The sequence below is a fragment of the Ctenopharyngodon idella genome, chromosome 7, assembly GCF_019924925.1.
Source record: "Ctenopharyngodon idella isolate HZGC_01 chromosome 7, HZGC01, whole genome shotgun sequence".
NCBI lineage: Eukaryota > Metazoa > Chordata > Actinopteri > Cypriniformes > Xenocyprididae > Ctenopharyngodon > Ctenopharyngodon idella.
In genome coordinates this window covers 17,999,453-18,139,936 of record NC_067226.1, presented here as the reverse complement: position 1 = coordinate 18,139,936, position 140,484 = coordinate 17,999,453, and the positions used below count along the sequence as shown (strand labels likewise).

The 140,484-nt window shown below is 38.5% G+C and overlaps 2 protein-coding genes across 7 annotated transcripts; both read left to right on the top strand.

Moving 5' to 3' along the window:
- Nucleotides 1–11,612: 11,612 nt before the first annotated feature.
- LOC127516053 (uncharacterized) lies at nt 11,613–13,185 on the top strand. The gene has a single exon (XM_051900334.1). It carries the CDS (start codon nt 11,696–11,698, stop codon nt 13,094–13,096), a length of 1,401 nt encoding a protein of 466 aa, XP_051756294.1. The 5' UTR covers nt 11,613–11,695; the 3' UTR covers nt 13,097–13,185.
- Nucleotides 13,186–20,940: 7,755 nt separating this feature from the next.
- Nucleotides 20,941–89,942, top strand: mtss1lb (MTSS I-BAR domain containing 2b). Of its 6 annotated transcripts, none has more exons than XM_051899671.1 (16): nt 20,941–21,465; nt 35,134–35,195; nt 35,306–35,379; nt 72,764–72,848; nt 73,457–73,548; nt 73,640–73,714; nt 74,635–74,643; nt 75,364–75,521; nt 76,502–76,609; nt 76,711–76,808; nt 78,060–78,279; nt 81,247–81,321; nt 81,609–81,758; nt 82,184–82,360; nt 84,086–84,251; nt 84,361–89,942. In XM_051899671.1, exons 1-16 carry the CDS (start codon nt 21,382–21,384, stop codon nt 85,119–85,121), a joined length of 2,394 nt encoding a protein of 797 aa, XP_051755631.1. In that variant the 5' UTR covers nt 20,941–21,381; the 3' UTR covers nt 85,122–89,942. The 6 variants fall into 6 exon arrangements, with proteins under 6 accessions (XP_051755631.1, XP_051755633.1, XP_051755632.1 ...); XM_051899673.1 differs by having other exon boundaries at nt 20,942–21,465; nt 78,147–78,279; XM_051899672.1 differs by lacking the exon at nt 74,635–74,643 and having other exon boundaries at nt 20,942–21,465.
- Nucleotides 89,943–140,484: the final 50,542 nt, after the last annotated feature.

The following is a 140,484-nucleotide window of genomic DNA, read 5'->3' as shown; positions in this document are numbered from 1 at the left end:
CTGTCTGTCAGTCAGTTCGACGTTGTGTCGATGTGATGACACTAGGGGTTGCACCTCTGAGACTTTGACAAAAAGCCAATGAGAATTGGCAAGTGGAATTTGCATACGCCACTCCCCCAGACATACAGGTATAAAAAGAGATGACGTGCATCCACTCATTCAGATTTGTTCTTTGGAGCCAAGCAGTTGTCTACATAATCGCTCCATTGTAGCGGTATCACGGATAAGTGCAGAGAGCTTTCCCTGGGCGCTTCAGCGATCTAATAGAGCATGCGTTCCTCTAAAAGAGCAAAACACAGGTGGAAAGTGTCTTTTGACTGCCATGATTTCTGTCTTACATGTTTGGGTCGTAACCACACTGAGACAGCATTTGTGGATGACTCATGTCCTCACTGTGGGAACGTGACCATGGCATGACTCTCTTTTCTGGTCACAGAGAGAGAGTCAATTCAGTTGCTCCCCTTCCTGGTCCTTTTGCTATGCACAAGGCTGCAGCAGCAAACACTGAGGGCGAAATGGGGACAACAATGGGACCATTCCCGCCGGGTCAATCCCCAAGGGCCTCCCATTTCTTGTCATGCTGGTTTCGCCCAGTTGAGTTTTTGGATGAGTTAGGTGATTCGTCTCATGGCGAACTTAATTTCTCAATCGGGGCTCAAGATGAGGATGAATTGCATTTGTGACTCATCGCTACGCCCTGCCCCGGCCCACCACAGTGCCTTTCTTCCAGGAAGTGCATGAAGAGCTGGCGAAATCGTGAACTGCGCTCAGCAACTGACTTCCAAGGTCATGGTGCAGGCTCTCAGCCAGGTGATGTCCACTATGGTCGTCAAGGAGCAACATCTCTGGCTTAATCTTGCTGAAATGCGGGACGCCAATAAAGTTCCAGTCTTGCTGGGTGGCCTCTTTGGCGACACTGTCGCAAATCGGCAGTTCTCGGCAGTCAAGAAGCAGAAAGAGGCGATAAAACACATCTTGCCTCAGTGTGACATATACCTACAGGCCACCAAGGTCCCGTGCTCCATCTGCCCGTTGCTGAGGGTGTCCGCCTGTGGCAGCTAGATTAGCTCCACCACAGCCCGAGCCCTCAGCATAGACCCCCAAGCAGGAAGGTGATGCCACCCATCGGTCAGGCTAGCGCCAAGTACCCTAGGAAGACCCAGAGTTGACTGAACCTGCTCTTTCCCAACAGGTGATGATTAAGAAAAGAACACTTTCCCTAGCGCTGACTCCTGGTCTGCTCAGCTAATAGGTTTTTATGACTAAAAAAAGAAAAAGTCAAGAAACAGCTAAAGTGACGTATTCCCATTACAAGTACTTTCCTTTCTGTCCCCGCGTGGTACAAAGGAATACATGGCTTACATGGGGCACTGGGAAGGTTAAAGGGTTAGTTCACACAAAAATGAAAATTATATCATTAATTACTCACCCTCATGTCGTTCCACATCCGTAAGACCTTCGTTCATCTTCGGAACAAAAAGTAAGATATTTTTGATGAAATCCGAGAGGTATGTGGCTCGATGAAATGAGCCGGCGTTCTGACGTAGAACCTGGAAGCGCTGAACATAAACAGCGTATGAGAATGACACTGAAGAGAAGATATTGTTGAATAAAGTCATTATTTTTGTTTTGTTTTTGCGCACAAAAAGTATTCTCGTCGCTTCATGAAATTAAGGTAGAACCACTGCAGTCACGTCGACTTTTTTAACAATGTCTTTAGTACCTTTATGGACCTTGAAAGTGGTGGTTAAATTGCTGTCTATGAAGTAGTCAGATACCTCTCGGATTTCATCAAAAATATCTTAATTTGTGTTCCGAAGATGAACGAAGGTCTTATGGGTGTGGAACAACATGAAGGTGGGCAATTAATGACAGGATTTTAATTTTTGGGTGAACTAACCCTTTAAGACGTAGCTGAGTGCACTTGTTACCCGGCACGCAGTAGCTTGCCGACATCTGCACCAACAAACCTCTTAATATGTTTCAGCTGTTTGTGAAGTTTTCCCTAGGGCCCTCTAGTGTCATCCCATCAACACAACGTAAAAAGTTAACTGCACTATGAGTGCATCTAGACCTCTAGCAAAACTAGTGCTTTTGATGCATTTTGAATATGATTAAGGAAACATTATATAATGTAAACATTCAGTGTCATAGCTTTTCTAAGTAGGATTAACACTCTATAATCCCTACACTCCACTTTCTGCTGAGAAGTCTAATAATTAAAATGACACCAGGATACATCATTTTCATTACATTTTTCAGTGCATGTGTTCAGCATTATACAGAATCATTACCCCCTCTTCATGCATTTTACTGATAATCACTTAACCAAAATAACTATAAAATTCTCTAAACATGATTCCTTTCTACACAATCTTAACCACTGAAGTGTAATACATATCCCCTCAGTGAGCCAGTTTTGAGACACACTAATCCTGCAGAAGATACCATACCAACATAACCCATTTTCAGATCCAATTAAACATAAGAACCAACTGGATTATTAAAAAATGAAAGAAATTGGATGCTGGAATTCAAACAAAACTGGTTATTTGAGGCAGATATGGGAGAACATGTGGTGGCAGTAGTAAGATGTGTTGGTGAATTTGGGTGTTGGTGAATGTGAACTGTGAAATTTTTATTTATTTTTTTACATTCAACATCCATTAAATATGTCTATCAATAAAATAGTCACAAAAATACCGAAATGCTTAAAAATTCTATCATTTTACACAATGAAGAATGAAGATTAGTTAATTATTTCCTCATTAGAAGCACATATGGATGTCATGCAAATGAGATGTTCGAGCATTGTGTTATATGCACACTGAGGGGATCCCTGTCCATGATTTATTTAACAGAGGGGGATGCTGGTTATTGATGCACACACATATGATGTGATAGATGTGTTCTTCACATGATTTCTTGTTTAATAAGTGTGTGTGTGTGTGTGTGTGTGTGTGTGTGTGTGTGTGTGTGTGTGTGTGTGAGAGAGAGAGAGAGAGAGAGAGAGAGAGAGAGAGAGAGAGACCCTGCCATTTCCTTTAATTTCTCCCATGGGAGGCAGTTAAGAACCAGGCTGAGCAAGTGGGCAAAGTAGACTCCCCCTTTCCATCCTTACATTGATCCCTCACCTCTGAGGTTCACTCTCTCCATCTTGGATGACCCTCAGAGGGGGTAATGATAAGGTCATGTCATCAAAGTGTGGAAAGCTCTTGTACTGCAAACACAGGGCATGGAAAGAGAAAAAGCCTAACTCTTTATAACTATTTGTCATAGATATAGCAACATATTTTTTCCAAGATACAAATGATCCTATTATAGAGATGCACCAATGTTTCGGCCAATAATCGGTAGGTTATATAAAAGCAATTATTATCCCTATCGGATGATCAGGGCCAATTTATCCTGTCAAACAAAAAGGAGGTGGGAAAATGTGTCAGACTGCAATTCATTCTGTATGTAAAGAAAATATCTCGTGTTGAATTTAGGACTGTCGAAGTTAAATTTGCGACCATAATGTATTAACAGCTTTTTAAAAAATAGCTATGTTAAAGTAGGCACTATCTCATCACCCATAGTTCAAGCCCGGGTTGCCAGGTCCGCGGTTTTTCCCTACACCAAACATTATTTGTAGTGATCCTCCCATACAATAATCAAAAAGAGCTTTGATACTTCTAAATAATAAGAAACAACGTCTCAGCTTTCAAATTCTGTCCATTTTATCACAAAATTCAAACAATAAATGATGGTTTGATGCTCTTTAATGTGACGTGACAGATCGTTGTAGCACCTCAGTTCAAGCGGCACTAGCGCGAGTCTTTTCTTCCACATACAAGCTATTGCTAAAAAAACATGCATTATCATTAAAAGGTATGTTGAAAGATACAGTACAACTTACCTAAATGTATCATGTCTCATGTACAGTGGGTACGGAAAGTATTCAGACCCCCTTAAATATTTCACTCTTTGTTATATTGCAGCCATTTGCTAAAATCATTTAAGTAAATTTTTTTTCCTCATTAATGTACACACAGCACCCCATATTGACAGAAAAACACAGAATTGTTGACATTTTTGCAGATTTATTACAAAAGAAAAACTGAAATATCACATGGTCCTAAGTGTTCAGACCCTTTGCTCAGTATTTAGTAGAAGCACCCTTTTGATCTAATACAGCCATGAGTCTTTTTGGGAAAGATGCAACAAGTTTTTCACACCTGGATTTTTCACACCTCTGCCATTCCTCCTTGCAGATCCTCTCCAGTTCTGTCAGGTTGGATGGTAAACGTTGGTGGACAGCCGTTTTTAGGTCTCTCCAGAGATGCTCAATTGGGTTTAAGTCAGGGATCTGGCTGGGCCATTCAAGAACAGTCACGGAGTTGTTGTGAAGCCACTCCTTCGTTATTTTAGCTGTGTGCTTAGGGTCATTGTCTTGTTGGAAGGTAAACCTTCGGCCCAGTCTGAGGTCCTGAGCACTCTGGAGAAGGTTTTCGTCCAGGATATCCCTGTACTTGGCCGCATTCATCTTTCCCTTGATTGCAACCAGTCGTCCTGTCCCTGCAGCTGAAAAACACCCCCACAGCATGATGCTGCCACCACCATGCTTCACTGCTGGGACTGTATTGGACAGGTGATGAGCAGTGCCTGGTTTTCTCCACACATACCAGAGACCAGAGAATCTTATTTCTCACCATCTTTAGTAAACTCCATGCGGGCTTTCATGTGTCTTGCACTGAGGAGAGGCTTCTGTTGGGCCACTCTGCCATAAAGCCCCAACTGGTGGAGGGCTGCAGTGATGGGTGACTTTTTACAACTTTCTCCCATCTCCCGACTGCATCTCTGGAGCTCAGCCACAGTGATCTTTGGGTTCTTCTTTACCTCTCTCACCAAGGCTCTTCTCCCCCGATAGCTCAGTTTGGCCGGACGGCCAGCTCTAGGAAGGGTTCTGGTCGTCCCAAACGTCTTCCATTTAAGGATTATGGAGGCCAATGTGCTCTTAGGAACCTTAAGTGCAGCAGAAATGTTTTTGTAACCTTGGCCAGATCTGTGCCTTGCCACAATTCTGTCTCTGAGCTCTTCAGGCAGTTCCTTTGACTTCATGATTCTCATTTGCTCTGACATGCACTGTGAGCTGTAAGGTCTTATATAGACAGGTGTGTGGCTTTCCTAATCAAGTCCAATCAGTATAATCAAACACAGCTGGACTCAAATGAAGGTGTAGAACCATCTCAAGGATGATCAGAAGAAATGGACAGCACCTGAGTTAAATATATGAGTGTCACAGCAAAGGGTCTGAATACTTAGGACCATGTGATATTTCAGTTTTTCTTTTTTAATAAATCTGCAAAAATGTCAACAATTCTGTGTTTTTCTGTCAATATGGGGTGCTGTGTGTACATTAATGAGGAAAAAAAATGAACTTAAATGATTTTAGCAAATGGCTGCAATATAACAAAGAGTGAAAAATTTAAGGGGGTCTGAATACTTTCCATACCCACTGTAATTGCTCAAACAGTGTTTCAGCTGAGACACACTAATCCTGCAGAAGATACCAACATAACCCATTTTCAGATCCAATTAAACATAAGAACCAACTAAAAAAAAAAAAAAGCTTTTAAAAAAAGCTATAAAAATATAAAATAGATATGAAAAACATTAATTGAGCTTATTTACTGTTAATTATGTATGTGTATATATATATATATATATATGTTTGAATAAATTTGCCATAAAAGTATTTATGTACAAGTGAGATATTTACAAACATTTCAATTTTTGAGTGTAATTATTATACCTGAAAATAAATAGGCTAACAGTTGAATATAATCATTTTTAGTTTACAGTTTTAGTTTACAGTATTAGATGGGAGAGTTTTTTGTTTTTTTTCTTTAAGAAAATTGAATATCGGAACTATATGGCAGATATCATTCTGAATAATCGGGTATCGGCAGAGAAATTTAGTATTGGTGCATCTCTATCCTATTTAAAAGTTGACTCACTCTTGGTTCTTAACCTTTTGTTGTGCATTAGTTATTGACAAAATTTTGGGGGTGGGGGGTGAGGTTTCCAGTATGCTGTTTTTCCCCACATGGCACAGTTTTGAAACTTAAGGACACTTGAGACACTCATACGCATCCCAAAAGGCTGTAAACAGTCATTGATCCTCAAGGAGACAACACACAACATTAAATACCAAAGATATGTTTATGTACAGTTTATTTTAAGATGACGTATAGTTACGTAACCCCTCCGGTTCTGCTCGCACTGTTCCAAGCAGTGTTCCAGATGTGAGCGTGCTAACATGGACACTAAAGACCACAGCCTCTACTGTCAGTAACTAGTGCGCCTCTTGAGGCCAGGGGAGTGAGGTTTACTCGCACAGCTCTTACTAGCTGGTCTTCGTTACAGTTACACGTTACATTTACTTATTGTATTATTAACAATACGTTATGAATAATTACAAGCATCTAGCCCTAAACCAAACCCTAACCCTATAGTAAGTACATGTAGTTTATTAATTTTACTCAGTACATATTTGTGTAATTACACTGTAACAATGTCACTTTAAAATAAAGTGTAACCAAATTTTTGAACAGGATAGTTTATATAAATGAAATTATTATTTTGTCTTGAGGAATATTTTTAAATATTAATATACAATTTTTCATTTTTATTTTAATTTAATTTACTTTAATAACAGATTATGTAAGCGGTGTGCAAATTTATAAGTGCAACTGTATGTATAAGAATGCCACTCCCAAAATCCATATTAATGCATTTTCACAAGAAAAAAAAAAAAAAATAATGTTTTTGCTGTATTTCTGCATATGAAGCTTTAACTAAATGAATTAGCCTGATTCTGCAAAACATAGCAAAGCCAAACAAACTTAGTATAACAATGTTTTGGATGGATGGTATAACTGTGTGTGTGTGTGTGTGTGTGTGTGTGTGTGTGTGTGTGTGTGTGTGTGTGTGTGTGTGTGTGTGTGTGTGTGTGCGTGTGCGCATATATAGTATGTGTGTATTCATGATTGTGCATGAATCTATGTTCTGCATGTACATGCTGCATGTTATGAATGTGTACTTATGTGATGCCTTAGTAACTGGGGCAGAACTGATTGCTGCTGATGGCTGTAGGCGCGTAAAGACCTACATTCAGCACACAGCGCACACAGGAAGGAGGCATAGAGAAAGAGGAAGAAGGGAATGTTGGAGACGGAGTGTCTACTGCCTTGGTTTCATTTTCCTCCACTAGATGTCCACCAAACAGCTGACTAAAAATTATATATAGGATATTAAAAAAAAAGAAAAAAAAAAGAAACCAGAGTGAAAACCACTCCAAATAGAAGTGGAATGACGAATGGATAACAGATGAAAGAGAAGGAGTGATAAAAATTTTTTAAAAAACACACAACGCTTAGATAGGTCAATCACCAGGGACAGGATCTGGCCCATCTGCTCAGCTGATATAACAGGGAATTATGCATGCAGATTGGCACCGCATCTCCATCCTCACCCCCAAACACGCTTCATGACGCATTTATGCCGTCTCAAAGATATAAGGATGTGAGAGGATGAAAAGAGGAATGTGTTATGGGGGTTAACAGAAGTGAAAGGAGGGTGGGTGCATTGGAGAGATGTTTGTGAGGAAAGAAAAATTGAAAAGCGAAAGGAAAGAGGACGAATGTTGCTGCTTTACCCAGAGGGAGTATAAAGGATGAAGGTGACTTTTCTTCCTGTTTCTTCGTGTTCTTTCACTGGTGTGTGTCTGTGTGCGTGAGAGAGAACCCCTGTGTGGAGGAAATCTGTTCTTCCTTCTAAGAATCATACTGCATGAACTGTCATATGACATCCTTCTAAAAGAGCTTTAAAGGCCCGTTCACACCAAGAACGATAACTATAAAGATAACGAGAAAGATATAGTTCAAAAAATCGTTTAAAATATAACAGAATAGCAGAATCCACACCACAGCTATAAAGATAACGATATAGAAAACCGATATAAACGATAAACGAGATAACGGGATCACTTTCAGAAAGATTTTTTTCCAGCTGTTGAATGATAAAACACTGTTTTATCGTTCAACATTGTCTTGCTTCCTTTGAAGTTGCAGTGAAAAGGCATTGTTTTTATTCCACCATATTGACTCTGTCAGCTAAATTCACTGTACAACATTTCAATTAAGCACCCTTCGCGCTATGTTTCACGTACAGGTATGAAATTCGGTAGACACATGTAACAGCCCAACACCTACAAAAAAGTCCATGGGTGCAAAATCTGATAAACCAACAGGAAGTGAGATATTTTGAATTTTCTCTGCAAAATTTTTGAAGTTTTTGCCATTTTCCTCCTCCTAGAACTTTAATCAGATCAAGGTCATATTTGGTCAGTCTAATCTAAAGGCCTTTGTGATGTTAAATTGTGAAGATCTTGACTTCCCTTTCGTGGGAACTGTCGACGCTGCGTATAACGCATTGGGAACCTTCTGCGTGTTTGCGTCATTGAAGCACTTATGTATCTAACCAATCGCGTAGCGAGACGTCAGAGGCGGGTGACGTCACGGACCAGGAAACTATAAAGCATACCCGGACGCAGAGATCGCTAGCTTCTGTTGTCTTCAGCAAGCACTCTATGTTATCTTGTGTGTCTTATTTGGTGTTGTTTGTCTACCAACGAAAGTAGCCTGTTTAAAATCTCTTTGTCTGAGGACAAGAGTTTTCACAAGCACCGTATATATATATATATATATATATATAAAAAGACACGGGGAAAATGGCGGAAAAACAGCAGCATTTTGTTAAATGTGTACATCCCTGCGATAGATACCTGACACCGGGGGATACACATGAAATGTGTGTTGTTTGCCTGGGGGTTGAGCACGCACAGGCAGCTCTCGAGGGGGCTGTCTGTGTGCATTGCGATAAGCTCACCCTCAGAGTATTAAGATCACGCCGGGCACTCTTTGATAAGGAGGGTGCCTTGGCTGGTGTTCCCCGCGGATCGGGTCCCGCTGCTGCTGAGGCACAGCGCAGACTCCATTCGTGGGGTTCACAAATGGAGCTGGCAGAGGGGATGGAGACGGGCCCACCCTTATCTCGTCCCTCACCTGCCAGGTCCAGTGTCTCTTCTCTGGTGGTGGAAGCACGCGCTGCGGTTTCTTCCCCCCAGAGAGAGACACCGGCGCTTCACCTCTCTTCCTCCGAGGAGGTTGATGCGGCGAGCGCCGAGGCTGGGGAGGAGGAACCGCCATCCTCTTCCCCAGCGTATGAGGAGCTCTTGGAGGTAGTGACTAGGGCTGTCGATAAGTTAAAAATCGACTGGCCAGCAGAGAGAGCTGAGACGAAACCGAAAAGTAAGCTCGATGAACGGTTTCTCCCTGCCCGGTCACTACTCCAGCGTCGGGGTTTGCCTTTCTTCCCCGATCTCCACACCGAGGTGTCGAGATCGTGGAGAAGGCCAGTTCAATACAAAGTGTTCAGCCCCCAAACATCGATCTATAGTAATATAGTGGGGCTGAAACAGCATGGCTATGGGGCGATGCCTCGGGTTGAAGAGACGCTCGCGGGCTATCTCTCGCCCGAATCTGCATCGTCCCTAAAAACCCCGACGCTGCCCACTAAGCCCCTAAAGACAACATCAGGCTTGGTGGGCAAGGCTTATGCGGCAGCAGGCCAGGCAGCAGCGTGCTTACATACGATGTCGCTGCTGCAAGCATATCAAGCTGACCTGCTGGGGGAAATCGATGAGAGCGGGGAGGCCACGTTTGAGTGCATCCAGGAGCTCAGGAAAGCAACAGACCTGGCTCTCCGTGCCACCAAAGAGACGGCCAAGTCAGTGGGTCGCTCTATGGCAGCCTTGGTGGCCACGGAGAGGCACTTGTGGCTGAACCTCTTGGACATAAGGGACAGAGACAAAACTGCCCTTATGGACGCGCCGCTGTCTCCTGCGGGCCTGTTTGGCGACGCTGTAACGTCGGTTGTCGACAGGTTCCAGGAGACTAAAAAACAATCTGCGGCGTTCCAGAGGTTCCTCCCCCGCCGCTCAAAAATTCCCCCCGGGGCTGCTGAGCGGGAGCAGCCTCGGCCGTCTACGAGCTCCTCTGCGCACCACAGAGCGCAACAGAAGTTTAGTGTGGCCACTCGTACCCCTCCGCAGAAAACCTGGGGGTCGGGGCGGTCCACACAGCAGAAGCCTTCTGGGGGTAAAGCGGACCTGCGGGCCGTTATTATCGCCAAGAAGGCTTCAAAGCGGTCCTGACATCTGTGGGTCAGGACCCAGTGAGGGCGGTCCCCTCCGGAGGGAGCCCGGTGTTAAAATATCTGGCACCCGCTTCCCTTCGGCGCCCTCAGGGGACCGTTATGCTAACCCTGCCATCCAGTGTGCGTCAGGGCACAGCGGTCCCCGCCGACCCTCCGAGGAGGGCCGGCCGTCACTTGATTCGGCTATCTGTTGCCGGTGCGCCGCTTCAGAGAGCCGAGCCAAGTGCTCAAAAAACACCAGAGGCCAGTCTCGAGAGACTGGTTCCCTTAGTAGATTTTATGGCAGAATGGAAACTTCTACCGAATATATCGAAATGGGTGCTGCTCATTATAGAGAAGGGTTACAGAATTCAGTTCGGGTCTCGCCCGCCCAGGTTCAATGGGGTCCTTCCCACAGTGGTGACCCCCGAGCAGTCTCTGGTGATGGAACAAGAGGTTGTGATACTTTTGCAAAAAGGAGCTATAGAAAGGGTTCCTCCTCCCAGCAAGCTGTCAGGTTTTTACAGCCGCTACTTCATCGTTCCAAAGAAGGATGGGGGACTACGTCCTATCATAGATTTACGTGTGCTAAATCGCTCTATACAAAAGCTAAAATTCAAGATGCTTACACTCAAACAGATTATCCCACAGATCAGGTCCGAGGACTGGTTTGTGGCGATAGACCTGAAAGATGCGTACTTTCATGTGTCCATCCATCCTTCTCACAGGAAGTTCCTCAGGTTTGCTTTCGGGGGCGAAGCCTACCAGTACAGGGTTCTTCCGTTCGGCCTGTCATTATCACCCCGCACATTCACGAAGTGCGTGGATGCAGCCCTGGCTCCATTGAGACTCCAGGGCATCCGTGTACTAAACTATATCGACGATTGGTTGATTCTAGCTCAATCAGAGCAACTGGCAGCTCAGCATCGAGATGCTGTCCTGTCCCACATGAAAAGGCTTGGGCTGAGGCTCAATGCCAAAAAGAGTGTGCTAGTTCCGGCTCAGACTGCCAATTATCTGGGTGTAGTCTGGGACTCCACCACGATGCGGGGGACCTGTGCTGGGGACTTCTGGTCGTCGTGTAATGCTTACGACAGATGCTTCCCTCACGGGCTGGGGGGCGATCATGAGTGGTCGCTCAGCTCAGGGTCTATGGGAGGACCATCAGCTCTCCTGGCACATAAATCGGCTGGAGATGATGGCGGTATTTCTAGCACTGAAACACTTCCTCCCAGACCTGAGAGACCACCATGTGTTGGTCCGCACGGACAACATGTCGGTGGTCTCATACATAAACCATCAGGGGGGTCTGCGGTCTGTGGTCCCTAGGGAAGCTGCTCTCGCTAAAGGCAGCTTACATCCCAGGGTATCAAAATGTGGGAGCAGACGCCCTGTCGAGACAGGGGCCAAGGCCCGGGGAGTGGAAGCTCCACCCGGAAGTGGTGGACCTCATATGGAGAAATTTCGGTCAAGCAGAAGTCGACCTATTTGCATCGGGAGAGTCAACCCAGTGTCCACTCTGGTACTCCCTAACACATCCAGCACCTTTGGGTCTGGATGCCATGGTACAGACGTGGCCGAGGCTACGTCTGTACGCATTTCCCCCGTTCGCTCTGCTCCCGGGGGTTCTGGAGAAAGTACGCCAGGAGGGGGCCAGCCTGATACTGGTAGCCCCGTTCTGGCCAACCAGGATATGGTTCTCGGACTTAGTGTCCCTACTAGACGGCTCCCCAATGGAGCTTCCCCTCAGACAGGATCTCCTGTCGCAAGCGGGCGGCACGATAATACATCCTCGCCCAGAACTGTGGAAGCTATGGGCCTGGCCTCTGAGGGGGCCAGGTTCATAGATGCTGGTCTCCCAACTGAGGTTGTGGAGACCATCCTTAACTCCAGAGCTCCCTCCACGAGGAAGCTATATTCCTATAAATGGAATTTATTCTCTACTTGGTGTAGACAAAATGATACGGACCCTGTCCACTCTTCCATAAGCTTTGTGCTAAGATTCCTTCAAGAAAAATTCTCAGAAGGCTTATCCCCTTCTACCTTAAAAGTCTATGTTGCGGCTATCTCAGCCTATCATGCTCCTCTTGAGGGGGATTCCTCGGTTGGACGAGACCCCCTCGTCACACGCTTCCTCCGTGGTACACTGAGGTTGAGGCCTCCAGTGCGCACAAGGGTTCCGGCCTGGGACTTGGCCGTGGTACTGCAAGGGTTAGCCGAGGCTCCCTTCGAACCATTAGAGGAGGTTCCAGAAAAATTCCTCACTCTAAAAACTATTTTCCTACTCGCTATCACTTCCCTGAAAAGGACAGGAGATTTACAAGCACTTTCAGTTGCTCCATCTTACCTGGAATTTGCCCCAGGAATGGTGAAGGCATTCCTTCATGCTAGACCTGGCTATGTGCCGAAGGTCCCCACCAATGTCCCAGGCCCTATTGTGCTCCAGGCCTTTTACCCTCCTCCCTTTGGGAATTCGGATCAGGAAAAGCTGAATCTGCTCTGCCCAGTGAGGGCTTTAGATGCGTACGTCCACAGAGCTGCCCTGTGGCGAAAATCAGATCAACTGTTTGTCTGTTATGGGTCCCCTAAGAAAGGGGGCCCAGCATCGAAGCAGAGGATGAGCAAGTGGGTGGTCGAGGCCATCTCACTTGCATACGAAGCGGCCGGACAGCCTTCCCCACTGAATGTCCGTGCCCATACTACTAGGGGTATGGCGGCATCAAAAGCTTTGATGTCTGGAATTTCCATTGATGATATATGTGATGCAGCTGGATGGTCATGCCAGCACACATTTATTAGGTTTTACAACCTGGATGTCGGCTCCACTCCGGGGTCTTCTGTATTGTCAAGCTAACATTGGCAAGTACTTGAAGTTACGGCACAGCTGGGATTGCGTTCCCAATGCGTTATACGCAGCGTCGACAGTTCCCACGAAAGGGAACGTCTCAGGTTACGGATGTAACCCTGGTTCCCTGAGTAGAGAACGAGACGCTGCGTCTCCTGCCGTACCCCCAGCATACTTGCGAGTGCTTGCTTCAGACTTATCCCAGAAGCTAGCGATCTCTGCGTCCGGGTATGCTTTATAGTTTCCTGGTCCGTGACATCACCCGCCTCTGACGTCTCGCTACGCGATTGGTTAGATACATGAGTGCTTCAATGACGCAAACACGCAGAAGGTTCCCAATGCGTTATACGCAGCGTCTCGTTCCCTACTCAGGAAACCAGGGTTACATCCGTAACCTGAGACGTTTTCACGTGTGTCCGTGGCGGCCTGACAAAATTCAATGTTTCGCCACAAAACAGGAAGTTGTTGTAACTCGGGCATACAATGTCCGATGTGCCCCAAACTTCACATGTTTTATTAGAGTCCTCTGGCCTGAAGACATCTACATGCCAATATTCAGTTACAGGCATAGCTCCACCTGCAGGCAACAGGAAATGACATGTTTCACACTGTGATTAACTTCTCGTAGAGATTTAACCAGATCAACATCATATGTTGTCAGTCTAATCTGAAGACCTTAGCGATGATAAATTGCAAAGATCTTGAGTTTTCGTTGAAGGGTGTGTCCGTGGCAGCCTGACAAAGTTTGTTGTTCGAGAGTTAAGGAGCCAAATGTGAAAATGCTATACCTCCTTTAGTGGATTTATATATCCTAGGCACAACCAGAAGCCCAGAGTTTTGTGACTTTAAAGAGCGTGATGGATTGTAGTGTGATAGAAGATCGGTTAAATACACAGGTGCTAAACCATTTAGGGTTTTATATAGGTCAGTAGCAATACTTTGTAATCGATACAGAACTTAAAGGGTTAGTTCACCCAAAAAGGAAAATTCTGTCATTAATTACTTACCCTCATGTTGTTCCACACCTGAAAGACCTTCGTTCATCTTCAGAACACAAATTAAGATATTTTTGATGAAATTCGAAAGGTATATGACTCGTCCATAGACAGCAATATAATCATCACTTTTAAGGTCCAGAAACTAAAGACATCATTAAAATAGTCCATGTGACTGCAGTGGTTCAACCTTAATTTTCTAAAGCGACGAGAATACTTTTTGTGCGAAAAAACAAAACAAAAATAATGACTTTATTTAACAATATCTTCTCTTCTGTGTCATTCTCCATACTGAGTCAGCGTTCTGACATAGAACCTGAAAGCACTGAACGTAAACAGCATAGGAGAACGAAAAACTGTAGTGTATATTTTATAGTATATACATGCAGAGCATTAATTGATCATTTTAATTTAAAGTTCTTTTTTATAATAAAAATAAATAATAAAATAAAACGTTTTTACTATACTAAATCTGAACATCACCACTCTAAACAGAGCCACTGCAAATATGGATAATGCCCAAACAAACACTGTGATGTTGTGTAACATGAAGTATAAATAAAAGCCTGCATACTGTAGGCTGTTCAGATTTACCAATGTTCTGAAGTATTAAACGAGAAATGGGTGATGACCTCCACAATCTCCATGATGAGGCTTGTGAAATTTTACTGAAATGTCAAATGGTATAAGAGCAATGCCAGAGGGTGCTGCGCTTGCCTCGGCACAGTGATGAGGCCAGTGGATGGACCTCTATTTGGTACCTATTCTCAGATTTCATTGCGAATATTATGAAGTGTGCTTCCTTCTTAGTCTTTGCGAGACAACATTTTTTTGTTGTACACATCCTCATTTATAGTTGCAAAATGAATGTAAGCAGGACAGTTCCCAACATGCACAGTCACACATGAATAAGTCATGCAAGCTACTAATGTGCAGTTCACTTTGTTATTTCCACTAGTGTTGTTGTGTCTGATGATGTGAATGTATATGAGCTGTCACAAAAATGCAGTTTCTAGTTATTGTTAGTGTTTTAGTCAATCAGTTAAGGCCTTAATGTTGCCCCACCCCCAGTTTGACAGCAGGTTTGCTCATGTTTCTGCTTCTAAAAGGCTATCAAGTTGACAATATAAAATTCTGACAATATCAGCATCGTCATGTAGCCATGGCCAAATTGTAATCAGTGTCAGTATGGTCAACTTCTACATTCTGCTTTTAATTTATGCCACAAAAAATGTATAATAAGGGTTTGTGTTCTCGTTAGTGAAGTATAAGTTGCTTACTCATTCAAAAATGCTGTTTCTTTAGTAAATTTGGCAAGTATGGAAGCACTCTAAAGGGTATGTTTTCAGATAAACTGTTGCCAGAGCATCTTTATTTTGTTCTTATGAGGTTTGCAGTGCATGCAAAGTCTGTGACTTCTATGTTCTTGAGGACCGACATGCTAGATTTGTTACCAGAAACCCAAGGGTCTAATGATCCTTATTCAAGAGACCTCTCAGTTACCCACAACACCACTCTTTATGGAAATCTCCATCTGCCACTGTGCTGAGATGTGGCCTTTTAGAAAGATCATATAAACCAAAATAGATTAAATGTATATGGAGAGATGGATGATGGAAAACACAATTATGCTGCGTTTAGTGGTCTGCACAGTGAAGGAAGGAAGCCTTTATTTCTGTGAAGATGTCTGATAGTTTGATGTGTCCATGTGATGATTCACATGGATGTAACAGTTTGCCCATAAAGATGCTGAAGAATTAGAAGACTGACGACAAACTTCCCAGAGGGGCAGTTTGTGGTTTACTGTTGGCTGTTGGTCAAATCTCCTGTGGAAAATCATCTATTTAGTCAGAGGAGTATGATATACTTCAAACATGAGAAAGAGAGCTGTGGGCGGTTCTGTACTGTCTAGCAGAGCTAAGGAGAGGATAGAGAGAGGAAAATGGGGAGGGGGGTATGTAGAGAGAGTGAGAGTGGGTTGTATGACTCATTCTGACCTAGTTTATGGGCTAAGATGGGTAAGTAGGGATAATGTAGAAATGTGCTAATGAAATATATTTTCGGTCTCCAACATTTAAATCAAAGAATAATCTTAACAGAACCACAAAACCTATTAATTTGGGAGGAAACTGAACCTGTTTGCACTGGACACTTCAGTTAGCTCGTTGATGTCCAGGTAGGCAGTCCAATTTTAAGATGTTTTTTGAACTTTTGAAATGAAAATATGATAGTAATTTCTCTAATTTGATAGGTAGTCTAAAAGTTCTAGAGCTTTTCTCTGTTTTGTATCACTCTGCTTGTTTATGTTTGTTTGAGTAAGTCTGTGTTTTCAGATTTTTCAGTGACTCTTTCTGCAGGTCACATCGATACGGCGGAAGGTGGTGATAAGTGACTGTATTTATGAGTGAATCCTTGAATCATTCAGTCAACTGATTCATTCAAAATACTGATTCATTCAGGAATGAAAACAAATCCATAGCTGCATCCAAAGTTGCATATTGTCTGAGTATAGGTACAACATTTGAATAAGAACTATATAGTATGAATGTATAGTATGAATAAAATCCAGAAGTACTACATTTGTCATGCCGTTGTCATGTGACCTATCACTTCACTGCCATTCACAAATCCTCTCCTGTTGCCTGATGGGATAGCAAAGTGTCCAGTGGATGTGCACTTCAGAATCTCGTCAGAAGTAGGAAGGTCATCCGGGTACTTTTTTATGAATAGACATTCTACTCTTTTCACATACATATACGCCACCTATATAGTAGGGAAGTATGCAGCCTATGTCTTTATGAGTGAATTACTGAATCATTCACTCAACCAATTTGTTCAAAATCAGTGATTCAGGAATGAGCATTGCAAAGGTTCTGCTTGACTTTGTTTGGAACTATTTCAGTTTATGAAGCAAACTGGCAATATAAGAGCCTTTCACACTTGAAATAGTTAACCCTGGGTCATTCTAAACCCCTGGTAAACGGAATCCTGGGTTATCTTTATTCACGTTTCACACTGCTCATACTATACCCAGGGTTTACAGTTAATCCTGGGTATTCATAAGCTACCATTTCACACTGAACATTCCTAAAACCCGGGTTAAAGTCTGCATATTTGCGGTGTCAGTGTCACTGAATGGACAAACACAGCACACATTTTCCATCATCATTTAACGCTTTTCCTATCATACGCAGAAACAACTCTTTATACATCACACTGTGTTTCCGTGACTGCCCAGAGCACGTGAATATAAGGCACGCGATTGGTTGTCGGTTGCTAAGCATCTAGTTGTAACATTATAACACCGTACTGCTCCAGATCAGGGTTTCATAACCCCGGGTAAAAAGCGATGTTTAGAATGATGATAACCCGGGGTTAAGCACAGTGTGAGAAGCCCTATTGTGTCCAAAATGAAAGTTACTCAATATTAACTTCTTGTTTATTGAACCATTGTATAAAAGCAAGACCCCAGATGCAGTCTTGCTGTTGGTCTCAATATAAGCATTCTTAACTAACAAACAAGTGGTACTATATAAGCATTCAGTCACTTTTGTTAAGTCAGTGTGTATCTAAGATCAGACTCAACAAAAAGAGATCAACAAAAGCCACTGGAACGCAGTGCCATGCATACCCTTAGTCATTAGATTCTTGCTTTATATGTGGCTCTAGTATCCACACATGCTGGTTTATTTTTGTGCAAAGTATCTCTAGCCTAGTTCCTTGTTGCCTTAAACCTTGATACCTTTAACAGTGGCCCCATGAATTGTCATGAAGCAAGAATTCAAATGTAAACAGTTCATTGTGAGTGGAAAAGAGAGCAAAAACTGAATTGTCACGATGCCCTGAGGTCGTGCCCAAGTTGTCTGTGGTAGAGCCTAATAACCCCTTGTGACTGGCTGTTGCACAAAATAACATTGGTGCTGTGAAGTTAATGCATCATTGAGAAAGTATGGGATGTTACATATTATAGTATACAATAACACTGAAGAAGTGATTGACCTGACTGTATTTGGAAGACTGCATAAAATACCTCAAAATATGAGACAGTGGTTTTCTTTGGCTTTGAAAATTTGAAATCTTTCCCAGAAATAGTTTGACGAAATGAATTTTTTTTTCTCTTGTTATTCTCTCTCCATTTAAAGTATTAATAGTGTAAAGACCCAAAGAATCAGGGTTTGGAGGAGGGTTTATGTTCCACTTGAAATGAATCTGATGTAATGTACTTGGAATTTCGTTAAGTCTATATTAAAGCTTTGTGTTACTCTGTGTGGAAGAAAAAGAACAGTTGCGATTGAAATGCATATCTGTATGTGCTGGGTGCAGCAGAAGGTAAAATAATATGCAATACAGAACTGCCATAGACAATAATTGATATTTTAAAATAGAGGGAAATATTGGGGTTTGCATTCATTTCTGAATACAAACAGCAACCACAATAATATAATAAAAATGTTTTGAGCTTTCACTGAAGTCTCATTCTTCCAAACTTAATCCTTAAAAGGATAGTTCTCCAGAAATGAAAATTCTGTCATCATTTACAGTTGTTCCAATCTGTATGACCTTCTGAGGAACACACAAAAAAAGAAATGATACATTTAAAAAAAAAAAAATAGGAATGATAGCTTTGATTAAAACACATTGATAGATATCTTCGAAACATGACTAATTACATAACACAAGTAACACATTTGGGGAGAATCTTCAGAAGAAGAAAAAAAAAAAAACTAATTTTCACCAACTGTAATCTACTTTTGATTACATTTCTGTACCTACTTATTACTTTTGTCTCTCTCAGGTAAAATTCTAATTCTCACTTAGATCTCTGGAGATTTGCGTCATCGCTAACTTACATATAAAACAAGTTCCAACAACCACAGCAGCACTGTGGTCCCTGAACATCATTTGGAGCCAAGTATGTGTTCGTGGACAGTAAATCGCTGTCAGATATGTGAATGTGAAGATACTGAACAATTTGCAACTTTCTGAAAAATAAGAAAGGAAATGTGCATGATATATGAAAATGTATGTATTTTAATAACAGTGGGGATGAAGGATGGCTGAAGCAGGTGGTTCGGCATGGTTGTTGGCAGGACAATTTGATGCTGACGCAGGCAGTCTAGCTGTCTTGCTGAGTAATGTATGAAATGGTGGGGAACCTTGTTATAGGCAAAGACAGTGAAGATCAGTACAGACAGGGAGCGAGAGAGGGCAAAAGAGAAAAAGGTTTAAAGTGACCTTTTTAAATTTGTACATTTGTCCAGGCAGATCTTCTTGCCTCTAACAAAAGACAGAATAATGCCTAAAAGCTGCTGTGTGACACAGGGTGTACAGCAAACAAACTAAAAAACCTAGAACTAAGTTTTTATAAGCTACCGAACTGTAAAAGCCAGCCTTTAAGAGAAAAAATTGTATACAGGTAATAAGACGTGAAGCATCAGCAGGAAGAATGGGTAAATTGTGGGTAAATTTTAGTTTCTCAATTTATCTCCTCCTCTCAGGTTCACATAGGGTGGTGAAATAATCCTTTAACATGGTTAAAAATAATGAATGTTTTTTTTTTTTTTTTTTGCATATCCTGTCGCTGATTACGTTCCCCTCCAGTGGGTGTAGTTCTCAGAGTAATATGACACATTGTGCTCTGTCTCAATTGCCTGTATCCACTTTTGTGTCCTTAAATGCTTGTTTTTTTTGGGTTGACAGCTTACAAAAACTTAGTCCTGGTTTTTTTAGCTTGTTTGCTGTACACCCTGTCACATATAAGCTTTTAGACATTGTTCTGTTTTTTGTTATAAGTCATATAAGAAATGACAAGGAGGCAGCTTCATGCAATATAAAGTCAATAGAGAGGGTTGGATTGTGTCAGATTATGATGCGTGTCGCACTGTATCTATTGGGAGCAGTGTAGACCATGAACAGTGTCTTGACTTAATTCTAGCAAAGAGCAGAGCAGAGCAAAGGTGTAATGTGAGAGAATTCCCAAAGGAGTTAAGAGGGAGAGACCTTTAAGGTACTTCTGTAAATATGACACCCGGTTTTAGAGTCAAAGGCCACTCAGACACTGTGACCTTGCTTTTGAACCTTTGCGAGAGGGCTTCATCCTCCCCCTTCCACTGTGACAAGAGAACGAGATGATTGGGTCTTTATCACAGCAGTAAGACATAATCATGAAATCTTATTTCAGCTTCATTATCATTTTTCAGGGCATTAATGAAGTCTCTGAATATGCAGATTGAATCCCACCCTTTATGTCCAAACTGATATGGTTTTCATTAAAGGAATAGTTCACTGAAAAATGGAAGTTATGTCATCATTTACTCACCCTCATGTCATTTCAAACCTATTACATTCTTTCTTCCTGGAACATAAAAGAAGATATTTTGAGAATTTGTTCTTCTTTTTTCATACTATGGAAGTCAATGGTCACCAAAACTGTTTAGAAAACATTGAACTAAATAGTTTTAATAGCTAATCACTGATCATACCCGACTAGATACACAGAACAATATGCAATATGACAGGTTGAATAATAATAATAATAATAATAATAATAAGGCCTATTATTATTATTATTATTATTATTATTACGTAAAATATTGAATATACAATAATTTTATATAGCCTAATAATAATTGGACATTATTAATAATTCATTGTCTTCCAGAATATTTATATAGGATTAGGCCTATATAGTATAATGTATGATATAGGCTAATCCTTTGGAAATGTCTGTATTTCAGAGTTTCATATTCAGACTGTACAGACCGAATGGCACGCTTTGGTCTGTGTGTTGTGTGTTTGTGTCCTATCTCTCCTCCCTCCGGCCTCCATGTGACAAGAGAAACAGTTCTGCCCAATACGATTCGCATAGATCGAGTTACTGGCCCCTTCGCGCTGCGCTGCTGCTGCTCAGTTCACTCAATCACCAGTCTCTGCCGGGCGGGTGGCGCACCGACGCACCGCTCCACACACACTCTCCGCTTCTCACATCCATTCAGCTCGATTCCGCCTCCTTGTCCGAAGATGACCGTGACTATTGCGGGGCCATCCACGAGCCTAACCTCCTCCAACCGCGGAGAGTAGATTCGGAGCCGAGGAGAGAGAGAGAGTAACCCACCTCTCTCTCGTCTCTCCCCATCATCTGCCTCAAGTCCTCTGGGTAGCAAACCGACAGCGATTTTTGCTGAAATTTAGCTCTCGCCCACAAACACTCTCCTGCTTTTAGCTCTCAAGACGCGTCTCTTCGGGATATTGTGGAAGTAATTTAACACAAGGAATTTCTTTGCTCTGTATTCGCTGAAGATGGATAATATAAACGTGGAGTCTGTGGAGAAGGAGTGCGGGGCGCTTGGTGGATTATTCCAGGCGATTGTCAATGATATGAAGGTGAGAGGTTTGACACGACGCTTTAAACACTTGAAACCGTATATTCTTAATGAGCGTGACCAGCATGCAGATGGTGAAAACCTGAAACCTTTTATCACTAAAGTGGCTTTGAGTAAATAACCATAATGCAATATACAATCGCCTATTTATGTTAAGACCTAAATGACAGGGGGAACTAACGCTGTATGACATTCACTATTCTTACAGATAGATAGATATTCATAAATACAAAGATACGTACATACACCCATGTCTACATACGTATACAGGCCTATAGGCTACGTTATGTTATGAAGGCATGTTGTGTATCGTTCAGCTCGATACATTGCCGGTGCGGCTGAATACACTGTATCCACACGGGAATGTTGTGCATGTAGAGAGGAAATGGAGGGGGTTTCACTCCCACAATGGGAAACAGACTGAACTGCTGCTGATTAAGCAGATGCAGCCGCGCGCCATTCCGTGTCACACACCGTGAGATTCGTTGCGTCTGTCTGACGGATTGCAGCGTTCCGTCATATCATTAGGTCTATGAGCGTAAAAGAGCGGCCGCGCTCGCGTGAAAACACCGTATCGATCTTCAGTCGGGTTTCATATTTTAACCACATCGTGAAAAGGGCACACAATCGTTGTGAATGTCTGCTGACCGAGTTTTGGGACTCGTTTTCATGCAGGTTCATCCAGTGAGACCCAATAGCGACCACATGACTTCTCTCTTGAGAAGCTTCCAAGCTGCTTGTTAATATCACAGTGTTTTACTGTATTGACAAACAGACGTGATTTTCTTCAGATCTAACAGCTTTAAACAGCACACCCACCCCATCTGCATCTGATCTCTGCTCTGCTTACACAGATATTCTCTTCTCATTCATAATTTAACTCTTACTTCTCCAGCATGCTCATGGTCCCATTCTGTTAAATGGGGGATTGCAAATATGGGTCAGCTATCATGCCAGCATGCTTGTCTGTCTATTGAGCAGACAGTGGCATTGGCACAGTGGGTCGATGATGTTTGCCTCAGAGCTTCTCATTTCAGTGTCTGGCACAGTAGTGAATGACTTAAAGCGATACAGATCCAGGCTTCACCTTTAAGATGCATGTTGATTTAGATGCTGCACTGTTCCTGGTTTCGCTCAAGCTCGCTCTGTGATTGGACCCTGTTGTCGTGTGGATCCAATGCAGACATGCGGCTTGCCCTCGCCAGCCTCTCATGTTGCTATATTGAGATGGAAAAAGCAGAAAAGTACTGTAGCAGATGACTGTAGTGTAGAGTTGTTAAAGTTCAGCAATTTTATGATGGTTACTCAAAGAAAGTGCAGGCATTTCATTCAGTAATGAAACAAAAATGAAGTTATTGTTCAAGAGCCAAGATTTGAAAATCTACCACTGTCTTCCCTCTGCATCTGCTTTTGCTTGTCTTTGTTTGTGGGTTGTGGGCAGCCTGTGGCTATGACAGCTCACTTGTCATATGTGTCTCATCACCAGAATGTCAGCTGGATCTTCTTTGTTTCATCTCTGAGATCCTAACTGTACTGGAATAAATAAGAGGCCCCAATTCCCCACCTGAATCAATGAAGTATAGATACAGCTCACTGTTCTACTAGCCCTCTTCTTCACCCAGCAGATCTGCAGGGTGCTGTTTGGAAACTAGCCTGGGAGAAAAATGTAACTGAATGTGAATGATTACTGTCAAATAGGAACAGGAAGGAATAGTTCGCCATACAAGGCTCTTTTGGGAATGTGAAAAAAATTCAGAATCAGCATCAGTTTGATTTCGATGCAGATCTGTACGTGTGTGTTTTTGTGTCTGGCTCTTGGTAGGACATTGTTGTAAAAGGGTTGTTATGAGTATGGCTCTGGATCATGGGGGGAGGATGATCGGATTTGAAGGGAGGGGGATGGAGAAATGAGATGGAAGGGGTTGAGGAGTGGAGTGGGCTGTCATATTTAGGCCCACATTCTTACCCCCCTTCTTTAGGTGAAAGGGCCCTAAGCAAGCGAGAGGGACACCAGCATTAGACGTGATGATGACACAAGCACACAGTTGTCTGTTTGCCAGCTGGACCTGTTGTATATCACTGCTGTTTACATTCGCATGCCTCACACTGAGTTGTGCATACCAGCCTAGAGTAGAGACGCTCACTAGACTCACGCACTTGGTCGAGATCTCATTCTGCCTGGCTACTGAATCTGAACTATGCCTTTAGTAATCCTTTGAATGTTTGCCTGGAAATGGACCTGAGGTCATGGTATATAGGAGTGTGGCTTCAGGCACTTTTGTATTCCAGGGGTTGATTTTTAGTTTAAATGTCAATAAAACTAAGCTAAATTTACTTTTCTTTTAGTTATATCATCATCATCATCATCATCATCATCATATTTTTTACTGTTGTCCCAGAGAAAAACTTTCAATCTTAAAATATGAAAACCCATTATAAAAATAAGAATTATCATTTTGTAGTGTCTGCACTGCAAAAAAAAAAAAAAAAAAATGCTTTTCTTACTTGGTATCTTTGTCTTGTTCCAGTCAAAATATCTAAAAATTCTTAAATCAAGATGCATTTTCTATACAAGAAAAATGACACAAGATATTTAGTCTTGTTTCCTGGGGGAAAAAAAATCTAAATTAAGTGCATTTTGCTTAAAACTAGTAAAATTATTGTTTTCCGTTTGCATTAAGATTATTTTTCTTACCCCATTGGCAGATAATTTTACTAGTTTTAAGCAAAATGCACTTAATTTAGATTTTTTTTCCCCCAAGAAAACAAGACTAAATATCTTATGTCTTTTCTTTGTATAGAAAATCTATCTTGATTTAAGAATTTTAGATATTTGTATTTGAGACAAAGACAAAAATACATAGTAAGAAAAGCATTTTTTGCAGTTTGTAAGGAAAATACTTGAGATAAAATGTGACGTGATGTGTGATTAAAAAATATAAAGGTAAATATCACTTGTGAGCAGAAATGTTTTGTTGGGCCTCATTTCCAGTCAAGTTATTTTGTCAAATTGTGCAAAAAATGTAAACATTTTATTTGATTTAATAGAAATATAATTGAATGTGTATAAGATACTTAGAGCACTAGTTATTAAAATAGCTAGCCATTTTATTAAAAAAAAAATGTTTAAAATGTCATTTCCACCACTGTCAATTCTACCACAGAATGCTAATATAATTTGAGATGTGGCAGAAATGGCTCTGCAGTGGGAATTTTCTTTATTTACTTTCAGAAATAAATGAGAAAAAAGAAACACAATGCTTCTGTCATGCATTTATGTCCACTGTTGGACATTATTAGTGGACAAATAAAACAAAGTAGAGAGCATCCACACAGCCAGAAGTGCCCATAGTTGAAGAAACAGCTGTAAATGTGGCTTACTAATAAACAAATTATAGTTATCTTTATAGTTATCGTTCTGGCCTTTACTGCTTTGTTCAAGAAATGAGGCTGAGAATCTTTTTGTGACCACTCAACTCATGTCCACTCATTATTTATTTCTTAATTTGGGAACAACAGGGGACAAATAAAACAAACTAGAGAGCATCCACACAGCCAGAAGTGCCCATAGTTGAAGAAACAGCTGTAAATGTGGCTTACTAATAAACAAATTATAGTTATCTTTACAGTTATCGTTCTGGCCTTTACTGCTTTGTTCCAGAAATGAGGCAGAGAATCTTTGTGACCACTCAACTCATGTCCACTCATTATTTATTTCTTAATTTGGCAACAACAGGTTTGCGGTATCTAAATGAGCATGTGTTTTCACCGGCCCCTTGTTAAGCTTGTTAAAGATGAATCAACTTGTTTTGGATGGAGGAGTTTTCTTGGCAATGTTCCAGGAATACTCAGTGCGTCTTTGTTTGGACTGTCAAACTCATCTCATCTCTTATGTCTGCTGACGTGAAGAAAATCTCCCAAAGAGTGATGATTATGGGTAAGCACTGAAATATGTGTCAAATGAACATTTTACTGCTCAGGTTCAAAGCAGGGATCTTTGCTGTTGGGAATACTGTTATATGAGCCCAGTGGCCTCTTGGTAGGGCATCAGATTTTAGAGCTAAGGATTGTTGGTTTGAGCCCCATCTGGGTTGCCTTATAAGCTCAGCTGATCCTGCAGCTGAATATGTATCAACCTAAACTGCATTTCATTTCAAAGCTCTATCTTTCACACATGGTGCAGCCTAATGGCAAAGGATCAGGGGTGTTAACAGAGAGCTTTAAATGCAGTGGCAATTAAGGGACAGGAGAGGCAAATATACCCAGATTGCTCTTTAGACCCATTCTTGACATTAGAAATACATTTAAATGGCTCTGAACAGAAACGGGGTTCAAGGATCCCCAGAGATCCGCAATGGTTCTTGGAGGTCTGTGAATTTGAATAATCAAGAAACATTTCTTATTATTATCAATGTTGAAAAACAGTAGTGCTGCTTAATATTTTGTGGAAACCGTGACACATAACCATTCCAAAGTTTGGGGTAAGTAAGTTTTACATTTATACTTATACTAGAAATCAATGCTTAGTTCTGTCATGAAACTCTAGATGGTGCAGGCTGATGGGTCCTTAACGCAAGCTGGTGATATTTACAGCGTTAACTATTTGGCACAAGCTGATTGGTTCATGTCGCATCTGCAGCCAATGAGCTTCCTTGCTCAACATTTAAATGGCTGGTTAACATTCACTATAGCAGTTTGCAGTGCGCTTTCAGAGTTCCGCCAAGACCAAATACATTAACATTGTCATATCCATTACAATGCTAAAAACATCCCACGAGATGTCATGATAGACATACTTTTATTCAGCAAGATGCATTAAACTTACCAAAAGTGACAGTAAATACATTTATAATTGTACAAAAGATTTCTATTTCAAATAAATCCTGTTCTTTTGAACTTTCTATTCATCAAGGAATCCTGAAAATAAAATCACGGTCTCCACATAAATATTAAACAGCAAAACTGTTTTCAACATTGATAATAAGAACCATTATTAATAACTGAGCAACAATAATAATTGATTAAGCACCATACAATTGAGCACCAGATTCAACATATTATAATGATTTTTGAAGGATCATCTGACACTGAAATATATATCTGAAATTATATTTTAAATAATAATTAGCTAGGTTATTTTATGTTTTACAAGAGGATCATCATATGTGTTTGTCCTTGGTGTTTAAAAAACAAAGTTTTAAAGGAAAGTTAGTGAATTTGTGTGAAAGTGTCTTTGTTCGTTGCAAGTCTAGACATACTTGTTTCTCACCATAGCTCTAGCCAGAGCTATAGACAGATATCGTTGCACTCAAGGGCACCTGTTCTTTCAGCTTGATGACAACCCTGTCATTAAAGTTGCACCATTTTTCTGACTGGTAGCCAATCACAGTAACCTCCCTTCCTTTTAAATTACATACACCATCAAGATATACATCTAGTATATCTGAGTGGTTTCTGTCTTATAGCTTTTAATCAGACTAAGTACCCTTATTGAACTTGAGGCAGGAAAACAAGAACAGATTTCAGTTGGGTTGGTGGGGTGGGTGTATTAGAAAGAGAAATATATGTTTATATACACTCAAATCAGTCTCTGTCTGTGCCTAACTGCTCTCATCCTTATGTTGGTATGTTCTGTTATTATCAGCAAACTGAAAAGAATAGAAATTACTGATGGTTGCATATTAGAGAAGGATTCAAATTGGAAGGAAAGGGAAATGAAAATGAGCAGTTCAAGGAAAGACATATTTATATTAGAGATGAGAAAAAGAGAAACAGAGATGAGGAGAAACAAGGAGAGCTTGCATAGCGCTCATGTTAAGTGATTTCCATTATTCATTAGGGCATGACTTCAGGCTGCTGTGGTAAATGTCAGAAATAGAAATGATTTGCTTCCATCTTTCATTCATTCATTCGTTCGTTCGTTCGTTCGCACCAAAGACTTTTGTGTACTGTACTGAGGGCCTGACAGCTTTGAACACACTGGCAGTTTCTGTCCTCTGCCCACAAAGGCACAAAGCCAATCAGTGCCGCTTCAAAGGAGCCCAGCGGAAGCAGAACACCCAATCACGTTTCACGGCTTCCACTAGCCCCTTGATGTCTGTTCTCCGAATACGTGCATTCCTCCATTTCCCCATTCATCCCTTTATCTGCTCGTTGTAGAGGTGGAGGAGGTGACAGAGGAGAAGAGATTGTCTTATCAAGAGCATATCAAGGTCTCAGAGGTTCTATCATAGACCCTTCATTAGTTATAGCTGAGGGGGGGGGGAGCAAATCTTCTTTTTAGACCCCTTTATCTAAAAAAACATCCAAGTGTTATAATTTGTTTGTATTAGTATGTTAGAATAAGTAAGCTACTTTGCTCATAAATTATAAAGCGTGCAATCTCGCTGTTTAATCTGAAAACAATTTACTGCTTGTCTGCCAATGTAATTCAAGTTTGGTGATTTTCCAAAGACTCTTTAAGAAACATGATGCGCAATCTGTTAGCAATATCATTTCTTTTTTTGCAAAATTTAACCCCATAAACATTTTTATTAATACAAACTTTGCAGTATTAACATTAATCTGTTAGATTAATTTGTATCAGTGAGACGTTAACATTGATATTGGGGAACAGTATTATAGATGCCCAGCTAATACTTAAATATAGAACAATTAAATATTTATTGTCTACATTTAAGCTTCACAACTCACATAGTGCTAATGAAAACATTAACAACGATATCAGAGTTCCTCTTAAGAACTTCTTAATGAGCTACTGATCAGGGCACAGTCCTCATGGATGACTTGTTACAGTCATATGAGCCTTCCAAGTATGAATCTCTGAACTGAAATGTTTGTAATTTGTGAATGCTTTGGAATACAGAAGTGAAAGCAATTAAAAAATGAAAGTTTAAGTTTACTGTAAAGCAAATGTACTGAACTAAACATTTTTTTAAATGTATAAATGTATATATTTTTTAAATGTATATCTTTTAAATGTATATGTATACAAAATGTATATCTTATAAAATAATTTGGGCTCTAAAATTGCTAGAAAATCAAAGCCATATGTCTAACCAAGTTGTGTTCCAATTTTGAAGTTTATTGAAAATTGAAAAAATTGAGCCTGTAAAAAATATTTAGAGTACACTTTGCATGTTAACACAATGTCCAAAACACAAGATGAATTTTGATTGAATTGAATTATACATAATTTATGATGATTACTAAAATATGTGATAGGGAAAAGGCAATAAAAAAGAGCGCCAAGTGTCCCTCATACCGGACACTGACAGTTAACCTCTCAGACTCTGTAGCCCTCAACAAAAGTCTTTAGGTTCCCACTGTTGTAAGATGCCATTACCTATTTTTCCATCCAAAGTTTCAAATTTAACTTATGCGCAAAATTGGAATATCGGATACAACATTCGTGAATAAAGCATCATTTTCATTCCATGTGTTCAAGAGAATGAAAATGCTGTCATGATATATTGTGTTCGGATGGATAATGTTTGTGAATACAATCTTCTAAGACAGTTGTGGGAGGTCATACCAATACCAAACCATTTTGATGACAGATTCAGGCATTTCAGAATAACTAAAACAACATTTGATATGCTGTGCAATGAAACCGATCCACTGGTAAGTTCAGTTATCCAATTACATCCTATGTTGAGGCAAAGTTACATAGAGTTTTTTTTTGTTGCACATCGAGGGATTTATTCGGTAAATGTGTTTCCATCGTGGTTTAAAAATGTATCCGCCTCAGTTGAGTGCATTTTTAGAATGTATGCACATCTTGGCATTTCCATCCAGCATTTTTTAGGCAATATCCCAAAATTATATAAAATAGGAAGTTGGAAACATGGCTATTGTTGCAAAGAAGCTAACTACTGCTCTACAGTCATGTTAGTGTTGAAACACCTTAAGAACACATTAAGCTCCAAAAAAGCGCTTTTTCACGATTGGGCGGATCAGTTCTAAGAACAATAAGGAATGGTTCAAGTTGTATTTTCACTTGAGCTTGGTTCAGCATGGCACGATTGCAAAGCGTTCTTGGCCCGGAATTCTCATCACCATTGGGTAACCATGCTGGGAGAATGCATGTAGTGACGTCTAAAATCATGGATTGGTCACTTGTCTGTTGCCTGGCTACGAGTTTCTCTGAAGCGATGTAAACACAAATTAATAATAAAATTAAAAGAAATGTCTGATCATCCTCCATAACGCAGTCGCTATTTACATCTTATATATTGTCTATAAACGCTTGCGTTACTGATGCAATGACTGGCGCATTTGTATTACATTCCAAAGAGCTCCGTTATCAGTCCCACAGTGGAGAATAATGCCATATCCGTACTGGCCGGGCCAGATCGGCACCAAATAGGACGGTTAAGCAAAGAGAACAGTTTGGCCCGATGGTGGAAAAGCGGCTATACAGTACAACTATACCGAATACTTCAGCTTGGACATTGAGAGTAAGAAAAGGCTGACAACAGAGTTCAGTTGCAAAAGTGATACTCTAGATAAGTATATGAATTATGATATAAAAAGTCCATTATTGTTTAATGGCTCAAGCCTTTGTTTAAGCATTTGAATGGATTCAGTTGTAGAAATGGAATTAGTCTAATGCAGCTCTGCTTTTGTCTTCCACAATCACCAGTGAAAGCAGTGAGGGAGAAAAGAGAAATTAAGGCAGCAGTGAGCTATTCATTTTAGGAGCATAAATGAAAATGAGTCATTTGAACTTTGACAGAATGTGTCTTTAAGATCTGAGGCAGTGGCTCCTCGTGGGATTCCATTAGGAAGAATGATGCCAGAGAGGGCTTCCTTTGTTAAGCCAGATCAATAGCAGCAAAATCAGTCTTATCTGGTGATTTCATAGACATCTTTGGAGCTAGGCTTCCTCTTTTAGTTGCATGTGTCACTTTTATAGTCTGGTTTAGAGGAATTACATAGCAGACTTAGTTACTTTAGTTCTGAAGTTTAGGAATCATTTTCTTAAGAAACACTGACAATGATGGAGCTCAAATTGAGCAAGAAGTATTTCTGAACATGTTGTGCTGACCTTTACAAGCACATCATTATAATCAACTGAATGTAATTCTCCTCACATTATCAAGGTACAGGGTTTGTTTGCCCTGTACACCTCTATAACAGAACCTGGGATAATGGCTGACAGAACGTATTTAAGGCCAATGAGAGTAAACAATGCAGTGGCTGATCAATACACGTGTTCACCCTGCTCTGCATCTGCAGTTGATACACCTAACATGAGCAATGTGATTCTCAGAAATTTTTAATAATGTTGATTGAATTAAAGTGTCTCTGGACCTAGGCTGCATTTCTTAAAAGCATCGGGAGCTAAGTTGATTGTAGAGACTATTTGAGGCAATGATTCTACGATCTACTTAGGCTAACGATGCTTTTGGGAAATGCAGCCTTGGTCTATGCACAAATACAATTCATACTACTCTTATTTGACAGAATTGTTAATTCCTCAATTTAAATTCATTTTGATATTTTTTATACAGTTAGGTACTTGGCACATGCATTCCGGATTATTTATTTATTTATTTATTTATAGGTTTTTTCTCTTAATTGTCATTGACCCAAATCCAGCAACTGCCAGCTGTGGTAATGTTGGCAGATTTTGTAGCATCACTATATTGTGCTGTTGCTTATGGAATGCATGAAATGGCTTAAGCTTTAATCATCTGCCAGGATTCTGGCTGTTTTTGGCCTTATTAAAATTCACCTTTATTGCTGTTTTTCCACTTGGTTTGGCAAAACAGAAAATAGCCTGCTTCCTTTACAGGGCCCATCTGAGCATGTTTTATCTAAAATGGTGGGGAGAGCTTACCCAATTGTTTGTGGATCACTTGGCAAGTCAAGAAAGAGACTGAATAAGGACAGGGATAGAAAGATGGGAAATAACTTTAGTGAAAATGAGCCAGCTAACAGTATTTGCATAATTGGAAACATTGCTGCCCTGCTATTGGATTAGCCTAGTGAATATGCTAATGTCCGGGGATGGATGAGGGGGGTGGGTCTTGTGCCTTATCACTCTCCCACAAGCCCCCGAAGATGATGAACCTCTGTCCCGTGCTGCAGATTAGAGCACTTCAAACAGTGCAGGGGTCCCCTCTGGAGTAACGTGTTCAGATTTCAGAGCAAATTAGCAGACATCAAGCAAGTAGGATGAGATGCTGGATCAAAGGAGAGATGCTCACAATCTTTGTCAGCATACCAGCAGCTTTTTAATGTCACCAGTGACTGGGCCCTTCTGCGCTCATCCACTGTCCTCTGTGCTGTACTGTTCTTCCTTTCCTTTCCTTTCCTTTCCTTTCCTTTCCTTTCCTTTCCTTTCCTTTCCTTTCCTTTCCTTTCCTTTCCTTTCTCTTGTTTGACAGATACATACTTTTTTATTTTAATTCCCTTCTAAAACAAACATAGCCTACCATAACTAAAGAAAAAAAAAGGTCTACCTTTTACAGTACGTATCATAACCGAAATGCCCATTACCATATCTGAATTTCAGCTCCAGAGTCTCCTCAGTACTTGTATACACAGTGATACGAACATTAACTATGGCTTTGGTTTTACCGTATCAATTCCTCATCCTTTGGAAGTGCATGCAAAGTAGATTTGCTTTCCCAGCACAGAAAACAGCATCTTCTTGACATGTCGACAACACAAACCAAACTCTTCCAGGCCTCAGCTACAACTACAGTGTTTGAGGGCGTGTCAAAGTAGACGTTCGCAGATACAGTCAATGAAGACCATAGGTGGGCACTATGCAAATTTGTTACAAACCTACGTAGGTTCGTGAAGGAAGTAAGACTGGAATTACTGACGACTCGTTTCAGGCAGTTCAGAATCGGTTCTTTCTTTTGGGAGACAAGAACTCCATTTATTGTGCACTTGATCTTTGAAAATTTGCAGACCTTTTACATCCACAAAATGTGAATATAACACACTACATGAAAGGTAATATCCAAAAAAAGCATAATAGGGTAAATTTAATGAATAAAGAGAGACTGATTGTTTATTTCAATGGGTCATCCATAACCTCCTAATTACTTAATACTTAAAAATGAGTAAAACCATAGTAAAAATTAGACATCCTGATTCCGTCCGATTCAGTATACGAAATCACAGATGTCCTGAATTAACAATAGAAAGCCAGACGTCAAGTATGAAACAAATCCCATCCGAACAGCGCTCTAGGCTATTTTGCTCCAGTCCCCATGTGTCAGTCTCTTTTCTCTTCATCTCAAAATCGTTCTTGCTTTTTTTGACTGTGGGGCAAGGTGAGACATGGTACAGGGGCTATTTGGGTAATGTGTGGGTGTATGAGGAAGGGGAGGGGTCTTCTTCCAGTTGCTAAGCACAGTATTGACCTCCAGCTATGCTCTGAAGTGCGGCTAATTTCACCCCTTGACACGCAGCGGTCTGAATCTGCCCTGCTCAAAGCCCAACTGAGCTCAGCGGTCTTAAGATGCTAACAAAGACAGCTGTGGCCAGGAGCTGCTTCATGGAGATACTGTTAAAAGAGCTGGAAGTGGAGAGGCAGCAATGATAGTGAGATCACTGAGAATGCTGATTGATAATAGTAGAAGATTATTGGGTTTAATATCTCAAAAACATACTTAACATTGAAGTAGCAAGGTGATACTTCATGACTTTTGTTAATATTTTGAAAGCTGATTACAATATCATCTTCATAACACGTCCTCCATGAAAAAAAAACACACACCAAGATATAAAAACATAATGAAATGCGTATGCATTTTCACATGCTTATATTCGATAGTTTACACTCCTGTTTACATGATACTCCAAAGTCATGTAGAAAATACCATGCTACTACCACACTGTAAAAAGTAACCTGCAGTTGTTAACTTTGAAGAACCTTTTCTACCTGGTCTTTCGCTAAATTTAGTTTTGTTGGTGTAATACAATTGAATACAATCAATTTAAATGTTACCACATGTAACATATTTTTAAGTCACCACTTTTTTTCAAGTCATGCACCATGTTTTGTTATTGTGATGTGTTGCAAAATTTAGTAAAATGTCTTGCTAAATTAAAATAAATTTCAGTCTCAAACTGAACAGTTCAAGAATTACATTTAATATAAGAAAAAATTAGTTAGAATCATAATTGGCTCAATATTGGGAGAGAGTTTCATAATATATTACTGTCCTAGTATTTTGAACATTATTGAAGCAAGATCATTTAGAGAGAAAAACACCATTACAGCTCAGGATGACAGTCACAAGATTGTGTGTACTAGTCGTCATGCTTGTTAGTTTCTGCTCGGTTACTGTGATATTGCATTTAGCCCGTGGCCTGTTGTAAAGCAGACTTCACACAGAATATTTCGTCTGCTGCGTTTCCGTGGCAACTAGGCAGAGATGTACATGGCTCGTCCCCTTATCGTCAGGCGACACTCCTGTTCCTGCCCCAGGACAAACCACATCCCTGCAAATTATCAAATCCATATAGATACACACACATTATAAATGTAAAGGCCCACATGACTACAGTGTTTTATCTATAGCCAACACCCTGGTGCAATTACTACACAGACTCCATTAAATATATTCACACTGACCTTTAGTTTTACTCTTACTGATGGCACTTTTTTTTTGCCACACATTTGCTATTTATTAGTATTATGGATGCCACAATGATATAGGCTATATATATATATATACACACACAGTCAAACCAAAAATTATTCAGACATTTTTTATATTTTTGATATATTTTTACTAGTGGGTGCAGGACACTATAGTTCATTTATGTAAGTGAGGATAGCAAAATAGAGTAAACTGTGTCATATTATACCCAAAAATTCTTCATACAGTGGACTACCAGTAAAATGTATAAAAATTTGGAACCAAAAATTATTCAGACACTTCGACCTGACCATGTTTTGCTTAAGTGTTATCTGACTTAATTAAGATTAATTTTTTCTGACACACTTTAACTCTCTTTAGATCTTGTCATATTTTATTACCATTTTTTTTAAAACTATAGTGAATAAACTGTATTAATGAATGAAAAGTTCAAGGTGTCTGAATACATATATATATATATATAATTTTTTTTTTTCAATACTTTTATTCAACAAGGGTGCATTAAATTGGTCAAAAGGCATTTATAAAGTTACAAAAGATTTCTATTTCAAATAAATGCTGTTATTTTAGTCAAAGAATCCTGAAAAAAAAATGTATCACAGTTTCCACAAAAGTATTAAGCAGCACAACTGTTTTCACAATTGATAATAACAATAAATGTTTCTTGAACACTAGATCAACATATTTATTAGAATGATTTCTAAAGGATTATGTGACACTGAAGACTGGAGTAATGATGGTGAAAATTCAGCTTTGCCATCACAGGAATGAATTGCGTTTTAAAATATATATCCATATATATTTCAAAATATTACTTTCTTATTGTATTTGTGTTTAAATAACTGCAGCCTTGGTGAGCATAATAGATTTCTTTCAAAAAACATGAAAAATTCTCACCAACCCCAAACATTTGAACGTTCGTGTACGAACAATGTACTGAACTTAAAAAAAAAAAGACACATTTACTGCCTTGTACATTGAACACATATTTACATAAAGTACACGCTCATAACTCACCTTGTATCTTTGTTCTTTTGCAGTGTTCATATCCTGTCTGGGAAGACTTCAGTGCCAAGGCCACCAAGCTGCACTCTCAACTCCGGTAAGTTCAGTCTCCGGCTCACATCCGCACCTGTCATGTGAGGAAGGTTTTATTGAATGCTGAGAAAAGACAACGTCATCAATTTATCACATTGGTTATGTGCTTTTCAGAACCACCGTGCTAGCAGCAGTGGCCTTTCTGGATGCCTTTCAGAAGGTGGCAGACATGGCAACCAACACAAGAGGTAGGCACGATTAGGGATATGTGAGAACGTGTGTGGGTGGGTTTGTGTGTGCTCTTTCTGTCCAACATGCAGTATGTATATCCCATTATGAGGGTTATGCATAGCAGAAAACACTACTGGAGAGAGAGATACTGTAGATGCTGAGTGTCCAAAACAAAGGATTATAGAAGAAACAGAGCCAGACCCTCTAGATTTAATGCTCTCATTTGGATAACAAAGTGTGTGAGGATGTATTTGTGTGCATGTAAGACAAAGCTTAACTTATTTTTGTGGCTGTATTAGATTTATCAGTAAATAATTAAACATAACTGCATTATTCATCTTTATCTCTGTTGAGTTTTGAACAGTATGTTCACATGGCACAAAGAAACGGATGTTATAAATCCTTGACAATAATGGATAAATGAGAGGGAACAAAGACGTGGCTCATAGCTGTAGAGAGGCTTGCTGGGTGTTTTGGTTATTTATGGCATGGTGCTTTAGTAATGATTTGACAGAGTCAAGATCTTCAAGGGGAATCAACTGATGAAAAAAAAGTTGTTTGGAAATAAACCACCAGCCTCATTATGATTATATTACTGTTTTGTGCTTTTTTCTCTTGGTCTGGGATTTGATTTTTTTTTTTTTTCATCATGTCTTGTGGCTTGCCTGAGGTAAAGGCTGTGTTTGAAGGAGGATGATGATCTGCGTTATTATGGGTGTGTGTGGGCATGTTGTGTTTTAATGAGCTGACGGAGCTGGGAGCCTTCCTGCTTGCCTTATAAAGGCAACAAGGATCGCATCCAATCCCACTTGTGACACAAGCTTCAGATGGAGGCTGTTGGGGTGCAAAAAGCAAAAGGAAAGTGAGAAGAATAAACGAAAGGAGCATTAAATAGTCAGAGGAACAAGGCTAAAAGAAAGTGAGGCAGGATATTTTATTACAAAAATTTGGGCAGATAAATGTCTTTTTGTCTCATGCAGTGTTCAATCAATCAGTGTATTATTTTCCAATAATATTAACTTCTCAAATAAGGAGTCTTGAATATAAATGGATTTTGTTGTTTTTCCATTTACACATTTTTTCACTTGTTTTAAGCATAAACCTCAGTAAATATAGTATTTTTTATCTTATGTCTGGCCAATTCTCATGTTCACTGTTAAAGGATTAGTTCACTTTCAAATGAAAATTGTCCCAAGCTTTACTCATCCTCAAGCCATCCTAGGTGTATATGACTTTCTTCTATTCGCACGTAGGTGGACGCTTGAACATTTTGATTTTACTCGCTTCATTCGCACGAGAAATTCACATCACAACAGACGCGAATTCGCGTCATGGGAGGGAAAAGTAGTTGTAAAATACGGTGAATAAGCTCAATTTGCCGGCTTTAGCTAGCTTGTAGTCTCAGTATGTATATAGCTCAAATTGAGTAAAGAGCGTTTTTTACAACTTACCAGATTGTCCGACCTCCTCACTCACTTTCTTCCAAGCAAGATCCTTTTTATTCCTGTTTCTATAAAAGTACGAAGATGTATCGTACAGCTCCGTGTATCCACATACAGCGACAATGATTTTGTCCTCCGTTGTTGTTTCGGATTTCTGCCTCCACTCGCTACGTCGTAATTACGTCACTACTAGAGCAAGCTCCTGATTGGTTAACACGGCGCGAATATTCGCCAAAGTCCAGATTTTTCAACTCACGCGCTTCACGCGAATCACGCGTTACGCGTGCCAAATGCCTGAAACGCTCAATTTGCGCCTCCTCATTTGCGCGAATCGCGCCGCAGGACGTCTGTCGCATCTTTGCATTGACTTAACATGTAAATCACTTGCGCTTAACGCTTCATTCGCGTCTGGTGTGAACGCACCATTACACTTTCTTTGTAAGTTGAATACGATAACTTGAATACGCAAGTTGAATAATGTTTTTACACAAATGCATCGTTTCACTTCAGAAGGCCTTTATTAACCTCCCAGAGCCGTGTGGAGTACACGTTTATGATGGATGGATGTGAATGGAAGCATTCTTCTTTAGCTCATACTCGTGACCCCTGTTCACTGCCATTATAAAGCTCAGATACATCAGGGTATTTATTAAAATGTCTCAGATTGTGTTTATCAGAAAGAAGAAAGTCATATACACCTAGGATGGCTGGAGGGTGAGTAAAGCTTGGTCTAATTTTCATTTGAAAGTGAACTAATCCTTTAAGTAACTCGCTGCTCTTACCAGAATGAGAAGGCCACATGCCTGTAATTTATAGATTGTATGACTTATAGATGACAGTATAGTTATTTAGCACAGAGCTAGTGTAATGGATTTAAGTCAGATGTTCTTCTTTAACACTGTTTTAGTGATTTGATATGCAAGTTTTTGAGTGAAATTTCCTCTGTAGTGATTTAGACATGCATCAGCCCACATCTAGCCTTTGGCTCAGAATAGACTGAGAATGATTGTAGTTGAAAGGATGACAACAGCTTTCACAGATTTCCATTACAGAATGATATGAACACCATTTTATATTTCATTAGCCAATAAAAGTGGATTAGGATGACTTGGAGTTTATAAAAATGGGCTAGATAACCAGGGAGTTTATCTCATGGCACAGGTGAGTGCTCTTAAGCACATGTCTCTCTATGGGAAGAAGGGGTCACATACTGCTCAGTGATCATGTGACCTGATTTATGTGAATTTGTTGAATGCCAAAGGGAGGACGGCCACCAAGGTCTGACACACCTCACAGACGTGCCCTGAAACAACTTCAAAAGAGAGAGAGAGAGAGTGCGAAGCAAGCAGACATAGTCTATGGATCAAACAGTGTGTTGACCACAGGGCTGCTGCGAGATATTTTAAGACAGAGAGAGAAACAAAAGGAGAGAAAATGAGTTGGGGCACGGTTGGGGTAACAGGAACAGGATAAAAGTCATGTGAACTCTGATAGGATGATGTATCATAATGTATGCATCACATACATTTTTGAAAGGTTCCATTCTAGCAGGGCTGTCATTGGACAACCTGGAATGTTGTGGGTGAAGGGATCCACAAAGGTCCTTATTGGGGCCTATATTCAATTCAGTGCAGTTCCCAGCTGAAATTTTACATGGTCTGTGTACAATACTATATGTTATGACCTCAAAATACTTGTGCATGATTTGCAAACTTATACATTTTGATGCATCATACAATCAGCTTCATATATCTGGCTTTTCTGATGTAATAAACATGCTCAGTAGTTCACCTGGTACAGCGTTGCACTTATAATGCGGTGTGCTCAAGTACGGTACGAGTCTGGTGAAACGCAAGTCATGATAAATGATCTCAAAGACTTTTAATGGCATGCTTGCTTCAACAAATTTATATGTTTGTTTTTGTTAACTCTGTTGGTTAGGTTTAGGGTAAGGTTTAGTGTAGGTGGTACATTATTTTCAAACACAATAGAGCATTAACCTTTTAGTACCACTCACTAGACATTTCATTTCTAAACTGCCAGCCAGTGTAATAAAATGTTGCCAGATTCACGTTCTTCTGTTTCAGATAAAACTGACTGAGCTTTTAGTGCCAATCAGTAGACATTTTACTTTGTAAGTGTCAAATGTGCAAAAAGCAATGTAATATCATTTTGCAGAAATGTTGCCATAGGCACATTTTTCCAATGAGCCTGGGTTGCATATTCATGTTTAGCTGTTCAGGTTTATGTTTGGGACAAGTTTCACCCCCTCCCCATCACAGCGCCACAGACTGCCACGAAGCAATGAGGAGGGGATGGCAGTGAACCACAACGAAACGGAAGCAAACACACAAACACAACCGCACACACACACACAAACACACTCCAGGCCTTCATCCTCTCAATGGGGGTCCGCCACTATAGTGAGGGAGGAAACCGATGCTTCCTGCCAGTAACTGCCTATAATCTGCTTCTCATTTACTTTCTTTACTGTTCTTCTACATTCACCTCATCGTCCTCCTCTTCTCCTTCCTAGATTGAGTCTAGCTGACTCTCTTCGTCAACAACACTTTTTCTTGTGTTATCACATTGGCTGTGGAATTACTTAGGATAGTTCACCCTGAAATTAAAATTCTGTCATCATTTACTCACCCTTATGTCATACTAAAACTTTCTGTGGAACCTAAAAAAGTATTTAAAAAATGTCTTTTTTTTTGCATTCAGTGAAATCCACTGGGGTCCAGTCAGTGTTGTTCTGGACCCCTTTGACTTAAAGGGTTAGTTCACTCAAAAATGAAAATTTTGTCATTAATTACTCACCCTCATGTCGTTCCAAACCCATAAGACCACAAAAACAAAACAAAAATAATGACTTTATTCAACAATATCTTCTCTTCTGTGTCATTCTCCTACCCTGTTTACGTTCAGCGCTTCCAGGTTCTACGTCAGAGCGCCGACTCATTATTGTCCGGCTCCTGCGTCAGCATCACACACATACGTCGTGCTGCTCACGTGATCAGCTTTGGCCAATACTGAGCCGGCATTCGGACGTAACCACGGAATCCTTCACTGTGCTTGCTGCGGCACCTGCGTAAAGATAATGACAGGGAAGAAAAAAACGATTGTTGAATAAAGTCGTTATTTTTGTTTTATTTTTGCACACAAAAAGTATTCTTGACGCTTTATAAAATTAAGGTTGAACCACTGCAGTCACGTCGACTGTTTTAACGATGTCTTTAGTACCTTTCTTGACCTTGAAAGTGGTAGTTATATTGCTGTCTATGGACGAGACATATATACCTCTCGGATTTCATCAAAAATATCTAAATTTGTGTTCCGAAGATGAACGAAGGTCTTACGGGTGTGGAACGACATGAGGTTAAGTAATTAATGACGGAAATTTCATTTTTGGGTGAACTAACCCTTTACATTTTTCAGACAAAGCAGTCAAAAAATATCTTCCTTTGTGTTCTGCAAAGTCATTCAGGTTTGGATGACTAAATGATGATAAGGTTTTCATTTTTGGGTGCATTAACCCTCTAAGATTTTGGTCTCACACTGTCTCCTTTAAGCAAAATCAGGGCTTTTAGCCAAGTTTTTGGCTTTTTCGCATGTGTACAATAAGTGGCAGGGCGAAAGAACACAGCATCGGGAGGCCTAGATAATAATCTTGTTCTGTATGGATGGATTCAGTGGAGGGAGTCTGGCTGTGTGTGTGAAAACCCTAATTCATGAGCCAGAATCAAAACAAAAAGTGCTTTGGCTTGTCCTCTCGATCTTCCTCTCAGCCTCTCACTCTCTCTTTCTCCTCACGCTCAGTCTCTCACACAGAGACTCTCTTTCCCACTCTGTTCTTGGTTGTGGTGGGAATAAATGTTGATAGATCACAGTCTGTCCTGGAAGCCTGGCACGGGGGGTCATAAAAAAAAAAACGGTCTGCAGATGTGTGCACGGCGCGGAAGGCTCGTCCGGCACTTCATAGGGGTGTTTTACTGCCCTGCCTGCATGAGCGGAATAGTAGCAACCATTATGAACATCATAAATCTGATTCATACACCAGGGGGCAAAATGGCTGCCCCTCATAGTCAAAGAGAACATGAAAAAAAAAAATGTCTGCCAGCTCAGCAACCAGCAAGCTATTTGGAGGATCAGTTTGTGTGTCTGAGTGTGTTTGTGTGTGTGTGTGATGGGGGTTAGTATTTCCCCAGATGTTTTAAGTAGACTGGTGTAGGCAGCAGGGTGTTACCATTCACACGGCCGTGTAAGCAAACACCAGCCAAACAGTCTGAGAGGAACATTCTCAGTCGCCTTAACACGTCTATTTCTGATGGGGTCTAGTGTAGATTTCCATTGCATACCCTGTAATATCAACACAAGATAGTAAATTCTGTTTGAAGTGGTACACAAATGTATATAGCATGAATAAAACTGGAGCACCTTAGCCATCATTTTAGTACAAGAACAAAATGCCAAGGTATGATCAGTTGTGCTAAACACATGAAGAGTGTTAGGGATGTTACAAAATAATTATATCAAAATAATTATATAAAATAATAAATGATCAGTTAGTAAAACTGCAGTGGAATTACTTTAATAATTATAGCCCATTCTTTCTAAACTGTAATCTTTATATTATGAATGTAAATACGCTATGTCCATTCTTTCTAAGCATCAACTATCTTTTGCCATCTCTAAATTTAATTAGCATTCTTCATTTCTCTCATCTGTTCTGCTTCATGAACGTCAAGCATGTGTGTGTCAACCAAATGAAAGGGAGCAGGTGAAATTCTGAATGCTAAATGAACAGTTTTTAATTCACCATAATTCATTACTGTCCAATTTGTAATTTAAGTAACTACTTTTATAATTGTAGTGACTCTAAGTGCTTTACATTCATTTGTCACAAGGAAGTATAATCTGATGCTGCATTTAAATGACTGAGGATCAAGTGAAGTCCATCTGTGTCTGCCAGTCTATATCTCCATAGCCAAACATTTAACAGCCAATGACCTTGAATGATCCCGTTTCAGTACAGTACAGCCGGACACTATTATGGCTTCTACTTCTAGAACTGTGTATTCTTTTCTCATGAAAAGGATGCATTAACTGAAGAGACAGAGTGTTTTGAATATTTTGAAAATGCAAGCTCTGTTTATTAATATAATGCTGCTTAAGGACATAAGAGGGTTTGTGTGATTAGAAGAGAAAAGTGAAAAGACACAATACACAGCCTTGTGATATATGTTTGATAGCAACGGCTGCCACAAAAAGTATTAAAAAAGGCAAGATAGAATCTCTTCTTACAAACCATCACTGGCTTTGTGCTCCCCATCAACACTCTCTTATTACAGGAAAATTACTGCTGCTCTTTAATTCTGCAGGGTGGTTTGATGGTGCAGGACCTCCCGCCAGCATGGTGAGCCTGACTCAGCTTTCCCCGTATACCTCCCCAAATACACACACACACACACACACACACACATACACACAGAATGAGAGAGAGAGGGAGAGAGAGAGAGAGAGAGAGAGAGAGAGAGAGAGAGAGAGAGACACACACACACACACACACACACAGAATGAGAGAGAGAGAGAGAGAGAGACACACACACACACACACACACACTCCTGACCTCCTCTAGGGAACACCTGTTCTCACTGAGAGACTTGTACAGCTCAGCACTCCTACTCCCTCCCAAACTACACTATCATTAAAACCTTATAATCAAGAAACACTATTAACAAAAGACAGGATGCTTGAAATTAGTTCCTCATCAAAAAGCCAGAAGCAAAGATTTCCATGAACAGGTTCTTTGAAGAGAAACATTTGTTCACACTGTAATAAAGACCACCAAGATAGAAGTACCCACTTTTTCTTTGTCAGGTTTTTTTTTTTTTTTTTTTTTTGCTGTTTTACTTTACAAGCACTACAAATTTAGATTCTTAACTTTAGCAGACATTGTTTTGTCGATCTTATTTTGAGCTGTTGGCTGCAATATCCTTCATTCCACACTACATCCTACAGTACTTCAATAGCTGCTTGAAAAGTTAGTTCCAGACCTTTTGACTGGACAAGTAATGTAGCTTATTATTCCCATTGTCTCTGTTTGTTTTCCAGATATATAGTCAGTGTGTAGGTAAAGATGGTCTTTCTCCAGTTTACATCATTACGCCATTAGGTGGCGACAAGTGACTTGTCCTTATGACTGAGTCATTGAATCATTTACTCATTGAACCGATTAATTAAAAAAAATACTGATTCATTCAAGAACAAAACATCACTACTGGGTGTTGCTAGGTGTCATAGACCAGTGGTTCTCAAACCTGTCCTGGAGTACCATCAGCCCTGCACATTTTGTATATCTCACTTATCTATCACACCTGATTCAACTCAAGAGCTCATTTGTAGAGACTGCAAGACCTAAAATATATCAGTAGTGATATATTTCTGTCATAATTAAACCAAACTTTTATTTTGATGGTTTGTTGTGAAGATATTTTAGTTTTGGTTTCAATTTCAGTGTGAAAGTGATATGTTAAGGCTAAGTATGGTGACCCATACTTGGAATTTGTCCTCCACATTTAACCCATCCGGTTAGTACACACACACAAACTGCAAACTGTTGACACACACACCTGGAGCAGTGGGCAGTCATGTTTGCTGTGACACCCAGAGAGTGATTGGCGATTAGGTGCTTTGCTCAAGTCAAGAGCACCTCAGCCATTTCCTGCCAGTATTGAGAATCAAACCCACAACCTTCAGGTTACCAGTCTGACTCTCTAACCATTAGGCCATGACTGCCCAGTCATGTGTTTGACGGTAGATTTGCTCAAATGAAATGGTGAAAAGCTTGTGAAGTGACTCTGAGATGGCAGGGCAGACGCTGAAATCACAGTGAGGGTCACATGTGTGAGTTTGTGTATCAGACGAAACCGCGCTGTTCATTCACACAGAGACACACAGAAATCACTTATTAGCAACATGCACTGACTGGCTGCTGTCTTGTTTATTTCTCCTGTGTGATAGTCTGTTAGATTAATTCATATTGAGTAAAAATGTCCAGAGCTTATCATCGTTAAATTTTATCGTGGTCTCAATATGATATTGTTGATCTGTATTAAGGAGATATGACCGCACACTCACTTACAAATACTTTATTTCACCAACGTTTCGGCGAAAAGCCTTTGTTAAGGTATGACGACCTTAACAAAGGCTTTTTGCTGAAACGTTGGTGAAATAAAGTATTTGCAAGTGAGTGTGCAGTCATATCTCCTTTATACAGATTTCTTATCTTTGACCTGCACCTCGGATGGTGTGCGTTTGCTTAAGTGTTTTATGAATGATATCATTTATTGCCCAGCCCTAGGACAGAACTTGATTTTGTCCATTTTGTAATTGATTGGATTGTTTGTCGTTTGCTATTGCTGTGAGTGACAGGTTGTTACTTATACTTTTTAGTGAAATTATTTGGGAGTCAGAAGTGAGGTGAGGTTTGGGAGGTTTAAATGGGGGTCGTGACCCAAAAAGTTTGAGAACCACTGGTTTATAGTGTACTTTTTTTTGTAGTCTTTTAGTTTTATTCCTGTTTCATGTTCCCCCTGATTGTTTTACCTCTGGGTGAATTCCAAACAGCATTTTGGCACCCTTGAAGGGCACTTTGGGAAGGGGACGCCATTTGTAAGGGAAGTTCCAAATGAAAGTGAACAACTGAATGCCTTCACGAAGGACCCTTACACAAGTCCGTTAGCGAAGGGAACATACGATGGTCACTTCAAGGAAATTTAATCGTTTATGGTCATGTGACCCAGGGTAGCGAATCCTCACAATTCATTTTAAATCTAGATATGGCGGGAGAGCTGTTAACATATAAACAGAATAATTCAAGTTGTTTTGTTTTGTTGTGATATATTACACACATTTTCATCATGCAAGTTTCATAGGTAAGCAATGTGTTTAATGCTTTGTTTAAAGCTTAACTTATAAAGTTAAGAGCATAAAAACTTCATTATAAATGTACATTTATTTGTATATATCATATTAACTGTTTTTGCTGCCTAGCTTTGTCGTGGTAATATTCCATGTGAAGCTAATGAGGAAATTACGTGGTCTTTAATGGCTCTAAACAGCTTCATTATGACACCCAAGTGCCCTGCTACCTCCAAAGTCCCCACTTCAAGGGCTCTGCCCTTCGGAGTGAATAGGGCATAGGGATGCTCACTTCCTATTAGAATTTGCCCGGAGTCTTGTTAGTCTAATTACCCGTGTGTATATTAGTGTTTCCTGTGTTCATTGTTGGGGTTTGTCCTTACTCTTACATGTGTTTAGTTTTGGTTTGCTTGTTTCTCTGTTCCCATGTTCTTTATACTGAACTTTGGTTATTATTTCATTAAAGAATCAGCATTTGGATCCAGCTTTTTTAGTTCCGGGCGTGACAGTACATTTACATCCGTACATGAACATGCTCTGAAACAACATGTACAATATGGAAATTCTGAGGCTCGATTTTGCCTTGATGGCAATTAAATATTAACAGTGGTTTGAGTTATAGACCTAATTAAGATAGCATCCTGTGTAGACCCTCCAGCTCTGTCCCCCTGAGAGGATCCACAAAGCTGTTCAGAAGCTGACAGAGATGTCAAAAACTGATTGAAAGACCCTCATTTTTATACAAAGACTGATTTCTGGTGTGAATTATAGCATTTATAGAGATATTTTCTTCTCTCCCTCATGTAACTGTATCATCTTTTTCTGCTTTTCCTTAATTCCTATCTTCTGATTGGTTCTGACAGCTCAATATGACCAGACCCTCGTAATAATAGACTAATGGACTAATAATCCATGCGGGGTGTGTGGGTTTCTTGGTGCTCTTTTCATTTACTACAGGATGTGGACTGTTTTTCCTCAAGCTAATCTGAAACACTGGATGCGGTGCAGTGGCACATGACACACAGGTAGACTCTATAGCCCACTGCCAGCCAGCTCATCGCAAGGGGAGGGCGATCGCTGCATTGTTGCCTAGCAACAGAGACAGAGGTGCCCCTGTTGCTTATAGTGTTGCTAAGAAACTGGGAAAAAATGTTGCAGTCATTTACAGTGTTTGCAGAGTGGCAAAGAGTAACATGGTAGGCTACAAGCAGAGCTGCTTGTTGTCACAAGCTGTTTCATTCTTTTTAAAGCGTTGAATGAATGCAAGGGTTCAACAGAGGATACTAGCTCAAACCTTGAAGCTGTAGGTGAAGACTGAAGGTGAATCTGAATCAGGATTTACACTGTGGCGAACTGTGAAGAGGATGTGTCTCTTGTCATTAGTAACAGAATCTCTGTCTTGCACATAGATACTCCCATGCGCTCACACGCACATACCCACAGCTCTCATTAAGAAGACGGGAGACTTGCCTTGGCAGCGGAGTCTAGTTTCTGCTGCTTCCCACGTACATGCTGCTGGCTGCAGGCACAAAGAAAGCCTGTGACACAAGGAAGTGTCCTCACAGAGCGGCTAAAGAGAGAGAGGGATGCAGAGGGAGGAAGAGAAGCAAATAGATGAGCATTGTAAACGCAGCTTAATTAAAGACAATAATGTTGTTTTTGTAGCACATTCTCAAAAACAAATGGCTGACTCAGAGAGGTGGAGGTGGCCTAGTTTCCCACTCAAGAGAAACTCTCAGCTTTTAAGAGAGTTCAGATGAGATGGGGTTTAGATGAAAAGCATTTACTTGAGAAACTTAAGAGTGTGCTTGCATCTGTGTATATATCCTTGAAAAAAACAGCATATGCTGGTTAAGTTTTAAAGCATGGCAGCTGGTTTGAGCTGGTTTATGCTGAACCTTAGTTCATCATGAGCTGGTTTAAGCTGGTCCTGAGCTGGAGCTAGTTGCTTAGAACCAGCTTAGGACCAGCATAAACCAGCTAAAACCAGCTGCCATGCTTCAAAGCATATCTAACCAGCATATGCTGTTTTTTTCAACAGGGATGTGACAGTGTGTGACACATTAAGTGTTAAAGTGATAGTTCACTCAAAAATAAAAATAAAATTCTGTCATCATTTACTCACCCTCATGTCATTTTAAGACTATCTTCTGTAGAACATACAAAGAAGATCTTTTGAAGAATGTTGGTAACCAAACAGTTTTGGTGACCAGCCATTGGCTTACATTGTATGGACAAAAAACACTGAAACACACAATGAAACTGAAACAGTATACTGTTGGAGGTTTCACGCCTATATATGTGCGGCCTGGTGGCTAATCTTCACTGATTTAATATTCCATCAGTTAGAGCAGAGTGTGAAGGTTGGATTAGAAGAGCAATAGCACAGCTGTACATAAAATATTGCAGTCCACACAACATAATGGGAGACATATCAGAGTTCAAAAGAGGACAAATTGTTGGTGTGCATCTCGCTGGCTCATCTGTGATCAGGACAGAAAGTCTTTGTGGTGTATTGAAAGCCAGGGTATCCAGGGTAATGTTGGCATACCATCAACTGTGGACATCCTCTAAAAGGGATGTCCAAGTACTACCCGGATTGTATAAAACCACATCTGCCGTAGTCTCCTGTTTCCACCAAAACTGTTCATCAGGAGCTCCACAGAGTCAAAATTCATGGTCGGGCTGCTATAGCCAAAATTTTAGTCAATCGTGCTAATGCTAAATGTTGGTTTCATTGATGCCAACAGTGCAAATCTTTGGCTGTGGACATTGTGAGACATGTTTTGTTCTCTGATGAGTCTACCTTCACTGTCTTTCCCACATCTGTGGGAGTTACTGTGTGGAGAAGCCCCAAAGAGACTTAACACCCGGACTGTTGCTGCCCAGAGTGAAGCATGGGGGTGGATCAGTGATGGTTTGGGCTGCAATATCATGGCATACCTACTGCCAAGGACTACCAAACTTTTCTGGAGGTCTTTGTGCACCTAATGGTTCAAACATTGTACCCTGAAGGGGGTACGTGTATTAGCATGATAATGCACCAATACACACAGCAAGACAGAATGGTTTGATGAACATGAAAGCGAAGTTGAAAATGGCCTGCACAGTCACCAGATCTAAATATTTTTCAGCCACTTGAGGTATTTTGGAGGAGCAAGTCAGAGAACGCTTTCCTCCACCAGCATCACGTATACAGTGAGCTGGCCACTGTTCTGGAAGAGGAATGGCTCAAAATCCCTCTGGCTACTGTGCAGAACTGTCTGTCTTTCCCAAGATGAATTGATGCTGTACTGGCTGCAAAAGGAGGCCCTGCACCATACTATAAATTATTGTGGTCTAAAACCAGGTGTTTCAGTTTCATTGTCCAACCCCTGTATCTCAAAATATCTTCTTTCGTGTTCCACAGAAGTTTGGAACGATGTGTGGGTGAAATATCCTTTAACTTTAACCAGTGTGAGAAGAAAGACGTACTGCAAACATTGTATCAGACTTCATTTACATTTAAAATAATTTAAATGGGTCAGATCATAAGGAGATTTCTTTGATCTTTTGAGATAAAAGAGTTAATTGAACTGTAAAATATACTGTAACTTTCAGAGCTGTTAACTTCCACAGCAATGTATTCCACAGCAACTTTTTACATTTAATTTTCCATCATTTTTCAGTGCCAGTGGAATTTGTGTAATATTGCCATGGAACTTGCAGGATCAAACTGCCTAGAACAACCAAATGCCTACACTGTATGAGTCCACTGATAATTAGAGATGACTGCGATATGAGTTGTGTTTATAATGTATGTGTTTTAATCTGTGCGTACGTGGTTGGAGGGTGATCAGTGGGTGAGCCCAGGCCGGACTGAGAATAATCCCTGCTATTAAGAATCAGCATTCAGGCGTGATCTACCTCTACAGGCTCTACTGCTGGCTCAGCTGGTACTATCATCACACATTTCATTAACCCTACACTGGCATTCTCTCTCTCTCTCTCTCTCTATCTTGTCTTTATGTCTCCTTCTCTGCTGTGCCATCCACGAACTGAAAATGTCAATCACGGAGCTTTTGATCTACCTCTGCTTTGTCTGCACTGCGCCCTTTGTGTTCTCCTCACTTACACGTACATGTCAATCCAGCATAATAAGTGTGTCATATATTTCCACGCCCTCCTCCTGCACCCTAGACAGTCACAATATGTCTTGAAGGGTCATGTGCTTTTCTAACAGTGCCTGATATTGTCTTGAAAAGCTATAAACTGTTGAAGTCATGAAGTCTACACACCACATTAGCAGTGTACACCGTGAGATTGAGAGATGACCCTGTCTGGACAGAGAGAATGAATATAGATCTGAATGATGAGATTATTAGAGCATGAATTGAGACAAAATGAATAGACACTGACAGGTTTATTGATTGATATGTGAATTGGCTGTACTGTAATTCCATGTTCTGCTCTCTCAATCTCTAACCTTCCTCATCTTTTACTATTATAGTCTCTTTCCTGTCCTCTTTCTCTTGTTCCCAGTGGAAGGAGCACATTTATAATGCTTCTCTCTTCATCTTTGGGCAACTCCTCTCTCTTTTTAATATTATTATTATTTATATTATTTTTACTTTTTCCTGTTGTTTCTCTCTGATTTTACCTGTATCTTTCTATATTTCACTTCTATTTCTGTTGGCCTTTTGCGTGTGTTGGCATGTCAGTCGCCTCTGCAATTCTCAATCCTGATTTGGGCTTTGTTGTTTTTATATGCCCTTGTGTGTGTTCTCATTTCTTTGTTTTACTTTGCTTCTTTTTGCTGCATGCGTTCATGTCTAGAAATAGACATCTCTAACGCACAGACTCTACTGGCCTACTTGAAGCTTTAAGTGTAATGTGTGTACAGTGGGCACCAAACTTCTGAGACAGAAAAAGCTTTTCCCCCATAATTTAATACAAATTATCATTACAGATCATTGTCATTACAGATTATATTATCAGCATAACAATTTAAAGGGTTAGTTCACCCAAAAATTAAAATTCTGTCATTAATTACTCACCCTCATGTCGTTCCACACCCGTAAGACCTTCGTTCATCTTTAGAACACAAATTAAGATATTTTTGATGAAATCCGAGAGGTATATGACTCATCAATAGACAGCAATATAATCAACATTTTCAAGGTCCAGAAAGGTACTAAAGACATCGTTAAAACCATCAACGTGACTGCAGGGTGAGTAATTAATGACAGAATTTTTGGGTGAACTAACCCTTTAAGTGAAAATTTCTGATTTTACTTTTAGTATTTACTTTTGCTTTAGTGACAGCAACACTCAAAAGCCCTTTTCACACAGAGATTCTGGAAAATACCCCGATAATGTGTCCCGGGATTTGTCTCGGGATTGTTTGATTTTGGTTCATTCACACTGCCAGTGATTTTCTGGAATCTGTGCATGCATTCACACACATCCCATAAAGATCCCGCAAAGACGTGACATCAAAGTGATGTGTAATGTCTCCACAGTGTCCTAAGTTTGCTTATGATCTGTGATTTCTCTCTCGAGAAACCACGCTCGTGCGTGTTTTCTTCTGATTCGATCATAAACTAGCGCATCGAGTACCGTTCCATAAGCTGGCGAACGATCTCAGCTTCAGCGTCATCACTACGACACACCCCTCACGGCTTTTGTTCACACAGGGCGCGTTCCGGGACTGAACCCGGCAATGTTACTAGGTCCCCATCCCGGAATCAATCCCTGGACATGTTTGCATTCAGACAGAAGGCACACTGGCAATTTTATGGCAGTTTTCTGGGATCAACGTGCTGTGTGAAAGGGGCTAAACTGACATGAACTACCACATATCGAAAATCATATCTACCGAATATCCGAAATTATTGTCCTTGTGGGGACCTTTTTTGGTCCCCATGAGGAAAACAGCTTATAAATCGTACTGATGTTTTTTGAAAATGTAAAAATACAGAAAGTTTTCAGTGATGGGTAGGTTTGGGGGGTAGATTTAGGGTTAGGGGATAGTATATACAGTTTGTATAGTATAAAAATCATTATGTCTATGTAGTGTCCCCATAAAACATGAACACCCAACATACATGAAAGCATACCGATTAGACCCAAAGAGAGTGGGAGAGGTTGGGGTTTGGCAGATCTTTTGCAGGGTTTGTGGGGAACCTCTCCCCTGAAGGTACATGGAGCGCACTAGGGTACAGATTTTGTGTCCCTTAAGTTTTCCCTTGAATGGTCTTCTTGGCCATTGGTGTGTTTGTCTGGTTTGTTACCATTGTCTTGTCATGTTTGAAACGCTGGACACGGAAAAGGTCAGCAAGGGCTCTGGGTTTTCAGTCCTGGTGAAATGATTACAGAGCTCTGCAGTGCCGGACGCTTTTTCCCACAGCCTGTAGAAAAAGGAGGGCTGGACCTCAGCCAGATGGGATTGCTGTTAGCAAGGCCATTCTCAGAGAGCCCCTCCGCCCAGCACAAGAGGGAAATCTGGACCCATGACAGAGGGGAAAGTGTTTAAAACTCACGCTGCAATGATGCTAAATTTACACAAAATGGCAGCATTTGGCAACATGTTGGCGTCTCACTATTTTCCCAAAACAAATTTATGATGAATGTCTTTTTTTTTTTTTGTCTTCCTCTACTTATTTATCAACTGCTCCCTCTTCTTTTACATAAAATCTCTCAAGCATATTCTTCAATTTCTTATTGCATTCATTGTCACCAACTATTTTTTTTTTTTCTTTTGATATGGAGCAGGCTGGAGATTTACCCCTTGTTATTAGATCCTCAACTCTTGTGCTTGTAAAACACTGTTGCAAAGATTCCTACAGTACTTGCTTTGCAGACGTCAAGGATTTCCCAAAAATGTAAGGAGTTGCAAGGATCTCATTAACCCTGTGGAGTGTTTGGAATGCCTGAAATACCCAGAATTCTGTTCTGCTCCCTGTAATGAACTCGATGACAGCAATTTTTTGTTTACTTGAGTAGTTCAGTGTGTATGATAACAGTTGCTTTAATGACGCTAACGGAATTTGATTTCATCCTTCAGAGTAATCAAACAAATTCCCAGAATCTTCATATCTGATGCCAAAGTAAAGGATCTGAGGGCACATGAAGTATAAGTACATAGATAATCCCTTCTATTCTATTCAATTCTAATCAATACAGATTTTACAGCTCTATGTGAAAACATATATTTTTGTTTTGCCCAATTTTTAAACTTATGAGACAATGATTTTTATCAGGACAGACTCTTTTACTGAGTTGTTATACAAAATTGTTTATTCTATTCTATTCTGTAGGTTGAATTGTATTGAATGCTTGTATGTGAGAGAGAATATGAGACGGTGTACTGATTGGTATTTATAGTTACGCCATCGTGGGAATTTTCTGAATGAGATAAATTTTTCATAAAGACTGTCTGGCTAGAGCAGCATGTGTCAGTATGTTGTTTGTGTGTGTTTAAAATGCCACAGGGTTAGTGTTTAGATCAGCACAGTCAGTTACAGTGGGATTATAGCAGGGCTAGTTAGTGGAAATTACAGCACTATTGCATGTGTGTGTGTGTGTGTGTATGTGTGTGTGTGTGTGTGTGTGTACTGTACTATGTCTGTGGTCGTATATGTAATCCTCTTTGTCACTGTGGCACACAGACCGAGTTTTTATGAGACCTGGCATGCCTCTACTTATGTGTGTATGGGGCAAAGCTCAGCAGATGGTGCGTAATCATTGCATCCATCAGGTTTAGAAGTAGCACATGTGTGACATGTGAAAAAGGCATGGATATCCATGTGCAATTACACACATGCTCACATATACAATTCTTCGCTGATCATGCTGTACCGTAGACAGCTGCAGTGTTGTGTTGTGTTATATAGATTTATATGTCTTTTGTAGATTATTTGATTGTTCTGCACAGTAAATAATATTCTCTCTTCTCTCTTATTAAATTTTTTTTATTTTTTTTTTAAATGAATAATAATAATAACCTATATGAGCTGAAACTTATTAGCATTATCTTCAAAAATATTTGAATGCTTCATGTGATAACCCCCCTGCCTGCCCTTTATCTGTCTGTTAAATATGGAAGGAAGAAAAGTTAAAGGAAGAGTAAAACAGTTTTTGGCTTGTTTTTCTTCCTTCTCAGAGCTGCTCTCCACATGTGTAGTCTGGAGTCTTCTGTCCAGGGAGTTCTAATATATTTGGGAAAAGCTATCCATTAGCATCCCATTCATCTCAATGGCAGTTGCTTGGCTGGCATCTTCAGCCCCAAAAGTATGTGAATTGGAAGCTGCTTTTGGAAACACTTTTTTGAGGCTGTCAGCTGAGCCGTAAATGCCATTTGAATGATCATTCTGGAATTGATATCATTTTCCAACATGACTGCGAAGCTGAAAAACAGTCCATTTCATACTGTAAAAAGTCCTCCATTAAAAATGTTACTCGTGAAATATTTACTGTAATATAATGAATTTTATAACTTATTTTTTAATTATTATTATTACTATTTTTTTTTTTTTAAATCAGCATACAGGTACACAGCTTCATTTGAAGGACTGTTAATGGTAAAACAAGATTATAACCTACACATAATGGTGTAGTTTCAGCATCAACCAGCCAAGACTGACTGCAAGAGATGACCATCCAAACCTTGACCCCTGATTTGGCCTCTCTTGCCCTGGAGAGTGTCTGTGGGCCTTCCTCTTTCCATCCCGTCAGCACTTCTCCTGTCCTGATAGATGCAGAAACACACTTCCTCTTCTCTCATTCCCATGCATACAACATGCACAAGTCTTTCGCAATCTCATCTCAACACCATTCCTCAGTCATTATCTGTGCATCAGGAAGCTTGACATGAAACATCAGTGGGTCACATCTTTTTAACTAGTCATTTTCTGTCCCTAGAGATTGGGTGAGATTTCCACCAAATTCTTTATCTCCAGAGTGCTTTACATACTTATAATCATGTATCGGGAACTTTGTAATTTCTGGAATGCAATCAAGACAACAAAATAAGAAACTACAGCACATCCCAGAGTGCATTTGTGGCTGTTGATGTTTCAGGTGGTGTAACCCTAGAGTACACTATTATAACGGCGAGTTCACTTTACAGTATGCAGGAGTGCAAGCATATGCAAAGAAGTTTCATTTTTACTGAGTACCAAAGTTTAGGTTTGGTAAACTGTGACCTGTGATTCATATAGCAAAGATAAATGTTTAACCAACAGACAGAGGATCTAAATGTCAATTTTTAGTACAAACAAAACTTAGGCTACTTTTGTAGTTTGCGTAGTTATAGGATAGTGTATGGTACATTGAAAATATTGCTTTTTAATTTTTTTATTCATTAAAATTAGAAGCTCTAGAACATGGCTTTGTTATTTTCATAGCATATTCATATTCATAGCAGAGTCACATCAGAGTCTAAAGTAATTTTACATAATAATTTCCATTCATACATAATAATAAACAGTCAGAGATGTCATTTCCAGGGGCGTTTCTAGCCTTTCATCATTACTGAGGCACAGGCCCCCCATCAAAAAGAAAAAAAGAAAAAAATGTTGATACTCTTTTTTTATATATACTGTTATGGATATATGGATATAAATTGCCTCAACGTTCAGTCATAACTTAAGCTGCACATACAATAAAGAGTTATTTAATCACTGACAAAGATAGAAGATACTTTAAAGTTTTGTTTCCTAGAATTTTTGTCTCATATGTATTTAGTTAGAAACCACTGCAAACGACTGATTCACTGCATGAGTGAACTGTCTGAAATGAATCAAATTAAAACAATAACAATTTTAGACTTTTTTGCAAACCCATTCTCGATTAGATCAATAGTGATTCATTCACGAATCTGGCATTGATAGTTCTGATCCTAAACAGCTGATGGAAAACACACATAACATTATTGCTGAAATATTATTAGGGGAAATGATTCTCAAGTCTTTATTCAGTAATTTTCATCATCTGGCAAGAATTTATCAGAACTATTTTACAGGGGCATACTGGTATTTCAATGGCTTCGTGCCCTATAGTAAAAATGTCATGTTCAAAGGGAAACGCTGATCTTCCTCTCAAGAAGTTCAGCATTTCACACTATCCATATTGATGAAACATTATTCTTCCATATGTACAAAGACTGTGGGAAGGGGTGAAGAAAATAGAAAGTTTAGACTGTGCATCATGGCAACAGCTCAAATGAGTGAGTGTTTGTATTGTTTAGTGCTGGTGAGCTCATGTCCTCCGATTGCTGTTTTTACCGCCTACTGTACATGGATCCGTCAGCCATGAGGTCATCGTGTTTCCTGAAATACTTTGGCAAATATCCGCAAGAGCCAGGACGAAAAAAAAAAGAGCTAGCAAGTTGGGGTGGATTGATCCAAGAGCATATTAAAGAAAAGTTCAACTGTGGAAGGGTTAAGACGAAGCCAAGAAATAGGCAGGGGCGAGGTTGTGCTATGCAATTCTTGTTTGGCAAAACTTCTAGTCTAGTTTTTTTCCCCTCATTTTCCCCCATACTTTTTATTTTTAATGAAAAGGACATCTGGTGTCGGCAGTGGCGTTGGAGTATTTTTAGCCACAGCAGTGTCCCTTTGCCAAGAACTTCCTTTTAGAGTAAATGTTTCTTGCCCTCTGTCTGTTTTATTCTCCCTTCAGCCTCAGGAGGGCTGGGTAAGCTCTTGCTAATCAAACCCAGACCCTGTCATGGCCCGCAGCCCGGCTGATTCCAATCATCCTCCATTACACCACCATAGTTAACAGCTGCGCTGATTGGCCCGCTGGCTTTTGTCTTGCACATCGGGGCCAATCGCCTGTTTCGGTTCACATTAAAGCAGGTGATCAGAAGCTTTGAAGTGCTAGCCATAGGCTAAGCCAACATTCCCGATTATCTGCATTACAGCATAGCTCATAATGCTGCTAGACCAGCTAATGAAAAGGTTCACCCAGCATTCACCTTAAAACCAATCCAATAATGCCTTTAAACTCTCACTAACTTTGTTCATGGATGCTTTTTTTTTTGCATTGAGTTTCCATCTGGAAAGTATCAAACCCACAGCCTTATGATAGTTTAGAGTTGAAAATTCTTTCTGACATTGAAGAGTGTTGATAAGACGTGACTGGAAGGTTAATGTGTTAATGAGAGTTCGCCATGGAGTGTTAAAACAAACAATGTGCACATCAACATTACTGATTTACTCAACTGAGCAATTGAGGAGTCTTCACTCAAAAAAATGAACTTTCACTGTTGTTAGTTTCACTCAAACCACCCTTGTTCACATTACTTAAAAAACTCATGTAACTACATGAACGTAATTTAACTGCGTTGTTTCTACTAAAAATGAGTATTGTCAGCTTTACTTAGTAAGTGTTTGTTCAGTCAACTTAACATTGCTGAGTGAAACGCACAAATTAATGCTGACATAACTAACTGGGCAGTGGATCCGTAATTCCCAGCATGCTTTTCAAGGGACTGCATTAGGAGAATAAATTTAGGGATTAAAGTGTTATTTTATGTGTTTTTCAGTAAAGGGAAAGATGTTGTTAGTTTATGTTAGTGTTTAATGTTCAGTTATGTTGGACATTTAGAGTAGTTTCTGTAATGTTTTTGAATTTTGTGGTTACCATTACGCAGAAGAGTGTTGCCTGTGTTTAGGCTGTGAGCCTCATATACGCTTGTTTAGGAAAGAATTCCTGCTCTCAATTCAATTGAGTTTGTTCAATGAGTTATTTTTTGAGTGCATTTTGTAGAGCAAATAGTTCATTTAATAAGGTTAAATAAGTCAATAAATGTGTTCACCTTACGTAATAAACATAACATTATGAAACTGCACATATAAATATTATGTAACAGTGACATTCAGATGATTTGTATTTACTCAAAGAAATTTTGTCAGCTTTACTTGAATTTCTTTTGTTCATACAACTAAATTGTTATTTGTACAAATTACTCAATATAGCTGCATGGAACCACTTGACACTTCTTTTTTAAGTAAATCCAACAATTCATTTTTTTGAGTGTTGTTTGGTTTTGTTCATTTTTCAGGTCAATGAATATCCAGGTTGAGTTTTTGAAAGCGGTCAATTATGGATTTTTGGGGGCCTGCGATGACGGTGGCGATTTGCATTTAGCTGCTGCGATAGAAAGAGATTCCGTGGCAGACACTGAATGAGGCTTCTTCATGTCTAAAAAGAGGCCTGGTCAGGGAGATCAGAAGGTTGCGAGAGGAGCACACTGACCTAGTGTTGTGTGGTAATGAATGACCAGAGGGCCTGGCTGATCTGGATCTATGCTTCTAACTTTGGTGATGGAAAGTTTCATGTCTCGATTAGATGGCACATGATTGGTGCTTTAATGTCTCTGAGGGTTGGTTGGCCTCAATCAGAGGGACATTGAGGCCTGCAGACCTACTTTCTTTCCCTCATAATTAGACTTTTTTTTTTTTTAACTGCTGATGTGTGTTAATGGACAGTATGGCTTGATAGAAGATTGGAAACACTTGGCTCTTCTCAGATATGAACTGACCTTGCTATTTAGACACAGATTTCCTTCTGGGACTGAAAGAATATGGATTGTTGATATTTTTGGAATCTCACTCACATTTGGAGTTCTCAACAGAGTATATCTATGCAAACTGCAGGAAGATGATTGAGCACTGTGCATTAAATGCGCATACGTTATGTAAATAGAAAGGAGCTTTGTGGATATTTGTGTTCAGGGGCCTGTTAACCTAGCTGTGTATAAATTACTTAGATTAGCTGTAGCATAAATGGGAACTAAAAAAAACATACACTTCTAAATGTTTTAGCATTGTACCATTAAACTGTTTTGTTTGTTAAACTGAAACGTAGCCTTAAAAACTTAATAAATCGGTATGAAATGGAAGTTGCGATCATCTTTCCTTCCCTATTGTGATGAGAAAAATGGCTTCTCGAATTAGAAAAAAATTTAGGGCAGGACTTGGTTTTGTTCATAGGGAATAGGTTAGATTGTTGCTGTACACAGAGATTGCTGTGATCTCATGTGAGTGACAGGTTGTCCCACCCTCACATCACTGCACACATTATTAAGAAGAGAATTGTCAATTTTGATTTCACAATGACTTTAATGTGTGTAAGCCTCCAACCAGGAAAAAAACGGTTGAATCAAAAAAGTGAGCTCATGTTTTACCTCACATACTTTAATCTTTTGACATATTGACATTTACACTCGTTAATACTAAGAGAGATAACATTTATTTGAATTTACTTTAATATAAATTCAAATAAATGACTTTTTTTTTTTTTTTTGGCCTTCTAGTCATTTTTATATACACTACAATTAAATTTTATGTTTAATGTTCAATACAACTACTGTTTTCCTTTTTAATATATTTTAAAATGTTATTTATTGAATAATTGTAATTTACTGTTTTTTTGTTTTTGTTTTTGTTTTGTTTTTTTTCCAGCAACCATTACTCCAGTCTTTAATGTCTTATGATCCTTCAGAAATAATTATAATATGCTGATTTGGTGCTTAATAAACATTTATTATAATTATCAATGTTGAAAACGGTTGTGCAGCTTAATATTTTTGTGGGCACAGTGATACATTTCATTACAGGATTCTTTCAAGTTAAAAGGAACAGCATTGAAAAATAAATCTTTTTTTACCACTATAAATATCTTTATTGTCACTTGTAATCAATTTAATGCATCCCAAACTCAACGCTAACAGAGTTAGTTTCAAATTAAATAGTTACTATGCCCATAATGTAAACTTAATGCATCAGTTTAAGTAAGATTATATAGCTGGTGCAACCTTACACTGGACTGTATCAGTGTTCTCTGAGGATAAGTGTGAGCTCTTCCAGATGTTCTGCCTCACAGCCAATAAAATATGAGGACAGTATTATTCAGAGAGACAGCCTATCTACCTACCTACCTATCAGCCTACCTATGTCCCTGCATGTCAGCCCACTGTCTGCTTGTATTAATATGTCAGTCAATACAAATATCAGTGAATGCAAAATGTGGAATACTTCTAATACAATATTTCAGGGAAGATTAGAATTAAAATCAGTTTTAGATGATCCAGATCTCACTCTCAGATGCTTAATGTGTAAAAGTTGTCATGCATAAATCCCAGAATGACTTGTGATGAGATCTGAGTGAGCATGACCTGGTGTGGACTATGACGTGAGGTATGGTTCACCACTGTAGTCAGCCCAGTTACTGTAATGCAAAGTGACACACACACACTCTGACTCAGTGCAGCATCTCACCTGACCTTACGTGTCACTCTCCAGGAACTGAGCTCAGCCAGTGGCCACTGCACTGCCACACTACATATGTAAGCATGTTTTTGTTTGTTTGTTTTTTGTGTGTGCAAGAGCAAAATATAAAAATATATAGCATGTCACTGACTTCCATGCTAATTATTAGTATTAGTGTTCCTGGATCTTTAATGGTAGTTCTGTCAGGATCACTATCGTCAAAGATGATTGACAATTAGCATACAGTTGGATTGGCAGTATGGTTCTGTTCTAGGCAAGAACTCCCTGCGCATCCATGCAACCTAGCATGGGTAAGAGCAGGGAGAGCAGCGATAACCCCATTAGGGTAAACAGAACAGAACCAATATAAAGGCGTGCAGATATCATTAATGTTCAAATTTAATGTACAACATATTTGTAGTCTGATTCGAAGGGGAATCAGAAGGACAAATCCTGACTAGACGAAAGGTGGAGCTGGGGATGGATGAGGGTAATTAGGTGGGGTTATGTGTTTGACTGAACAAGCTGGGCTGTTAAATAATTTTGCACATTTTAAAGTTAAATCCAATCTGGTGCACTTTGAGAGCAAAATTAAGAGCTCCAACCCCTTTTCATTAACCAAATTAAACAGAATAAAAATGTTTTGCATTGATTTGTACCTGAACTTTAAAGTGGACTCAAACCTCTTTTCAGTTGCAAGATTTTCTCAGTCCACATTACATTCACACTGGTGTTTTTAGGAAGCCAAACAACTGAAATATAATGATGATGATGATGATAATAATAATAATAATAATAATAATAATAATAAGATTAGAGATAGTAGTAGTAGTAGTAGAAAGTAGTAGAAATAATAATAATAATTATTATTATCTAAGATAGAAATATATACAATTGTGATACAACTGCACTGTAAGAATTTCATAGTAAGTATATTAATTATTTTACTGTACAGTAAAATTACATCATTTATTTCTTAATTTCTTTACTTGCAAGAGCTGGAGCTTTTATGCTCATACATGCTCTTTCACATCCACATTCCCATTCCAGTACTGTTGGGTTACTGATTATGAATGATTATCAATGCAAATTGGGTCAAATCGTCCCCGATTCCTTACCCAACTGTCTCAACAGTCTTTTCATTTCATGTTTTATGCATGTACTCCCCCTTTTCTTTATTTGATGAAATTCATGTGCTGTCAGGTTTGACGCAGATTTCTGTGTCAGTAATTGTCAGTGATTCTCTATGCTGTGCTTTCTGAGCGTCTCAGTCTAATCAGAAGCAGTTTTTGGGGGCAGAAGCTCTGAGGTACAGGCGCATACTGAGAGGGGAATCGCTTGCATGAATTATGCTTTTTCATGTGCTGCTGCAGTCATCGTTTGTTGTCTTTCTCTTTCTTCATGTTGGCTTTTCTTTGGTTCAGCAATGCACCCTTAAACAGCACAGTACTGTTGTTTAATTGTATGTAGTGTATTCATGCCTCTTTTACAATAACTGCACAAGTGATCCTAAGTAAACCTAAAATAAACCTAATTCAAGAAACATTTATGATAAGAATTATTATCTTCGATACTTTTGCTTCTTATATTATATTGTCTTGCTTTAAGCATGTCAAGATACTTTTTTACAAGAAAACAAGATGAAAATTATGATTTTAACATGCTTCAGTGTTTTATCCTGTCTTCAGTCTCACTTGGATGTCTCGCAATAATGTTAACACCCCCAACCCTGGCACACTAGATTGCCTGAAATGAATCTTTTGTTCTCAGACTGATTTTGGCAGTACTGCCTAAGGAAATGAATTTGCCTCGGTTATGGGATACAAAACAAATTAACGAGTGGCTTTAATATGAAATTTGGTTGACACCTTGTTAGCAGTGTGCAAAATTCAGTCCTCGACCCCATCCTCTGATCTATGGAATGACCTGCACACAGGCATCAAACGCCGAAGATCTCTACATGTCAGTTATGTTATATTATGTTTACTTAACCCGGTGCTGTTCTGTCATTTTTGGCCGAAAAATTTTAAGTTTTGTTTTTTTAGAATTTTTTACTTAATCGGAATGGTACAAAACTTGGTTAAGGTTTTGGCACTTGCTATGTGAACACACACAAACACAAATCATGGAGATGATTCAAAAAGGTTAAATGGTCCTGACCACATTGGAAATGAATGGGAAGTGAATTTCATCCAGTGGAAACATTTGGTACAAAATCTTAATTGAAAGCTCATTATTTGAGATATCAACCTCAAATTTGGAACACAACTTGTTTAGATTTATGGCCTTGATTTTCTCACAGTTTTAGAGAAAACATGTTTTGGAAAATATATATTTCATATACAATTATAAAACAGGATTTTTATGCATTTTTACACTTAAACTTATACAACTTTTTTTTTATTTTATTTTTTTAGCATTTTTTCACTTCAGCAATAATCTGCCAAGTGTCTTCTTTAAAAAGAGACCAAACTTAAGTCTAAACTTAAGTTTGCTCCAAAAAATATTTGACAAAAAAAAGTGATTAACAGTTAATAGATGGATCGTAACTATTCCATAAATATAATTTATTACCATAAAATCCCTTTAAAATACAAATATTAAATAAAAAACTTTATCGAGCTAAAATAGTACATTAATTTCATTGAAAAAAACAAAAACAAAAACAAAACATTTTGGTCATTTTTGACCGCCACATGTGCAGCACCAGAGAATATCCTTTTTTTTTTCCCCCTTTTTTTTTGGAGTATTATTGTTTCTGTGTTTTATTTTTGTTACTGTATTTTCTTGTAGATTTTGTGTAATCAGGGTTCTCTCTAGATGTCCAAGAATGTCTGATGCAAAGAGACACAGACTGGCCTGAGAACTAGGCCAGCTTGTGTGGTTTACACTACTGAGCTTACTGTATATATACATACAAACAAACAAGCCCTCACTATACCCCATCTGACCTTTGGGAACCAGTTCTTCATTATCTATAATTCTTAATGTGGCCTGTATTTGAGTCTGTACTAGTGTCTCTACATTAACTCATACTGTTCTCAAGAATTTCTTTCTTTCTTTCTTCCATAAACAAACAGAATCATACTTATAATCACTTCTGATCATTGTCTGTGTTCAGTGTAAATTACTTTTAAAAAGCCCCATTATTATTTTCTCGTGCGAGTTGAATACATAAAGTATGAGTATGTTCATGCAAGTTGTAAAACAATGAAACCTTGAGTATGTGTGTTTGTTTGAGAGCATGGCTATATTATATGAATGGTGCAGAGAGAAGAAATTTGGCGGGCACAAATCCTTCAGTGGATTTCATGTCTCCTGTTGCTATGGCAAAGCATGAAGGGCATAAAGCCATAGGAGCAAGGCAAAGGAAACACTTGTGTATGACTCAGAGAGAAAGTGGAAATGATGATAGCATCATTGCCTCATTGAGGTTAACTGATTCATGAAAAATTTGTGACTTATAAGCTCAGTTCTCCCTCACTGAATGACTGAATTGATTTGACGCTCTAATAATAATATTAATGTAAAATAAAGGCCATTTGTTACCTTGCATGTGTGTATTTAAGCACTGAAATTTAAAAAATGTGTGTGTATTTAAGTACTACTGGAATTGTGTTTATTTTTGCTGTTGTTGTTGTTGTTGTCATTGTTTTTTTTTTTTGTTTTTTTTTTTGTTACTAAATTGAAATTTTAAAACAAATCCTAAATCAAATAAATAAATAATACTAATAAAAGAAATCTCTTCATATGAGTACATGAACAAGATGTTTATTTGATCTATTACAGGCTGAACTATTTGTAGCCATTTAAAATTAGAGGCAACCACTGCATTTTAATCATGATCCCAACAAAGATGCTACATACATGCAGCATGAGCAGTTTTTAATTTAAATTAGATTTTATAATTTTTAACACTGAAGCAAAAACACAATGTTCAGACTTTAGCTTTGTGAAATTATGCTATAAAACTTTATAACAGCAGACGGGCTGCATGAGAACGCAAATTCACTGTCTTGACAGCAGGTGGCGCTTATGGAACAGCGGCAATACAGCGCTTCCATGGTTACCACTGTAAACAAGGCAAGGCTGTGCGCTAAAACTACTTTTAAATGCATTGTACGGAAGTAAGATGAAAAAAAAATACCGTCTAAACTTTTCTGAACCCAGTCAGTTCCCCTCAGACCTATGTAGCTCCGCCCCTTTTCAGCGCTGCGCTCGTTGTCTTTTGACTTCCGGTTTGTATTTCCACAGCGATCTTACGTATTTATGAATGAACTGCTCGTTTTAAAATCTTCTCGGTCTACTGACATTTGTTAAGACATCTGCTTTAAACATAACAATGCTCATGATAACTTTCATTAACTTTACAACAGGTAAATCCACTTAACCATCTAATTATTCTTTGACAGCAATGCCATAGAAATGTACAGAGCTACCTCAAAAACGGAAGTTCAAAGACAATTTTATAAAAATGGCGGCCAAATGTATCGCGATTCATTAATCATCTCAACCGACTTGAATCGTCACATGTTTTAATCGATTTTCAACCTGTCCCGGATGCATCGTTACATCCCTATATTCTAGTAAAGTGTCAGTATGAAGTGACCTTGATTTATAGTAGAGACCTGTTCATGATTATTACAGTATAATATCTGTCAGAATTCCTGCTGACTGAGTGTAACTATCTGCAAAAATATTGTACGTCAAAGGTTAGGTCTGGTTAAATGAGGGCAGGAATGTTCTGGAGAGGTGAAGGCTGGTCTGTGTGGGGGTTTGAGGCCCTGCAGGCTGAAGTCTCTCTGACAGACTTTCATGTTCAGCAGCTCAACAGGGAGTCATGAGGCAACATGCGCCACACATCATCAGGTCTCATGACGGAGAAAAAAGGGATGTCTGAATTACTTCTAGGAAAGGGGAGGTGCGGGGTTGGGTAGTGAGGACATTGACAGGAGGGAGAGGAAGGAAAGAAAGATACAGGTGGAGAAAGATGTGATAAAATCACTTTTAATGCATATTCTAACATTTCCTTTAAAGCCCATACTGTGGTGGAAACCACAGTGATGGTATTTCATTATATGATTTTTTTTTTATACTGTACATTATAATGGTGTGATGCCAAAATTTACTTGTAGTGTTTAAAACAAATTATTTTAGTATTTAGTGTTTTATTTTTCATTTATTTAGGCAAAATAGTATAGAAGTTTTTATGTATATGTAATGTATAGCATTTATCGTTTATTGGCCATAACATGAAAATATTTATCAGTTTATCTGTATCAGCCATGAACCTGAACTATTTTACATTTTGGAGAATTGTTGGCAAATTTGAATGAATTTGTATGAAATCATCATGAAGCATGAAGGTCCACCCTAAACCGAACCCTTAGTAACTAAATTGTACGAAAATGTACAAATGAGATTGTATGAATTCATACAAATTCGTTAAAATTTAAAAAAAAAATACTTCCGAATTGCTATGAGAGAGTGTTGGCTCTTTTGTTGAATATTGTTTTGTTTTTTGTTTTTTTCTTTTATATAAAGTATTATATCTAGTGAACATTCCAAAATGGTCAAAACTTTCAAAATGTCAAATGATTTCAACATAATTTAAAAGAAGAAGGCTTCTGCAGCAATAGATGATTCCTGGAGAGCAGCACAGTGCCTTGTCATGGCGGCATCTGTCCCATCATTCTGCACAGACTGACTGATTTTTGCAGCACTCACTGGTCTGTCTGTCCTGAGAGCTGCCCTGCTCTACATGTCTCACTCACCATCTGTTGCCCTGGAAATAGCAGAGAGACTGGACAGTAGAAACTACCCAACTGCCCATAGATTAAGTGAAAACACTTATCGCAATACTTGAATATTAGCAGAGCTGTTACATGTTTCTCTTTTCATTCATTTACTGTATATGGCTCAGTACATCTGCTGCTTTTTATTGTCTATTCAATGGCACTGGTGCTCAACTGCTTTTGATGACCTAAATTTTGCATTGGACAACAAGCAGTGAACCAGTGCTGTACCATTATTGTTTATTGTACAAATAAAAAATGGCACATACAAAATTATTAATATGAGTGACATAGGCTGAATGTTTTTATGTGAATGTTTTATGGTCTATAAGCGCACAGCCTGTTTGTGTTGGCCTAATTTTTCTCTTTTAGAGCTACCATGTTATTAATATTTTGCTAATATTTAGCTTTTTTAACTATATATGGATATATATATATATATATATATATATATATATATATATATATATATTTATTTGCATTTAGCATGTAGATTCAGCATTGTTCTGTATTCATCCTTATGTTAGTTGATTTTTCATGCATTGACTGTTATCAATTTCAGATTCGCTTTGTTTGTAGCGAGATGGCAAGTCAAGATTAACGATGATGGCGTTGAGTAAATGCACCTGTACGTCAGCTTTTTCAGAAACAGTATAGACCTGCCAGTGTCTCTCTCTCTCTCTTGTGTAAGTGCTCTGTATGCCTTTCTGCTGGTCGTCAGCCAAGTAAATGGCCTTGTTTATCCAGTTACTCTATTCAATTAAGTCCAGAAGCCACAGAAGGAATTCCCAAAAGGCAGATCTCATCCATTTTTGTCTCAGATGTAAAATGATGGAAGATGATCATACAGTACACGCTGACACATAAACACACACAGTTATTATCAGGTGTTGGCGAGTGAGCAAATATTCTGTTGTGAATAACTTTTGGTGTATATGGAGCGCACAACCAGAAGAGTGATTTTGGTGGGCAGTATGGGTTATGATGCACCAGTATGATGGTAGGGATGCATTGGAATTGGTATCATATAGAATTTTAGAATCACACACAGTTTCTGCCAATCTCATGTTAATCTTGAGTACATATAGAGTAATATTGCATCCTTCATATCTCCGAAAAGTCTTTAGTTTTTTCATATTTATAAAAGATAGATACACTGTACCGAGTCTTTCCGAAAAAAGCCGAGCTCCTGGAGGCGTGCCTGCCGTCAGTGCTGTGGGCGGAGCTAAAGAGTCACGAGTGCGCGCAGCTTTTGCGTAGAGATCGTCTGCAAGCTGCGACATCATTATAAATAAAAAGGGAACAAAAACGTTTGTGTTGTTTACATTATATGCACTTGCACGCCGATTGCCAACAAAACATAGACAAAGACTGATGCAGCTTTACTCACCACCCGCGATCTGCAAATCCAGCACCGAACTGGGACTTGTTTACAAAGCATTCATCACCGAAATCTCGGGAACAAACAAACATATGTGCACAACTCCGTTGCTACCCTGGAAAAACAAACTTCATCCACTGTTCCTTTAACGCTGGGTTCTTTGGGAAGCTGAAAAAGTTAATCTTTCCCTCACAACCAAAAACACACTCCTTTGTTGACAGGAGCTGCGATTTCGGAGGCTGCGTTCTCTGGAGGTCACATCTGAAGGCTGCATACATCATCAAGGATGTCATATTTAAGAAAAGTAACCCTAATAAAATTGACTGATATTCATTGTGAGGTGTAAAATACTGTAATTTCTTTCTTACTTTGCAATCTAACCGTTATTTTTCTTAAATGAGACTGCCTCGATATATGCAGCCTTCAAATGCGGCCTTCGAAGGGTGCAGCTCCTGAATTGGGACACAGCCATTGTTGAAAAACCTCTCGGCTTCCGTATCCCGAATGAAGCGCGTTGATGGACGTGCTCTTGCTCTTGCTTTGGGTGATGTGTGTGTGCACGCTTATCAGGGAGAAGTGCCTGTACAAAGAATTCCGTCCTTTATGACGTGATACAGGCCATACTCAAAAAAAAAAAAAATCGCAGAACCATGTCCACAACCGGAAGTAGTATATTTGGCACAGAAATACTCTGTCATACGTCCAACTCGTGTTATGAAACTTTGGCCATGTTTAGCATGAGAATGCAACTCTTTAACAGTGTAAATAAGTCAGAATGCATGAAATAGCATTACACCCCACCTTTAAGAGTTTATTGAGGCGTAGTTAATAGTTAGTTAATAGTGAGAACTGGACCCTAAACTAAAGTGTGACTGTTTTCTGTCTTAATATATTTTCAAATGTAATTTATTTCTGTGATGCCAAAGCTGAATATTCAGCATCATTACTCCAGTCTTCATTGTCACACAATCTTTCAGAAATCATTATAATATGCTGATTTGCCAGTCAAGAAACATTTCTAATTATAATCATTGTTGAAAACAGTTTTGCTGCTTTATATTTTTGTGAAAACCTTGATACACATTTTTTCAGGATTCTTTGATGAATAAAAAATAGTGCCCGTATTTTATGGCTTTCATGCATTGAGTTGTTATGAAACATTACATTTATATTGATTTATTCATTGTATTGATAATGCTTTCATGAAAATTTTAGACTTGGTAAGGGCACTGAGAGAGTGATTAGTGAAATACAATCTTTCATGAGGAAGATGATGAATTCATCCACTCTTTTACAACAGTCCACCTGTTTGTCAACGCTTTCCACTCATCTTTCCCCAGGATGGTCATTTTCACATTGTGGTGACTAAATGTCATGAGAAAAATCAATATGTGGGGGCTAGTGTGGCAGTGTGGGTCTTAGCGATGAGGCCAACAGTAAACACAGGCTGCTGTAACAGATGGAGGCGACAGCACTGTGTGAATTCTGCCACTCTGTACAGATTACTGCGGTAACAACAGTACACTGCTTCAGAGCATACGCTGAGCCGGACATTCTCAAGTGGCCATCAGAGACATTTTAGTCTGATATTTTCTCTGAAAAGGTTTGCGACAGACACTCATTGGGAGAACTGATCATGCGCAGGGAGGACTTATAGCATTAGCCAGATGTTAGCTGTCTCTCTTTACGTTAAAGTCGCAAAGAAACAGAAGTATCATAAGATTTTTCTATCCATTGGTTGTTGATAGGAAGGAGGCTGATGTGAATGCGAGCTTGCAGATGATCAGTGCAGAGTTTAAGCGGACTAAATGATTGGAGAAGTTGGGCATACGTCACCATAGAGAAGTCTGATGTTTTCACTGGAAGATGGAAAAAAAAAGTAACATGCAAGGATGAATCATTCACAAGAAAATCAATAACATTAATTTAGAAATTTAATTTAATGCCAACTTTTTTTTTGGTTGTTTGTTTTTGGATGTAGTGGAAGGTAAAAAACAAACAGAAAAACATCTCATGTCGCTGCTGCCAACAGACACAAACTAATTTAGAAGCAATTAAAATGTGCAACCTCACTTGCTCTTTCCATTCTCACGCTTTCTCATTCCTGGTTTTTGTCTTTCGTAATTTTCTCTCACTATCTTTAGGTATGGTGACACTTTGACATTAGACACTGTATCATCTCACTCTGCTGTGTGTGTTTGTGGGATGGATTAATGAATGGTTGCTGGGTAGAACAGGAGGCACGAGGCAGGAATGTGTTAATTATGAATGGAGCTTCTCTCGTGGCTTACTGGAGGCTCTCATTGGAGAAACACTGTGTTGGTATGCATGTTTGCCCTTTAGAGTGTGTGTGTGTGTGTGTGTGTGTGTGTGTGTGTGTGTGTGTGTGTGTGCATTTTTGTGACACATCAGGACACAAATTTGTATAATGACATGGGTATGACATAGGTATTACAAGGAGAGGGTGACTTTAGGGTGAGGGTGACTTATGAGGACATTACCCCATGTCCCCATTTTTCAAAAGGCTTCTAAATCATACAGAATGAGTTTTTGTGAGAAAGTAAAAATGTGCACAGTTTCCTGTGATGGGTAGGTTTAGAGGTAGGGGTAGTGTAGGGCGATAGAAAATACGGTTTGTACAGTATAAAAACCATTACGCCTATGGAATGTCCCCACAATTCACAAAAACAAACCTGTGTGTGTGTGTGTGTGTGTGTGTGTGTGTGTCGGCATGCATGCATGTTTAACTCAGTGCGCTCAGAGCAGCCATGTAGAAAATCTATGTTAGTGAACACATTACTGCTATAGCAAAATGGCAATAGATAGTTGGCAATAGATAATGGCAATATGAGACAAAGGCATGTCAATGCTATGTTGTTGTGATTTTGCCAAATCATCTATAGATATAAACATAACTTAAATCTCAGTTGTTTCTCATAGACAGCAATGAGATTAAACTGATATGAAGAATCATATGTCTCCTCTAGTGTGTCAAAAGTAGGGATGTGCGAGACTAGCCGACGAACGTTAGTCGATTAAACGATACTGCTGCTGCTAGTCGACTTGGAAAACACTAGTCGTTTACATGTTACTTTTTTTTTTTTTTTTTTTTTTGCCCTTTTAATGTTTTGCTTTATATTTTTACAAAGGCTACGTTTAAATTACATTCATGTTAATGTTACATATAGAAATTAGTATATTATTTATAAAAGTGTATATCTGCAGCAGAAAACAAAATCATTTAATTGTACCTCAGATTTAGCATGTGTTGGTTTTCTCAGTTGCGCACGCGGCGGGTTCAGAGAAATGTCCACTTGGAAGATGAGCAAGGTGAGGGAGTATTTTAAAAGCCTACACAAAACTTTTTCGTTTTCTTCAATGTCATGTCAAACTAGTATAGGCTTGTTATACTACCGGTTATATGGTATGAAAGTTTTTATCGGATTAAAGGAGAAACATTATGAATGAAACTACTATATCAACATCCTAACTAAGTAAATACAGTTAAATAATGTAGTTGTCAGTACACATAGAGTTTTTCTTGCGATTTTTGCCGCCCGTCATGTGTACAAATCATTTTCATACACAAGAAGCGCGTTCATACCTGGACACTCAAGCAGTTGCCGTGGTAATGAACAACAATACCTTAACGCACTGACTTATGTGGACTAACTTTTATTTGAGGAAATCTGTTTATAATAAGCCATTAGGTTTAAACTTATTGGTCCTGCGCTGCCTTTTGACTCAGTTGATTTGACTCAGTTCTTTTTTCAAATTGGGCAGGGTTAGATTAGTCGACTAGTCGGTTGCAAAATTTCCGTTTAAACAGTAATGAAATTAGTCGTTGCGAACATCCCTAGTCAAAAGTGTGTCAAAAGATCTCAACAATGTCTCAAATTATTCTCATATTTGTGACCCTGGACCACAAAACCAGTCATAAGGGTCAATTTTATGAAATGGAGATTTATACATCACCTGAAAGCTGAATAAATAAGCTTTTCATTGATGTATGGTTTGTTATGATAGGACAATATTTGATACAACTGTTTGAAAATCTGGAATCTGAGGGTGCAAAAAAATCTAAATATTGAGAAAATCGCCTTTAAAGTTGTCCAAATGAAGTCCTTAGCAATGCATATCCACTCACAAAAATACATTTTTGATATATTTACGGTAGGAAATTTACAAAATATCCTCATGGAACATGATCTTTACTTAATATCCTAATGATTTTTGGCATAAAAGAAAAATCGATAATTTTGACCCATACAATGTATTGTTGGCTATTGCTATAAATATACCCGTGCGACTTATGACTGGTTTTGTGGTCCAGGGTCACATTTGTCAAGACACTAACTTCTGCAATAAGAGTCTGGCGTTTCAGTATTAACTCAAATGTTTCTCATCAAATTCTTCCAAAACCAAACAATCTGAGCTATGGTATTCACATTCATTTAATATCCCTATACTCTCAATTGTCAACAATTTAATTCAAGCCTCAATTATGACTTTATCTCTCCCCAGAAATTGTAGGAGAAACATCTGAGACAGTGTGGATACTTAAGAAACATAAATAAGAACCAAATTAGTCTCTTGAGATATGAAAGAGAAATTAAAGTAATAAAATTGCTTAAAATTATCTCTTAATTATTTGTTTAAGGCGAGATGCAACTGGCTAAAATGCTGAAACGCTAAAACGATTTTGAGATTTTGGGCTTTTTGGCTTTTTTTTTCAGACTAGTGGTAAGAAAACATCCGAAATCCACCTTTAAGCATTCATTTTTGGCACTTTATCTGTTTGTGACTATAGATTTCCATTACAATACATATTTTTAAAGGCCGTTTTCTCAAAATGAGTTTTTTCTCCTACACTGAGCCATATATCTCCACTTCAGAAGCACTTACATAAACCAAACTTCACAGTTTTATTCCTATCTATATTCTGAAGGGTTTTTACAGAGGGATTTGTTCATATATAATTTGCCAGATTATATACAACATTTTATTTCAAAGAAAAATTGTGAAAGTCTATTTTTTTCTGACTGTTCACAGTATTTTCTGCATTATGGAGTGATAAAAAGAGATACCTAAAATCCCTCTGTAAAAACCTTTGACTCTAATATGTCAAAAAAAATGAAACAAGAATTCTGAACCTGACTTCATCCAATGTTCAGATTTTTGTACTACAATTTTATGCAAATTAGTGCATTTTTAAGTAAACAATGCCTCATTTGCATATTTAAATATAACATTTTGCAAAAATGTTTGCAATTCTTATTGTAATCAATCCACTGGGGAAGTGGTGATAACTATTAGTTAGGCTTTTTTTTTTTTACCCTATTTACTTGCAGTGTCTCACCTTAACATAAATATGGGCAGAAATAATTATTAAATACATAATAAATACCAGTAAGATATACAAATAGGTCTATATCATTTTCCATAAATGGTAAAAAATAGATTGCTCTTCAACCCAATGTTCAAGGCACATCTTTTAACTTTTGAGGGTCAGAGTTGATTTGTTAGGGTTTGTGCCTCTTTGACAGGCCTAGATTAACCATGTAAGGCCTAGATTACTGAACTGCTCTAATCTGGCTGAATCTCATTCCTCTGGTACTGGAGATCTGAGGTCAGCAAAGACCAGGATTTAATGCTGGAATGTAGGTTTCATCACCCTTAGAATAAGCTGAAAATACTGATGCAGAGAATAGACGAGTAAATCATTCCCCGCAGCCACCCCGGTAACAGAGAAACATAAGCCTTTATTGTTTATTGATACAATGACATGGCATTTCATCTTCAAAGTTGTTTTCTTTCTTTTTTCATATTGTGTTGTGACAGTCATATGAAATACAATGTTCTTATATTGTAAATAATTTGTATCCTATTTTGAAGGTCACGGTACAGTTAAATCTAAAAGGCTGGTGTGGTTCCAGGCAACACTTACAGACTTCTCATTTCAACAATTCAGTTTGACATCTTAAACACTTCAGGAAAATAATAGCTGTCCAGGCCACCTTCTTTGGAAGAAAGCACACTGACTCTTATAAATACTGGGGTCAGGATTTTCCAAACGTTTTTTTTTTTTTTTTCCACAAACTGCTACTAAAAATAGCCTAATTTATACTGTAGCTACAGGTTACACACACACTTTGGGGAATCTGATAAATTAAACCACTCTATTTGGACTGCAGTGAGCATAAATTACTGTGGTTCATGTTTATGATATACATCTAATTCAGTCCTGAAACTCTAGAGGGCGCAGGCTGATAGGTCTATTAAATACAAGCAGTCACTGCATGGCACAAGCTGATTGGCCTCTGCTGATCCTGCAGCCAGTGAAACATTTAACATTTAAATAGTCTGGTTCATTGTTTGCTGTAAGCTAGTCCTGCAATGCGCTGTCAGAGTTTCTCTGAAACCCTCCTCCTCCCCCAGCTCCACCTGCTACAGGAATTATGCTAAAACTAATCTGAGAGTTGTCATGAAGTTGTACACTTGATGGTCGTGATCAAAGTGCAGCGTATAAAGGTGCAGTAATTTCAGTGTAATAATTTCAGCATTGTTCTGACAGGCTTTCTTTCACTTGTGCATTCTGTAGGTGCCACCAGGGATATCGGATCAGCGCTGACCCGCATGTGTATGAGGCATCGCAGCATTGAGGCGAAACTACGCCATTTTACTAAGTACGACCACACTCCTTCTGTTAACTACATCCTTTGTGTTATAGTTTAAAAGTCTATATACAACACATATACATATGATTATACACAACACAAGAACATACTAGAGCACGAACAAGGGCCAAAAGATTTCATATAATCATATGTGAAGCTACAACAGTGGTGTCTATTAAGCAGCATTATCATAAGTCATCTGGAATATTAAATTCTGATTGGTTTATTATGGCATTTCGTGGTCAAATATTTTTTTTCTAACATTAATTTCAACCCAAATCAGTAAATCAGTCTTTTATTTTATTTTATTTTATTTTGCACACTTTAATCACAGACTCACTCTCAAAGTCTACATGCCAGTATGACACTAGCATGGCAAGAGAACACAAATACACATACGTTTCACACTTTATTAGTGGACATCTGCAGACAATTCCCTCTGATAAACTAATGAATGGTGGCCTCAGACTTTAAGCCACATTGTACCAAAGCTTTCATTTTGCATGGTTTGACCCCCCCACAGGGTTGATGATGTTTCCTTGTTAATGTTTGTTAATGAGAACCTCTGACTCGGCTATGAACGGTTGAGAACATGATCCTCTCTCCATTGCTCTCAGTGCTTTGATGGAGAGCCTGATCACTCCTCTACAGGACCGCATTGAAGACTGGAAGAAGACAGCCAATCAACTGGACAAGGACCATGCCAAAGGTGACTAAGCACTTTTTTTGTCCATATGGACAACTATGTCAGTTCTTAAAAAGTAGACAACACAAATTTTCACACACTTTCATTTTCACAGAGTACAAACGGTCTCGTCATGAAATAAAGAAAAAATCTTCGGACACCATGAAATTACAGAAAAAAGCCAAGAAAGGTAACACCTTCTTTCCACTAAGAAATTTACAGCATGACAAAAAAATTGGTCAGTTGATTCTGTGAAATATTGTCACACAAACAAACAACACACTAGCATACCAGTGTTTTAATGTCAGTGAACCTGATGGATCAGATCAATATTACATAACATTGCCCTATTGCAAAGCAGAAAAATGTTGGGAATAACTCAAGGACATTACCTCAAGGTCAAAACCGGCTGTTTTATTTGACGTTCAGAACAACCAGCTGTTTGGATGCCATCAGCGTTCACTGTGTTTTTAGTGGCTCTAATGGTTTATGATGGACAGTTGAATCTCGGAGCTGTTTTTAAAGCCGCATAGACTGCACAGAGTGCACAATGCCAATGCGCTTGGTGAAATTACCGATCCCTTTATAGCAGGCAAACAATCCTCTGTAATGTAAGCAACCCCCTCTGCTGGCTTAAATGCAGAAGTGCAACTCTCACCTCATTTGCTAAGCAGTTCGTGTTCATATCCCAGCAGCCAATAATTTCTGCTTTTGAAGATAGGCTGACAATCCTGTGTGTTACTAGGAAGAGTCCAGTGTTAAAGGAAAAGCTCCCTTTTATTATTTTGTTACAAGTTCAGCATCTCATTCCTTCTAAGACCATTCAGTTTGATAAGACTACCTATTTGAATTCCTTCTGGATCCATTGCTCATTAAATCTTACATTTTTGGCTGTTTTTTGAATTTTGTTTTGATTCGATTTGCTGTGGTGGTTTGGCTTTTCTGAAACAATTTGGCCGTAAAATGAGCTGAATTGCTTCCTAATACTAACCCTAACACAGTGCTCTCCCTCCTCTCTTTCTCTGTATCTCTTTCTCTCTGTTCTTTACCCTCTCTTGGATTCCCTCCGTGTTGTGTTCTCTCTCTTTTTCATCTACTCTCCCTCTATAGAACTACAGGGTAAGTATGTTTTTCCATGCAAAGCTGTAGCTCACTTAGATTCTTCTCACTCGTTTCTCTGCATGGCCCTTTAACTCGGCCTCAACCCGAAAAAAGACCCACTCACGTCTGCAGACAGTTCTGTGGCCGTCGGATTTAACACCACATGACATTTTGGCTTGACAACTTACAACAAGTGATTTCTCCCATAATAACACCTGAGGGTTTGCTTTGTGCATGATTTTGCTGATGCCGTCCCAGCATGCATGCTGCTTGTGTTCCTGGAAGCAGTTCTACTGCGGATAACTGACTTTGCTTCCTTAGCAAAGGTCACGACCATCTCTAACAATCTAGCCTGCATGAGTTAACCTTCTAACTTCTTCTGGGAGGTTCCATGTGTTTCATTAAGTGTAGAAGATGTTCGATCGCAGAGTTCAGAACCATCTGTCTCCATCTGTTGTGTAGGTGCTAGTCGGAGTAGTTCGTTTTGTTCTGTGTTCACATTATGCCTGTATTGTTGGAGGCTGGAAGAGAGAATTATCCTCATGTTCTAATGCTGTATTCCCTCTTGTGTCACTTTTTTCTTCTGATTGTCCTTTACAATCTTCTTATTTTTCCATTTGACTTTCTATGTTGTCTGATACTGGCCGTTTTTCATTCTGTCCATTCTCCACCTTTTTTCATCCCTCTCCCTGTCTTCCTTCCCTTCTTTTCTGTTATGCTCTCTGACGCCCCCTTTAGGCCGGGGGGACCTTCAGCCTCAGCTGGACAGTGCCATGCAGGATGTGAATGACATGTACCTGCTGATGGAGGAGACAGAGAAGCAGGCGGTGCGGCGTGCTCTAGTGGAGGAGAGAGGACGCTTCTGTACCTTCATCAGCTTCCTGCAGCCTGTAGTGGTACAGCCCACCTCAACGTCACTTACATGAGCTGTACAGCTGCTCCGCTCAATAAGAGAACTTGAGATTTTAGATTTGAGAGTGCATTTAATTTCATCCTCAGTTTACTTGGTGAAATAAAGCTTGTTTTGAGGAAATCCCTTTATGTGAAGGACATTTATTTAGTTAATGAAGTTCACATTTTGGATTTTTAATTGTAAATGCAGTACCATTTAATAATAATAATGTTTCAATGTTTTTGAAAAAAGTCTCAGCAAGGCTGCATTTATTTGATAAAAATACAGTAGTTTAAAAAAAATAAATAAATAAGCAGTTTGTGTTGCTTAATATTGTGGAAACCGTGGCAATTTTTTTCAGAATTCTGAAATTTTTTTGAACGGTAGTGTATGATGGACATATAATAACTATTTACTTAGTAATAAATATAATTTTAGATTTTTGTAAAGGAATTCATACATACATAAACACAACATTCTTTTTTATAATTAAATTTATCTACAAAACTTATATAAATAAACAATAAATCAAAAGATTTTCTTTTGAAATGTAAAGCGTAAACATTTCATAAACATTTTGCTTGCTATATTGTATATGACAATGGTAATGAAGAACCTGTCTTAAAGGGATAGTTCACCCAAAAATTAAAATTGTCATCATTTACTCTCCCTCAAGTTGTTCCAAACCTATATAAATTTCTTTTTTCTGCTGTACACAAAGGAAGAGCTTGGTTACAAACATCTGCTTAAGATCTGCTTGGTTACAAACATTCTTCCTTTTTATTTGAATTTATTTGGAACAACTTGAGGGGGGTAATTGATGACAGAATTGTCATTTTTGGGTGAATATTCACAAGAAAAGAAAAAAAAAAACATATGCTCTTAGAACGTGTTATTGTCTGTCATTTGAATGGCATTATGCATTGAAAAAAGGTAATCTAAAAATGATAACATCTAAATTAACTGGTTCTTTGCCCTTGTCAGAATGGAGAGATTGCCATGTTGGGAGAGATCACTCATCTCCAGGCCATTATTGATGACCTCACCGTGTTAACCTCAGACCCCCACAAACTGCCCCCAGCCAGCGAGCAGGTGCACATGCTCCTTATATACTTCAGTCATCATGTAGCATGTACAGTGCTTTACAGAAACAAACCATAGTAAGACATTAACATTATGTTTCTTTCTTTCAGGTAATAAAAGACCTTAAGGGTTCTGATTACTCTTGGTCCTACCAGACTCCCCCCTCCTCTCCCAGCAGCTCCGGCTCCAGGAAAAGCAGCATGTGCAGGTGAGATCAAGATTGATAAAGAAATAAAGAGAGACAGTGATGTTAGCACACTTATTAAATCTTTATTTATGCTTATTAGCCTTTTTTTTTCTGCTGGATGGATTTGTTGCTTGTGCTGTGTACTATGTTGCTCGGCTTTTCATTGTTGTAATTGCTTTGAAAATTGCTGTTTGTTGCAAAATGACAGTAAAGTTTACCACAAAATATGGAAGCTTATACTTGTAACTACCCTGCTGGGGGGGGGGGTTGCTGATGCTACTACTGCTGCGCTACACAATCTCCCTCTATGTTGACATCACATGTAACCCCCTGACTGCACATTAGTCGCAAGAGTCAGAGCACTGCGGTCATTCAAATGTTATTTTGTATTCCTGTAAAAGCCTTGCTTTCAACTGACACAGTTTAATGCTTATTGATTCATGTTATTCATCCATTGAGTCCTTGTGATTACAATTAACAAATTAGACTAAAGTAGCTTGTTTAACATGATTTTATTAGTTTTCTAATTCACTAGCGTAACTTCAGTGCTGTACTCTTTTAAATAAATATTCCAGGTTAAATACATTTGAAACCCCATTAGCAGAATCTGTCTAATATTCCTGTTTTAACCCGGAATATGATGAAACAATTATTTCAGAAAGAAGTGAAAGCATTTCAAGATCACTTTTACATAACCAGTCCCTTTAGAGTTTTTGATTAGACCATTAGCGTTTTGCTTTGGCTCCAGGGCCAATTACAGCTTCGTTTTATAATAGTATCATTTAGTACCTGTTTGTGTGTGCCGCCTCGCATGGAGTCATGGGGGTTGATTCAAGTGTGTCGGCTGCAAAGCGCCGACACATCTGAACACAGCCTTCAATCTCCATACTAGGCCCCCTGTGTCACACCTGTCAAACTTTGTCTTACATATGTTCTCCCTCTGCCCCCCACCCCGACCTCCATCCTTACCCATCAACCCCTGCTTGAGACCTTTGTTCCTCCATCTCCTTTTCACCAACAACTTTTTTCTCAAACATTTGTTCATTTAAATGTCATTATTACGTAATTTTTTCTTTACATCAATCTTTACAAAATGTTTGACTTTATCTGTCAATCATGTTCCTGTCATCCTGTAAAACCCTCTCATGCTCATTCTGATCTTGTGGGTGTGGTTCACACTTATCGGCATATAACCTGCCCATATTTGACCCTCCGTACCCCACCCTTGTACCCTGGTCCTCTGCCCTGTCGCACTTTCCCTTGCCCCTGCAGCAGTGTAAACAGCGCCCATAGTAGTGCCTCTCGATCCTCTGGTGGCTCTCAGACTCACTCACCCAGTTCGTCCTGTCGCTACCGCAGCCTGGCCCAACCGCTAACAACCGCTGCACACCGCCTCAGCAGCGTCTCCTCCCACGACTCTGGCTTCATCTCCCAGGACGCCAACGTCTACTCCAAACCCCCATCACCCATGCCCTCCGATATAACCAGTCAGGTATTTATTTCTAGTTTATTTGTGTTTAAGTAATTTCCTGTTGTCTTAAAGAAATGTTGGTAATACGAAGTTATACAGTACATTTAACTGAGTGATATATCAGTCAAACTAACCCATGTAAAACAATAAAGCAACCATATCTATTGTTGTAATAGATGGTAAATATTTATTTATATACACTACTGTTTGGGCTCAGTAAGATGTTTTAAAAATGTTGTCTTGACGCACAAAAATATCTTTTGTTGGTTTGTTTTCATCATATACACTACTTATCAAAAGTTTGGGGGTCAGTGTGGTGTTTTAATGTTTTGAAGGAAGTCTCTTATGTTTACCAAGGCTGCATTTATTTGATAAAAAAATACTGTACAAAATTATGAAATATTATTACAATTTAAAATAACTGTTGTCTATTTTAATATATTTTAAAATGTAATTTATTTCTGTGATGGCAAAGCTGAATTTTCAGCATCATTACTCCAGTCTTCATTGTCACATTATCCTAAATTCGTGATCATGTGTGAATTACATTAAAAGTCTTTAACTGACATGTTTGATCGATTTAATACATCTGTATATGTAAAAATTTGGGGAAAAAAATGTTGCAAGTGTGAGCACACAAAATTGTAGAGCTAAATCTTTCGCCGCTGACCTTGCAATGACTCTGCAGAAATGTCGGGGTGATACAAACTTAAATTGATGCCCCACATAATCGCTTGAGGAAACCACATTGTTACCGCACATCTGTGTCACATCTTTAAACATGGAGCAAGATTCCCTGTCTGCATCTGAAAGATTACAGTGACCTCTTGTGGACAAGACTCAGACATACTGTATATCAAAAAAATTTTGACCAATGGTCAGAATGTGGGTGAGGCAGATTTTTTGCATTCTCTGGAAAAAGTGTTATAGGAAGAGCTTGAAATTTGCTTGTGAAGCTTCATATGTGGAACATAGGCTTTACATTATGTACGCAGATGATGTACTTTCTTAAGCAGGTTTCTTCCAGTAAAGCAAGAGAAATTCACTCGTCTCAGAGCTCACAAGCTACTCTCTTACCATGGGATCAAAAGGGGATTTTTCCTGGCTGTAAATCTATCAAATACATGGCCGAGATGTGTCACTGAAGAATAAGCATATTGAGGGTCAACCTATAATAGAAAATTCAGAAACACACCATGATTTATACATATATATTTTTTTGGTAGCTTAAGGACAGGAATAAACTACCCTGAATCTTTTTAATTTCTTTTTAGTCAAGCAGTCAAGAGTTTTGGGCTGAATTAATTACAGAGGTTTATTACTTAAGCCTCTAACCAGGATGTTAAAGTATTAAAAAAAAAAAAAAAAAAAATCCTCTAAAATGTGGCATATATGAAAACAACCAGCAGATGGCAACATAATCATTAAGCCAGAGCTTCCCAAACTTCAGAGGAGTATGGCCCCCCAAAAACATAGCAAAAGCTTTTTAGATTAATAGATTAATTAGATATATTTGTATATTAGATATATTTAATAAAGCAGATTTTCTCTTTGCACAAAATTATCAACAGTAAGAATTTCATGTGAATTATGAGAACTATGTTTAAAAAAAAAAAATCTAAAAACATCTACATTTAAACTGAGGAACGATGTAAACTAATGTTTGAAAATAAGCAATGTATCTCACCTCGCTATAATGGGAAAAAAAAAAAGTTTTTATATGTTATATATTTGTGTAATAAGGAGGGGAAAATCACATTTTAGAACAATTGGAATATTTTAATTATTTTAATATTTTGATTTAGCCTGGCCACAGCCCCCCTGCAAAACAATGTGCTCCACTAAGCTCTAAAAAAGTATCACTTAAAGGGTTAGTTCACCAAAAAATGAAAATTCTGTCATTAATTACTCATCCTCATGTCGTTCCACACCCGTTTCGTTCACACAAATTAAGATATTTTTGATGAAATCCGAGAGCTCTCTGACTCCTCAATTGACAGCAATTTAACCACCACTTTTAAGTTCCAGTAAGGTACTAAAGATGTGAGGTATAGCTCTCATATTTCATCAAAAATATCTTAATTTGTGTCCGAAGATGAAGAAATGTCCTATGGGTGTGGAACAACATGAGGGTGAGTAATTAATGACAGAATTTTCATTTTTGGGTGAACTAACCCTTTAATTTAAATTTAAATCTTATCCTTAAAATCCTGTTTTTTATGTTGTGTTTTGTTTCATTGAAGCATTAAAAATCAATTGCTGCATGTAATAAATAAAATACATGAAAATATTAAATATTATTATTAATGTTAAGTATTTTAAATGTTATAATTATTATAAATATAAGTTTGGGGCTGGTAAGATTTTAAAAATATCTTTAAGGCTGCATTTGATTAAAAAAAAAATGTAAAAACAGTAATATTGTGAATATTATTACAATTTAACTTTTATATTGAAATTGTAATTTATTATTTTTATGACAGCTGAATTTTCAGCAATGTCACATGATCCTTCAGAAATCACTCTTAAATGCTGATTTGGTGCTCAAGAAACTTTCTCATTAGATTCTGCTTTTTGTGGCAAATGTGACATTTTTTTTTCAGGATACTTTGATGAATAGAAAGTTCAAAAGAACAACATTTATTTGTAATAGAATTTTTTTTTTTTGTAACATTGTAATCAATTTAGTGCACCCTAATGAATAAATGTAATGAGTATAAGTATTAATTTCTTTAAATAAAAATGTACTGACCCCAAACTCTTCTTACCTTCTTACTCTTCTCCTCTTCAATAGTAATTCATATAGCAACACTAAATATGACAAGCCGAAGGACTTTAAGTCCTTTGGTTAAAAACTGTTATAAATTTAAAAAGTCTTTTATCTGTTTATATATGAAGTGTGCATAGCAGTATACCACAACATATCCAAAGAGTTCAAACTTTGACAGAGACCCCCTAAATGGTTCCCTTATATTGTCTCTCTTGCAGAAGTCATCAAGTTCAGCGTCCTCAGAAGCATCTGAGACCTGCCAGTCAGTTAGTGAGTGTAGCTCTCCAACCACAGTAAGTACGGAGCACTCTGTCCGTCAGACATACATGTGCTGAAACTGTCAGTAATATTTTGAGCTGTCCATCTGACCAGTGAGGGTTTTGATGCTGACTGGCAGGTTGGGGTCTTCTCTTTCTTTCTTGCCAGTTTCAGCTTTGTGTTGTCATCAGATTTGATCTTCCCTGCCACTCTCAGCATGTATCTGCAAAGCCACACACACAAAGGCTCCCATACCCCTGTGTAAAGGGAAGGGGGTCTCTCGCTACTCTGACGGTCTCGATCTTATCTCTCCATTCCGCAGTTTGGCTCGTCCTTCGCTACCTTCCGCCCTGCTCTCTCTCACACTGGCTCCATCAGGCCTTTCTCTGTCATACTTCCTGCGTCCCCACCCTATAACCGCTCCCCTGGATCCAACACACCCTCTCCCACATCCAAGGTTCCTTGCTGGAAGGTTTGTCTTCATTGGCACTTCTCATTGCAGTTTTGTTTATTTCCTCTTCATTTATGTGCGTACTTGTGTGTTGAATATGTGCCTCCTGAATAACACTTCTTGACAGTGTTCTGTTTTGGTTTCATTCTGCTTAACCTCATTCATTACCTCATTTTGCTTTTTAACACGCACCTTTTCTGTTGGCTGTTTGATCCTGGTTTCAAATCTCCGGCTGTGAGATTTGCTAAACCGAGCAGGCCACGGAAGGTACCTGTTAGTTTATCCAAGCAAACACTGAGATTGGGCTTTTTCTAAAGCACATAAGACTCTTTTTGTTGAAAGGACACTCAAACTGCTGGATCGTGGGCCAGTCTTCTCTCCCGCCCCTGAGACCGTTGCATTTGTTGCTTTATACTGCCACAAACTAACCGCTTGTACTTCCTCAGGACTGGTCCAAGGTAGGTTCCAGTGAGCAACCGCTGGCCAGCACGCTTCAGAGGAGGAAGGAGCCTCTTGATAGGCTGAGGGAGGCAGAAACCTCTCCTCAGTCACAGGGGTATTCTGGGATGCATCCAGAAGACCCCCAGAGGCCAAGGATGACCCCGGCTACTATAGCTGCCAAGGTAACTTTCACCATATAAAACATTCATCATGCAGATTTTAATTTTAAAAATGCCAAGCGTTTTTTATTTGGCGAAGACATAATGTGCCTGTTTGCTTAGGGCTATTTTATTCAAATATGGATGGTTCTGGCCTTGAGAACTTAATAAGGCTGTGGGTCCTAACCAGCACACTTCCAAGGGGGTCGCAAGATTGCTTAAAATTATTATTATTATTATTATTATTTTTAATTACTTTAAATTAAGCTAAAACAAAATGTAAACTGACATCAGATTTATTCCCTTAACAACTGCTATTTTTAAGAGTTCTCATGGTCTTGTCGACCTGGATATATTAAAGCAATAAGCCCTTAGCTCTTATAAATTCATTGTAAACCACGGCTTCACTGGGCTTTTATAAAACGATTACCACACAATATAAATATTAAAGCCAAAAAATATGTATCAATGAAACTTTCATGATGCCAGAACTGTCCGTTTTATAAGAGGGAATTTTAAAAGTGTCATTTATACACCTGGTCAAGTCATGGAAAATGATAAAAGAATGTCCAAAAAATTATAATGAATATAAATTTTTATAGTTATGTCAAGCTGTAAAATAAAGTATATAAGGGTAGAAATTGCTATTTGTGAGTAAAATAATTTTAAAAACCATGTAATGACAAACAACTAGAAAAGTCATTTAAAACGTCATCACAATAAACCACTGTAATAACTATCACTGTGGTTTGTCCATTGACCGTGTCCAAGATTGGACATCGATTCATCAGAATTAATTTTTATATTTTTTGCAATATCATAAACTTTTCAATCACAGAGTCATTTCCACCGCATCTCAATTGATGTATTGCATTTTAAGAAATTTCAGAGCATCTTCACATTTAGCAATTTATGTGTAATAAATAAACATGCTTTTTACCGACACTGGTTTTGGGGCTGCACGATTATGACAAAAATCATAATTGTCGATTATTTCCTTGAAATTGTAATTGCGATTATTAATTACGATTATTTCAATTTACATTGAATGATATTTTGAATAGCTTTATACCATTGTTTGAAGCAACTGCATGCCATATTTTATATGAAAATAAACAAGCCTAAAACTTTTATTGCTTTATAGCATTAAGCCTCAAATGTAAACTATACATTGGTTTGGTTTCTTCTTCAAAAAAAAGTAAAAATATGCATGGTAATATAATGTTATTATTATGTTATACTAAAACTAAAATTAAAACAATGGAAAAAACCCTTAAGATAACCTGTAGAAAAAAACACACACACATCTTAAGCACGCAGAATAATGTAATGGAGTTCTTTATTTTTTTTTTTTTAATTGCGCCTTTGAACGATTATGTAATTGTGGCATCCGTAATTGTAATCATGATTAGAAATTCTAATAATTGTGCAGCGCTAACTGGTTTCTCCTTGATAAACAAGTACTCCAATCTTTGAAAAAACTGTTTGTTTGTTGTTCACTCCATAATTGTGGGACAATTGTAATTCATGTACAATGTACCGTGTCTCGCAATAAAATTTATTTCACTCTTTGCTTACATAATCTATTTCATTCATTCATGCTTTTAAAAAAAATTTTTTTTTCAATTTTTTTAATTCACTTTTCATAGTTTAATATTCAAAGTCTAGGTATATATACACACACACATTAAACTAACATTGTGTAGTCTGTGCTTGATGTAACTATGTATGTATTGTGTTATGGTGCAGCATGGTGAGGAGGTCTCTCCAGCTGCTAGTGACCTAGCTATGGTGCTGACACGAGGCCTCAGCATGGAGCAGCAGAAGAGCAGCCGAGACTCCCTTCAGTACTCTAGTGGATACAGCACTCAAACAACCACTCCCTCCTGCTCAGAAGATACCATCCCCTCACAGGGTAATACACCCTCAGAAACACCCACATTTACTCAGTAACTCACAGAAATTTCCTCATTATTCATTTAAAAACAAGTTATGAGACAAGTGGGATTTTTTTTCTTTGTCAGGCTCCGATTACGATGGTTACTCAGTGAATGGAGACACTGAGGCTGACGGTCAGGCTGAATTCGATAAATCTTCCACAATTCCCCGCCACAGTAATATTGCCCAGAACTACCGCCGCATGATACAGACTAAGCGTCCCGCTAGCACAGCAGGCCTGCCCAGCGGAGTGGGCGCTCTGGGTGGACCACCGGGCGGAGGGGGCGGCACGGCCACCATCCGCCGAACACCATCTACAAAGCCTGGGGTGAGGCGCACCCTCTCCAACGCTGGCCCTATTCCTATACGCCCACCCATCGTGCCAGTCAAGACCCCCACTGTGCCTGACTCACCTGGCGGGAACGCCGGCCCTCCCGCCCGAGTGGGCAGCGAAGAATGTGTCTTTTATGTGCCGGATGACGCCTCCCCAGGAGCGCTGGAGTACGTAAAGGCCTCTCCAAAGCGGCTGAGCCTGCCTAACACAGCCTGGGGTTCAGGGGGCGTGGGCGGCTTAGAGATGAGTGTGTACGGCCAACCGGGCGAAGAAGATCATCTGCTGGCTGCCAATCGCCACAGTCTGGTGGAGAAGATCGGGGAGCTGGTGGCCAGCGCTCACGCCTTAGGCGAGGGCCAGTTCCCTTTCCCCTCGCTTCCGAACCAGCCCCCGCCGGGCCCTGAGGCCGAGCCAGTGCCCCAGGAGGGTGAGGACATGCTGAGGTCTATTCGTCGAGGGGTGCGACTGCGCAAAACCGTCTCCAACGATCGCTCAGCGCCCCGGATTTTGTGATGCCTCCTGAAGAAATGGGAGAATTAAAGAGCGAAGTAACCCAGAAAAAAAAAAAACTTCACAATGACTCTCTTTAGAAAGCGAGCTATGAAAAAGAGGATTAAAAAATTAAATGTTTAAAGTCATTATAGAAATAATGAATAACAGTAATGAAAAAAAGTAAATGATATGTAACAGCAGGCTCAGGCCACTATAACTCTTAGCGTGTCCGAACGCATGTTTGTCTTATTAACACGCTCATCACCGCGGGATAGTTAAACTGTAGTGAGACAATTAACTACTGAAAGAACAAGGGGCCAGGATGTTTGGGGGATTTTTGTGGTCCGCTCCAGATCTTCGCATGGTCCCCCTATAATAACGGCCCTCCTCAAACTATGGACCCCAGGAATCAGTGCTGGAGAAGCTCATGGGGTACGCAGGGGCTCTTTGCAATTCCTTGCCCTCCACAACACTCTCTCTAACCCCACCCTCACCTCCAGTAAATTTGACATCACATCCTGAAAGTCTAGTGGTATCGCTGTTGTGTGTTGGTCTGCAGTCTGGAGGTGAGCAGGGCTCTGCTGCAGGTCAGCTCGTGGTTGTGTAGAGGGACGGGATTTATCTTTTGTTTGTACACTTCCGTGGTCTTGTTTTATTTAGGAGCAGGTAATCGCCTCCTAGCTCCTATGAGTAGGAAACGTTCATGTCAGGTATGTGGATTTTTGTAGAATTAGGGTTTAAAAACCATCATGATAAATGTGGAGCAATAATGCTTTTTTTTTTCCTTTGATGGGGGAAGGTTTTAAAGATCAGCTTTTACTAAAGCTGTATGTTTTTGATGTTCAGGTGTCTTCGGAGAAGAAGATGCTTTCGAAGACTTCTTGTCGAGTCTAATTATGGCTTATTTTAAAAGAAAATGAGAAATAGAAAGGATGCAGAGCACTTTCAAGGTGTAGTTTAGACCACTAGTTGTCACTGTGGCCACACTATGTGTGGTGAATGCTGTGAGACGCCGCGGTCACATGCCCTGGTACTTAGGGAGACAAATGTGAGTAGCAATGTCATGATGTAGGAAAAAGAGAGTGATGGGATGTGAAGGAGGTAGGAAGAATGATTTGGAATACAGTAGGGTTCAATTTCTTAATGTTATTTGTTAATGCATTAACTATCATGAACTAGTAATGAACAGCATTTATTAATCTAGGTTAATGTTAATTTTTTTACTTATTGTAATTCATTTTTGATGTTTCAAACAGTATAAATGAGCAATTTTATTCATCAAGGACACAATCTGATCAAAAGTGACAGTAAAGACTTTTATAATTTATCAAAAGATTTTTATTTAACTCTCTATTCATTAAATAATCCTGAAAAAATGTAATCACTTTTTCCACAAAAAAATTAAGCAGGATAGATCGTAGATCATGTGATACTGAAGACTGGAGTAATGGTTGCTGAAAATTCAGCTTTGCCATCACAGGAATAAATTAAAATATATTAAAACAGAAAACAGTTATTTCAAATTGTAATGATATTGTACAATTTTCACAATATCATTTTTGATCAATTAAATCCATCTTTGGTGAGCATAAGAGACTAGAGACAGTTAAAAATCTTAAAAATGGTATTATTTATAAATTTCCATTAACCTAGACATATATGTTGTTCATTGTTAGCTTATGATACCTATTGCATTAACTGTTAACCAATTGAACCTTATTGTAAAGTGTGACTAATGATCTTGAAAGGGAATTTGTTGATACATTATATTTAATTTCCAATTTGAGCTTCTAAAAATATGAGTTTTTCAGGAATGTTCTTTTACTTGTCAAGCTTCAAACCACAGTCCCCTGATATATCTGTTGGAGGGGTGGAGAGAACGAGCTAAGATGAAGGCACACACCTGGCTGCCATTTTTTGGGACATAAGAATGAACTTTGGATCTGCAGAGGGAAGAAAGGGATGATAAAGGAGGTGGAGAGAATGAACTCTGGGAAGAAACTCATCCAGTTGTTTATGATAAAAGCATTCCACTGCCTGTTATAGATGATATAGGAGTACATACCTATGACACGAAAGGTCGCTGGTTACCCCGGTTCACCCGACGTGAAGAAAAACAATGCTCTGTGATGATACTGGATGTGGAAGTGATATGTAGGAGGTCAAAACATAGTTTTAGTCATGTAGTGTCTGTTTGTGAGTGACTTTCTGTTCTCCCAAGACTCCCTATAACCCCTGCAGTCATAAATAGTGCTGTTGCGCCAGACACTTGCTCCTTACTCTGACTTTTGGGTTATTTTTAAATTATTTATTTTGCATAGAGCACTCTGTTTTAGGAATGCCTGTAGCGTGTTCAAAAGGAAAAAGTATGTCTGCTTTGTGACAGTATGAACGAGTGTGCCGATCTCTCGCCGAAAATAGTGCCGTTCTGGAACTCCAAGGCCGTATTGAGAGCAGGCCGGAATGAAAGAACAGGGTTACGGCAATTCAAAGCCCACACTGCCATCCGATGAAAGAGCAGGTCAGAACTTTGTATATATTCATATACATATATATACATGCATATAGATGGTGAACAGTACTAGTTGCTTCACTAAAAACAAATGTCCCACATAAATGTTGTCTTGCAATGGGGTGGCTGAAGAATCAAAGACAAGTGCATTGATTTGGCAGCAATATAGTGAAGTTTGCTGGGCGAAGAGAAAAAAAATATCTGTTACATATCCACATATTTCATGTGAAGCTTCATGGCCTGCAAATCACAAACATACAGCTCTCAGAGGTTCAATTCACAGCAAGTACACAGACACGTATAGGCAGGAGAATACGACAGGAAGAAAGATGGAGAGTGAATGAGAAGTGAAAGAGAAAGAAGAATGAGAAGAGTAAGCGTGAGAAAGACAAGGCCAGCACAGAATAATTGCTGAAAGAAACAGGTGGGAAGCGAAGCGTAGAAGTGAGAGGGGAGGGAGACACAAAAGCTTGATTGCAGGTAGTTGGCTTACTGTTGTCTCTTTATTGTAACGTCAGTCTCTGTGGGTTTCTGCTCCCGAGGTCGAAGCAAGATGACAGTTAAAAGCACCTCTGGAGGAAACTGAGAGATAGAAAAACGATCACTGTCACTTATGAGCTCAGCCTTCAGCTTCTCAATACCCACATACTCACACAGCAGATAGACTATTTTGGTTCTCAGGTGATTATAAACACATTTTCTCTTTGTTTTACAGTGTTTGACATCATGTTCATTTGTCTCCCGCTGAATGTCATAATATGCTCATTGCTCACTATAAGGCTGGCTCACGATTCAGCTGTGGAAAGATGATTTCTTTGGTCTGTTATCTTATGGCTGAAATTTGTGAAGCTCAGAATTCAGTTTGTCCAATATACTCTTGTGGAAATTCATAACTATTTTATGTTTTTGGTGAATTTTGGACAATTAGTATGAATTCATACAGTCTCATTCGTACAATCTGGCTTATGCCTCACTGATGATTAGCTTTAGACTTGGACCTTCATGTTTATGTTTTTTCTTTTTCTCTAAAAATCATACTTTTCTGTACAAATCACATTGTACAAATTAATACAAAGTCACCACCCCGAAAAATAGTTACTTTTTCTTTTGAGATCGGGTTGGTTTGTTCCTGGAGCACCCCTGGTTATTATCAGGTATTATCAGGGAAGAAGTGGTTTAGAAATATATGTGCTTTGATGATGTGTAAATGTGATTTTTGAGGGCAATATTTTATTTTAATCCTCACAACTTCCTCCTTTGCTCTTAAGAAGAGCCATCTCGACCGTCTCCCACTCTCATCTAAAAATAAATAAATAAATGCATCCCTTACACATTATCATTTTGAGAGGATTTGCCTGGAGAACCATTAGTAAGTAGCACATTGGACATTTTTTTTAAAACTAAACAAGTGTCTTCAGTTCTGCCTTTACATGTTGGTAAGCCAAGCAAATGCCAAAAAAGAACTGAATTGGCTGTCCTTTTTATTTACATTAAGTATTTGACCAAATCCTATAGAGTTAGCACAATCAATAAGTATAATGTTAGCCTTATGCAACTTTATGCCTTTTTGATATTCACTCAGCCTTTCCTCTGTCATGCCATTTCCTTTTGCGTTGTGTTTCACATCTCTAAAATGGCTACAGACAATAAATTACTATGTGGTGCGGGTGACAGAGGGATGAAATGCTCATTTAGCCCGCAACACATGCAGCCCCCATCATTCTTATCCACCCTCTGTTCCTCGAAAATGCCCTGAAAGACACCCGTCTCCCACGCTCGGTTCAGCCACGACACTGCGATTTCCCCTCGCTGTCATCTTCACCGCGCGCTCGTGCCTCTTGGAGGGAGGGCTTGGCAACCGGGTGTCATGGAAACTGAGCCGTGTGTCTTACGCCATTAGCTGCGAGTCTCTCTTTTCCACTCGCAAACAAGTAGCATCACGCACATGCCTCACAACAGACCACAAACCGCAGGCTCTACGGCTCAACACTTAGCCGGTGTACTTGATTATGATTTCATTTTCGTGTAAAATATATGACGTGTGCATTTATTTTTCGTCCGACCCCATCCCCCCTTCATCCTCTTGACTGAAGTTGAGTAACGCTACAGGTTCTGTTGTGTCTGTCTTTCTTATTTCGGCTTTCTCGCTTACTTCTCTGCTTTAATTTATTGTGCTGTTTTCTTAAGGCTAATTTGCCACTGTTGCTGATAACATCATTTCCTTTTTGGTAATATTTATCCTTCTAATTTTTGTTAAGTTTAGTCACAGCTAATGTAACAAAACACACTGTGATGATTCCAGTATTAATAAAAGTTGTACTTAAACTGTGTGATGTGAAGAATATTTATTTGCGTTGTGTTAACATTTCTGTGAGGGAAAAAAATCTATTTCCTGTTTGGGAGGGTGTATGGAAGCCCATAAACAAAAGTTCTTTCTTTGTAAAAGGTCGAAATTATGAGATACGAAGTCATAATTATTAAATAAAAAGTCGAAATAATGACAATAAAAAAGGTCAAAATTGTGTCAAAAGTCAATTTTTGTCATAATTGACTTTGTAAGTCAGATTTTTGTCGATTTTTTTTTTTTATTATTATTTTTTTTTTGTCATTATTCCGAGTTTTATGGCAATTATGACTTACGTATGTCATGATTTCGATTAATCATGATTTACCACAGCATGGTATTTTTTCTTACGTGACAATCTGATTAACGTTCCCATTTAGAGTGTGCAAGGTTTATTGCAGACGCCAGGGGGCGCCAAAGCGTCTGTGACTAAATTTGTGACTGCAATTCAACAGAAAGTTTGTTCTAATTTTTCAATATTATGTGTAGAATTTGAAGTTGAAAAACATAAATCTTGTCTTTCAGACTGAAAATAAACAACTTGCAAAACCTCTGTAATTAAAATCACAAGTAAGTCTCTAAGCGCCAATCTTGTGCTTATCAGCCTTATAATAACGACTTTCGACAGTAGAGAGAAAGACCGAGATTAGCAATTCAGCTTTTGTGTTATTTGCTGAGAAAGCCCCTGAAGGTGTATAAGACAGTCCCAGCTGCACACTGGACTGCTCAGAGCTCAAGTGTGTATCTTTAATGATAGTCAAGTCGCTTCATCTATAGAAAACACTTCTGCAACTTAATTAGAACGTCTTCTGAACTCGTCATCTCTCTAGAGTGTTCTTAAACCACACGAATGCAACTTTAATTAAAAATAAGTAGGCCACGATTAATTTAAGAAATCTTAACAATGATATTCAACGGGACAATAAAGGGATTAGAGAGTTAAGAACGAGAAAAGAGTGCTCGAGCCCGTTCAGTTTTTACCATCCTACTAATGGCGTATTCACAGGATCATATCCATGCTGGATACCGTTTGGCTGTCTGCTGAACCCTGCAGATGAGAATGATCTTGATATCTCATTTGAGTAAACTGTTGGGTGTTGAAGGAGCTATTTGAAAGTGTAGTCTAGCAACATTTGAATCACCATAGGTCAACATTCAATCTATCCATTCATTCTTCAAACCACTTGTAGCTTACTATCGTAATGCTGGGCTGCACCAGAAATCACATCAGGCTACTTCCCTAGTAAGTGAAATACAATATGTGACAAAATAAGTACGTCCGAATTCACAGTATAGGCGAGACCGGGTATGACAGAGTCACAGAAAGAGAGACATTGTTTTGTATTGTTCTTTTGGATTATTTTAATAAACCTGTTTTTGAAGCATATTGCATGGTGTGACTACTGTTTTTGCTTCTTTTGTCTAATTGTTACAACTTAAGCCAGTAGTGGGGTAGACTGTAACAAAGGCACACCATGTTTTTGACATCAACTCACAAGGGCTGTGATATTTTTTGCAGAGGTTTGAATTGGTGCCTTTAGTAATAGCCTAAACAAATGTGGGTACATTGTTTGAGCACTCTAGCTCAAGTTTGAGCACTGCCTCTAGCTCAAAAATTCAGTCAGTTACAGATGCTTAAGTAAAAAGTGTTACAACCATACCCGGTCTCCCCTACTCATGGAAGATTAAGCAAAATTCCCCTGATGACCTACCACTTCCAGCAAGATTCTGGAGTGTGCATACGATGAACACTTAATGGAAACGGGAGAGGATTGATGCAACTGACGCTGGGAGGTCGCATGATAATGACAATATGGCGTATTTAGTATTTCCGGATTACACTAATTCTATGCACATTCATAGAACATACTTTTTTAGCAGTTGCGAAATAATTACTTATTCAAAATAAGTATACCTACTTAAGAAAATATGTGATTTCAGACACAGCCCTGGAATTTAGCCCAGCATCTTGGTCTGTATATTTTGAAAGTAACCATGAAATCAAAATTGACCATTCCTTTTTTTTTTAATGGAATATTGCAGTATTTATTATAAATGATTTATTTGTACATAATTATTTAAGAACCTGATTTCACCAAGTGCAACAGGTTCCTGGAGTTCTATTAATGAATCAGAAGTCTCGCACATTCAAGGAAAATAGCAACACCCTGGATGGATGACCAGTTCATCACATGGCTAACACACACAAACATTTACACACTCTTGCTCACACATACAGCCAGGTTAGCGTCTGTTTAGATTGTGGGGAAAACCAGAAAAAAAACACACCAACACAAGAGAACTTGCACAAAAACAATGAGGAGTTAAAAATAAATGAACATTTAATTAGGATGACATTATCAAAGTTGAAGAGGTAGCCTACACTAAGTACAACAAAAACACCCAACTTTGGCCTAAACGAGTCAAAAATGGCACACACAGGCACTCAAATCTGTGAATGGTGTTTTAATTAGTTAATTTACGTGAACCATCCAAATGAACCAATTCCAATGCTACAGAGACGGAGAGAACGCAAGGATTGTTTAGGTGATTGTGTTTTGATTATTTCCACAGTTCAGACCGCTTGCTAACTCATTTTAAAAAATAGCTTGCTTGCTTGTTTGTTAGTAGTTACAGTATAGCGTTAAGTAGTGTCGCTATTTTAGTTAGTTACTCACCAGCACTGCTGTTCCCAAACTTTCCTTTTGGAATTACTGAAATCTCCATAATTTGGAGAATCCCTCATAGCAAACCTGGTGATGCAGGATCACATGAGAGGGGCCCTTACATGCTTGACCCCCTTACCTCAGATAACTGAGAGCTTTTCAAAGGTACGCGTTCTCCCACCATGACAAGTGGAGCCACTAATCTGCCCCTCACACCCCCGACTGCTCTTATTGCCCGTAATAAATTTTATATCTATCGCCTTCCACCCTTCTCCCACATGTGTGGATGTGTTCAATAAAATGTGAAATGAAATTCATGTCCACTCTGTGCCTTACTATCCTGCCACTTATCAAGGTAACACAGAGAGCTGGCATGGAACTCAAGGGGGGATTCTTCACGCCTCTGTTCCACCTACACAATCCAGAGCTGTTGGGAAGAAAAGGAGAGAAAGAACGTGATTTTGAAACTACTGACTTTGCTGAAAATCTACTAAATCTAGATATTCAATTACAACATATTTTATATTTTCCTCAAATAAAAAAAAAAAAATGCTTTCCCTCTATCTTTTAATTTCTCAATGCCTAATTCTTTGTTCATTGCTATTTCAATGTTGTGTTATTTTTTCAGTCAAAATTTTTCAGTTAAGGCTTTGACTAGACAGTGCACATTTAAGTCAAGGTTTTCATTCAATTAAAATAATTGCAGGTTCATGTCTTAAATGAGAATAAATAAATTGCATCAAGTGTGGTAACAGGTTAGGCATTTCTTGATGGTTATGCCTATTTTGGAAATTGGGTATTATGAGGAACATTCCAGACACCTTGAATGAGTCAGAATTTAATCTGCAGCCGCTTAAAGGATTAGTTCACTTTCAAATGAAAATTAGCCCAAGCTTTACTCACCCTCAAGCCATCCTAGGTGTATATGACTTTCTTCTTTCTGATGAACATAATCAGAGATATAATATTAAATATCCTGACGCATCCAAGCTTTATAATGGCAGTGGACGGGACCAACGAGTATGAGCTGAAGAAAGTGCTTCCATCCACATCCATCCATCATAAACGTACTCCACATGGCTCTGGGGGGTTAATAAAGACCTTCTGAAGTGATGCATTTATGTAAAAAAAAAAAAAAAAAAAAAAAACATATTTAACAAGTTATGAAGTAAAATATCTAGCCTCCGCCAGACCACCTTCATATTCAAATTACGAAAAAAAGCTTTTTCCGTAAGTTGAATAGGGAAGGCCTAGCGCATAGCGTAAGCTTTTTGAACTGTGTTGCGCTTTCCTAAGTTGAATACAGAAGGCGGTCTGGCGTCGGTGCTGTCTCAAGTCGGACAACATTTCTAACCGGCACTGCTTCAAGTCAGCCGCCAATCATTCGGCGCAGTGCTGCATGAAGTCAAACAAGCCTATTATCTTTGTGGGCAAATGTGTCGTCCTCAGCTTGTGGTGGCTTGGAATTCCAAGGGGAATCGGATATATGTGTTTAGACGCAGGTCAGATGTCCAAATATTGGATATGTATCTGATTTAAAACCAAATTTGGAAGTGGCTCAGAACAGATGCAAAAAAAATCAGATCTTGTGTAGATTTTTGTGTTTACACGTGCAACAAAATTCCAATCTGTTTCAGATGATGTAAGTAAAAAATTAGATTTTTTTTGTGCTAGTGTAAAAGCAGCCTTTATGTACCCATCCTCACCCTGAGCAAGAGCTCCACTCTTCAACACAATGGTTAATTGAACATTAAAGGGGACCTATTATGCAAAATTCACTTTTATAAGTTGTTTGAACATCAATGTGTGTCCGCAGTGCCATCAGCCTAATGGTAAAAATCCACTCATTCATTTTTTTTTTTAAATTCCCATAAATCAAAAGCAGTCTCTTCAAATGAGCTGATTTAGATCCCCCCCTATGATGCATAGCATAGAGACAGCCCTGAGTGAGAAGCTGAAAAAAGAGCCATTTCTGTTTCCTTGCTGTAGCAGCTGGAGTTGTACATAGCCTTCTCATTTCGAAGGCTGCATCCTCCGGAGGTCACATTTGAAGGCTGCATATGTCACCGAGGCGGTATCATTTAAGAAAAGTAACCATTAGATTGCAGTTACAGTATTTTACACCTCACGAACAATAAAAGTCAATTTTATTATGGTTACTTTTCTTAAATAAGACATCTTTGATGATGTATTCAGCCTTCAAATGCGACCTCCGGAGGACACAGCCTCTGAAATGAGATGCAGCTATTGTGATGGGAGAAACAAAGCTTTTCAAAGCTTTGAATCAACTGAACTAGTTGCTTCGCAAAATTATTCACTGTTTCGAAGCATTCAAAATGCCACACGCTGGTGACAACTTCTGGTCAGGCCAAACATGCATAAAAACATCTTTTACAAACCCATTACAGATGTTTTATTGAAAGTAAAATCTATCAAATGCAATTAACTAATCCTCTAATAAGATTAAATATCAAGTGTCTAATATGTAGTCTCAATGTGTATGTAGTATGTGTTCTTTTATCAATTTTCAGTGCTTGTTTTGTTTGTTACATGGATGGCTCAGCTAAACAGGCCAATAAGAGACTATTAAAGTCATCATGAAATCAAAATTGAAACTATTTACTTTGTTAGCCCACATTACTAGTCTTGTGGTGAACAATTAATCAGTGCAAGTTAATACACACACACAAAAAAAATTGTTTGCCGTGGTAATCCGCTCTGGAATGGCATTCTCTGATGACATCAGTTTGACAGCTTGGGTTGAATATCTTTAACCACTCCCCTCCAACTGTCAGTTTGCTATGAGCGAGGGATAGGGGGGAGGTACGCTAAAATAAAACCCTGTCCTTTATTCAATATTTTGTTTCACTACATACGTCTCAACACTGAAGTAAAGTCATTTGCAACTTCAGGTTCACTTGGATTTTAACTACTTTTATTCCTTTTAATTTAATGTTTAATGTCTACAAATAAAACTGATCAGGTAAAACCCATAGACACTTGTTCAGTGGTTCGCCGCTGGGGGGCGGTCTCAGTGAATCCGCATGATTCATGTGTTCATAGAGATCATCGCCCACCAGCGGTGAACCATTGAAATTTCTAAACATTTTGAAACAGTTATGACATAACAAAGCCTTGTTTACTGAAATCACGTGAATTTGGCAGCACTGTAAACCTAAATAAGTTGGGCTAACTCAAAAAATGTGAGGTAATCATTTACATCAATTTTTTTGAGTTATGATGTTCCCAATTTTAAGTAAGCAGAACAATCAAGTTTTGAGTTTGTAGTACTCATTCATGTTAATTGCTCCTAACATGAAGTACTGCGTTAGCTCATACATTTTTAATAACATTTAACATAAAATATTTAGTTAATTAACTTTTTTATTTTGAGTTCTTGCAAATCAAATGACTTATTTACTTCACTGCAAAACTTAGAAAATACAATAAAATGCCAAGTTGCTAATTAGCTAATATGTTAACTATAGCACACTTACTGAATGAGTACAGCAACTTAAAACATGTAACTTGTCTGCTCTCATACCAAGCCGCATATGCTACTTGTCACCATAATGGTAACTCTCCAAAAACCCACATTAACAGAAACTCTTCTAAATTAGCATAACAAAACATTAATCACTACTAAATCTATCTTACCATTAATCTTGCACAAAAAAAAACATTACATAACACTTAATTTTAGCATTTACTCTCCCTTTCGAGTGCCATGGGCAAAGCATGCTGGGAAATATAAATCTCAGTCCAGTTTCAGTTAAACTTAAGTTTAGTCTAAATTAAAAGAAATGAGTTCATACAACTCAAGACTATGAAACAGTTCAGTTTACTTGAAATATGTAAGTGCTGTGAACTCAAAAGAAAAAGAAAGTTCTAAATACTCATAGCAGTTAATTTAACTGAACTAATTTGTTCAATTTAAGTTTGTTCTTCTCAAACCAATTAAGTATTTTGAGCATCAGGGTTTACAGTGATTTTGATACACACTCTGAACCATTGATTCGAAACAGAAGATTCATAAAAGGTTTCGAAATCACCCATCACTATAGTTGTACAATGTCTGCGCCAAAGAGGCATTACAAGTGTTGTGTTTTGGGATGTACCAATGCACATAAGAGTCTCCATAGACTCCAACAATCTTAGTCACTGGGGACATCGTGGTTAAATTAAATTTTCGAAGGAAATGTCTTGAAAAAGTCTTATACGTTTATGCCAATCATTTTGCGCCAGACTGCTTCACAAAAGAGGTATTTTCAACGACTCTGGTTCTAATATATAAGGCTGAACACCACTTCTGACATTTTCAGTACGTGAAATTGTCCTATTTTGTTGTTGCTGGTGTTCTGGCTATCTGTCCTACAACGGTATGCCGAATTTGCATTTAAATGGACACACAAAAACAGCACGTTTTTGCTCACCCCCCCAAAAGTGGCAATTTTATTTTAAGTTATTAAAAAACATTTCTGTGGGGTATTTTGAGCTCAAACTTCACATACACACTCTGGGGACATCAGAGACTTATTTTACATCTTGTAAAACGGGGCATAATAGGTCCCCTTTAAACACTATCAAGTCTCCTCCTTTTCTCAAGTTCAACCTGCTCAAACACGCACACACACAAAACACTTAACTTCACCGTTTTTACTTTCCCCATTGCAAAGCATGCTGGGAACTACAAAAAAAAAAAAAAGAGTGTTCATTTGGTTCACATTCGCCTTACATAATTTAATCTAGTAGACTGCACATTTTATACAATTACATTAATTGAAAAGAAAGCAATCAAGTTTACGTAGCTTATGTTGATCATAAATAATAAGACTTTGTAAATTGTACAATCTGTGTTTTCTCTTATTACAGTAAAACTACAGTTCCATTTTACAGTTAAATTAGCAGGAATGATGCATGACGCTCCATGGCCTTTTATTCTCAAGATCTATAAATGTTTTAAGCTTACTCTATCACAATGCACACTTGCCAGCATTATTTATTCCATCAAAGCAATTCACCCCATTGCTGGCATTACAAAGTTATTAAACTAGATAAGAGGTTAAGATGTGCTCTTGATAAAACCCACACACTGAATGTCCCTCTGAGTGTGAAGATAAGAAAGCAAATGAATACTGTGCAGGAAGGATGTGATGGAATTAAAAAAGAAGAGAAGTAAAGCTCTTCAGTGTGTGCTTCAACTGCATGTCAATGCTCCTTACAAAGAACAGCCATCTGTTACAAGTAAACAGACATTATTACTACACGAGTTATTTTGCAGCCTTTCAGACAGTTGGAATTATTATGCGCAACTGAAAAGTTTGGTCTGATAACACTGAATTCCAATTACAGGGATGTAGGGGCGCAGACAGCAGAGTCTGATTATCATTGTGATAGGCTGAGGGTTGACATGCTCAAATGAGATGACAGGACGACATGTACTGTATAAATGTATACATTTTGTGCAGTGACAAGTGGAGATGAAACCTTTGTGAGGGTCTCCACATCAGAATGTCCAAATCAATATGCCAAGCAACTAAACTATCAATCCTTTGTGCCATTGGAAGAAAAGAGAATGTGAAGGCACGTTGTAAAGAGGTGTGACAGTGTGAAGAATGAGAAGAAAAAATAATGGCAAGAATGTGAGAGGAGTGTGGAGAAGACAGAGCGAGAGTTAGAGCACACATAGTTTGAGACAGACAGCAGAGGAAGCCCTTAGGGTGTGGCTGCCAGTCTGCAGTCATGGGATTTGTTGCTCTGACATCATCACCTGCATCTTCTGCTCTGAGATCAGTCTTGTGCCTCAGCGCTTCCTCTTATCCACTATCTGTTCAGGACAGGTTTGGGATCCCCACTTTAGTGAAATGACACTAGAAGAAGAAATCAGATTGTTATCTGCAAGACTGTATTCACTGGTTTAAAGTTGAGGAACACTGCAGTGTGTCAATTAAATTTCAATAGCATATACTATAGTTTTTTTTTTGTTTTGTTTTTTTTTTTTAGATATGTCTCACCAAGGCTGCATTTATTCAATCAAAGTACATTAAAAACAGTATTATTGTGAAATATCATGCAATTTAAAAAGATTGTTTTAATTCTATTTTAACTATTATAATACATTTTGAAATGTATTTTATTTCTGTGATGACAAAGCTGAATTTTCAGCATCATTACTCCAGTCTTCAGTGTCACATGATCCTTAAGAAATCATTCTAATATGCTGATTTGGTGCTCAAGAAACATTTCTCATTATCAACAATGTTATCAAACAGGTGTGGTGCTTGCCAGGAATCTTTAATTAATAAAAAGTTAACATTAAAAATGTCTTTAGTTTGGTTGAATAAAAGCAATACTTGTTTCACAAAAAAAAAAAAAAAAAAAAAAAAAATCTTGCTGACCACTTTTTAACACTCTTATTTGAATACTTTGCAATGTACTCGCATTCCTTAATATTTTAAGTACTGTGACATTTACCTTTATTTTACAATAAAGATAAAATACACAATACAGTCATTTTAAAGTCATCTAACTGAAACTTAATTTAGTACAACTGTTAGTGTGTGCACATTATGGCCATGCCTCATTGAAATTAACAATTTAACATCATCAAAGATCTGCTCAGAAATGGTAATGAATCCCATTTCAATTTTAAAAGCATTAAAGGAGAAAAAAACATGAAATAAAATCAAATAAAATGCACATTTGGATATTATAAGAGATGCAAAACTAGAACTCTGCCTGGTTCTACATGTTAATGCAAGTTTGTGTTAAATGTTAAGATTAATTAATATGCAAACAAATGAAAACTAAAAGTACTGAGTTTAGCAAAATGAGTAATGTTGTCACTACTATAGGAAGCCTTTGAGCTGTGTTTAAGATCACTATGATATAGTGGTTTTCAATGTGCTTGACAGTGACAGTAAAATGTGTATTTTAGGAATGGGAGTGTCATATTTTGGGTTTTGATAGCCTGTTTGGGATATGGTCATTGGGTTACTTTTAGGCTATTTTTGATTGCCATTGGGGTAGTTTTTACAGAGACCTGGCAACCCTGTGCTCCATGTAGTGTAAAACTGTCTCCTTACCTTAGCCTGATTTACAATGGTAAGCTTGTAATAATGTTTTATAATAAAATCAGTACTGGTGGGTTTTTCGTGGGAAATTCGAGCATTCAGTCGTTCGTCTTTGCGTCATTAAGTCACATCTGTTTACATGAAGAAGGAGTCCCAGCTAGTAGGCTATATGGCATATGAGGATGCTACAGGCGGTGGATCATTTATAGCCTTTTCTCACAGCAGCTGGAATAGTTAAACTTATAATTTTGATGGCGGATTGTAATCTAGAAAGCAGTGTTTTGAGATTGTCCATCACTAGATATTGTTAAATAAAGTCTTTTTTTTTTTTTTTTTTTGGCACACAAAAAGTATTCTCGTTGCTTCATAACATTAAAGTTGAACCACTGTAGTCACATGAACTGTTTTAAATACGTCTTTAGTAGCTTTCTGGGTAAAAGCCCATTTTTGGGTGAACTAACCCTTTAAGGAAAACTTTATTGTGTGCACATACTGTATAAAAGTTCACCCCTCATTTATTCATTTCTATCTAAGCCTGTATCACTTTCTTTTGTGGAACATGGTAACTCTCTTTTTGTTTTTGATCACCAAAACTGTTTGGTTAACAACTTTTTTCAAATTTCACACAGGTTTGGAATGATTTTTCATTTTTGGTGAATTATTCCTTTAAGACGACAACTAGAAATAAGCTAGAAAAGTTAATCCTTTGTAAAACGACTAATCAGAAATAAGGGAAACTTACAATCCTTATCAACACAGATACAGAATCTGAGCCTGAGCGATAATGTACCCTTGGTCATTAATGCCAAAAACACTTCCAACTTAATATAGGCCTACAGCAGCTACTTTTCAAATTAATAAATAAATAATAAATGGACATGAATATACTTGTCAAGATTCTGTAATTTGTCATGTCTCTTATTTTGTAAATTTGCCATTCATGAGTTCATGTTCTTTTGTAGTTCTTTTAATGGGTTTTGTAGTTCTTTTGGTTATTGTAAATAGCTTCAGGTGTTGCTTGTTATCCTATTGTTTTATCAGTTATATAACCATGTGCTCAGTCTTGCTGTGTGGATTATTGTCCGTTTGTACATGCCTTTCATGGTTCATGGTGTTACTGGTCAAGGTCAAGAGCTATGTTTCATGTCATGTGTTCCACGGTCAAGTCATGGATATGTAGCTAATCATGTTTTGAGCCATTAAACACCTTTTTATTTGCATTTAGATCCAGACTCTTGCTTGACCTTGGAGGCAATGTTACAATACTTCATAATGATGACCATTAGGCCTACAGTGATTTCAGAGAAATATTTAACCACGGAATGTCCTAATTGACCAATCAAAATCAAGTATTCCAGAGAACAGTGTAACAAAACTGGCTGCACCTGTTCTTGGTCACTGCACTGTAAGTGGATTCTCTCTAATCATCCCTATACACATCTCAGTGCAAGTAGATCAGTGTTATTCCAGATTCAGGTGTGATACACAAGCACCTGCAGACAGCCATCTCTCTTTTCTTAGTCATTTATGTGTACAGAAAATGAATGCACCAAAATTAATAACAATACATATGAAGTTGTGGAGAAAGAGCAAAGCAGGAATGCAGAAATGCATATGAATGCAAGAATTCAATAAAATATCAGCTGTGGCATTAAACAATTACAAATACTTTATTGCTCCGTCAGGGCAAATTGCTTCCATTGGGTTGAGAACTAATTCTGTTATGTTTTGGGCTAATTACATTGTATTGTCAACTTTTGTTTGCTTGGTAAATGATGTTGTGTTGTGTTCTGCAGAGCCAAGGATCCAATTGTTTGGTACAGAGAAAGAAAAATATACAAAATAAAAGGAACAGAAAGGCAGTGTCTTAAAGAGGCAGTTCACCCAAAAATTAAAATTCTGTTATCGTTTACTCCCCTTCATGTCATTTAAAAACCTGAATGACTTTCTTTTTTTTCCCTTTCTTCAGTGGACTTTTTTCTTTCTTTCGATACAATGAAAGTAAAAGGGGTCCAATACTGTTTAGACCCCAACATTTTTTAAACATATCCTCTTTTGTGTTCCACGGAAGAAGTAAAATCATACAGGTTTTGAACAACACGAGGGTGAGTAAATGATGGCAGAATTTTCATTTGGAGGTCACTATCCCTTTAAGTTATTCTAAGTGTCTTCAGACATATTGAAGTTATAATTTTATAATCTAAACTTACTTATCCAAAAATGATAGACTTGCCAGAAAAAGTCAAAACAATTATCATCCTCCCTGTCCTTCGCTCTCTCTCTCTCTTTACAAAACCATTGAGCAGCACCATTCTGTTTCTTAATGGTGTCATGATGTGACTCCTCATCAAGGTCTGGTGCTTGGTATTTATTTCTTTCTCATCATCATCTCCTCTGTGTCATTCAGTCAGTCTTTTTAGCATCACGGTGCAGCGCCTCTTATTTCCAGATAAACAGCACGGCTCGCCGGCACACTAACACAGCGGTGCCCAGTCGGCCAGTTCTAATTAATTGCAGCTAATGAGGAGCAACATTAGCATATCAATACTCCCTTCGTGTCTGTTCTATCCAAGCATGGACGACACAGACTCATCTCTAGCAGAAGAAAAAGCATATGGCCGATACCTCACAAAAACACCATTAATTAAATAAGCTCAACTCATGAAACAACCTCTGCTTCTCTGTTTTTCTCTTTCTTTTTTTTAATAAGTCTAATTTGGTCTGCTATTCTTTTGTAGCGTGCCTCACAGACAGGAGAAACAATGTGCATAGCTGCGTTTTTATACCCTATTCTCTCTGTCTTTAAATGGGCAATGGAAATCAATATAGTTTTTGTATTGTTGAATCTCCCATCAATACTATGCAGCTGAAAATGATACACTGTATTCAGAAGGAGCTCAGGGCCATTTATTCCAGTGCCACATTTTTTAGGAGCATTGCCAAATGTGGGTTTTTTGACGGAAGTGGTTCTGGAATTTACTGCCCATTAACACCATAGTAAGGTGGAGATTATATATATTATACAACAGTTAGTTCTGGTATACAGTCCAGACAGCACTGAGATTTTCCACTGTTTGTATCACTCCATTTGTCTGTGTTTGTTCCAGACAATCAGTCTGTGTATTTAGTGATAGGGATGTATTTTCTGCGGGTTAAATTGTTACACCAGTAGGTGGCGCCATGACCAGCATTTATGAGTGAGTCACTGAATCATTAGCTGCATCTCATTTCGGAGGCTGCGTCCTCCCGAGGTTGCGTTTGAAGGCCGCATACGTCACCGAGGCGGTCTCATTTAAGAAAAGTAACCATGATAAAATTGACTGTTATTCCTCATGAGGTATAAAATACTGTAATTAATTTCTTTCTTACTTTGCAATCTAATGGTTGCTTTTCTTAAAGGAGACCGCCTCGATGACGTATGCAGCCTTCAAATGCGACCTCCGGAGGACGCAGCCTTCGAAATGAGACAGCTATTAATTCAACCAATTTGTTCAAAACACTGCTCTAATCAGGAATGAACTGAGACATTGAATGATTCACTTACTCGATTTGCTTAAAAACACTTATTCATTCAGGAATGAAAAACGTGACTGTCTTTATGAGTGAGTGATTGAATTATTCACCCAACTGATTAACTGAAACCACTGATCCATTCAAGAATAAAACAAGTACAGCTGCTTTAATGAGTGAGTCACTGAATCATTCACTCATCCGATTTGTTTAAAAACACTAGTGTGTGTTGCTCGGAAATGCAAAAGAGTTAATTCTGCTGTGGAATTATTTTATTTTAAAAACAATATTATACACGCATCTGTGCTATTGGTCTATTGGTATGCAGTGTTATAAATGACCGTTTTGTTTAAATCACAGTATGTACAAAGGGTCCATTTTGAAACAATTGTGTTTTTGCTGGAGCAGATGTTATTGATAGACATTTTAGATTGTTTTTTTTTACAATATTTTGGTATGCTTTGTTTTAGCTGATATAAAAATTAAGGAATCTTGGATTTCTGAAAAATACAGCTGAATGGAAGGGTCGAAATCAATAATTTCTGACATGCATCTCTCCCTCATTCTTGTCAGAGACCAAACTCAACAGAATGACATGGGATCAGTAACTTTTTTCACCTTCCTATGGTATGTTATTCAAGATGACTGAACAGGAAAAAAAAGAAAAAAGAGGAAGTGATAGCAGTTGAAACAGGTTAGCAGTGGGAAAAACAAGGGCAAGAAGTATCATGACACTCAACAGGGCTGCTTGGGTGTGACGTGACCTTTTCTTTATCAGAGTATTTATTCATCAAAGACTCACTCTCACTTTTAAACAAGCTTAGGGTGGCATGCGAACACAGGGCTTTTTAAGTAGCCATCTTGAAAGACTGACTCCCTGTCATGTTTTAATGGATGGCATTTTTGATGGATCTGGCAGGGTGTCTCATTCAGCAGTTTTCCACCACACTTTAAAGGCGAAGGAATGAGGACAAAAAGAAGAATTAATTAGCTTCTTTAACCAAAACATGGGTGTAATTAACAACAATTTATTTGGACACAGGTTCTTCTTGAAGGAGGTAATGTTGCTAATTGGAATTATTTTTGATTTGTGTGTTCAGCAATTATGTGCACTTTTCCATCTCCAAGACAAGCTGTGAGAAATGTGTTGTTTCCTTTTGCAGATTTAAGAGATAAATTTGCAAAGTGTTTACCGGTTTGCAAATGCAATAATACTTGAAAGACCTCTGAAAAGGCAAAATACAGAGACAAGCCCACAGGGTAAACTGACTCAATTGCCTGTTCCTAGTTCGAGGAATATTTCATGAATATTCACATTAATGACAGAATCATTAAAGGACAAAAAACAAACTGCTTCTTTGAAAGTAGGCTGAAGCGTTTGGATTTTGAAAGACACATTTATGTTGGTCTCTGATGAACATTCTGGTAATGCAGTCATTTTCATTAGATTGTTTGGCTCTTGGTTAATTAGCTCTTTGCTTTGCACATTTTTTGTTTGATTAGAAGCTGTAGTAACTAATGAAAAGAAGAAATATAAGATACAAACAATAAGCCATTTAGAATTTTAGCAACGCAAATTTAGAAATAGCTTGTGAAAAATGTAACCTGGCACATCAGGCTGGCAGTGTCTTCTTCATAGCCTTTTAAATAAACGCTGATATCTTGTATGCTTTTTTTACCCACAGGCCACAGTATTTCATCCTTATCTGTTTTGAGTATTAAGAATTCATCATGCCGAACAAAACTCTGACCCTCAGAAACAAACACAATTGCTTTGAATGTGCTTTTACCCTCATGCAAACCCTATACAAGAAGAGCAAAACCAAAATTATGTATTTAACACTAATCACTCTTTGTGAGTATAGAAAATGTTTCTTCTGCTGAAATTTGTCATTTGCAGTAAAAACTAAATTAATTTATATTCAAAGAGGACGTTTGAAAAAGAGAAAATATGGTGACTTGTGAAACTCCCCTGAGACTGAAAATCTCGCTTTGATCAACTTACAGGCCATGACCTGTAGTGTGCAGCCTTACGCTGTAGTCAATAATGTATTACCATGGAGAGTAATATAGCTGGAATATTAAATACACTCTGACTAAAGAGCCACCACATCTACATCATGCTTGATATACTGTGGCAGAGACAAACTGTAGTCTATGCTGTCACAGTAATACTGCAGGTTTAATGGTAGACTTCGCCAAACAGAGCAGTGTAGAAGAAAATGTTATTTCAGACACAATCTGACCATCCCAGGTGTGCACATCATGAAATCAAAGATTCTTTCTTTTTGATTCTCACAGACTGCTGCTTCATTCAAGGCTGCATGGGAAAGACGTTCACCTGGGGTGAACAAGATGCTCTTTATCCACACAAACTTCACAAACCCCTTGGTTTGGCTGGGTAAATAACAACAAGAGGTAAATAGCCTAACACCAAGTGGTAAATAACACCACATTTTTAGCCCAAAATCAGAAGAAAAAAGAAAAAGAAAAAATACAGTATTACTGTAATCCAGTAACTAGAATATTTTTTTCTTTTTTCATTTAGCAAAAATTAAAAGCAGTACAACAAATACTACCATGATGTGAAAAATCTTCACTATTTATCTTTTTTTTTTCTTTACAGTAATAAGAATCATGCAGGCTATGATTTTCCTCATTGTTATAGACAATATTACAATGTAAAACATTAATGTTTATAAACATATGGTAACACTTTACAATAAGGTTCCATTGTTAGTTAATGCATTAACTTATATTAACTAACAAAGAGTAATACATTTGTTACAGTACTTATTAATGTCACGGTCACCGTCTGTCTTGCCTTCACTAGACTCCATTTCCCATCATTCCTCCTGTCACTCACCTCCTCACACTCAGCAATCACCCGCACCTGATCCTCATCTCCTCATCACCACAGCAGCATAAATGCACACACTTCACCCTAGCACTTCGTCTGGTCTCGTTTTTACTTGGACATATATATGGCCCCCCCCTCAAAATTTCTTTGCCCTGAACCTCCTGATCCGCCATGGCGCCCCAAACGACCTGAGCCGCCATGGCGGCCCGAACTGCCAGCTCCGCCCTGGTTGCCTGTGTGCCCGGCTCTGCCCAGGTCACCTGAGCTCCCGGCTCTGCCCTGGAGGCCTCATACTTGTCTGCACCTCCACCCTCACCTGCCTGTAAGGTCTCCAGGGTGCCCACCCTCCCTCCCCGGTTGTTCCATCCACGGCGCGAGGACGCGCCTACCAGGAGGGGGGAGTACTGTCACCGTCTGTCTTGCCTTCACTGGACTCCATTTCTCATCATCCCTCCTGTCACTTACCTGCTTACACTCAGAAATCACCCGCACCTGATCCTCATCTCCTCATCACCACAGCAGCATAAATGCACACACTTCACCCTAGCACTTTTTCTGGTCTTGTTTTTACTTGGATTCACTTACCTGTCAGCACTTACCTTTCTCCAGCATCTCCCTTATCCTTTGCATCTCCAGTGTCTTCTCATCCCGGACTCCATGCTACTCCAACATACTCACCGAAGTGTGTGCTCGACTGCTCAGCTCCACAATCTCCTCCATCAATCTACAAAACAAAGAACTGTCAGTATTCTCCATCCATTTTACCATCCTGCTCATTCTTTTACTCACCTGCTTGTTTAGCATCCTTACTACAATCAATAAAGCCTCATTCTTTTCCACGTTGTTGTGAGTCTGTGTTCCATGACAATTAATCTTTGTTAACATTAATAAAAATGTAACTGTTCATTGTTAGTTCAGGTTCATTAACTAATGTTAACAGATACAACTTTTGATTTTAATCATGTATTACTAAATGTTAAGATTACCCTTAACTGAGATTAATAAATTCTTTAGAAATATTTTTCATTGTTAGTTCATGTCTAATAGTAATATTCAATTACTTAATGCGTAATACAATTTCTTTTTTTTCCCCTTTAGATTTTCTTGTGAAATATAACCTGGACAAGTTTTTAGGCTGTTCGAGTTAAAGCTATTGTAAGCAATTGCAACCTGGGCCACTATTTCAATAATCTAGGTAGCATGGACATATTATGTGAGGTATTAAAAATAGCTAACATCACCTTCAGTAAAGCTATATATGGGAATATCTCAGAATGTACTTGATAATTAGTGGTACTGATCCTTGATGATTTTTTTTTATTTATTTTTTTTTATACAGCCTTTGCCTTCCAGATTATCCTCTGTTCTTCTGTTTTCCCCATATCACACTTCTTTGAACTGTTATCATCTCATCTGATCTGTTACACTGATATGTTGGAGGCACAGCCGTAATGAAACTTTATGCCTGAATGAGATGCTTTGCTCCAACAAGATAGTAGCTTCAGTAAGACATTGCCTTACTAACTGCTGTTTATTTCTTCACAAAAACAAACAATAGGAGAAACAGATGGTTTCATAAAAAATGTGATATGAAGCTGAAACAGTAAAGTGCAAAAAATGGATGACAAATATATTTTGAAAGAGCTGCAGAAATGGATGGCAATAGATAAGACAATGTTAATATGTTTGGTCTTGGTGGAATAGTTCTGCTGCTGCTACTGTTATTGCTACTGCTGTTCGTTATTTCTGCTGCTGCTGCTGCAGAGCAAGTACAGACATGACAAGCTGCTGTGAGCAAGTAAGACTGTGAGCAAGTTAGGGTGGTACAAGGGCTGCGTTCCAGTTCGTTTTTTAAATGCCCTTCCCTCGCTGACTCGGATGTACGTCATTGCTTACATTGCATGACTGCCCACTACTGGCGAAAACTTTGCAATGGGCTGAATTGGAACTTCCTAAGCCCTTGATCACTTGGAATCCGCAATGGAGCTGATTTATTATTTATTTTTTCCCTTTACAAAATTGTTTAATGCAGCATTCTATATGTATATAAGTGTGTTTTAAATATTTAAAAAAAATAATTTATATATCATAGAGTTGTTTGTGGTGGGGTAAATTAAACGCGATATGCGGTGACGTCACAATTGTGTTGCATTGTGGGTTATGGAGCTGCCTGAAGTGTACATATGAAGCAGACTCGAGGGTCTGTCCATATAAACTTCCCTCATCCACTTCACGAAGTGGAACGCACTTCAAAATGGTGGCAGGGATTCCCCCGAGGGGAAGTGCTTAGGGAAGTTCGCGAGTGCGTGTCTAAAACTGGAGTGGAACGCAGCCTTGGTGTGTTTCGACCGCAGGAACCAGGGTCTAAATGAAGTTCCGGGTAAAGAAAATCCCCCTCTGAAAGTTTCTGCTCACTAGGTAGTACTTTCAGAGATTGTATATTATAGGGAGATGCGAGAGTCTGTATCTCTTACCATTGGAGAAAGCGTAACGGCTAACTTAATCACGTGCGCCACCTCTCAGCCTATCGTGTAATGGCAGTGACCAGAGCCGTTTCAACGGCTCTGGCAGTGAGATCAGTCGCAACATTTCCTGGTCTGCCTTCTCTTAAAAAAATACATTTTTATCAAGCTAAAATCTACATATAGTTCCTAACGAAAGTATTGTTCAGTGTAAAACATGCTGAAGATTAGCAAACAGGCTGTCGATTAATTAAATGATTAGCTATTTCCCCACAAAAGCTGTTTAATCAGCATAGTGAAGCCTCTCATCCATTGACAGCCATTCAAAAAACAGCCTCTGGTCTCATTCCCTGCGTACCGCCAGAGGCGGAGCGTTAGCATTAGCCGTTACGCTTTTTTGGCTAAAGGTTGCAGGCTTGCCTTCCAGTGGCTTTGGTACTTTTTCAAAGTTCCGGAACTTTCGGGGGTGGGACTTGCACGCTGAACATGCTGATTGGTTGAGTTTATGCAGCATTTCATTTCAACCATCGTTTTTTAAAGTCTGTTGTGGTGCGTGCAGTAAGAGCTGTTTGCTATTCGAATCAACAATGGAGTTTAAAAAAATACGACCGATGGACTGACAATGAGGTTCAGGCTTTATTAAGCTAATATGCAGAGGACGAAATATATGCGGAGAAAGTCGCTTGCAGTCCTACGTCACCGGACTATCTTCACGCTATGGAAACGCAGCTAGCAATAGGTCTGAGGGGAAAAAGTTCCTAGGACAAATTGTTCCAGGTAATTTCGGTGGAAACGCGGCTTTTACTATCCCTTGAGGCCACGGGAGAGGAGTTGTGAAACGGCAGTGAAACGAGTCAACTGACGCTGATAGATCACATGATAATGACAGCATGGCGAATGTATGTAGTACATCCAGATTACATTCATACTACACACACTCATACTACATAGAACATACTTTTTAACAGTCGTGAAATAATTACTTATTCAAAAAAAGGACCTACTCAAGAAAGCATGTGATTCTGGATGTGGCCAAGGTGATTGCAAGCCTTCAGGGGCGGATCTACCGGGGTGGCACGGGGTGGCAACTGCCACCCTAAGAAAAAGCTTTGCCACCCCATCTGCCACCCCAAAATTATCACAGAAAGAATAAAATATAAATGTAAGCAGTGTTTCAAGTACTGCTTTTCAGCAGCGGCGCTTCAATGTGATGACCTAAAAAAGACAGCGTAATGCAAAATAATGGCAAGAAACACATCTTTCAATGTGCATGATGGTTGCACGCAGCGCGCCCAGTGTAGTCAGCTTCATTAACAAATGACTCTTATGAACCGGTTCTTTGGGAGTCAAAAACACACAGCGAAGCCAAGTTCACGTACAATTTTTTTCCCCATTTGTTCGTGAATCAGAAAATTACTGCTTCCCGGCTAACTCAGAAGTCCTGTGAGAAATGTAATCGTCCGAATATGTCTGAGATTCATTTTCGTAATTTTTTGGTGAGCTGATTCACCGCCCACTCCACTTTCATCATGGATAAAGGTCTTTTTGTCATCCAACGAAACAATAACATGAAATCAACAAGAAGATCCCGATCACAGAAACTAATAGCAGAGTTAGGTAAGAATCTAAACGTATTTTAGCTTTTCTCGATTACTAACACATTATAAGTGATTCAGTTGGCCGGGTCCAGTTTCCCAAACCATCAGTTCTCAAAACAAAGACACATTTATCAAAACGTTTAACAATGACAACGTTAGGCAGCAAAACTGTACACCCTCAAACTTGTCAACTTTCTTTGTAGCCATTTGTTATGTGTTGCCTACTGTATTTTTGCAGAACTGAGAAATGACTGCATAGAAATATAGTCTTGTGTCAGAAGACCAATACACTGCTATAGTGCTGTATATAGCTACTGTAATGAAATTTGGCCAAATGTGCAGAGAATGCTGAATTTACTGTATTGTGGTGCATACCAAGTTCATACATATTTTTCTTATGCTTTTCATCTTCTGCAAGATCACTTTATAATAGTAAAATGAAAAAAAAAAAATCCATCCAAAAGGTCATTGCTGTATTTTACTGTATCTGCATCTGTAAATTTATTTTTGTATAGTGTAGTAGACATTGAGCTGCAAAATAATTCCTGAATCCCAATAAGATAAGGTTTTTGTTACAGTGTTATAGCCTATGAATTGATCTGACTAGTGGTCACTGGGAGGTGCAGTAGTCTGTGTATTTGTTATGTTTTGTGTCATCTGATGCCAAAGTTTGATTTTGTCAGACAAGAATAAGTTTTTGACTAGAACATTTTATTTTGACCTGGAAGTTTGAGGTTTGTACAAGTTGGTGTATAGTTTTGAGATTGTGTTTAAAGTTGTGAGAAAATGTTGAATTGTTTCATGAATTGTGCGTTAGCGATCAAGAAAAACAATAAGACTGAAAAGTTTGAAAGACAAATTTATGCTGGCTTGTCATAAAGCCAACTTAAAGTCTTGTTTAAAAAATGTAAAAACTTTGGTCAGTTAGGCCAGAATATAGATGTTCTGGGTGATTGCTAAAGTGTTGCTAGGTGATTTCTAGGCTCTTGCTATGCAATTGCTGGGGTGTTGCCTGAGTATGTAGTTGATAGGGTGTTCTGGGTGAACACACACAGACATTCCCACCTCTGTTAATAACAGAAACTCAAAAATTGTTTGCAAAATTGTTGTTCTTTAACTTGCACTAAAACATGTGATTTATACCATTGAAGTAGCCTGTGTAATATTAGGGACTTTAAGCAACAGCTGTTGATGGAACGGCAACCGCGACCGAAAGTAAACTCAACTGCCGTAGCTAAAGAACGCAAAAATCGCTAAGCAACAACAAGGGGACGGCGTGGATCATTTAATCATTGACATAGTAAATAATACATTACATGTATTACATAAAAGCAAGGGAATGGTTGCTTTTGGCATTAAATGATATATAGATACAACTAAAATACCACATAACCATAGAACATAACATTTACTTATCTAACCTGTCACCTGACTACGGCAAATCGGCTATTCTCCTGTAGTAGACAGTTGCAGTAGAACGTCAAGAAGTAGCAGTTAACTTTGCGCATGCGCAACAGAACGCCAGAATGCCGTTGCCGTTGTATCAGCAGCTGCTGCTTAAAGTCCCTAGTAATAAAACTGCTCATCTCCTTTAGTGATACAAGCTTAGACTAATTTAGAATCTGCTGATGTTTTTTGTATAGTGTCTTGACTTGATGCCATGATGGATATTGAAATCTTGTTATTTATTTTTAATTTTAAACAGTATAGATGATAACTTTGTGTTAATGCAATGTTTGTGAACACAATTGTGTATGTCAGGCCATAAATCTCCAAAAACTATGCATGGGCGCATGCTTTGGTGTTGCCACCCCTTTGCCACCCTATAAATATTTTTCTAGATCCGCCCCTGTTGCAAGCAGAGTTAAGGACCTATCAGCCTGCGGCATCTAGAGTTTCATGGCAGAACTTGTATTTGATTGGGAAGAGTTTTTGGAGTTATTGGACATTTTTTGTGATGCCAGGACCTCCAAATATGAGGATCCCCTGCTGAGAGATCCTCTTCATAAACAAAAAGGCAGATATATTGTGATTCTATTAAAATAAAAAATAAAAAAAATCTAGAAAATATATATTTTGCATTATGTTGACAGAAACCCTATGCATTATTGTATCAAGAGAAAATTATAGTGGACAAGTTGAAGAAATCATAGTTTTTACCCAGTCTTCTTTATTTTATTTTCCTCTTAGCAACATCTGAATCCTCAAACAACAGCCTGCAGTTTTGTAAGGCTTTGTCTTCCCCAGAACCGTTTTCTCTCCACTTTTTGTTTTCTTTATTCATCACTCTTTGTATTCAGTTCATTTTCATTTTTTCCCTTTCAGCGTCCTGCTCCCATCCAATCTCACCTTCTTCCAAGTCTCTCTCTCTTCTCCCACATTCTTTCCTCATGTCTTTCTGATCTTCTCCTACATCATCCCTCCCTGCTCTCGTCATAAGCCCTCTGCTCTGCGTTCACCAGCCCCTGCTCATCTTCTTAATCTTCTTACACAATTTGCATATTTTCTCTGTAATTTTTATCGCTCGCAGTCTTTTTTGCCTTCTCCCAGGTTGCATTTAAATAATACAAATCTGTTCTATATTTGTCAACTGTGTGATGAATATAATTGAATATGTTCCAACCTTTGGAAGCTGTTGCCAGAGGGCCTGAAAATAACAGAGAGGCATCTGGAGCCCCACTTTATAGATCTGGATTCCAATCATAATGAAAGCCGTTCGCCATGTTCTTTGCCCTGGGGGCTCCTGTCCTCCAGCGGTCTGACCAATAGACATTGTAGCGAAGAAGTGTGTCAGCTTTCAAAGGCTAGATGAGCATAGATCATCTCAGAATAAAACAGTTCAGAGTAGCAAGGATGTTCAACAGATGGAAAAAAAAATCATGCATTGCCTCAATTGTAACATTTATAGTCTGTTTTGGTTTTGTTTTCACTGTGTTCTGTTCCTGTTTTGCCTGCTTGAGTTCCTAGCTAGTTTTCCTACAGTAGCTGTTAATTAGTTTCCACACACTTGTTTCTGTTCATCTTGATTACGTTCCCCACGTTTCAATAGCTGTTTTATTTACGATAAAACATGGCTATGACATCTTCACCCACCGGTTCTGTGTATCACTACACAACACCCTTAGCAACCTCTCTTAGCAACGTTAACTGTTTGTTCTCAATTGATATTGTTTATTGAAGCTTACTGTATTATGTAGAAGAGTATTGTGAGAAAGAGATCGAGTGAGCGAGTTTATTACCTGCATTCAGATTTAGCATTTTACTTTAGGTCAGTCCTATGTTCATAATAAAAAATCTGTTTAAATGTCCAATATCTTGTCCTTTTAACAGTTTAGGGGTTTTCCCGTGACTGACAGCGCTTGTCAAAGCATTTGTTTGCATCTTGTTCTGTGTTCACAACACTTTTAAAAGTCAATATAAAAGTCTTTGCTACTGACTGACACACTCATAAAGACAGTCTTTGTCGCCATCTAATGGCGTAATAACGTAACTTCTGTTGCTGTTCACGGTCAGGGACTATTTTTTCCGGCGGAAGGAAGGCTTTTAGTGATTTTACTTCATGAAAGTTGCATTGATACATATTTTTTAACTTTAATATTTGTATTGTGTGGTAACCATTTTATAAAAGCAATAAGGTGCTCAAGGCTAGTGCTGTATCATTAATAAGTCACAGCTGAAGGGGTTTCAGGCACTCCACTTCATGTCGTGCCTAACAACACCTTTCAGCCGTGACTTATTCACGATACAGCAAAGCCTCTCGTACCTTATTGCTTACGTATAGTATTTATTAATATTTTGAATTAACTTTTATGTTTACATAAAAATAAAAGCTAATTCAAATTACCCCCCAAGGAGCGGACACTAGACGCTCCAAAACTACGAGTTTTGGCCTAATGACATTTCTGCAGTTTAATATAAAAGGAGTGAACCAATGTAAGCTTTATGGAAACAATCCCTGCCATTGTCTGTGAAATTGCCCTTTCTCCAAGTCCCTGAAAGAGATCACCGAACAATGGAAAGGAAAGCTGCCATGTATATCTTTCATCAATTTGCTCATGTTTACCACAATGGCCTTATATTTTGCTCGTACTTTCATCTTTTCTCAGATTTTGATGTTTTGCTGTTTCAAAGACTGTTGATCTACATTACTTCTGATGGCTTGTTTTCCTCCTTTGATGTTGCAGATCTCTTAAAAGTCTACCCTTAGCCATAAAGAGAAAGAAGCACTTCATATCGATATACTGCCGTAGTCCTCATACACTGCTCGCGATCCATATTCCATTGATTCTCTATGACTCTTCACACTTGTTAGATGCTTGTGAATTGCAGGCCCTCTGCAGTAAAAGACTCTCTGTTCTGTTCGCCTCTCCAGTGAATCTAAATACTCTCAGTGTATAACATGTCTGTATGCTTCACAGGCTTAATATTTCACACTTAGGGAGAGCTGGCATCAAAGAATACACAACTGCTGCATTTTACAATGATGTTTGTCGCTGTTGTGAGCAGTTTATTCCATCGTTAGTTTTATATAAAGGGTTCAGAGAATTTTTTCGTAATGCTTTACTCCCACTGAGGTTTTGGCTTCCAGCTGCCAAGCTGAATGAACACTCCTGATGAAGAAATGATTCATCCAGTTATAATAGCAACAGATCCTTGGAGTTTATACACTCTACTTTGAGACATGCTGTAAGGCATAAGTGCTGGATTCCCAAATGCATTGCTATTCAGCCCTTCAGGATTGTGCTGTTATGATTCTGATCCATGAGGAAGGGCCGATTGTGGGGAGTGTTTCAGTCCAAACACTTTCCTGGATCAATGACAAATAAGAGTGTCCACAATAAAAAAAAAAAGGAACATGCCAAGTTCATAGAAATGTACTCTTTGCATGTTGTTGTTTTGTTTTTGTTTTTTTATTTATGCAATACATGTGAACATCTTAGTATATTTCAGTATATTGTATTTTAAAGATAATTTTGTAAAATCCAATTAAACATGCCACAGATATGGCCGGAGCAATAAACTGCAATGTCTGTAATGCAAAGGCCAATTCACACTGCACAAACAGACGCCAACAGACAGCAACAGACACTTTGTTGGGTTTTGTCGGAGCCCCTGTGTTACCCCTGTCGGAGTCTGTTGCCGTTTGTTGGAGCTCATTTTTGCTGATTGAACATGTTGAATTGGAATCAGAATTTCTAAGAAGTGACATGCTGTAATCTGGTGACTGTCGGCGTTGGATTGCATCTGTCGGTGCAGTGTGAACTGACAGTGTTACAGGGAGACAGGAAGGACAGCTGATCGTCCTTGCAGTGGCAAACCACGTGTATCCATATGTTCACCCAGATGTGTTCAAGAATCACCAAAGCTTTGGTGGAAGAGTCATAGGTGGAGTTTCACTTTTGTGCTTGGGGGGGATTTATTATTTAATTAATCAATAATAATAATAAATAATAATAAAGGAATTACATAATTAAAGGATTAAAAGAAATAAATAAAAGAAGTTGTATGAAGTAATCAATTTAAACTATTTGCAAATAATATTTTCTTTTAAAATGCACACATTCACTCTTATTCGTATGTCTAATATGTCGAAAACGCACACGTTTCTTGTCTCTTCATCACATTCATTCATGAATTAGGCTACATGAATCATGATCGCATATTTTCAATTGAGAACGGCGATATTTTGTAAAACTTTGAGTTTGTATCACTAGATAGTAGATAGTCTATTATTCTCAATCGCTGAAAATTTCTAATTATATCATAAAACAGTTGTCTAATAAGCCTACTTACATCTACTTGCATCTTTCTACGAACTCTCGTTGCATTGTGACAAGCTGACAGAAGAATGACAGTAAGACCCGCCTTCTTTGATTTGATTGGCCATCTCGCTCATTTTGACATTGATGAGCGTTGTTAGACCGTTGAGGCAGAGTAGCCTAAAACTGAATCAGCCTAAAAAATGTAACTTTTAATAGCTTTACTCATTCTACACTAAAATGATAAGATACGACAAATAAAATGAGAAAATATGAATTCTATTATTTTAGACTACCCTTAAACATTTTTTATTAGCTGGGCCGTGTGACTTTTCTACACGTTTTTTTCGAATCTAATTATATACTATTATGCTAAAGTTGTCTTTTAAAGAATTTCATTTTTTTTTTTTTTTTTTTATTATAATATTAGGAGTTGTAGGCTAGCGACCTGACACCTTTGGCTTTTCAAAATAATGTTTGCCCCACACACAAAAAAAAAAAAAAAAAATCAACAAAACAATTGCAGAAATGCAAAAATTAAAAATGCTCATCACAGCTGTATGAAAAGTCATTATATGTAGGCTATGAATTGCATTTTTTATGTATTTTTTAATAAATAAACATCTGCCATCATGTCACCCTGATATAAAAAGGTCTCCTCTTATTCTCTATTCCAAGCCCAAAGCCTTATGTTTCTCACACTGACTTTAAAAAAGTGAGATGTAGCAAATGGCAGAGAAAAAGAGAGTAGAGAATAAGGTTTCCAGTAAGTGCAGAGATTGGTTTGAGTTGTTGGGCTTGGAGCGTGCCTGATTTGCCCTGCTGAAATGTGAGAGCCATAAGAGGATTGCAGTGGTTTCCTACTGGCCAGCTTTAATCAGTGCAGAACTGCAAATGTCTACAGCCACAGATTATGCAGGGATAACATGACAAGAACCCAGTCCTGCCAGCCCGACAAGATAACACATGGGGCACTGTACTTACTAATGAGACAGCGAAGAGGATTCAGGGGGAGAGCGAGAGTCATATGTGTGTGTGCGTCCATGTCTGTAAGAGGTAAACCACTGTGCATTGTTTGTGCCCATGAGGATTGTCTTCATAAGCCTTGCAAAATGCGATATGTGAAGTCGAGCGTTTGTGCGCCATATCTTTGTTTCTCTCTGTTTGCCTTTGAACACAAATCAACATTTGTTTACTTCTCTTTGTACATGTGTGTCTATGTGAGTGTGTGCACATCGCCCAGGGCCAGATAATACAAGAGAATGCCAGTGAACCTTGTAAGAGCTACTGCCGTAATCCGGCCAGTACAGATGCAACCAAGCTGAAACAATACAGATCTATTGGGTTTTTCGCGCTGACCTGAGATCAGGGACTAGACCGAACTGGCAAGCAGGGTCTGACTCTTACCTTATGAAACGATGCACATGATTCATCGCCTGAATGACTTCATTCCTTCAGCATGACAAAGTTCTACAATACCGACCGTTTCTGATAAAGACAATCCAACAACACCAACGAGGAGGCCAAGGGTGGCAAACACAAAAGGACAGACAAATAGCTTCTACTCTGTATGGCAGTAATAAAGAAGATTTTGAGATGCACCAATAAAGCTTTTGATATGTTAAAAACCAAGGTGTAAAGTAGAGATGAGTGTGCTGTCGAAATCAATTACCCACCATCAATAGAACGCAATTGGAAAGCAACATGGAAATAGAGACAGAGCGGAAATGCAGAGACAGAAAATGAAATGCCTCTGCCTCCTCATTTGAACATACTGACTAAGCAAACATAAGACTGCCTCTTATTGATTTATTATTTAAGTGTCTGTTGTGATAAATTACAGCGCTACTGCCTACAGACCTTCCCATTGTTGCCAAAAAAAAATACAATTTGTGCAATTTACCCCTCATTAAAATAAATAAACAAATAAATGAAACTCACAGAACATTGCTTTAGGGGAAAGCAAATTTGGTCCTGGTGCTGTTATTCTCCTATCCAATCAAGGTAATCTGCTGACATGAAACTCTTGTTAAACATGGTAATGCAGGCAGATTAATGTGCTGAAACTTGATAGCACCCAACAAGGTCTTAATTAAAAGTGGGGTGTAGGTATAGATGTTGAATATTTGCTGGAAGTGTTTCGAAGTAGACTAATTGGTGTAATAATTGCTGAGACACAAATAGTTCAATTAGAAACTGATTGTCTCATTACAGCGATATGCAAGTCGAAAAGTAGCTGAATTCCCCTAGGCTTAACAGGAAGTGAGTGTGATACTGACAAGTGTTGGTGTGCAGGTAACCTGGGTGCAGGGTTTCCAGGTCTGCATTACAAAAATAACCCAATCGCCAAACAAAAATAGCCTAGCTCACTGATCTATACATATGACAGGATTGCTCAATACTACTAAAGGCACCAGAAGTGTTCGAGCGGCCATATTGCTATTCCCAACTGACACAGAGCATCATTGACTAAAATCACCCAATTTGCAGCATATACAGGATTCATTTTTAGGATATATGCATGTAAATTAATTGTTATCAGTAATGTTTATGTACTTGTCAGGCAGGGCAAATTCATATGAAATCATAGTTACAGTTTCCCGTAAGATCAGGTTGAATTTAACACAAACGTACATAATTATGCAGGAAATATTAAATATTAAATATATTAAACATTTATCAGGGAATATTATTTAGCAGAAATTGATTTAAATGTACAATAAATACAAGCCTCTGTTATTATACTGCACTATACTTTATTAAAATTCAAAGTCTTCATGTCATTAAGTATACGCAGTCAGCGTTATTTCTCTGAATAAGTTGTGAAGCATCCACTTCAGACTCTTGGAGATATTTGAAAGAATGACAGTTAAAAGGCTACAGGACAGAACACATTTTATGGCTTTTTACTAGCAAGAAAGTTTGCATAGGAATTGAGTTATATATATTGTTGAATCAAATGGTAATTTAACCAACCTTTAAGCCTATATCTTAACTAAATAACTTTACAAGGTGAATTAAGCCTGAAACAAATAACCATTTACAGTACATGCATTGTAAGAATGTACAGTGAGACTTCAGATATAAAAATGGTGACTCGTTGAATAATGTTTTTTCATTAAAATCAGATGATTTCCTTATTGATTCATTAGAATGTGTGGGAATGACAATATGGTGGTACGGTGGCTTCACATGTTGGGTAATATAAAGTCACATAGCATGGTTGAGTTTTGGTGAAGGAGTTACTTTATGTTTGGGAATGCATTTTGATGGCTGTCATAGTGTTTGAAGTAATTATCTGTTCGGCTGCCTTAGAGGCTGTCTTTGTCTTTTGGTGCGTGGGGAAAATAACTCTGCTTGTGGAGTGTGCTTGCCGTTGTCTTTGTGCACAATATTTTAAAGAGGCCATGGGGAATGAGAGTAGGGTCCTGCTTTGATCACACTGGAAAGGGACTGCTGGCACAGGCACACTGCAGAGTTTGTTTCAAGCCTGCATGAGTAAGACAGTGTCTCAGCGTATCTCACTCACAGACTTTGGAATGCCAATGTAGATCGTACTGATGAGCTGTGCCGTTAATGGTAGCTGAGTAGTGAAATTGTTTTTCTGTTGCATGCAAATCACACCTCTTTTTATTCCATGTAAATTATGCTTATTCCAAGCAGCGAGCAGGGACAAGCTGCATTTGGTAAGTTTCTAAGTGATGCATCCTTGTACCTGTTTGATCCACCAGACAGTCTATTGATAAATATATAGGCCGACATGAAATAAATTGTTCCACGAACAACAGTTTAGTCATTCCCTGTGACACAACTTACAAATCAGAGGTAAGCTTTAATGTGCTATCTGCTCCATTTGTGGCAAGTTTGTTTACTGGGAAAGAGAGTGTGAATTTGAAAAGTATGGTGCCGGTAAAAAGACATTTGCTGATAGGATTATTACATTAATGAGAAACATCTATATGTGCTGATATACAGTCCAAACACACTGAGGATTTTCAGTGTTTGTATCACTCTGGTTGTCTGTGTTTGTGTGTTCCATACAGACAGCATGTGCATTAGTGGTGGGGATTCAGTGCAGGTTGATACACCAGCAGGTGGCGGTGAGTCAGTCATTTGAATAATTCACTCAACTGATTCTTTCAAAAACACTGATTCATTCAAAATCTGCATTCATTCATGCAGAACTGCCTTTTCGAGTGACTCATTGAGTGAATAATTCAACCAACTGAAAATATAGACAAAAACAGCAAAGTGTTTCCCTAATAATAAGAAATGTGTCTTATTACCAAATCAGCATGTGACACTGAAGACTGGAGTAATGGCTGCTTTAATAAATTACATTTAAATAAATACGTTACATTTTAAAATATATTAAAATAGAAAATAGTTATTTTAAATTCTTAAGGTGATCATTCACAGGGCAACTTTTTTGAGCAATGTTGCCATCAACGGGCAACCTTGTGAGACACAGGGCAACTAATTAGGGCAATGCACAGTTGGCAGCAACCAATCAGAGAGGAGCAAATATATTGCCAACCCAATAAATACTTCATTATAAACACTTGTTAGGCACTTTATTTCAACTTTTCAAATATTTTCTTCATTTTTATTAAATATAAATGCCTTTCGATCTGATTTGTGATAGGAAAAGGGAGAAGAGCGAGTTTGGCAAAAGGCGGATTCGAACCCGGGTCAATCACATCAAAAGCTACTTTCACGTGCCATACTCCCTACAGCCTACACTACTACAGACATTAAAGGATTAGTTCACTTTCAAATGAAAATTACCCCAAGCTTTACTCACCCTCTAGCTATCCTAGATGTATATGACTTTCTTCTTTCAGATGAACACAATCTTCGTAACTTGAATACAGAAGGCAGTCTGCCAGAAGCTATTTCACTTCATAACTTGTTAAATATGGATATTTTTTTTACTCAAAACGCTTCGCTTCAGAAGGGCTTTACTAACCCCCTGGAGCTGTGTGATGGATGGATGTGGATGGAGGCACTTTCTTCAGCTTATACTTGTTGATCCCACTCACTGCCATTATAAAGCTCGGATGTGTCAGGATATTTAATAATATTTCTCCGATTGTGTTCATCAGAAAGAAGAAAGTCATATACACCTAGGATGGCTTCAGGGTGAGTAAAGCTTGGGGGAATTTTCATTTGAAAGTGAACTAATCCTTTAAACAGAACATATCTTTTTAGTATTTAACTGAAACAATTCGATGGTTAAATTACAGCCTACGGATATTAAATTGGACACCAGTTGGTATTTTAAGCATTAAATGAGGTAAATTCCTCAAGTTTTGGGTTGACATATGACAACGTACCAGTAAAAAAATATAAGTTCACTCTCCTTTTCTTCACTCCACTGCTGCTAAAAGGCCTCCATCTTGTTTGAATTTTTTCTGAAATCTCCAAGCTGGTCACGTGATTGACTGCTAGCATTCTGATTGGAGGATCTCAAAAAGTTGCCCATGCACGATCTAAAGTATCCAGATAGAAATTTGTTGCTCATTCTCAATGGGAAAGTGCCCAAGCAACATTGCTTGACAACATTGCTCAAGAAGTTGCCCCGTGTATCATCACCTTAATAATATTTAACAATATTACTATTACTATTTTTTATTAAATAAATGCAGCCTTAGTGAGACTTCTTTCAAAAACTTTTTTTTTTTTTTTTTTTTTAAAGTGTATACAGAGTTTTTTTTAATATTGCATCAGTGGAGAACAATTAAAAGCATGGTTAATAATGATGAGGTCAATGAAAAAGACAGCAAGTTCTCATGGAGATGAAGGAGAAGAACCCCTGCTATTCAGAATGGAGCAGCCTGGAAATGACAACATGGAGCACTGTGGGGGAACTGAAATCGCAGCACCTCAAACAGGCTTGTCAGTGGCTGCTTTGGGGTGGTATGGGTAATGATGGCCTCAGGCTGTGGTTGAGGCTTGGAACAGCAGCAGGGTGGCGTGGCAGTGAGGAGAGGCTGAGGGAGCTCGTGAATCTGACAGGGGTGAGGACTCCTGAATGCTAATGCCTTTAGTGCTTGGCTAATTGGCTAATAACTCACAATACATATTCAGAGAAAGTCACTCTCAGATTCTGTGCAACCAAAACCAGCTGAAGCCAAACATTTTATGTCTTGTCCTAATGCCCTTATAAACTTTCATTTCACCTCAAATGAGTAGCTGACATGTACTGTCTGCAAGGGACATTTGTTATACCCCATCATAGAAAATAAATGGGAGATATCCAGTCAGCCGTCTATTGTGTATCATTCAGTTCATTAAAGCTTAATTTGTATCCTCTTTCATCCCTATTCATGTCCCAGAGCTCAGCTCTGACCCATATAGATCCCTGTAGAGAAATGACCTGTACCCTCCCCGTGCTCTAAGATAATTGGAAAGACTAACATCCAAGCTGGGAAGGAATAATTGAATAAGTATAACTACTGTACAGTCTCTCACCATTCAGGCTGTGCAGCACCTTTGGATAAATATACTTTTTTTCCCCCACAGGGATGTCAGAAAAAGACCCACATAATATCATTTTGGAAGGATCCTTCAGCTTGTCTGAACTCATGAAGGGAGCACCAATGCTTTAAAACAGGAATTGCTTGCTTTTTTTATTTTTTTTATTTTAATAAATCTTCTTACTCTCATAAGGGGGAAAAAAACATGTAAAACATAGGGACAATCAAACTAACACTGACATGTAAAATCTATACTTCCACTCCAACAGAATTATGGGTACATATGATTAATGTTATCCTTTCTCCTGAATTAAAATCAAATGAAAAATATGCCTTTGTCTTATTGGCCTGTCATATTAGATTTATTCTTATCCATTACAAACACATTGGCCGAGTCTTTCTTCCCTTTTTCACACAGTAGCACATGAAAATCCAGACAAGAACAGCAAAGTGTTTCCCTTGACTTTGGTTATTAGTGGAAGTTAAGGAGCTGCTGTTTGAGCATGTGACAGCATTCGCTGCGGGCGATACCCTTGCTGTCCTGAAGATTCTTGTGGAGAGAGTGAAGAGAAGCAGGGATAATAGGCTTCTCTGTGCTACCTTTATTGCCTGACGTGTATTTAACTCTCCAGTCTTCATCTGTCTGCACTGTGCGATTGACTGACTGGCCATGGCAGCTGTTCTAAAAAATGATTGCTTTGAAACAGTGTAATTAAAATGTGTTTAATTAACAGAGCAGAACAATATGAGAACGGTTGGAGCTCTGTGACATGAACATTGGAAATCTGCCTTCACAAAGGCTAAATAAAAATGATGCAAAAATACAGGAAAACAGGGTGGTTGAAAATAGTATTGTTTGCCTGTCTGGGGTTAAAAATCAAATTGCAAATGAATAACCAATGGAATGCAGGTGGTGTCACCTCCAAATTGTTGCCTAGAAGCTACAGTTTGGGTTTTCAGTCAGACTTAAGACTTGTGTCACCTGTGTTGTTGGTGTGGAAGGCAAACTGTGTTTGTTTTGATATATCACCAGTTTCATAATGACAATATAAAGGTTTAATCTATACAAAACATTATAGGAGATTGTATTATTATAATAATTCTTTTGTTTTCGTACATTTTGTGTAATTGCAGTTTGGACTGAAGTGTAATTGCCAGAAAACGAGTTTTGATTTTCGAGTTTTTTCTAGAAAACAACAGCAACAACAAAAACAACAGCAAAGGTCCAAATATATCACTAAAAAGATACCATTATGCAGAATGTAAATTGGTATTCTTTGTATTTTGTTCCATATACACAGTCCATGTTAATAACAAATGATTCTCACTAGTTCTTCAAAGTGAATCTGTCTGCACAGATTTCATGTCAATCTTAAAAAACCTTCAAAGATCTTCCTGTGAGATGATGTGTTTCCAAGTTCCTTCTTTAAGATGTTTACTCATCTGATGCACAGTGGGGATTACTCTCTTCAGCTTCTTATTTATTTATCAGTCTTTAATTTTAATCAGTGGATCTAGCTTTGGGATGAGCATAGACTTCAAACTATAAGCTGATTGATGTGCATATTCACAATCTCAGCATAAACCGGGAGAGTATTTGGCAGAAGGAGAGACTCAGAGATACATGGTAGATGTTGCCAAATGTATAAAGAGATGTAATACCACAGTCTGGTGAGGTTAATGATACCAGCTGAGGGACACCATTTTATTACCCTGCTAACAATTCCTTGACACACGGGATATGAAGTGTTAAAGTCAATATGATATCAAAATTAACCCAATTTACTTACTATAGCATGTTCCTGGTCGATTCACTAGTGCATGTTATATACTGTGTATATTGTGTATATTAAGTTCCTAATTTTGTTTTGGAGGTCTCTTACAGCAGGTTTACATGCATCCAAGGTAAAAAAAAAAAAAAAAAAATTATTTTCTCATAATACACATTTAAGCATCACCTCTTTTCTCACAGTGTCTGAAATGGTTCCATAAAGGATTTGGTCTCTGTAAACCCCTCCCTTCTGAGAGCCTATTCTGCTCTGATTGGTCAGATGACCCAGTCTGTTGTGATTGGTCTACTGCTTGCAGTGCGCATCAAAAAACGGAATGCCCATCAGGGGCGCGGGAAGATGTTTTAGGTTGGGGGTGCTGTGCGTGCGCGAAATACATTAGCCTCAGCTTTTAAAACGTTTTTTTTTTTTTTTTCAGTACATCCGAGATTTCCATGTTCCACTTAAGTTACATGTCGCCTAGCCCTAGCCACAACCTACAGATCCCAGCATAAATGGTGATACATTACAATATTTGTTATTAAAGTATCAACAACATTCAAAAACATAAAGGCAAGCATAGGCAGTGCTACGTGCATGATTTGGCATGGCAGAATGCGCACAACGAGCGTTCCTTTATAATCACTAAAAAGATGAAAGCTCGTTGCGATCTCACAACGCTTCAATGACTGCACAATGATTCTTTAATAATATAATGTCTACACTTTTTTAATCAGGATTTGCCAGCATGCAAAGCATTCAGCGCTGAACAAAAGCTCCGGCGTTTTGAGCGGTGAGTGGATCCTAACATCTCATTGCGTTCCAGAAATCAACAGATTTGTCTGTGATTGGCTACACTGCTCAACGCTGCAAAACACGTTATTGGAAACTATGCCTATGCTTGAGCCCGTAAATCGTTTTTATTAGATCTTAGTTGTTCTTTAAAAAAACAACAACAACAGCAACATTTTATAGCCAATTTAAAGTGTTTATTACAAACAAATTATTAAACGATAAAAATGAATAAATGAAACTGAACAAAAATTTGCATTGCATTTACTGTCCTGTGAAAACAGGGGGTGCTGCAGCACCTCCAGCACCCCCACTTCCCGCCTATGATGCCCATCTGAGTTTCAACTCCATGCTTCCTCAGCAGTGCTAAGAGTTGTGTCAGTGCAATGAACAGTAACAATGGCGTTGGTTTTACTGTATCAATTCGATCCTGAGTCGATTGGATTTTCTTGTGTCTTCTTGATATGTCGACAACATGAACCAAACAGCCTCACCTACAACTACAGTTTTTGAGGGCAGGTCAAAGTAGATGTTGTTGGGCCCATAGAGTTCAAAATAAATAAATTAAAATAAACAAATATACATGTACAATAAGGCCAGTAACATATATTTAGAAAATAGGACTGATTGTAATTTCATTCCGACTTAAAAGATACCCCCCATCACCAGTGGTGCCATGAGATGACAACAACTGTTCTTCCAAGAAGCAGACAGCTAGTTCATTTCTACCTATCATTCAGTCATCACTTATTGCATTTAATTAAATCACTAATGATTGCTGCACTGAACGCTGTATTGCCTAAATTGCGCCTGCGTTTTTCAGCAGTTCGCTGTCACCAGTTTATGAGGCAGGAATATATTCTAATGTGATCATATTCACTGAGCAGGTCATTTATTATGTGCTAGCTGATACACTATCTACCTTGAGCTGTAAATAGCTTACTCAGTCTTCAAGAGCAGAGGCCACATTGCTTTCTCTGTGTTTTGAATAAGAGATTACTGTGCCTGGCGCTACTGGCTACAGATACCGTCATTATCAACTGTGGCAGGAGACTCTCTCCAGCTCCCCTCGCAAACATATCATAAATCAATCTCCACCGAGCCCTCTGGAGGTTGATGATGAGCTGATTGAAGAGTGAGTTACCTATATAGATGAATCGTGATAGAATCATTCTGAGAAATAAATGCAAGTGTCTACAAAATGATAAGATTTGGACATCACAAAGTAGTTAATATGGATTTTATTTAAAAGTTTTAGAATTAGACATTTTTACTTAAGGGAGCAGCAGATCATTTGACACATAAATCAAGTTCATAAGCCCTACTCGGACGGGACTAGTTTTCCAAACTATGTTTGAGTTACATTTTTTTTTCATTACTCAACATTTGTGATTTCATTTTGGATGGGACTAACATCTCTGGGTGCTCCTCATTTCTTATTGGTGCATTCTTGTTTCTTTGCCCCATTGAAATATGTGAGATGTAAAGTTTATTTAAACTGCAAAAGTAAAGCATATAAATTATTGTTGACAGATGTGATGGGGGAGGAGAATGTATACGTGCGTCAGATTTCTCTATGAGAAAGATTTCCGCAAAAGATACACCTGTGGATCCTCACTCATGACTCTTCGGGAAGCTTCCTCACTCCTCGTTCCTCGCCTCCTCATGGTGCAATTACAGAATGAAGATGTCTTTCAAGATGGCTGAGTTCGATCGGTTTTCAAGTCACAGGCTGGAGGATGTATGAGCAAGGAAATGAGGAAGCATCAGTTTGAGCATTGAGAAGCACCCATAGCTCCTCAGGAAGCTTCCTCACTCATTCCTCGCCTCCTCACAGTGCAATTAGAATTGAGATGTCCTTCAAGATGGCTAACTTTGATCGGTTTCCGGGTCACAGGCTGGAGGACGGAGGAGCGAGGAAACGAGGAAGCAAATTTGAGTATTGAGAAGCACCCTCTGTGTTTATTACAGAGGTGGGAGTGTGTGTTTTCTAGACGTGGGCATTACAGAGGGTCATGCGCTATGCTTGCGTCCATCACGTATGACGTATATGTCTTTTAATTTATTATTTGTTAATATAATATTCATTTGTTATAAAAACATTATTTAAGGAAACTTCATGAGTTTATAGAAGTGGCTGTTTATAATAAACTTGCATAAGTGAGCAGATAAATCTAGAGAAGCATCTTACTCTTACTGGATACTGATATTAAAATGGGGAGTCTTGCAGTGTTTTTTTTTTTATAATGAGTATTGAGTATTGATATATATATATATATATATATATATATAGCGATTTGGCTCTAATTTTATAATTTTATTTTTTCGTCGGATACCATCCATATTGAAATTAAATGAAAGCATGCTGAAGATTGGTGTGCAAACAGTAGCTCGGGTAGGTCAAAAACACACGAGGAGAAGCGTTTTGATAATAAAACATCAGCATCTCAGACATTGCCATTCAGGCGGGATTAGTATTACCTGAGGTAATTTTTCCGGACCATTTTACAGAAGGTTAATGTCGTCGTAATCTTTACTGACATTTGTCTGTAATGATTACTGAGATGGCACATTTGGACGGGACTAAAATCACTGAGAAGCTCTGGTAATTAGCCTACTTTACCCCACCTCTCCATGTAAAACTTATCCTTTCCGAATAGGGCTTATAGAAAGCACAATTTGTATCTAAGGTAGGCCCAATCATGTGACATTCATTCATAGCTAATGTTAAATATTATGTACCAATATTCCACTATAAACAATAGTCAACATTCTTTTGAGTCAGATCGTTTAATTAATCTGTTGAACTGGTTCACAAAACCAGTGTAACCAATTCTGTCATAGTTAAAATAAATAAACAGCAGTGGCTTTTTTCTGGGACGTTTAAAATATTTTAGTGCCATATATATGCCACGAATGACAGGGTCCACGTGATGCCGCGTTACGTAGGGTAATGACGTAAAAGAATATTCGATTCATTAAACGAACTGTTCCAAAGAACCGATTCGTGAGAACGCACATAATCATCTCGGTTTAGAATTCATTGAACTGCAGGGATTTGCCTTCATTTCCAGTAGCCAGAAACTTTTAGGTTTGTTCAAGATGTATCGGCGCTGCGCAGATTGATCGGCGTATGACATCAAAGTACCACGAGAGCGTTCGGAGAGCAAACGACTCCCTTATGCTTTTGAATCGCTCTCGCGGTACTTTGATGTCATACGCCGATCGGTCTGCGTAGCGCCGATGCATCTCGAACAAGCCTTTTGTGAGATCGCATGAGCAATGAGCATTCCAATCGGAAGTGAGCATACCGTTTGGAACGCACTTGGCGAAGGGAGCAATGAAAGACCACGTAATTTCCTCTTTAGCTCAACATGGAATGTTACCACGACCTGCGTTAACTATGAAACTTTTTTAATCTTATAATAAGAAATGCATGAAGAAAATATGTGTAATATATCACAACAAAACAAAACAAATTGAATTATTCTGTTTATACGTTAACTCCAACTCTCCCGCCATATCTACATTTAAAATGAAGCGCTGACTTGCCACCCTGGGTCACATGACCATAAACGATTAAATTACTGACCATCGCATCTTCCATTCGCTAACGTACTTATCGAAGGGCCGTTCGGGAAGGGATTCAGACTTTTGGAAAGTTCCTCCCAGGTACAGTGTAGGCTATATATTTTTTTTCTTTTCATCTGATTATTTTGTTTTCATTTCACAGAGTTTCCCATTCATAATGATGAGTTGTTAAATGATTACCATGTTAACTATTTTGTTTTGCTTATTAATTTTACCATTATTAGTCACCAAGCCTCTATATTAAACATACAGAGGCTTGATGATTTTTTTTTTTTTCAGTTGAATGTTTATTTCACACGTCCTTTGATTTGTAAACAAGGGATCATGTCTTTTTGTGTTGCTGAAAAAAATGCAGTATTGTTATCTTGGCAGTTCATAGCTGTGTAGACTTCCTATCTCTTTTAGCTGCTAACTTAAAAAGTTTGTACATTTTCCTCATATTTCTGAAAGCGTGATGAAATTCATGCATTTGTTCTGCTTTACAACTGCAGGTGTTAAGTTTGATATAGATATGATATGATTTACTTAAATACTAATATTTTACATGATAATTATGCCTAGGCCTAGATGTACAGTACAACCTTATTTTATTAGAGTCTGTTTCATTACATGCAGGTCTTATAGATGACCCTTTTGAGAAATGCCTCAGAAGAGATGTTGACTTACTGATGTAGGCTCATCTTGTCCGTTCCAGAGCCAAGAACTGAGGTGTGACATTTCCGGAAGATATGGACAGAACTGAACTTTGAAATGATGGGCTCCTGCTGTGTGGTAAGACTGTGTGACTAATACTGAAAAAAAATCTTTAATTCACAGTAAAGGAAAACCTTGTGGTTTTTACCACTTTTTACATTTTATTAAATTTTTGTTACTAGTACTGTTTTCATGCATACATTTTCTTTTAGGTTAATTTCATAGTAGAATCTCTGTCCAGTCATTTGTGTTGCATTGTCTTCTGAACTCCTGCAAACCTATCAGCACTGTACTTGCCTTTTAAATGGGTGCCAATTTATTATTTGCATGGTTTATGTACTGTAGTTGTGCACAGTGATGGATGCCAAACAAATCAAATATCATATTGCCTTTATTGATTGCCTCCTCCTGTAGAAAATTCCATTGAAGGATTCCAGTGATACTGATGAGTTGCACACCCATGCCATTACGCTGGCAGGGCAACAAGACATGATTTCCCTTGCTTTCCTTGTCAAAGGACTTTTTTCTTTCTCTCTCCCTGCATTTCTCAGCCTTTCATCTCTGAGCATTTGATGGCCCTTGATTATTCCCTCTACTGAGATCCTGCCAGTCCCATAGTCTCCTGTTCTCTCTGTTGCTGAGATGAAGAACCATATAAAACTATAGTTACAGGAAGTGGAAAAGGGTTTATATTTATATAGGTATATATGTACAGTAATGACTATGATTAGTCCTCATTTAACCATGGCCAAATATTTTAGATTCATATATTCAATTGCTCAGTTTGTAAAGTGGTCTTCTTTCCAGCTCTTGTTTTACACAAGTAAGGTTTAGTGAGTTGAAAAATGCATGTGTGATGATTAAGTTTCCTTTGCAAAATAATAGCAATAGTATATCAATTATTATTAGTTAGTTTTTTTTCTATTAGTGACATGTGATGGCCAAGTATAATAATACTCGGAATTTGTCCTCTGCATTTAACCCATCCAAGTTAGGTCACACACACACACTGCAAAATGTGGATATTCCCAGAGCAGTGGGCAGCCATTTTGCTGTGGCGCCTGGGGAGCGATTGGGGATTAGGTGCCTTGCTCAAGGGAACCTCAGTCATTTCCTGCCGATATTGAGAGTCGATTCCGCAACCTTTAGGTTACCAGCTTGACTCTCAAACCATTAGGCCAAGACTGCCTCAAATGCCTGACTTCCACTGTGAAAGAATTTTGATAGTTGCTCTGAAGGCAAATGTAAATGGTAGGTAAGAGCAAATTTTGAGAGCATTTAGTTTACTATGAATCCACTAGCGTTGAACAGCAATGTCATTTGGAATGCCTGGGTATGTTTTAAATGTGACACCAATTAATTTGTATGGTTTGGTCTTGTGTCACTAAAGGCGTGTGTTTGTGCCAGTTCAAATAACTTTTTGTTAAATGTCTCATTTTAGTTTTATTTCATAAATAATTAGATTCATTGCTATTTTGACTTTGTCTTTAGAAATTATGTAAATATGTTTGACGTCAAACGCATTCACCCCACGTTAAATCATTCACACTGATAGTCATGGAACACAACTTTTTGAGACACAAACAAACAATTAGGTTAATGTCCTGTGTGCTGAAAAAAAAATGTTTGTACATAGTCCTGGCTGTGTAAATGGGGAAAAAACAAAACAAAAACAAAGTGGATCGGACTGGGGGGTATTCCAGAAAACAAGTTATGTGACATGCCGGGTATGTTTAAGGGTAAGTACGCAGAAAACCTCAACTTTTTTTTTATAAAAACGTAGGTAACTTTCAGGGTGTAAAAGTAGCCATAGCAACTTACTCTTTGAACATAACATGCTCCAAATTCACATTGCACGATTTTCAAAGTCGTCAGATCACTGTTCTTTTCACACTGCACGACTATCTGGGGTAGGATTCAGTCGCTGCTGTGTGCACATTGCACGATGGAACGGCGACAGGGGGTCACCCATTGCATAACTTTACAATTGAAAGAATCGTCAACAACTCTGTTTGGTCCACAAACTACGTTTTACAACCAAACACACACGAGAAGTGATAAGGAAATAATGCAAAGTCACGTGTGAGAACGAAATTGTTATTAAAAATGTTAGCCCGCTGGAAGCTTGCAATCTAAATTGTCTGTGCGCTAATTTGCAGTGAAAAAGAGAAAAAGAAAAAAAAGGTTATGGAGGAAGAAATAGTTGGGGAGACACGGATCTGTAAGTCCTCCCCGAACTTCCCGCTGCCCTGTATCTTGCTCTGTCATTGGCTGTAGGTCATCGCCGATATCATTTTCAGCTAGAACACATTTCATACAGCAGAGTTTTGAATTGCAGACAGGTCCAAATATTTGGCATGCCAAATATCTCTCAGGCTGTGGCGCTTCTCTCAGATTGTGTGTAATTCACTCTGCGTGATTGTCACTCGCATGAACGAGCACTGATTTGCCTCCGATTTCGGGCATTTGACGGCGATTTCGCAAAATCTGCAAAAATCGTGCAGTGTGAACTCAGCATTGGTTTACATCAGAGGTATTCACAGAGACTTCCGTGGGTGTGACAGAATTAAATATATTGGTATATCGATATATAAAGCACTATTAAAACAAGGTAATGTTTATTTTATTGTAATATATTTATTTTTATTACATAATTAGCATCAAACAAAAAATATAGTTCTTATTCATGGTAATTAAGGATTATTAAACAAAAGATTGAAAAATGATTGCACAACCAAAAAATAGGTGGCAATATGGACTAAGTAGGTATATCGACATTAAACAAAAGATGAAGAAAGAAGCAGTATGATGTGCTTTTTCATAGCATCTGTTTCCATAATGACTTGTCGATTCGTCGCTCTGTTGAGAATGCCTTGTGTGTTAACCGTGAACATACTCTAGTTTTTGGAACCAGCATACCTCGAGTAGACAAGATTTGGGTTAATCAACCTAGAGTTCAGGGTATGTTTGACAGTAAGATAACCTTGCTTTCTGGAAAACCCCCTACTCAGACCAAGCACCACAATGCTCTTGTAGCAGTAGGGGTGTATACACTCATAATGGAGGTGGAGAGAGAGTGAGCTAGAGTGAGATTTGTAGAAAGACTGTAGAAAGAGAGATGGCTGAGATATTACCAAAGAGGAAAAGGTCAGACGAATATAATTGGAAAAAGAAGGGCTTCGATCAGGCAAGGGCTAGGACCTGTGTTAATATTGGAAAAGCTTTCCAGTGCTGGAGAGACGTTCGAGAGCTGGAAGGCCTAAAAAGGAAGCTGAGGTTGCTTTGTTTCTGAGTGCTCCATATGTGAGTAAAGTTGGTTTTGCTATGTTTCACATTGCAATGTATGTTGTAGAACAAAATGTCAAAGTATAGTCAAGTTATGTTTATCACAGGCTTTATTTTACTCATAAATTGAAAAACCCCATTATAAAACTGAATTAGCCTTCTGGGTTCTGACGTCACACCTGCACCATTCTATAATAAGACCGTCTCTGGTATAAAGTAGTGTTTATAAGTGCAGCGCTTCTTTGTGTACAGTGGTAACTAATGCCAAGTTTACACTACAGGACTTTAAACGTCTTCAGATCGATGTGCTGTTCAGACTACATGACTTGCTGTGGAGTCTTGAAGTTGTTGTGGTGTTCACACTACGTGACACTATGTAAATGATCCGCAACAGGGGGGTTACACACTACACGAGATGACAACATCTCTGTCACCCAACACCTTTATTTAAAAATTGACATTGGGAAGAAATTAGGTTAAATTTTGAATTAAATTTAATTAAAATTAAATGAACACTTTCACATATAAGTTTAACATATTCTGGCTGACCTCCCAGAGTTAAGGCCACCATTTATTGTTTCCATGATGACACGTCATGATTGTCACGTGACACACCGCGGCCACACTATATGACAGATGGATGCGTGTTCACGAGAGAGTGGCGTCCCAGCTTATGACGACAGCTGGAACGCCACTCTCTCGTGAACGCGAGTACGACAGCTAGCGGAAGTTAGAGATTACAGTTTATAAAGTTTTAAATATGGATATTTTTCTTACATAAACGCATCACTTCGCTTCAGAAGGCCTTTATTAACCCCCCGGAGCCGTGTGGACTTCTTTTATAATGGATGAGTACATTTTTTCTGTCTTCAGAATTTGGGGCACCATCCACTCCCATTATAAAGCATGGATTACCCTGGACGTTATTTAATATAACTCTGATTATATTCATCTGAAAGAAGAATGTCATATACCTCTAGGATGGCTTGAGGGTGAGTAAATCAGGGGGTAATTTTTATTTTTGGGTGAACTAACCCTTTAAATCTGGTTTAAAATCCTGTGGTGTAAACTTGGCATTAGGAAATGAAATCTGTTCCATAAGCACCACCTACTGTCAGAAAGTGAATTTTCATTTTCATTCAGTCCGTCTGCTGTTTTTGCTTTCCACTTTCAATATAGGCATTATGCTGAATACTGTCCAAACATGACACCAGATGGCTGAACTATCACCCTTGCATTCGTTTGTGTCTTAATAAGGATGTTTCTGTGAATTGCTGTGAAATAACCAACCGTCCTTAAGCCATTCTCTTAATGAATGTGCAGTGGATGTGCTGCAGTTATGTGGTCAATATGAGGAGTAAATTATATGCAGAAAGTTTCCATTCTCATAGCATGACCAGGCAAGTTCCACCAGCCAACTGTGTTTTGGTTGTGCATGTCACAACCTCACTCTCTTTTATCCCCTTATACTGATTAAAAATGGACTAAAGTACTGCCTCTCACATTTTCACTTTCCTGCCACATATTGACTGAGAGGTATTCCTCTCTGCAGGGCCTGTTGATGGTGTCCCCATTTACACCCCCTAAGAGGTGCCTGGCAGTTGTCCTATCTGTCTTATCTGATGGCAACAGGCATTTGTTTGTGTTAGACCACCGAAACCTGATCCACTGAAACAATTTTTCCCATTTGTTGAAAAGGGAATTTGGACTGCTCTCTTGCATGCCGGTGGTTTTACAATTTAAAAAAAAAAACTTCTTCTATACAAATATCTATCCAAGCTCTAGCTGACCATGAAGACTGACACAAACAAAGGTTATTAGTCATTTTCTAGTAAACAAATTTATGGTGCAGTTTCTTGTTGACACTTTTTGTTTCTTCTTTAATTTTTTACTGTTCTTGACATGTAATTCAAGTCTCTCCGTGCTTTGAGTGAGTTAGCTGACCTAAATCAGATGTTGGTGATTTTGACTCCCTTTCAACTTTGCTCAGAAATAAGGAGTTTTGAAGCTTCTCCTCATCTCATCAAACACTTGTTGCTTTTATGATCGCAGGGACATATCAAAGAGAATCCCTGCACAGGTCTGTGTGTAACACCTCAATGTTTCAGTCAATACACAGGGCCAATCAATGAAACAGTAGACTTTGAAGAGGGAAATCTATGAAATGAAGAGCTTTACATCATTCCACGTATGTCATTGCTGTGCATCACACCCTTTGTCTCTCATTTCTGACATGATTCCCTTTTTTGTCTCACTCTGTCCATGTCTTTTTCTCTTTGTTCTCCTATCCCGTTTCTCTCTGTGAACTCTATAGAAAGGCTTTATTTATTTTACATATTCAACCAAGGTCAGCAGAGTTAGTGCAAAGTTGTTTCATTTCTGTGTGAAGCAAGACGGGTTTGATAATGTCAAATCAGTATATTGTTCAATGACAAGCAATTTTTTTTTGTCTGAATTTATTTATTCAAAACTACATTAAAAGTGCAATCCATACATAGTGTTTTGAATGCACCTTTTCTATGAAGGTCTTGTTTTTTATTTTAATTTCTAAATTTAAATGTATTTTAATGTAAAATTTGTTCAATCTTTTAAAGTAAAAAATGTCAGGGTGAAACAACTGTCCTCATATAATAATGAAGAAAAAGCCTTATATATATATACACACACACACACACATATATATATATATATATATATATATATATATATATATATATATATACACACACACACGTCACACTACCGCCGGTGACAGCGGTGGCAACTTTACCACCGCGGTGGCGCGGTTGTTATGCCGACCGTCACAGCCCTAAATTTGACCTTTTATGACCAGGCAAAAAAATAAAAATTTTAAAATGTTATGTGGTGCGACTTTATATTTTCATAAGTCATGATATTTGTGAAAACCTCTTAGTCATTGACACTGGTGGCCTATTGTGCACTACCCCACCTCCTCAAAAAAACATTTTTCTATAGGCCATAATGAATATAATGTTATATTAAAATGTTAATGTTGAAAAATTTGGGTTGCACTAGGCCACCTGTTTCTACCAACCTCCTCGCTGGTGCTTGGTTGGGACATTTCGCTCGAGTTCTCTTTTTGAGTCTCTGCCACGGACATCTTCGTACTTGGCTACATATGTCTGCCATGTCCAGTGTTGGGGGTAACGAGTTACAAAGTTAGTAAAAAGTTAGCCTACCTATCACAACATTGTCAATTGCATTGTCAATCACAAACGCTAATTTATTCAAACGTCTCTCTACTGAACTACCTACTGTAGCTTAATTTGCGGAGGACGAAGAGAAAGCACCCGTTTGATAAATGAGCCAGTAGTGGAGAAATAATAACTTTTAAGAAATAATCTTTTTTGAGTAACGACCCCAACACTGGCTATGTCCTCCTTGCTGGAGTGTGACGTGATTTGTGTCATGTGCAGGTGCGATGGATCGCGTACAAACCAATAGGGTGTCGGAATGGTATATGTTTATACTTCTCATCCAACCACAATCAAATTCACTCTATCCGGATGGCGCGATTTATCTGGATAGTTTTTTTTTTTGTTTTTGTTTTTTTTGAGCGATGACAAGCCGGAATGAAAACAAGCCGAAATGAAATAGGAGTAACGAGGCTATTTTTAAAATGTAAGGAGTAGAAAGTACAGATAATTGCGTGAAAATGTAAGGAGTAGAAGTAAAAAGTCGGCTGAAAAAAATTACTCCAGTAAAGTATAGATACCCAAATTTTCTACTTAAGTAAGGTAACGAAGTATTTGCACTTCGTTACTTGACACCTCTGGTCAATGACCTGTTATATACAGTATTGTGACACAAATTGCTATGAAAGTGTGTTTGATTTTATACTTTAAGTATCTTTTGGCTTCCCAGAGTAACATTGAGGTGCTGACCTGATTTCTCTTGGAACCATTTTCTTTCTTCTCTAGTTTACAGCGACATTGGTGAGTGGCAAAAACCTCTCTTTAATCTCCCTCGTGAACCTACATGATTGTCAAATTAAAACAAACTATCAAAAATTACCAAAAATATTGGTTTCTCTGCCGAGTGTCCCTTGACAGTCATCTGCTTTGCCATTTGATGGCTTCCCCTCTGCTCTAGTGTTTAGAAAGTCACTTTGAGCGGGCAGGTAATCGCCTGCCACTAGCAGAGAAACCCTACAGCACTTCATTGCGCCCGCTGCTAATTACAAACAAAACATGGTTAAGCCATGTTAATTCACTGCCGGCGGCAAGGAACACACAAATAAAAGAAAAAGCCGCAATTACAGGGTCTGGTCGGGAAGACTCTTTTTCCCGACCAGACTCTTGGAGGAGACTCTTGGAGGAGGAATTATACTAAAACTAAATAAATAAAGCACTGATAACTGGAGGAAAGAGGTTTTCTTCCCTTTCTTTCTCTTTTTTCCCCAATACTCACAGGAGAGATAGAAAATGGCCCTTTTAAAATGTAAACCCTTTAATAAATGGGGTCTTTCTCTAATACTCTTGAAGTCTGTCTTCTCTCACCTTCTTTCTCCTTTACTCACACTCTCCGGATGCTTCTTTGTAATACACACCATGTTTTTTGAAACATTTCCAATTGTAAAGTGAGCTAGAGAATTATCAGTATGCAGTGAGCACCCACAGTGAAGAGCAAACACATGCTAGTGGCATCTTCTCAAACCCTCAGAATGCTTCTGATTATTGATCTGCTTGGCCATTATTAATCTGGATACTGAATGGGCGCTAGGAGGACTGGATCAGATGTGAGAGGTTGTGTATGCATTTATCATTGACGCTAATCCTGTCAATTACTAATCCTTGAAAATTGATCAGTGAGAATGGCTGGTTGCCCTTTTCTCTGACAGCGTCTCTGGAGAGTGATCACCAAAAAGCACCTGATCACGGCTAAGCCAGTAAAATCTCCCTCGGGTTTGAGTTCTTAAATCATGACAGAGAGATCAGAAGTGATCGAGGGGGACTCTCAGAATAGTTCATGTCCATATGGTGATGAAATGTGGACATGTGTTCTGATTACGACTGAGATTGCTAGATTAGTGTGTAATCTTTGCTTGGAGGCGAGTGTCTGAGAGAAAGCAAACGGATGGTCCCGCTGATTGTAGGTCAGGACTTCTGAAATCCCCTTTTAGGGGATCATATGCAGTAAGCCTCTCTTAGGGTTCATTAGAGTACACAGCTTCCAATGTTTATTTACAGTTTCTAGATAAGTCTAAAAACCGATTGACCTTATTTTGAATTTTAACTACACTGAAATTATTTTGTGTTTTATTTATGTGGAGCACAACAGATTTTTTTCAAGATTTTTTTTCCCCCTACAGTTTTTTCATTTAAGCAACCAAACTGGAGTACATGAAATTTTGGTTTGCAATGATGGATGGTTAAAAAAATAATGAAATCTGAGAATGATTTCACCATTTTTTTTATTTTTTTTTTATTAAACCATTTGTTTTGTTGCTTGTACCTTGATTAAGAAATATTAAAACCAAAACCGTGATCAAAACCAATATCTATCTATCTATCTATCTATCTATCTATCTGTCTGTCTGTCTGTCTGTCCATCTGTCTATCTGTCTGTCTGTCTGTCTGTCTATCTATCTTGTGTATATATATGTACATAGAAAGCAACATAATTACCACATTCAAATCATCATTAAAATACTCTACATGACTATAGTGGTTCAACCTTAAAGGGTTAGTTCACCCAAAAATGAAAATTCTGTCATTTATTACTCACGCTCATGACGTTCCACACCCGTAAGACCTTCGTTAATCTTCAGAACGCAAATTGAGATATTTTTGTTTAAATCCGATGGCTCCATGAGGCCTACATAGGGAGCAATGACATTTCCTCTCTCAAGATCCATAAAGGTACTAAAAACATATTTAAATCAGTTCATGTGAGTACAGTGGTTCAATATTAATATTATAAAGCAACGAGAATATTTTTGGTGCGCCAAAAAAAAAAAAATAATAATGAATTATTTAGTGATGGCCGATTTCAAAACACTGCTTCAGGAAATGAAATCGGCCATCACTAAATAAGTCGTTATTTTGTTTTTTTTGGCGCACCAAAAATATTCTCGTTGCTTTATAATATTAATGTTGAATCACTGTACTCACATGAACTGATTTAAATATGTTTTTAGTACCTTTACCTTAAAACGGCACGAGGGTGAGTAATTATGACAGAATTTTCATTTTTGGGTGAACTAACCCTTTAATGTTATGAAGCGACGAGAATACTTTTTGTGCACAAAAACAAAACAAAAACAATGACTTTATTCAACAATTTCTTCTCTACCCTGTCATTATCCTATGCTGTTTACATTGTATAGACAGTTTAGGCTTCCAGGTTTTTTTTGTCAGAACACCTGCTCAGTTTTGGCCGATGTTGTTCGCGTGAGCACCAGGACGCATGCGTGTGATGCTGATGCAGGAGCCGGCCAATACTGAGTTGGCGTTCTGATTTCCATTTTTTTTTCATATTAATTCAAATTTGATGTTTTGCCTCAATTTTTTTATTTTTAAATCGAGAAATTGCGATTTTGAATATAAATGTTAGCAAACGTTACAATTAGACATGTTGTTAGCCTATTACTGGTGTTATTTATTGCTATTACTTTTTGGCTAAGAAATATTGTATAAAGTACAAGTAAGCTATTCATAGATTGATTTTTTTCCCTTAAAATTGTAAACACCGTGACTCTCAGAAAACATTATTTTAGTCATTATTTTTGTAATTGTGTTTGGTGACACCAAAGAATGCAGCAGTGGCACAGTTCAACTTTAGAGGTGAAAGCCATGTTGGCTTTTATTCATTTTCCCAAACAAGTAGTACAACAGTAGTTGTCTTTTTATGCACAGTGTGTGGTTGTTTGTGGCATGTAGTGTCTGACAATTTGTTGTAGTTTCAAACAATTCATTCAAAAAAAAATTGTTTTACATGGCATGATCATTAAAATTTCAGTGCTGGCAGAATCCTCAAGGTCATTTTGTCTCAATTGACTATAGTCGACTGACTGCTGTCTTCGGCTTGAGTTGTGATTTCAATCAATTTGGCTCATTCTTTGCACTCAAACTTTGCAGAAACTTTTAAAATGGGCAACCTAGGAAATACAACCGTAAACAATTATAAATAATAAATAAACTCTTTTCTTTTAAGAAATATAGCATCCCAGAATTAAATGAATAATGCCTGGAAAAGAGATCAAAGTCAAAGAGTCCAGTGAGTGAAAGACGGAGAGAAAAATGTGGGAAAAATGTAGTGCACAGTATGATAAGGGAAGGGAGATGAGCCTTTCATATTAGCCATGCCTTTGTTCCACAACGTCAGGTGCTAGAGAGGCATGGCTGAAATAGACAAAAAGCCCTTTAGAAATGAAACTCTTGGAGTCTTATTCTGCATTTTAGCCTTTTTTGCCGACACTTTAGACGTGTATATCCCTCGCTGCCCTTGAAAAAATGTGCACACACACAGTAGTACTGATAAAAAAACAAAGTTCTTTTCTCAGTAAAGATGATGTTAATTAGGAAAGCTTCACTTGCTTGTTGCATGGAGGCCACTTAGAGCTCAAAAGCTCATGACGTTACCACACTTGAAAGCAAAATGGATTTCGTATTCCTTAATAATTTATTAAGGGGTGCATACACATACGGACAAACATACTCTTACATGAACAAGCAGAAACACACACAAAGATGTTTCTGAAGCTACTGAAGCTTGTGTCAGTTGCCTCAGGCCAGTGGTTTTCTTGAGAAAGACCAAAATATGAATAATAATAAAAGGATAAATAAATATTCATCTCATATTCATTGCATACTTTTAATTCAAATTTGTTTTGTGTTCCTCTGTCCCTTATTTGTGGTGTTTGTTCTACAGGAGACTGTAGAAACTCAGTCTGTAAGACACAGAGTTAAAGAGGGGTGTTTAACCTCACTGATTTATTGTTCTCATACTCTTCAGGCCTCTCGCCTTCT

Bases quoted from the DNA above. Each gene is read 5' to 3' on its own strand.
- LOC127516053 (XM_051900334.1), top strand. From the start codon at position 11,696: ATGGAGAAATTTCGGTCAAGCAGAAGTCGACCTATTTGCATCGGGAGA.
- mtss1lb (XM_051899671.1), top strand. From the start codon at position 21,382: ATGGATAATATAAACGTGGAGTCTGTGGAGAAGGAGTGCGGGGCGCTT. The intron at 21,466-35,133 runs GTGAGAGGTTTG...GTTCTTTTGCAG, and splicing joins CGATTGTCAATGATATGAAG to TGTTCATATCCTGTCTGGGA. The intron at 35,380-72,763 runs GTAGGCACGATT...TGCATTCTGTAG, and splicing joins CATGGCAACCAACACAAGAG to GTGCCACCAGGGATATCGGA.